General features: G+C 39.4%; 1 protein-coding gene and 2 pseudogenes across 1 annotated transcript; all 3 read right to left on the reverse strand.

Moving 5' to 3' along the window:
* Positions 1-24793: 24793 nt before the first annotated feature.
* On the reverse strand, positions 24794-25379 carry LOC100581705 (annotated as a pseudogene).
* An 11534-nt stretch (positions 25380-36913) lies between these two features.
* On the reverse strand, positions 36914-105460 carry SLC22A24 (solute carrier family 22 member 24). Its single transcript, XM_030810142.1, has 10 exons — positions 105059-105460; positions 96381-96484; positions 80059-80213; positions 79793-79961; positions 59922-60045; positions 52185-52300; positions 40186-40400; positions 38501-38609; positions 37861-38064; positions 36914-36941 (listed from the first exon to the last, which is right to left on the reverse strand). The coding sequence occupies exons 1-10, from the start codon at positions 105458-105460 to the stop codon at positions 36914-36916; spliced, it is 1626 nt and encodes a 541-aa protein (XP_030666002.1).
* LOC115834842 lies at positions 60194-79752 on the reverse strand (annotated as a pseudogene).
* Positions 105461-121868: the final 16408 nt, after the last annotated feature.

The following is a 121868-nucleotide window of genomic DNA, read 5'->3' on the forward strand; positions in this document are numbered from 1 at the left end:
TCTATTATAAAGATACATGCATGCGTATGTTCACTGCAGCACTATTCACAATAGCAAAGACATGGAATCAACTCAAATGCCCATCAATGATAGACTGGATAAAGAAAATGTGGTACATATACACCACAGAAAACTATGAGCCCATAGAAAGGAATGAGATCATATCCTTTGCAGGGACATGGATGAAGCTGGGGGCCATTATTCATTGAAAATGAACATACAGGCTTCAGGCATATGCCACCATGCCTGGCTATTTAAAAATAATTTTTTTTTTGTAGAGATGGGGCCTCACTATGTTGCCCAGGTTGGTCTCTAACTCCTGACTTCAAGCAGTCCTGCCTTGGTCTCCCAAAGTGCTGAGATTATAGGCATGAACCACTCTGCCTGGCCTAAACATTTGTTAAAACTTGTTTTTTGGTCTCACATGTGGCCTATCTTGGAGGATGTTCTATGTTCTGATAAAAAGAATGTATATTCTGTAGTTGTTTGGTAGAATGTTCTGTAAATGTCTGTTAAGTTCATTTGGTCTAAAGTCCAATTTAAGTCTAATGTTTCTTTATTAATTTTTGTCTCAATGATCTGTCTAGTGCTGTTAGTAGGATGTTGAAGTCCCCCACAATTATTGCATTGCTGTCTGTTTCTTTCTTTAGGTCTAGTAACATTTTGTTTTGTGAATTTGGGTGCCCTGATGTTGGGTGCATGTATATTTGAAAGTATTATATCCCCTTGCTGAATGGATCCCTATATCCTTACATAATAACCTTCTTTTTAAAAATAATAATAATAATTTTTTTAAGTTTTGGGGTACACATGCAGGATGTGCAAGTTTGTTATGTAGGTAAACCTGTGCCATGGTAGTTTTCTGCACCTATCACCCATCACCTAGGTATTAAGCCCGGCATGCATTATCTCTTTTTCCTGATGTTCTCACCTCCAACCCTCCCTGACAGGCCCCAGTAAGTGTTGTTCCTCTCTCTGTGTCTATGTGTTTTCATTGTTTAGCCCCCACTTATAAGTGAGAACGTGTGGTGTTTGGTTTTCTGTTCTGTTTGCTGAGAATAATGGCCCCTAGCTTCCTCCATGTCCCTGCAAAGGACATGATCTCATTCCTTTCTATGGGTTCATAGTTTTCTGTGGTGTATATGTACCACATTTTCTTTATCCAGTCTATCATTGATGGGCATTTGAGTTGATTCCATGTCTTTGCTATTGTGAATAGTGCTGCAGTGAACATACGCATGCATATATCTTTATAATACAATAATTTATATTCCTTTGGGTATATACCAGTAATGGGATTCCTGGGTCAAATGGTATTTCTGGTTCTAAATCTTTGAAGAATTGCCACACTGTCTTCCATAATGACCTTCTTTGTCTTTCTTTTCTTTTTTTTTTTCTTTTTTACTGCTTTTGATTTAAAGTCTTTTTTTTTTTTTGAGACAGTCTCATCCCTTTGCCCAGTCTGGAGTGCAGTGGCAGAATCATAGTTCACAGTAGTCTCAAACTCTTGGGCTCTAGGGGTCCTCCCACCTCAGCCTCCTGAGTGGGTAGCACTACGGGTGCATGCCAGAACATCCAGATTATCTTCAAAGTATTTCATAGAGAAGGGATTTCATTATGTTGCCAGGCTGATCTTGAACTCCTGGATGCAAGCAATCCTCCTGCCTTGGCCAACCAAAATTTGGGATTAAAGGCATGCACCACTGCACCTAGCCTAAAATCTGTGTGTTGTTCCATTTTCACACTGCTGATAAAGACATAACTGAGACTGGGGGAAAAAAGAAGTTTAATGGACTTACAGTTCCACATGGCTGGGGAGGCCTCACAATCATGGCAGAATGCAAGGAAGTGCAAGTCACATCTTACACGCATGGCAGCAGGCAAAGACAGAGAGCTTGTGCAGTGAAACTTCTCTTTATAAACCCATCAGATTTGTGAGTCTTATTCAGTATCAGCATGAGAAAGCTTCATGAGTATCATGAGCAGTATGAGAAAGACTCACCCCCATCATTCGATTACCTCCCACTGAGTCCCTCCCATGACATTTGGGAACTGTGGGAGTTACAATTCAAGATGAGGTTTGGGTAGGGACACATCTAAACCATATAATTCCCTCCCTGGCCCTCTCCAAATCTCATGCCCTCAAATTTCAAAAGCAATCATGCCTTCCCAACAGTCCCCCAAAGTCTTAACTCATTTCAACATTAACTCAAAAGTCCACAGTCCAAAGTCTTATCCAACACAAATCAAGTCCCTTCCACCTATGAGCCTGTAAAATCAAAAGCAAGTTAGTTACTTCCTAGATAATGAAGGTACAGGCACTGGGTAAATATAGCCATTCCAAATGGGAGAAACTGGCCAAAACATAGGGGCTACAGTCCTCATGCAAGTCCAAAATCCAGCGGGGCAGTCAAATCTTAAAGCTGTAAAATGATCTCCTTTGATTCCATGTCTCACATCTGGGTCACGCCAATGCAAGAGGTGGTCCCCATGGTGTTGGGCAGCGCTGCCCCTGTGGCTTTACAGGGTACAGCCTGCCTTCTGGCTGCTTTCATGGACTGGCATTGAGTGTCTGTAGCTTTTCCAGGTGCATGGTGCAACCTGTAGGTGGATCTACTATTATGGGTTCTGGAGGACAGTGGCCCTCTTCTCACAGCTCCACTAGGCAGTGCCTCAGTAGGGACTCTGTGTGGGGGCTCTGACCCCACATTTTCCTTCTGCACTGCTCTAGCAGAGGTTCTGCATGAGGGCCCTGCCCCTGCAGCAAACTTCTGCCTTGGCATCCAGGCTTTTTCATACACCCTCTGAAACCTACTGGAGGTTTCCAAAACACAATTCTTGACTTCTGTGCACTCACAGGCTCAACACCACATGGAAGCTGCCAAGGATTGGGGCTTGCGCCCACTGAAGGCATGGGCTGAGCTCTACATTGGCCCCCTTCAGCCATGGCTGGAGCAGCTGGGATGCAGGGGACCAAGTCCTTAGACTGCACACAGCACAGGGAACTTGGGCCCGGCCAATGAAACCATATTTTCCTCCTTGGCCTCCAGGCCTGTGATGAAAGGGGCTGCCATGGAGACCTCTGACATGCCCTGGAGACATTTTCCCCATTGTCTTGGGGATTAACATTCGGCTCCTTGTTACTTATGCAAATTTCTGCAGCTGGCTTGAATTTCTCCTCAGAAAATGGGATTTTCTTTTCTATTGCATTGTCATGCTGCGAATTTTCTGAACGTTTATGCTCTTCTTCCCTTATAAAACTGAATGCCTTTAACAGCACCCAAGTCACATCTTAAATGCTTTGTTGCTTAGAAATTTCTTCTGTCAGATACCCTAAATCAGCTCCCTAAAGTTCAAAGTTTCACAAATCTCTAGGGCATGGGCAAAATGCCATCAGTCTCTTTGCTAAAACATAGCAAGAGTCAGTTTTGCTTTAGTTCCCAACAGGGTCTTAATCTCCATCTGAAACCACCTCGGCCTGGAGTTTATTGTCCATATCACTATCAGCATTTTGGGCAAAGCCATTCAATAAGTCTTTCGGAAGTTCCAAACTTTCCCACATATTCCTGTCTTCTTCTGAGCTCCCCAAACTCTTTCAACCTCTGCCTATTACCTGGTTCCAAAGTTGCTTCCACATTGTTGGGTATCTTTTCAGCAGCACCCCACTGTACTGGTACCAATTTACTGTATTAGTTCATTTTCACACTGCTGATAAAGATGTACCTGAGACTGGGAAGAAAAAGAGGTTTGGTGGACCTACAGTTTCACGTGGCTGGGGAGGCCTCACAATCATGGCAGAAGGCAAGGAGGAGCAAGTCACATTTTACATGGATGGTGGCAGGCAAAGCAAGAGAGCTTGTGCAGAGGAACTCCTCTTTATAAAGTCATCAGATCTCATGAGACTTATTCACTATCACAAGAACAGCATGAGCAAGACCCACCCCCATCATTCAATTACCTCCCATTGGGTCCCTCCCATGACATGTGGGAATTGTGGGAGTTACAATTCAAGATGAGGTTTGGGTGGAGACATAACCAAACCATATCAGTCTGTTTTATCTATGTGATATGGTTTGGTTCTGTGTCCCCACCCAAATCTTGTGTTAAATTGTAATTCTCAGTGTTGGAGATGTGGCCTGGTGGGAGGTGATTGGATCATGGTGATGGTGTCTAATGGTTTAGCACCATCCCCTTAGTGCTGTCTCATAATAGAGTTTTCACAAGATCTGTTTGTTTAAAAGTAAAAGTGTGTAGTACCTCCTCCTTCACTCTCTTCATCCTTCTCTGGCTATGTAAGACATGCCTGCTTCCCCTTTGCCTTCTGCCATGACTGTGTGTTTCCTGAGGCCTCCCCAGCCATGCTTACTGTACAGCCTGCAGAACTGTGAATCAATCAAAACTCTTTTCTGTATAAATTACCCAGTCTCAGGTAATTCTTTATAGCAATGTGAGAATGGACTAAAACACTACATGTAGCTACTTCTGCTCATTTTTGGGTTCCGTTTGTGTGGAATAACTTTTTCCATTCCTTTGCTTTCTGTCTGTATATGTCTTTATGGGTAAAGTGAGTTTCTTGTAGGCAGCATGTAGTTAGATCATATTTTAAAAATCCATTCTGCCAATCTGTATCTTTTAAGTGGAGGATTGAATCTATTTGCAATCAAGAATAATATTGATATGCAGGCTTTGTTCCATCCATATTGTTAGTTGTTTTTAAGCTGTTTTATAAATTTTTTCCTTCTTTTACTCTTTTTGCCTTTGTGGTTTGATGATGTTCTATCATGTTGCCATTTGATTCCTTTCTTGTCCTCCTTTGTGTGATTGTTTTATAATAACTGTTAGTTTTACATTTCTGTGTGCTGCCACAGTGGTGAATATCGACCTTTTATTTCCATGTTTAAGACCTCTTTGGGCATTTCCTGTAGGTCTGGTCAGTATTTATTTATTCCCTCAGTATTTATTTATCTGGGAAAGACTTTATTTCTCCTTCACTTATGAATTTTATTCTGGCAGGATATAAAATTCTTGACTAACGTTTTCTTCCCCCAGCACTTTGAAAATGTCATCCCATTTTCTTCTGGCCTGTAAGGTTTTTGCTGAAAAATCTGCTGTTACTGTGATTGGGTTTCCTTTATAGGTGACTAGATGCTTTTCTCTTGCTAATTTAAAAATTCTTTCCTGGCCAGGCATGGTGGCTCATGCCAGTAATCCTAGCACTTTGGGAGGCTGAGATGGGTGGATCACTTGAGGCCAGGAGTTCAAAACCAGCTTGGCCAACATGGTGAAATCTGGTGTCTACTAAAAATACAAAAATTAGCTGGGCATGATGGTGCACACCAGTAATCCCAGCTACTTGCGAGGCTGAGGCATGAGAATTGCTTGAACCTTGGAGACAGAGGTTGCAGTGAGCCAATATCATGTCACTACACTCCAGTCTGGGTGACAGAGGGAGATTCTGTCTCAAAAAATATTTTCTTTCACTCTGAATATAATATTACATGGTGAAGTCCTTTTCAATGTATTTTTCTGGAGATTGCTGACACTCCTTTATCTGGCTGTTAAACTTTCTTGCTAAACTTGGGAAGTTTTTAAAAATAGCTTTTTTAAAGTTTTTAATCTCTATTCCCCTTTAGGAATATCAATATTTTGTAAGTCCAGATAGTTTATGTGGTCCCAGACATCTCAAAGGCTTTGTTCATTCTTTTTTTTTTTTTTTATTTTTGGAGACAAAGTCTTGCTCTGTCACCCAGGCTGGAGTGCAGTGGTGCCATCTCAGCTCACTGCAACCTCCACCTCCCAGGTTCAAGGAGTTCTCCTGCCTCAGCCTCTGGAGTAGCTGGGATTGCAGGCATGTGCCACCATGCCTGACTAATTTTTGTATTATTAGTAGAGACAGGGTTTTACCATGTTGGCCAGGCTGGTCTCAAACTCCTGAACTCAGGTGATCTGTCCACTTCGGCCTTCCAAAGGGTTGGGATTACAGGCATGAGCCACCGTGCCTGGCCTGTTCATTCTTTTAAATTCTTTTTTTCCTTATTTTTGTCTTACTGGACTATTTCAAAAGACCTGTCTCCAAGTTCTGAGATTATTTCTTCTGCTTGGTTTAGTCTTAGTGAAACTTTCAAATGTATTTTGTATATCCTTCAATGAATTTTTTACTTGCAGAATTTATGCTTTTTTAAAAAGATATTAATCTCCTTGATAAATTTCTCAATTATATCCTGAATTTATTTTATAATTCCTTTGTATTGGTTTTCAGATTTCTCTTGCATCTCATTGAGCTTCTTTAAAATTGATATTTTTAACTATTTTTAAAAATTATACTGTAAGTTCTAGGGTACATGTGCAGAATGTGGAGGTTTATTACATAGGTATTCACATGCCATGGTGGTTTGCTGCACCTATCAACCTATCATCTATGTTAGGTATTTCTCCTAATGCTATCACTCCCCCAGCCCCCACCTCCCGACAGGCTTCGGTGTGTGATGTTCCCCTCCCTGTGTCCATGTGTTCTCATTGTTCCACTCCCACTTCTGAGTGAGAACATGTGGTGTTTGGTTTTCTGTTCCTGTGTTAGTTTGCTAAGAATGATGGTTTCCAGCTTCATCCATGTCCCTGCAAAGGACATGAAGTCATCTTTTTTATGGCTTCATACTATTCCATCATATATATGTGCCACATTTTCTTTATCCAGTCTATCATTGATGGGCATTTGGGTTGGTTCCAAGTCTTGCTATTGTGAACAGTGCCACAATAAACATATGTGTGCATGTGTCTTTATAGTAGAATAAGTGATAATCCTTTGGGTATATACCCAGTAATGGGATTGCTGGGTCAGATGGTATTTCTAGTTCTAGATCCTTGAAGAATCACCAAACTGTCTTCCACAATGGTTGAACTAATTTACACTCCCACCAACAGTGTAAAAGCGTTCCTATTTATCCACATCCTCTCCAGCATTTGTTTTTGACTTTTTAATAATCGCCATTCTAACTGGCATGAGATGTTATCTCATTGTAGTTTTGATGTGCATTTCTCTAATGACCAGTGATAATGAGCATTTTTTCATGTTTGCTGGCTGCATAAATGTCTTTTTTTGAGAAGTGTCTGTTCATATCCTTCACCCACTTTTTGATGGGGTTTTTTTTTTGTAAATTTAAGTTCTTTGTAAATTATGGATATTAGCTCTTTGTCAGATGGATAGATTGCAAAAATTTTCTCCTATTCTGTAGGTTGCCTTTTCACTCTGATGATAGTTTCTTTTGCCCTGCAGAAGCTCTTTAGTCTAATTAGATCCCATTTGTCAATTTTGGCTTTTGTTGCCATTGCTTTTTGTGTTTTAGTCATGAAGTCTTTGACCATGCCTATGTCCTGAATGGTATTGTCTAGTTTTCTTCTAGGGTTTTTATGGTGTTAGGTCTTACACTTAAGTCTTTAATCCATCTTGAGTTGATTTTTGTATAAGGTGTAAGGAAGGGGTCGTTTCAGCTTTCGACATATGGCTAGCCAGTTTTCTCAACACCATTTATTAAATAGGGAATTCCCTCCCCATTGCTTGTTTCTGTCAGGTTTGTCAAAGATCAGATGGTTGTAGATGTGTAGTGTTATTTCTGAGGCTTCTGTTCTGTTCCATTGGTCTATATCTCTGTTTTGGTACCAGTACCATGCCGTTTTGGTTACTGTAGCCTTGTAGTATAGTTTGAAGTCAGGTAGCATGATGCCTCCAGCTTTGTTCTTTTTGCTTAGGATTGTCTTGGCTATGTTGGCTCTTTTTTGGTTCCATATGAAATTTAAAGTAGCTTTTTTCTAATTCTGTGAAGAAAGTCAGTGGTAGCTTGATGGGGATAGCACTGAATGCGTAAATTACTTTGGGCAGTATGGCCATTTTCACAATGTTGATTCTTCCTATCCATGAGCATGGAATGTTTTTCCATTTGTTTGTGTGCTCTCTTATTTCCTTGAGCAGTGGTTTGTAGTTCTCCTTGAAGAGGTCTCTCATGTCCCTTGTAAGTTGTATTCCTAGGTATTTTATTCTCTTTGTAGCAATTGTGAATGGGAGTTCACTCATGATTTGGCCCTCTGTTTGTCTGTTATTGGTGTATAGGAATTCTTGTGATTTTTACACATTGATTTTGTATCCTGAGGCTTTGCTAAAGTTGCTTATCAGCTTAAGGAAATTTTGGCTGAGACAATGGGGTTTTCTAAATATACAATCATGTCATCTGCAAACAGAGACAATTTGACCTCCTCTTTTCCTAATTGAATACCCTTTATTTCTTTCTCTTCCTTACTGGCCTAGCCAGAACTTCCAATACTATTATGAATAGGAGTGGTGAGAGAGGGCATCGTTGTCTTTTGCTGGTTTTCAAAGGGTATGCTTCCAGTTTTTGCCCATTCAGTAAGATATTGGCTGTGCATTTGTCATAAATAGCTCTTATTATTTTGAGATACATTCTATCAGTACCTAGTTTATTGACAGTTTTTAGCATGAAGGGCTGTTGAATTTTGTCAAAGGACTTTTCTGCATCTAGTGAGATAATCATGTGGTTTTTGTCATTGGTTCTGTTTATGTGATGGATTACCTTTATTTATTTGCATATCTTGAACCAGCCTTGCATCCCAGGGATGAGGCCAACTTGATCCTGGTGGATAAGCTTTTTGATGTGCTGCTGGATTAGATTTGCCAGTATTTTATTGAGGATTTTCACATCAATGTTCATTAGGGATATTGGCCTATACTTTTTTTTTTGTCATTGTGTCTCTGCCGGGTTTTGGTATCAGGATAATGCTGGCCTCATAAAATGAGTTAGGGAGGAGTCCTTCTTTTTCTATTGTTTAGGATAGTTTCAGAAGGAATGGTACCAGCCCCCGTTGGTACCTCTAGTAGAATTCAGCTAGAATCTATCTGGTCCTGGACTTTTTTTCGTTGATAGGCTATTAATTACTGTCTTAATTTCAGAACTTGTTATTGATCTACTCAGGGATTAGACTTCTTCCTGGTTCAGTATTGGGAGGGTGTATGTGTCCAGGCATTTATCCATTTCTTCTAGATTTTCTAGTTTATTCGTGTAGAGGTGTTTATAGTATTCTCTAACGGTAATTTGTATTTCTGTAGGATCGTTGGTGATATCCCCTTTATCATTTTTTATTGCATGTATTTGATTCTTCTCTCTTTTCTTCCTTATTAGTCTGGCTAACAGTCTATCTATTTTATTGATATTTTCAAAAAACCAACTCCTGGATTCATTGATTTATTTTTTATGGGTTTTTCTTGTCTCTATCTCCTTCAGTTCTGCTCTGATCTTAGTTATTTCTTGTTTTCTGCTAGCTTTTGAATTTGTTTGCTCTTCCTTCTCTAGTTCTTTTAATTGTGATGTTAGGGTGTTGATTTTAGATCTTTCCTGCTTTCTCTTGTGGGCTATAAATGCTATGGCGTGATCTCAGCTCACTGCAACCTCCACCTCCTGGGTTCAAGCAATTCTCCTGCCTCAGCTTCCCGAGTAGCTGAGACTGCAGGCATGCACCACCATGACTGGCTAATTTTTTGTATTTTAGTAGAGACGGGGTTTCACCATGTTGGCCAAGATGGTCTCAATCTCCTGACCTTGTGATCTGCCTGCCTCAGCCTCCGAAAGTGCCAGGATTATGGGCATGAGACACTGCACCTGGCCTCAAAGAACATCTTTATTTCTACCTTCATTTCGTTGTTTACCCAGTAGTCATTCAGGAGCAGGTTGTTCAGTTTCCATGTAATTGTGTGGTTTTGAGGGAGTTTTTAAATCCTGAGTTCTAATTTGATTACACTGTGGTCTGAGAGACTATTCGTTATGATTTCCATTGTTTGCATTTGCTGAGGAGTTTTTTACTTCCAATTATGTGGTCAATTTTGGAATAAGTGCAATGTGGTACTGAGAAGAATGTATATTCTATTGATTTGGGGTGGAGAGTTCTGCAGATGTCTGTTAGGTCCACTTGGTCCAGAGCTGAGTTCAAGTCCTGAATATCCTTGTTAAATTTCTGTCTCGTTGATCTGTGTAATATTGACAGTAGGGTATTAAAATCTTCCACTATTATTATGTGGGAGTCTAAGTCTCTTTGTAGGTCTCTAAGAACTTGCTTTATGAATGTGGGTGCTACTGTATTGGGTGCATATATATTTAGGATAGGTAGCTCTTCTTGTTGCATTCATCCCTTTACCATTTTGTAATGCCCTTCTTTGTCTCTTTTGGTCTTTGTTGGTTTAAAGTTTGTTTTATCAGAGAGTAAAATTGTAACCCTTCTTTTTTTTTTGCTTTCCATTTGCCTGGTAATTCTTCCTTCATCCCTTTATTTTGAGCCTATATTTGTCTTTGCACATGAGATGGGTTTCCTGAATGCAGCACACCAATGAGTCTTGACTCTTTATCCAATTTGCCAGTCTTTTTCTTCTAATTGGGATATTTAGCCCATTTACAGTTAAGGTTAATATTGTTATGTGTGAATTTGATCCTGTGATTATGATGCTAGCTGGTTATTTTGCCTGTTAGTTCATGCAATTTCTTCATAGCATTGATGTTGTTTACAATTTGGTATGTTTTTGCAGTTGGCTGGTGCCGATTGTTCCTTTCCATGTTTAGTGCTTCCTTCAGGAGCTCTTGTAAGGCAGGCCTGGTGGTGACAAAATCTCTCAGCATTTACTTGTCTGTAAAGAATTTTATTTCTCCTTCACTTATGAAGCTTAGTTTGGCTGGATATGAAATTCTGTGTTGAAAATTCTTTCCTTTTTTTTTTTTCAGAGGTGTGAAGAAGTTTTTATTAATGATGCAAGTTGCAGACAGTCCTGCCAGCTACAAACAAGGTTCAGCAAGGGCTGTTGTCATAATAACCACTGTAGGGGGCTGACAATTCAGGAAAGGAGCATACACCAGCTCAGGGGCTTATGCTCAGTCACATGAGACTACAGCATTTGCAGTAGTTACGTTGGGAGTGGGTGGTGATTTGATCCACATCAGGTAATCAGGCTCTTGTATAATGGTGGGGAGGAGCACAGGTAGCATATTTCCATTTCTATAGTAGTGAACAACCATGAAATATGCACCAGCTTATAGACCAATAAAACAAACAGTGTGAGGTCTATGTGGTGACCCTCAGAGCACTGTGGCTGCATGTCCATGATCTCCAAATACGCTGAACTGAAAAAAAGAAAAATCAAAGAAACCGGTCACTTTGTCCCAATGGGTTAAAAATTGGTCTGGTTTCTTTTTAGATACTTAGCTTATGTTGGATCACTGAATTAATGAATCTGGTCTCTGTTCTCTTTTGGTTTGACTTGGATGTAAATGTTTGGATGAGAATCCTGGGATGTATCAATTCTAGACAATTGTTTGTATTGGGGAAGCTGAGGAATATAAAGACAGAAAAATGAAAAAGAAATAGAGATGACCAGAAGTGGGCCAAGGTAAGAATCAATGAAGGACAGTGGCAGGAAGTACCAGGACAAAATCAAAATTGTATCAGAGAATTTTGAAGATTCATTACTTCTAAAAAGCAACTTATACCATAGTCGCAGGTGTCTTATAAAAGTATTTTGAATTTCTTATGACTTACACAAAATATTTAATAAATGCACACTTTAATATTACCATGCACCATTTTAATTTGAAACAGGTTTATGGGGGTTTAATAGGATACTCACTTTGAGTGGGTGGGGAATGGAAAATGATCATTAACTTTTCTTGACAGGAAGGAAATGAATTTTCCTCATTGTACATGAGAAAAGCAGGTATAAGAAACTTTCGAAGGATGTTCTACCCAAACAGAATGGGTTTAAGAACTGTCACAACAATAGCCTTATAGCATCTGGTGTCAGCAAACTGAACAAATGGTGCTTCTGAGGAAAGCACCCTACAAGCCCCCACTCTCTTCTGGCTTGTAGGGCTTCTGCTGAGAGATCTGCTATTAGTCTGATGGGCTTTCCTTTGTGGGTAACCCGACCTTTCTCTGGCTGTCTTTAACATTTTTTCCTTCATTTCAACCTTGGCAAATATGATGATTATGTGTCTTGGGGTTGCTGTTCTCAAGGAATATCTTTGTGGTGTTCTCTGTATTTCCTGAATTTGAATGTTAGCCTACCTTGCTACGTTAGGGAAGTTCTCCTGGATAATATCCTGAAGAGTGTTTTCCAATTTTGTTCCATTCTCCCCATCACTTTCAGGTACACCAATCAAATGCACATTTGGTCTTTTCACATAGTCCCATATTTCTTAGAGGCTTTGTTCATTTCTTTTCACTCTTTTTTCTCTAGTCTTGTCTTCTCACTTTATTTCATTGAGTTGATCTTCAATCTCTGATATCCTTTCTTCCACTTGATCAATTTGGCTATTGATACGTGTGTATGCTTCACAAAATTCTCATGCTGTGTTTTTCAGCTCCATCAGGTCATTTATATTCTTCTCTAAACTGGTTATTCTAGTTAGCAATTCGTCTAACCTTTTTTCAAGGTTCTTAGCTTCCTTGCATTGGGTTAGAACATATTCTTTTAGCTTGGAGGAGTTTATCACCCACCTTCTGAAGCCTACTTGTGTCAATTTGTCAAACTGAGTTCGTCAACCTCTGTCCAGTTTTGTTCCCTTGCTGGCGAGGAGTTGTGATCTTTTGGAGGAGAAGAGGTGTTCTGGTTTTTGCGATTTTCAGCATTTTTGCACTGTTTTCTCCACATCTTCATAGATTTATCTACCTTTGGTCTTTGATATTGGTGACCTTCGGATGGGGTCTGTAAGTGGGCATCCTTTTTGTTGATGTTGATACTCTTCCCTTATGTTTGTTAGTTTTCCTTCTAATAGGCCTCTCTGCTGCAGATCTGGTGGAGTTTGCTGGAGGTCCATTCCAGACCCTGTTTGCATGCACTCCAGACCCTGTTTGCATGCTCCACCCTTCTTCAGCTCACCCTCTGTGGGCTGCACCCACTGTCCAACCAGTCCCAGTGAGACGAACTGGGTACCTCAGTTGGAAATGCAGAAATCACCTGCCTTCTGCATGGATCTTGCTGGGATCTGCAGACTGGAGCTGTTCCTATTTGGCCATCTTGCCAGCTCTCCTTGATCCTGCGAGTTTTGTTTTAAATTCTCTTTGTGTAGTGTATAACATTTATTGACTTGCATATATTAAACCATCCCTGCATCCCTGGTATAAAACCCACTTAATCATAGTGGATTATCTTTTTTATATGCTGTTGGATTTAGTTTGCTAGTATTTCATTAAGGATTTTTGCATTTATATTCTTCAGGGATATTGGTCTGTAGTTTTCTTTTTTGTTTATGTCCTTTCCTGGTTCTGGTATTAGGGTGATACTGCCTCCATAGAATGATTTAGAGAGGATTTCTTCGTTTCTATTTTGTGAACTAGTGTCAATGGAATTGGTACCAATTCTTCTTTGAATGTCTGATAGAATTCAGCTGAGAATCTGTCTGGTTTCTATTTCTTCCTGGTTTAATGTAGGAGGGTTGTATATGTCTAGGAATTTATCCATCTCCTCTAGGTTTTCTAGTTTATGCATGTAAAGGTGTTCATAGTAGCCTTGAATGATCTGTTGTATTCCTCTGGTATCCATTATAATATCTCACCTTTCATTTCTAATTGAGCTCTAATGGTCTATCATTTTTATCTAATGGTCTATCATTTTAATTTGTCTATTTATTTTTAAATTTATCTATTATAGATAATATTTTTTATAATAAATATTACAAAGAATATCTATTATTTATATCTATTATGTTATTTATATTTATCTATTTTATTTATCTATTTATCTTTTTAAATTTATTTTATGTAATGGTCTATCATTTTTATTTATCTTTTCAAAGAACCAGCTTTTTGTTTCATTTGTCATTTAAAAAATTTTTCATTTAGTTCTGCTCTTACCTTGGTTTTCTTTTCTTCTGCTGGATTTGGATTGTTCTTTTTTCTCCACTTCCATGAGGTGTGACCTTAGATTGCCTACTTGTGGTCTTTCAGACTTTTTGATGTAGACTTCTTCTACCCCTGTATTTTGCTCAGGTCTCTTTCACACTTTGGGCACTCACAGTTTTTTGGCTGTCTCCCAGGGCCTGCAGGAGCAATCTGCTTCTTTCAAAGGGTCTGTGGATTCTCTCAGCTTTCCCGGTATGTTCCTGCAGTAGTTCTTGGAGCAAAACTTCATGGTGTGAGTCTCCACACACTGCTGTGTCTGTCTGAGTGGGAGCTGAAAGTTAGCTCTGCCTCCTATCTGTCATTTTACCTCAAGACTGGAATCTTTCCTCCTATTTGATGTAGGTACTTATAGCTATAAACTTCCCTCTGAGTACTGATTTTGTTGTACTACATAGGGTTAATATGCTGTGTTTCAATTATTATTTGTTTCAAGAAAACTTTTAATTTCCTTCTTCATTGATCCACTCATCATTCAAGAACATATTGTTTAATTTCCATGTATTTGTATAGTTTCCAAAATTCTTCTTGTTATTAATTTCTAGTTTTATTTCACTGTGGTCAGAGAAGATGCCTGATATTATTTCAATTTTTTGAATGTTTAGAACTTGTTCTGTGACCTAACATATAGTCTATCCCTGAGAATTAACCATGTGCTGAAGAAAAAAGTATTCTGCATCTCTTGCATGAAATGTTCTTTAAGTATCTATTATATCCATTTGGTGTATAGTGCCAATTGAGTCTAACATTCCTTCATTGATTTTCTGTCTGGAAGATCTGTTCAATGGTGAAAGTGTGGTGTTGAAGTCTCCAGCTTTCATTATATCGGAGCTTATCTCTCTCTTTAGCTCTAGTAATATTTACTTTATATATCTAAGTGTTCTAGTGTTGGGTGCATATCTGTTTAAACTTGCTATGTCCTCTTCCTGAATTGACCCCTTTATATTTTATAGTGACCTTCTTTGTCTCTTCTTATAGTTTTTGTCTTGAAATGTATTTTGTCTAAGTATAGTGATTCTTGCTCTTTTTTAATTCCCATTGGCATGGAATATCTTTTTTCATCCCTTTATTTTCAGTTTATGTTTGTCTTTACAGGTGAAGTGTGTTTCTTGTAGGCAACAGATCAATGGGTCTTGTTTTTTCATCCATTCAGCCAGTCTATGTCTTTTGATTGGACATTTAGTCCATTTACATTCAATGTTATATCGATAAATAAGGACTTACTCCTGTAATTTTGTTATTTGTTTTCTGGTTTTGTTGTGGTCTTCTCTTCCATTGTTATTTTCTTCCTGTCTTTCTCTAGTGAAGAATATTTTCTCTGGGGATATGATTTAGTTTCTTGCTTTTTATTTTTTGTGTATCCACTGTATGTTTTTTGGTTTGAGGTTACCATGAGGCTTGCCAATACTATCCTATAACCCATTATTTTAACCTGATAACAACTGAACACTAAATGCATAAACAAACAAACATGCAAAAAGAAAACTAATAAAAACTCTCTGTCTTCACTTCATTCCCCTGCTTTTTAACTTTGTGTTGTTTCTATTTATGTTTTATTATATTGACTATGTCTTGAAAAATTGTCATAGTTATTAGTTTTGATTGGTTCATCATTTAGTAGTAGTTTACACACCATAGTTACAGTGTTATAATATTCTGTGTTTTTCTGTGTACTTACTACTACTAGTAGGTTTTGTACCTTCAAGTAATTATTTATTGCTCATTATTGTCCTTTACTCTAATTGAAGTACTCCCTTTAGCATTTTTTTTGTAGGACAGGTCTGGTCTTGATGAATTCCCTCAGCTTCTGTTTGTCTGGGAAAGCCTTTATTTCTCCTTCATGTTTGAAGGGCATTTTCACCAGATATAGTATTCTAGTGTAAAAGTTTTTTCTTTTAGTGCTTTAAATATGTCATGCCACTCTCCTGGCCTGTAAGGTTTCCACCAAAAAGTTTGCTGCCAGTCATATTGGAGCTCCATTGTATGTTATCTGCTGCTTTTTTCTTGCTGCTTTTAGGATTCTTTTAAAATAATACTTGACCTTTGGGAGTGTGATTGTTAAATACCTTGAGGTCATCTTCTTTGGATCAAATCTGCTTGGTGTTCTACAACCTTCTTGTACTTGGATATTAATTTTTTTTCTAGGTTTGGGAAGTCCTGTTATTATCCCTTTGAATAAACTTTCTACACCTATCTGTCTGCCTTCTCTTCAAGGCCAAGAACTCTTAGATTTGCCCTTTGGAGGCTATTTTCTACATCCTGTAGGCATGCTTTATTGTTTTTTATACTTTTTTCTTTTGTCTTTTCTCAGTGTGTATTTTCAAATATCCTGTCTTCAAGCTCACTACTTCTTCCTTCTGCTTGACCAATTCTTCTGTTAAAGGAGTCTTATGTATTTTCATTATGCTAGTTGCATAAGAAATGTGAGAACATGAGATATGGGAGGGGCCAGTGGTGGGATAATATGGTTTGGCTATGCCCCCACCCAAATTTCATCTTGAATTGTAGTTCCCATAATCCCCACATTTTGTGGGAGAGACTCAGTGGGAAGTAATTGAATCATGGAAGTGGGTACCCCCATGCTGCTGTTCTTGTGATAGTAAGTGAGTTCTCATAAGATCTAGTTTTATAAAGGACTTTCCCCTCTTTTGCTTGGCATGTCTCCTTCCTGCCATCATATGAACGACATGTTTGCTTCCCCTTTCACCATGATTGTACATTGTCTGAGGCCTTCCTAGCCATGTGGAACTGTGAGTCAATTAAACCTCTTTCTTTTATAAATTACCCAGTGTCAGGTATGTCCTTATAGCAGTGTGAGAATGGACTAATACAGGGGTGTTGTTGCCAGAATACTGGGAAGACTCTGGTCCTAAAGTGCAGCAGGTGTTAAACATCAAGGGGAAAGAGAACAAAGCTGTGGGCCTGATTCCCAGCCCCCTGGGGTTAAAGCATGTAACCCAAGAGTGCTGAGCTGAGCCTTGGCTCTCCGAACAAATGTAGCAATGAAGCCTATTGACTAAATCCATCTTTTACCAAAGTTAAACCCTCACATGCATCAAAGAATATAAAAGCAAAAAATGGATCCACAGTAAAAGGGTCCGAGGGTTGAAAGATGACATAGCCATTTTAATAACAAATCAAATTTACCTTTTGAAAATGAAAAATTCACTACGGGAATTTCAGAATGCAATTGGAAGCATTAATAATAGAATAGACCAAGCTGAGGAGAGAGTCTCAGAGCTCAAAGATGACTCCTTCAAATTAACTCAGGCAGACAAAAATGAAGAGAAAAGAACAAAAAATGAAAGAAAAACTAAGAAATATGGTATTATACAAAGAGACCAAATCTATGACCCATTGACATTTATGAAAGACAGGGAGACAGCAAGCAACTTGGAACACATATTTGAGGATATTTCCACAAATTTTCCCCAACCCCATTAGAGAGGTTGACATGGAAATTCAGGAAATTCAGAGAGCCCCTGCAAGATAACTATACAAGACAACAATCCACAAGACATATACTCATCAGATTCTCCAAGGTGAACATAAAGGTAAAAAATCTTAAACAGCTAGAGAGAAGCAGCAGGTAAAATAAAAAGGGTACCTTATCAGGCTAACAGTGGGCCTTTCAGCAGAAACCTTACAAACCAGAAGAGATTGAGATGTTTATATTCAGCATCCTTAAGAGCATCCTTATGAATGCTTATATTCAGCATCCTTAAAAGAAAGAAATTCCAACCAGGAATTTCATATCCAGCCAAACTAAGCTTCATAAACAAAGGATAAATAAAATTCTATTCACACAAGCAAATGCTAAGGGAATTTGTTACATGCTTTACAAGAGGCCCTTAAAAGAATGCTAAACATGGAAACAAAGGACCAGTACCTGCCACCACAAAAGCCCACCTAAGTGCACAATTCACTGACACTATAAAGCAACTATACAATCAAGTCTGCATAATGGCCAGCTATCATGATGAAATAATCAAATTCTCACATATCAATATTAACCTTGGATATAAATAGGCTAAACACCCCAGTTTAGTGACATGGAGTAGAAAGTTGGGTAAAAGACAAGACCTGGCCAGGTGTGGTGGCTCACACCTGTAATCCCAGCAGTTTGGGAGGCCGAGGCAGGTGGATCATGAGGTCAGGAGTTCAAGACCAGCCTGGCCAAGATGTGAAACCCTGTCTCTACTGAAAATACAAAAATTAGTCTGGCACATGGCAGGCACCTGTAATGAGAGGCTGAGGCAGGAGAATTGCTTTAACTCGGGAGATGGAGGTTGCAGTGAGCTGAGATCACACCACTGCACTCTAGCCTGGGCAACAGAGCAAGACTCTATCTCAAAAAAAAAAAAAAAAAAAAAAGCAAGACCCAACTGAATGCTGTCTTTAAGAGACCCATCTCACATGGAATGATACCCCTAGGCTCAAAGTTAAGGGATGAAGAAAGATCTATGAAGCCAATGGAAAAAAAAAAGAGCAGGGGTTGATATTCTTATTCAGACAAAAGAGATATTGAACCAACAATGATCAAAAAAGACAAGTAAGGGCATTATGTAATGACAAAGGATTCAATTCAACAAGAAGACTTAACTGTTCTAAATATACATGCATCCAACACTGGAGCAACCAGATTCATAAAACAAGTTCTTAGAAACCTATGAAGAGACCAGCATAATCACACAATAATAGTGGAAGACTTCAATACCCCACAGACACCGTTAGACAGATCAGCAAGACAGAAAACTAACAGAGATGTTTGGGACCTAAGCTTGACCCTTGACCAAATGGACCTAACAAACATCTACAGAATGCTGTACCCAACAACAGCAAATATATATTCTTCTCATCTGCACACAGCACATCCTTTAAGATTGAGCACATGCTCAGTCATAAAGCAATTCACAACAAATTAGAAAAATCATACCAACAACAGTCTAGACCACAGTGTAATATAAGTGGAAATTAACACCAAGAGGATTGCTCAAAATACAATTACATGGAAATTAAACAATCTGCTCCTGAATGACTGTTGGGTAAAAAATGAAATTAATGCAGAAATAAAAGAAATTATTTGAAATGAATGAAACAAAGATACAACACAATGGAATCTCTGGAACACAGCTAAAAGCAGTGTTAAGAGGAAAGTTTATAGCGCTGAATGCTGACATGAAGAAGTTAGAAAGATCTCAAATTAACAATCCAACATTACACCCAGAGGAACTAGAAAAATAAGAGCAAACCAACCCAAAGCTAGCAGAAGAGAAGAAATAACCAAAATCAGCTAAACTCAATGAAATAGAGACACAAAAATCCATAAAAAAATCAATGAAATGAAAAGTTGGTTTTTTGAAAGAATAAATAAGATTTAAACACTGTGTGTTAGTCCATTCTTGCACTGCTATAAAGAAATACCCAAGACTGGGTAATTTATAAAGAAAATAAGTTTAATTGACTCACGGTTCTGCAGGCTGTATAGGAAGTATAGCAGCTTTTGCTTCTGGGGAGGTCTCTGGAAGCTTCCAATCATGGTGGAAGGCAAAGTGGGGGCAATGAGCTTCACATAGCCAGAGCAGGAGCAGGGGGTGAGAGGTACCACACACTTTTAAACAACCGGATCTCACAAGAACTCACTATTGTGAAGACAGCACCAAGGGGAGCATGGTGTTAAGCCATGAGAAATTGCCCCCATGATCCAGTCACCTCTCACCAGGCCCCACTTGCAGCATTGGGGATTAGAGTTGAACATGAGATTTGGGTGGGGACACAGATCCAAACCATATCTGAATGTTAGCTAGACTAATAAAGAAAAAAAGAGTAAAAATCCAAATTAACACAATCATAAGTGCCAAAGGAACATTACCACCAATCTTATAGAAATACAAAAAGGCTGCAGAGACTAGTATAAACACTTGTATATAAACAAACTGGAAAACCTAGAAAAAATGGATAAATTTCTGGAAGCATGTGATCTCCTAAGATCAAACCAGGAAGAAACTGAAATCCTGAATCAATTAATAACAAGTTCCATAATAGAATCAGTAGGAAAAAAACCCTACTAACCAGAAAAAGCTCTGGATCAGATAGATTCTACCAGAATGAATTCTACCAGATGTATAAAGAAGAGCTGGTACCAATCCTACCGAAATTATTCAAAAAAATTGATTCTATGAAGCCAGCATCATTCTGATACCAAAACATGGCAGAAACGAAAGAAAACTTTGAGCCAGTATCTCTGATGAACATAAATACAAAAATCCTCAAGAAAATACTAGCAAATCAAATCCAGCAGCACATCAAGAAGCAAATCCATCACGATCAAGTAGGCCTTATTCTGAGAATGCAAGGTTGGTTTAATATATGAAAATCAATAAATATAATTCACCACACAAAACTAAAACCAAAACTCACACATGATCATCTCAATAGTTGCAGAAGAGGCTTTTGATGTAAAGATCCTTTTATGTTCAAGACCCTCAACAAACTGGGCATCAAAGGAACATACTGCAGCATAATAAGAACCATCTATGACAAACCCACAGCCAATATTATACTGAATGGGTGAAAGCTGGAAACATTCCTTTTGGGAATAAGACAAGGATGCCTACTTTCACAAATTGTATTCAATATATTATTGGAAGTCCTAGCCAGAGCATTCAGGCAAGAGAAAGAAATAAAAGGTATCCACATAGGAAGAGAGAGAGTAGAACTATCTCTCTTCACAGATGATATGATTGTATACTTAGAAAACCCGAGAGTCTCTGCCCAAAGGTTCCTAGAACTGACAAATAATTTTAATAAGATTTCAGGATGCAAAACCAGTGTAAAAAATCACTAGCATTTGTATATACTAATACTGTCCAAGCTTAGAGTCAAATCAAGAACACAATCCCTTTTACAATAGCCACAGAAGAATAAAATACCAAGGAATACAGCTAATTAGGATGGTGAAAGATCTCTACAATGAGAATTACAAAACACTTCTGAAAGAAATCAGAAATGACACAAACAAATGGAAAAACATTTCATGCTCATTGATAGGAAGAACCAATATTGGTAAAATGGTCTTACTGCCCAAAGCAATTTACAGATTCAATGTGATTCCTATGAAACTACCAACAACATTTTTTCACAGATTTAGAAAAAACTATTTAAATATTCATTTTAATTAAAAAAGAGCCCAAATAGCCAAAGCAATACTAAGAAAAACAAACAAACAAACAAAAAGCTGGAAGCATCATACTGCCCAACTTCAAACTGTACTATAAGACTGCAGTAACTAAAAGAGCATGGTACTGGTACAAAAACAAACAGAAATCAATGGAACAGGTAAGAGAACCCAGAAATCAAACTGTACACCTACAACCATCTGATCTTTGACAAAGTCAACAATAGCAAGTAATGGGGAAAGTACACCCTATTCAATAAATGGTTCTGAGATAACAGGCTAGCCATATGCAAAAGACTAAAACTTGATCCCTTCTTTTCACCATGTACAAATATCATCTGCAGAGGGACTAGACTTAAATGTAAGATGTAGAACTACAAAAACCCTAGAAGAAAACCTCAGACATACAATTCTGGACATAGGCCTTGGCAAATATTTCATGATGAAGTCTTCAAAAGCAATTGCAATAAGAACAAAAATAGACAAGTGAGACCTAATTAAACTAAAGAGCTTCTACACAGCAAAGGAAACAACAGACTAAACAGATAACCTAAAAGATGGGAGAAAGTATTTACAAAGTATGCATTGGACAAAGGTCTAATATCCAGAATATATAAGAAATTTAAACAAGTCAAGAAAAAAAGCAAACAACCTTATTAAAAAGAGGGCAAAGGACAAGAACAAAGTTCTCAAAAGAAGACATACATGCGAACAACAATGTATGTGGACAGCATACATTTTTCATATGTGGACAGCATATGAAAAAATCCTCGATATCACTAATCATTAGAAAAATGCAAATCAAAACCATAATGAGGTACCATTTCACACCAGTCAGAATGGCTATTATTAAAAAGTCAGAAAGTAGTAGATGCTGATAAGGTTGTGAGAAAAGAGAATGCTTGTGCACTGCTGGTGAGTATGTAAATTGGTTTAGCCACTGTGGAAAGAGGTTTATAGATTTCTCAAAGAACTCAAAACAGAATTACCATTTGATATGGTTTGGCTGTTTTCCCACCCAAATTTCATCTTGAATTGTAGGTCTTATAATTCCTACATGTTATGGGAGGGACCCAGTGGGAGATATTTGAATCATGAGGGCGGTTTTCCACATACTGTTCCCATGTTAGTGAATAGGTCTCATGAGATCTGATGGCTTTATAAGGGGTTTCCCCTTTCACTTGGCTCTCATTCTCTCTTGCCTGCCACCATGTAAGATGTGCCCTTCACCTTCTGCCATGATTGTGAGGCCTCCCCCACCATGTGGAACTGTGAGTCCATTAAACCTCTTTCTCTTTGTAAATTACCCAGTCTCAGGTATGTCTTTATCAGCAGCATGAGAATGAACTAATACAGTAAATTGGTACTGGTAGAGTGGGGTACTGCTATAAAGGTACCCAAAAATGTGAAAGCAACTTTGGAACTGGGTAACATGCAGAGGTCGGAACAGTTTGGAGGGCTCAGAAAAAGACAGAAAAATGTGGGAAAGTTTGAAACTTCCTAGAGACTTGTTAAGTGGCTTTGACCAAAATGCTGATAATGATATGGACAATGAAATCCAGGGTCAAGTGGTCACAGATGGGATGAGGAACTTGTTGGGAACTGGAGTAAAGGTGATTCTTACTATGTTTTAGCTAAAAGACTGGTGGCATTTTGCCCCTGCTCAGAGATTTGTGGAACTTGAAATTTGAGGGGGATGATTTAGGGTAGCTGGCAGAAGAAATTTCTAAGCAGTAAAGCATTCAAGATGTGACTTGGGTGCTGTTAAAAGCATTCAGTTTTAAAAGGGAAATAGGGCATAAAAGTTCAGAAAACTTGCAGCCTGTCAATGCAATAGAAAAGAAACCCATTTTCTGAGGAGAAATTCAAGCCAGCTGCAGAAATTTGCATAAGTAATGAGGAGCCAAATGTTAATCACCAAGACAATGGGGAAAATGTCTCCAGGGCATGACAGAGACCTTTTTGGTAGCCCCTCCCATCACAGGCCTGGAGGCCTAAGAGGAAAAAATGGTTTCATAGGCTGGAGCATAGGGCCTCCCTCCTGTGTGCAGCCTAAGGACTTGGTTCCCTGCATCTCAGCTGCTCTAGCCATGGCTAAAAGGGGCCAAAGTACAGCTTGGGCCATTGCATCACAGGGTGCAAGCCCCAAGCCTTGGCACCTTCCATGGGATGTTGAGCCTGTGGGTGCACAGAAGTCAAGAATTGAGGTTTGGGAACCTCTACCTAGATTTCAAAAGATCAGGAAGAAGTTTGCTGCGGGGGCAGAGCCTTCATGGAGAGCCACTGCTAGGGCAGTGTGGAAGGGAAATGTGGGGTTGAAGTCTCCACACAGAGTCCCCACTGGGGCACTGCCTAGTAGAGCTGTGAGAAGAGGGCCACTGTCCTCCAGACCCCAGAATGGGACCTGGATGTGAGACATGGAGTCAATGGAGATCATTTTGGAGCTTTAAGGTTTGACTTCTTCACTGGATTTCAGACTTGCATGGGGCCTTTAGCCCCTTTGTTTTGGCGATTTTTTCCCATTTGAAATGGGTATATTTATACAATGCCTGTGCCCCATTGTATCTAGGAAGAAACTAACTTGCTTTTGATTTTACAGGCTCATAGGTGGAAGGGACTTGCCTTGTCTCAGATGAGACTTTGGACTGTGGACTTTTGAGTTAATGCTGAAATGAGTTGAGACTTTGGGGGACTGTTGGGAAGGCATGATTAATTTTGAAATGTGAGGACATGAGATTTGGGAGGGGCCAGGGGTGGAATGTTATGGTTTGGTTGTGTCCCACTCAAATCTCATCTTGAATTGTAGCTTCCATAATTCCCATGTGTTGTGGGAGGAACCCAGTGGGAGATAATTGAATCATGGTGTTGGTTTCCCCCATACTGTTCCTATGGTAGTGAATCTAGACCTACTTTGAGGTTGGAGGGTAAAAGGAGGGTGAGAGTTGAAAAACTATCAGGTGCTATGCTTAGTTTCTGGATGACAAAATCATTTTACACCAAACTCCAACGACACAGAATTTACCCATGTAACAAACCTGCACATGTATCTCCTGAACCTAAAATAAACATTTAAAAAGAAAAAAATCTATTTAATATATTTTTGATTCATACACTGAATTGTTTTTCTGACTTCTTTGTGTTGATTCTAACTTTCTCTTGGATCTCATTGAGCTTCCTTATAATCCAAATTTTGAATCCTTTATCTGTCATTTCAGAATATTCATTTCGGCTAGGATCCATCCTACAGAGCTACTGTGATCCTCCGAAGGTGTCAAAACAGTCTGCTTTTTCATATTGGTAGAGTGCTTATGCTGGTTCCTTCTCATCTGGAGTTGTGATTTCTTTTTTTTTTTTTTTTCTGATAAAGGAAGCAACTACAGAAAGCTCTTATTTATTTGTTTGAAGTAACCAGTGCTATGGATGCAAAACCCCCCCCAACAACTCTTCCAATGCTACTTTGAAAAGGAACATATCAAACTTGATTTTCATTGGAATGTAGTTATTTCATCACACTAGTAAATAAAAAACCAAGACCCAAATATATATATATGTATTATATATTATATAATAATTGTATATAATTATATACAATTGTTTATAATTGAATACATATTATATATATATAAAATACATATTATATATGTATAAAAATATATATACACAGTGTGAAAATTATTGAGCTTCATCTTCTGGACAAGAATGCCGAGTTAGTCTCTCTTCATAAAAAGCAATTACAATTTGAGGACACTTCATATTTGCCTCTTTTGCCAGCACCAAGTCTGCCTTATCTGAATCTTTCCATTTCTTGAGAAACATTAATTCTCCATTTGCTATCCGTGCACCAATTATTCTTTCAGGTTCAAGACCTCTGGTAAATCCTCTTGCTTTGTCAGCAGCATCTCTTTTCTTTGATTTGCTGTCATCCGATTCACTGTAAGATAAAGATTTTCTTTTTGTACCATCTTTTTCTTTGCCAGCTTTTTGAGAATTAAGAAATGTTTCAATCAACTCTGGACAATATAAATTTTCTTCAGGTTCCTAAGTATTGTCAGCATCTGTAAATCCCTTCTACTTCAGGAAATATTCCACTTTTCCATTTGCTACACGTTGATCTAGTACATTTTCCATCACACATTCTTCAGGCTCTGCCTCTTCAACTTTTTTACCCTTTCCATTCTGTTTCTTTCCCATTTTTTGCAATGTAGTTTTATTGGAGGCCATTTTTAATTGCAGACTTGAAGAGCAATTATTCACCGCCTCTGAGCTGCTCCGGGTTGCGGGTCTGCGGAGTCTCCGGCCCTGCGTGCCTCCAGCTCGAGCCACATCCAGGAGGTAGGGAGCCGGGACAGGATTTCTTATTTTTGAATTTACTTTCCTTTGGATGGGACTTAAAAAAAATTTCCTCCCACTCTCCACTCCCCCGGCCCGAGAGTTTGACTGCAATGTACGCTGTTTATGGTCGTTTGGCTTTGACAGTGGGTGCTTTCAGGGGCCAAAGCTCTGTATGAGTCTCTTGGTTATATAATAGATGGCCTTTGTGCAGTGGCTTTCTCAAATGCCGGTTATAGTAGTGATGTGCTGGGCCTATGAGCAGGCTCACTACCTTCTGCAGGACTGGAATTGCGGAGGTCTCAGGAAGCTTATCTTCAGCATAGTGCACTTCTGACAACAGGTTTAGTACTGGGATGAGCAGTTCAACTCGCAGGCCAGAAGGTGACGCTCGTGGGTAAGAACCAGCTGCAGCAGGAGCTGATGGGTGTGTGCTTGATCTTTGTTACTGGGAGGGTCTCTCTGTTGTCTCAGGCGCTGGACTGGTCTGGGGAATATCTGGTGCCCTGAGTTCTTTGCACGTCCTCGGAATGGGGAACAACGCTGGGCATAGCTGAAGCTTGCCCTCGGATACCCCAATGAGGAGTGCAAGTGTTACCACGAAGTGTGCATGAATCCTTGGTTCTTAGTCTTACTTGGAGAAAGAAATCTGCCAAGCGACTGATTTAGCCAAGAAAGAGAATTTGTGGAAGGAAAATAGCAGAGAACTTAGAGAGACAGTATGCTCTGAAAGTATAAGGCAGAGCATGCTGCTGAAGGGGGTGAGCCAGCAGCACCCCAAGAGTTCTGTGTTGGGTTTTTTATGATGTCGGATATATATATATTTTTTGAGGTTCTCACCTCTGTCTATGTTTCTACCCTTTTTTTGGTCTAGTTTTCCCACTTCTGCCTTAAGTCCCTTCCATTTCCTCACTTAGTTCCCACCCTAGGCTTGTAGGACCCTTTCTTACTTTTAGTTGGTGCGCATGTGTGGGCCTGGTGTTGGATACGAATTGCGCCTGTGTATCTCTTAGGAATTTCTTCTTTGCCCTCTTCCCCCTTATCAGCATGCATCAAGCTACATTCTGACTGGTTAACTGTGGAGTGGATAATTACTGGGCACGTTAGTGGGCATCCCTTCCTGCACAGGTATTTCCCCTCCTCTCTGCTCATATCTAGCATACAGGTTTTGGGTGGTCCCTGGGGTCTGAGATTTTCAAGACCTCCCTTTTCTCAGAGGCTCCTCTGGTCTGCTCGTGTCTAACTACCTGCCTGCTCTAACACAAGCCCAGCCCCGATGGGGGTGGTAGGAGAAGTTCATGGTGAAGGCATTGAGGTCTTTGTTGCAGGTAGGGGGTTGCACCAGCTCCACATCCTGGACAGGCAAAAATACGATCCACCTCCCTAACACACCTTTGTCCCAGGGCTTGTGACTTTCAGTTCAGATACACACTGTTGTTTATCTCCCAGCCACAATGTGGTTGAGAGCTGTGGAAAACACCTGTTCTATGGCTCTCAGCCAAAGTGGCCTTGGGAGGGAACCTCTTTCCTCAGCCCTAAATGGGCAGCTTTGTGGCTCTCTTGATCTCTGCTGTAGGAACACTGTGGCTATGTGTAGAAAGAGGAGGGACCCCACCCTTGTGCAAGCCCAGGCCTGATGGGCACATACCAGTGGGGGTGCTGTGGAGGCTAATAGCTCCAGGATGGTCATCCGCATGTGCACCTGTACCTACTCCCTGTGGGAACAGCCATGGCTGCAAACAGGGCAAGTGGGCAGGGGGTAGAGGAAAAGCCTCCCTCTCCACGTCCAGTCCCAAGCCACAGAGCCCCTTGGCTGCTGGAGCAAAATCCCTCTAAAGAGCCCAGCATTATGTCCGTGACTCTGTTGGAAAGGACATGGTCACCTTCAGTTCACAAACAGGGAGCTCTTGGGCACAGGACAATACACACTGTGGTTTCCTCTGTCTCAAAGAGTGCTTCGCTGTGCTGCACTCTTCTTTCTCCTAGGTGCAGCCTGCCCTGCAGGTTAGACCTCCAAGAATCCTGCAGTTCCCCTGGGTCCTGCCAGCCCTTTGTGGTTGCTGTAGTCTGGATGGGTTCTGGGGAATGTTTGTGGAAGATCCTGTGATGTGGAGACACAAGGGCTGAGACTCCCTGGGCAGGATAGAGGCCCACAATTGGTGCACAACCAGTATGGTGCTCACCACCTCAGCTCAGGTCTGGGGGGAGTGAGCCGGTGTGTTGAATGCCTGAAAGTGAGAATGCCTGGAGATTATGGGCTAGGAGTGGAGAAGCCGCCTGGTAGCAAGTTCTTTGCACAGGAAGGGAAAAGTGGCTCCCAAACCAGGTGAGTGGAAGTGGAATCCACCTTCCTCCTTCTCCTTGAAACTGGTGGACTCACTCCTCTGACTGACCAAGGAGACAGGCTGGGGCTCCCAGCAATGTCACGCAAAGACTGGTCCCAGGTCACAGTGCCATTCCCAGCCACAAATCTCACCACTTTGGAGAAACTGGCTTCAGCAAATCTCCTCTCACTCCAGTCTTGCTATGGGAGACAGCCTAGTTCCAGTACCTATGATTGGACTGCATGCCCCACTCACTACTCAATTCTGGCTGGGCGAAGCCCTTACCTGGCTCCAGACCAAGTACTGCTATCTGTGGCCCAAGACTAAAATGCCTGCAGTGGCCGCCATTGCTGAGTCACCAACAGGACTGACTTGGTATGAGCCAGGATTGAAATTAACATCCTCTTGTTGGTCCTGGATCTGGGAAAATGCCTGCAGCTTTTCCCAGGTCTTTTCTCTCTCAAAGTCTTCTGGCCTCTCCCCAAGTTAGCTCTGGGGCTTGGGAGAAAAAAGGTGCCCTCCTGTGTCCTGGGTTACGTGGATCCCTAGTGGAATGGTGAATCTCTGATCTTCTCACATAGTAGGGGTTCACTCATGTTTCTCAGTTAATTCCCACCACACAGGCAGCTTGCCCTTTTTATTTTATTTTATTATTATTATACTTTAAGTTTTAGGGTACATGTGCACAACGTGCAGGTTTGTTACATATGTATACATGTGCCATGTTGGTGTGCTGCACCCATTAACCCATCATTTAGCATTAGGTGTATCTCCTAATGCTATCCCTCCCCCTTTCCCCCACCCCACAACAGTTCCCAGTGTGTGATGTTCCCCTTCCTGTGTCCATGTGTTCTCATTGTTCAATTCCCACCTATGAGTGAGAACATGCGGTGTTTGGTTTTTTGTCCTTGCGATAGTTTACTGAGAATGATGGTTTCCAGCTTCATCCATATCCCTACAAAGGACATGAACTCATCATTTTTTATGGCTGTATAGTATTCCATGGTGTATATGTGCCACATTTTCTTAATCCAGTCTATCATTGTTGGACATTTGGGTTGAATCCAAGTCTTTGCTATTGTGAATAGTGCCGCAATAAATATATGTGTGCATGTGTCTTTATAGCAGCATGATTTATAATCCTTTGGGTATATACCCAGTAATGGGATGACTGGGTCAAATGGTATTTCTATTTCTAGATCCTCGAGGAATCGCCACACTGACTTCCACAATGGTTGAACTAGTTTACAGTCCCACCAACAGTGTAAAAGTGTTCCTATTTCTCCACATCCTCTCCAGCACCTGTTGTTTCCTGACTTTTTAATGATGGCCATTCTAACTTGTGTGAGATGGTATCTCATTGTGGTTTTGATTTGCATTTCTCTGATGGCCAGTGATGATAAGCATTTTTTCATGTGTCTGTTGGCTGCATAAATGTCTTCTTTTGGGAAGTGTCTGTTCATGTCATTCACCCATTTTTTGATGAGGTTGTTTTTTTCTTGTAAATTTGTTTGAGTTCATTGTAGATTCTGGATATTAGCCCTTTGTCAGATGAGAAGATTGCAAAAATTTTCTCCCATTCTGTAGGTTGCATGTTTACTCTGATGGTAGTTCTTTTGCTGTGCAGAAGCTCTAGCTTAATTAGATTCCATTTGTCAATTTTGGCTTTTGTTGCCATTGCTTTTGGTGTTTTAGACATGAAGTCCTTGCCCATGCCTATGGCCTGAATGGTATTGCCTAGGTTTTCTTCTAGGGTTTTTATGGTTTTAGGTCTAACATTTAAGTCTTTAATCCATCTTGAAGTAATTTTTGTATAAGGTGTAAGGAAGGGATGCAGTTTCAGCTTTCTAAATATGGCTAGCCAGTTTTCCCAGCACCATTTATTAAATAGGGAATCCTTTCCCCATTTCTTGTTTTTGTCAGGTTTGTCAAAGATCAGATAGTTGTGGATATGTGGCATTATTTCTGAGGGCTCTGTTCTGTTCCATTGATCTATGTCTCTGTTGTGGTACCAGTACCATGCTGTTTTGGTTACTGTAGCTTTGTAGTATAGTTTGAAGTCAGGTAGCATGATGCCTCCAGCTTTGTTCTTTTGGCTTAGGATTGACTTGGCAATGCAGCCTCTTTTTTTTGGTTCCATATGAAGTTTAAAGTAGTTTTTTCCAATTGTGTGAAGGAAGTCATTGGTAGCTTGATGGGGATGGCACTGAATCTATAAATTACCTTGGGCTGTATGGCCGTTTTCATGATATTGATTCTTCCTACCCATGAGCATGGAATGTTCTTCCATTTGTTTGTATTTTCTTTTATTTCATTGAGCAGTGGTTTGTAGTTCTCCTTGAAGAGGTCTTTCACATCCTTTGTGAGTTGGATTCCTAGGTATTTTATTCTTTTTGAAGCAATTTTGAATGGGAGTTCACTCATGATTTGGCTCTCTGTTTGTCTGTTATTGGTGTATAAGAATGCTTGTGATTTTTGCACATTGATTTTGTATCCTGAGACTTTGCCGAAGTTGCTTATCAGCTTAAGGAGATTTTGGGGCTTGCCCTTTTTCTTTCCAAGGATCTGAAGTGCTCTTGAATTCGTTTTCTTTTGAGGTAATATTTCACTTAATTGGGGTTCAAAGTTAGTGTTACCTATCATTGAAACCAATTACAAACGTTTATTAATGATAATCTGTAATGAGATTTTACATATCTAATCATTGAAACTCTCTTTTCACATAGGCAGGTGCTAAATACTGCTATTACTGCTAAATGCTGATATTAATCCATGAGAATACATGTTGCTTGGAACATATTTAAGGAGTTCTATTAGAGTGTTCTCTTGATATTAGTTTGCGTGAAAGCTCCTCAACAGCATGGCTAAATGGGTATTTAAACAGAAATTTCCTTAGCAATTTGCAATGAGATAGGAAAAATGTTGCTGAGCCTATAATTTGAACAAAAAAATACATCTGCTGTAAATTTGTGTGAAAGTATAGCTCTTGCTTCTTGCTTTAACATTTGACAGCACAGGAAGTATATAAAACAGTTGATACTTGTGATTCAACAAATATTAGTTGTCACTGGAGTGACTTTAGATTAGTGTAAATTTACTTGTAAGTGATGTTCATCTTATAATTTTAGGTTGAACTCATAAAGAAACATTACCAAGTTCACAGCATAAGCTAATTTCCAAAGCCATTCTGTGTTTTATAATAGAGGATGGTTTTCTTCATTCAGAAAAACCTAGAACTTTGCTCAAACCTGAAACATTGTGATAAAATTTACTATGGCTAATCTTTGGATTAGCAGAAATATATTACCGTTAGTGAGGAGAAAAAATGAAGACGAAATATATAACTTAAGCAGCCTTATATATCTACCAAAGAAATACAAGTTTGTAGTTAAGACATTACAAAATTGTAGTGTTAAAAAAGACAATACAGAACAACAAACAACAAACAAAAACAAAACAAAATAAAAAATTACAGGACCAGATAGATTCACTGTTGAATTCTACAAAAAGCTTAAAGAAGAAATAATTTCAATTCTACACAAATTCTTTCAGAGAAGATAGTTGTTTGAAACTAATTCTGTGAGGCCATAATTCACTCTGGTATAAAAATGAGATGAAAATATTTCAAGAAAAGGAAACTACAAACCAGTAACTCTCATGAATATGAATGTGAAATATTTCAGTATAATTTTAGAAAACTGTTATGGAATAAATGCTTGAGTGCTCCCAAAACTCACATGTTGAAACTCTAACCCCACAAAGTGATGGTATTAGGAGGCAGAGCATTTGATAGAGAATTAGTTCACGAGGATTCTGCCCTCACATATGGGATTAGAGCCCTTATAAGAAGAGACAAAAGAGCTTGCTTTGCCTGTTCCCTCTCTTGGCCATATGAGGATACAAGAAGACAACTGTCTGTGAACCTGGAAAGTGCTCTCACCAGACATCAGATCTGCTTCTGCCTTGATCTTGGACTTTTCTGCATCCAGAATTGTGATAAATAAATGTTTGTTGTTTAAACCACCTAGTCTATGGCATTCTGTTATAGCAGCCCAAAGTGACTAAGCCAAAAACCTATCCAACATTGTATAAAGATAATATATCATGTCCAAATAAATGTTTTTTACAGACTTATAAGGGTGTCTAAACATTTAAAAATTAACGACTGTAATTTTCCAGATTAGGAGATTAAAAAGATAGTAGATCTGACAAATTACAACTTTTTTTTTTTTTTTTTTGAGACGGGGTCTCACTCTGTTGCCCAGGCTGGAGGGAGTGCAGTGGCATGATCTCAGCTCAATGCAGCCTCTGCCTCCCAGGTTCAAGCAATTCTCCCACCTCAGCCTCCCAAGTAGCTGGGATTACAGGGGTGTGCCACCACGCCTGGCTAATTTTTGCATTTTTAGTAGAGACGGGGTTTCACCATGTTGGCCAGGCTGGTCTCAAACATCTGACCTCAGGTGATCTGCCAGCCTTGGCCTCCCAAAGTGCTGGGATTATAGGCATGAGCCACTGTGCCCAGCCTATGACATCTTTTCTTGATAAAAAATTAAAACAAACAAACAAACAAACAGATGCTGGTGAGGCTGTGGAGAAAAGGGAATGCTTATATACTGCTAGTGGGAATGTAAATTAGTTCAGTCACTGTGGAAGGCAGTTTGGAGATTTCTCAAAGAATTTAAAACAGAGCTACCATGTGACCCAGCAATTAAATTACTGGGTATAAACCCAAAAGAAAATAAATCATTCTACCAAAAATACATATGTACTAGCATGTTTATTGCTGTACTATTCACAATAGCAAAGACATGGAATCAACTCAGGTGCCCATCAATGGTAGATTGGATTGAGAAAATGTGGTCTATTTGTGAGATTTTGGTGCACGAATCACCTGAGCAGTATACACTACACCCTATTTGTAGTCTTTTATCCCTCACCCCCTTCCCACCCTATCCCCCTGAGTCCCCAAAGTCCATTGTGTCATTCTTACCCATGTAACCATACAACACCTGTTCCCCAATAACATATGGAAATAAAAAAATTAAAAAAAATGTTTATGGACAAAGCACATTGTATCCCAAACAGACAGACTTAGCAATAAATGAGTTAACTGATTAGTAAACCACAAATGAACATATGGCTGTAGATTTACATGGGCCATTTTGGTTTGTTCTGTTGTATGATTAACTCATCCTAATAACAGCTTTTGAATGGTTGGGTGTCGTTAAAGAAATTTAAAATATTGTGCACATTACATACAATTATATTTTTCCATCACTGTCCACTCTTCATCAAGCCTAAGCATAAAAATATGCAAGCTTACCTGTTTCTTCAGGTCATCATTTCCTTATGGGAACTCTTGTGTCACAGAAAACTTACATTAAATAAAATTGCATGCTAAAAAAAGTGGTACACATACACTATGGAATATTATGCAGCATAAAAAGAATGAAAGAATATCTTTTGCAGCAACATGGATGGAGCTGGAAGTCATAATCCTAAGCAAATTAACACAGAAACAGAAAACCAAATATATGTTCTCACAGGTGGGAGATAAGCAATGAACACACATGGATATAAACATGGGAACAACAGACGCTGTGTATTACTAGAGGGTTGGCGGAGTGGGTTAAAAAACTAACTATCATGTACTATGCTCACTACCTGAGTGACGGGATCCATACTCCAAACCTCAGCAACATGCAATATTCCCATGTAACGAATATTCATATATACCCCTTGTATCTAAAATAAAAGCTGAAATAAAAATTTCAGTATTGTAGGAATAAAAAGGAATTCTTCAAACTGATAAAGGGAATCTAAAGAAAACCTACAGATAACATCATACTTAATGCTGAAGTACTGAATTCCTTGTCCATCAAAGATCAGGAATAAAGCAAGAATTTTTACTTTCATCTTTTCTATTCTACATTGTTCTGGTGTTTCTTACCGGTGCAATAGGCAAGGTAAAAAAAAAAAAAGGGCATGGGGATTGGAAAGAAAGCTTTCTTTATAGGCAGATGACAGGAACTAGCATAGCATGTTGTACTACATCAATAAGTGTTTGCTGAAGGACTAACAATTGTATTAAAACTTTTGATGAAAATGCCATGCTGTTATGACACACTTTATGTTATACTTCCCCTAGTATTGTATGAGTACCTATTTCATTGCATTTTACCCACTTTGAGAATGAATAGTACATTAAAAAATCCTTGTTCCTTTGTGAAATGCAAATTTTTATTTCATTTTAGTGTACATTTCTTTGATCACTACTAAATTTGAACACCTTTTCATATTTTTCATGTATTTATTATTTATGTGGCCTTTTCCCCTGAAAATTACTTGTTCTTGCTCTTTGCCTGTTTTTGTACCGAAGTATATAATTTTAATCCTAATGATATGTTAAATATGTACACACAAATATATGTGTACATTTTGAAATCACTTATATCAATTATCCTTTAGTTTTTGATGTTTATATTTTTAAATGATTCCTATTAGTTGTTTAAAATATAAAGCCAGAAAGAATGCAAAGAAAAAACAATAAAATTTTTTCACCAAAGGAAACCAGTCACCAGTTTTGTGAATTCATTTCCAAAGGGCCAATTAAAACTACTCATTACATTATCTTTCATTTTATAAGAGATTTCTGGTGCCAAAAATTTTATATATTAAATGTTTATACAAGGGGACTTGAAGGAGTTTATAAAAAATGGCATTTAAAAAATAAAAATAAAAATATAAATGTTATTTTTTGACATAAATTCCGTCAAATCCAAGACACTTTTGTGAGAGATGATACCAGCCATTTGGCCCATCTATAGAGAACTGAGGTCCTGAGAATTTAAACATGACGATGCAGTATTTTTTTTTTTCACCTTATTAACTGAGGAAAATGGATGCCTCTCAAATATTTCCTAAGATTAGGCAGCAAAAAAGAAGTCAGAAGAAGCTAAATCAAGATGGTAAGGTAGATGCCTAATAATTTCCTATTGAAACTCTCACAAAATTCTTTTTTGATGACAGAAATGAGCAGGAGCATTGTCATGGTGGAGAACTCTCTGGTGAAGCTCTCCTGGGTGCTTTTCTGCTAAAGCTTTGGCTTTCTCAAAATACTGTCCTAATAAGTTGATATCATTGTTCTTTGGCTTTCTGGAAAGTCAACAAGCAAAATGCTTTGAGCATCCCAAAAAACGGTTACCATGGCCAGGCACAGTGGCTCATGCCTCTAATCCCAGCACTTTGGGAGGCTGAGGCAGGTGGATCATGAGGTCAGGAGTTCAAGACCAGCTTGACCAACATGGTGAAACCTCGTGTCTACTAAAAATACAAAAATTAGCTGGGCATGGTGGTGGATGCCTGTAATCCCAGCTACTCCGGAGGCTGTGGCAGGAGAATCATTTGAACCTGGGATGGGGAGGTTGCAGTGAGCCGAGATTGCACCATTGTACTCCAGCCTGGGTGACAGAAGGAGACTCCATCTCAAAACAAACAAACAAACCAAAACCAAAACCAAACAAACAAAAAACCTGTTACCATGACTTTCACATTTGACTGATCTGCTTTTGCTTTGACTGGACCACTTCCACCTCTTGATAGCCATTGCTTTGATTGTGCTTTGTCTTCAGGATCGTATTGGTAAAGCCATGTTTCATCTCCTGCTACAATTCTTCAAATAAATCTTCAGGATCTTGATCTCACTTGTTTAAAATTTCCATTGAAGTCTCTGCTCTTGTCTGCAGCTGATCGGGGTGGAATGGTTTTGGGACCCATTGAGTGTAAAGTTTGATTAGCTTTAATTTTTCAGTCAGAATTGTGTAACCTGAACTAATGGATATGTCTGTGGTGTCAGCTATTGCTTCTGCTGCTAATCATTGGCCCTCTTCAGTTAGAGCACTGCATTAGTCCTTTCTCATGCTGCTAATAAAGACATATGTGAGACTGGGTAATTTATAAAGGAAAGAGGTTTAATGGATTCACAGTTCCACATGGCTGGGAAGGCCTCACAATTATGGCAGAAGATGAAAGAGGAGCAAAGTCATGTCTTCTTAGCAGCAGGCAAGAAGAGAATGAGAACCAAGTGAAAAGGGAAACCTCTTGTAAAACCATCAGATCTTGTGAGACTTACTACCACAAGAACAGTATAAGGGAAACTGACCCCATGATTCAATTATCTCCCACTGGGTCCCTTCCATAACACTTGAGAATTATGGGAGCTACAATTCAAGATGAGATTTGGGTGGGGACACAGCCAAACCTTGCCAGAAACCAACAAGATAAATTTTTTTCCTTGCAAATTGATGTGGATGTTCTGCTGCTAAGGAATTCATCTTCAACATTGTCTCATCTCTTTTAAAAATGCATTATCCATTTGTAAACTACTAATTTCTCTGGAGCATTGTCCCCATAAACTTTTTGTAAAGTATCAATGATTTCACCGTTCTTCCACCTAAGTTTCACCATAAATTTGATGTTTGTTCTTGCTTCTATTTCAGCAGAATTCATGTTCCTTGGATAACAGCTTTTTTCAAACAAACATCTTATCCTTCTTAGTGCTTCAAAATATATCCTGTTCAGCCATGTTGTAAAAAATTAGTACAAATTTATTTTGGCACAAAAATTTGAACTCCATGCATAGTTTACTCATGATATGCATTTTCATGAATTTTTTGAAGACTCTTCATGTATACTTGGGCATGTTTCTGGAGTCATTACAGTGTGTTAATGCAAACAAATTATAATGCATTTGCTATTACAGTTTTGTTGATTATAGTTTTATAAAAAGTCCAGCATGTGCTTTACCATATATGAATTAGCCTGATCGTCACTCCATGATGCTCTTTTTCCTGAATCATCTTGGCTGTTAGTGATTTTGGGATGAATTTGAAACTAGTTGTGCAACTTCTTCCCAAAAGCAAATCATTATTTCATGGAATCACTTAAACTTATAAGGTATTTTGGAATTACTGATACATGTAGTACCATAATTATAAATGGCACCTGTCTGCACATTATATTTTTGGCTAGTTTTGCAGATATAAAGGCATAATCTTGATTGCCCCCGCCCATTTTGCTCTTCTTTGGATCAAGTCTTGGGAATCTCTTAAAACTGTGTTACTTTCATGCAAGTATCTTCCTACTTTATGTTTCTTGAATCTTTTCTGCTGAGAAATAGAAATGCAAACAAAAACAAGATCAAGAAACAAAAAATAAATAAGATCTAGATTAAGCATATATATACTGCGTGCCTGAGGACAAGCTGCCCTCTACCCGCCAGCATTGTAATCCAAGATTCTCTAGATATTGATACTATTGTGTTGGAAAAGGCCCTGATACCTGGGCATACCTGGGAAGACAGTGTTGAATATTGATACTCTCACCATTGTCTCTTTGGATCTCATACCAATGACATCTTTAGAAAATCAAAGGGAGAACTGAAAATTTTAAAGCTATTGTCTTATTTTTCATCATTTGAAATCCTGCTTTCTTTTCTTAATTTTGTCTCCTCAAAATTTCTGTTGCCCATGGCAACAAATTTGACTAAATCTCAGAGGCATCCCAACAAGATCCATTTCCTTCAGATACATCGTTATTTTTGCAAAGGAGATTTTGCTCTATACTGTAGTCCCATGATTCTTTGACTGAAGCAATAATTAGGTATGAGGCAATCTCATTCCCTTTCCCACCACATATCAGGCACTCATTGGGCCAATGTGTGATAAAACCAGGGGATGAGAATGAGGTATTTGAGTCTTAGCAGATTTGTGAAAAAACAACAGGAGCGTGTGTTTCCCACAAGGGCAGAAAGTATGTGCCACTCATAATAGGCTAATTTGGATCTTTTCACCACTGAAACTTCTGGTGTGAAATGGTCTGTGTGACCTAGAGAACCTCAAGATTCTGACTCCATTGTGGATAGGGTAGGCTGCTACTGAACTAAAGGACATGGTGACAAATAGAAAAGTCCTAGGTCTGAGCCTACATGAAGGACAGAGGGCCCCAAATGGTCGTTGACCTTTCTCATTAAAGAGCTACAGTACATAGCCACTCCCCACTCACGTGACAGCTAGAGGGTTTACTCACTCATTTTCCACATCCTGGATGGTGTTAGGAAGAGGTAGATCCCTGGTTTCTGGAAGGAGGAGGATAACAGGGACAGCAAGGATGGGGAAGACTCCATAGGAAATCCAGGGCAAGTGGGGAGAATATGTCATTAAGGTCATCAACAGAGGAGCCAGTGCTGCCTCAGTCCTACCGGACATTGCATTGATTCCTGCAACTGTTGACCTTAGGGTGCAAATAACAACAACAAAAAAATCTTGTATGAATCTGTACATGTAAGCTCTTTATCATCATTATTTCTTTATGGGGGCCAGTACAGCAGAGTTACTAAACACATGGGCTTTGACAGCAAGCCCTTAATTGTGACATTTACCTCTGTTGGTTTCTACCTATTTGATAGTATAATGTTGGTAACTGCTCTTAACCTTAGTTTCATAATTACTAAAATAGAGATACCTGTAGCATTCATTAACCTGTAGCAATAACCCGTAGCTTTAATAATTTGATAATAATAATACATATATGGCTCTCAGTTGCTGTGTTCATTTCTATTACAATTAATTCATCTGGCACCTAAACAGTGTCAGTCTTTCATTCACAATGAATATCAATAAGTTCAGAAATTTCTGTTTTGAAACCAGATGGTCTTTAGCTCTCGTACCTCAATATGGTGGGGACAAGCTCGTTGTGGTGGACAGAAGCACTGTTGCTAGCAGCAGAAACACTACCAATTCCCAAAGTTGCTAAAACCACATGCAGGATCTGCATTTCTAGAAAGAACAGTGAGAATCAGGAAATCTTGCCTGAAGAAACTTGTCAACCCCCAAATAATTGTAAAAAGATTCTAATGGAGGACTTTGCAAGTGTGAAATATGTGGTAGACAAACTGCAACATGCCAGAGATTGGGGAATGGTTGCGAGGCTGAGAAATATAGACTGTAAAATGGTAGGGCTTAAACATTGAATAAAGGGTCTCAATCTCAATCTTCAACTCTTTCTGCACATTTGAGTATTGCCAATAAAGGTGGGGGTAGGGACCAACAGGAAATATTTGTTTTGTTTATTCTGTGTAATATTTTCTGTGTACTTCCAGTGGGCCACAGAACTATATTTGTTCTATTAGAACAATATTTGTTTTATTTTTTCTGTGTAATATTTTCTGTGCACCTCCAGTGGGGCATAGAACTATATATAGATAATAACTGAGGAGTTTGTGAGCCATGTCTTGAGCAGTTTAGAGCTAAGAGTGTGGGAACAATTTTTGATATGAGACAGATATTCTACCATATAGTAAGAAAAGGACTGGGTTTATTTGGGAGTGGACAGTGTGGAGAGGCACAAGCTCTGAATAATTCAGGATTATAAAACCTAACATTATAAAACCGAACTCCTATTTGGAAATAAATAATGTCACGCTGGGAACCATTGACACTGAAAATTCAAAAAGGTACTTTTTCATCAATAAAAATATCAAAATAGGATTTGAAAAGAGTGGAGAAGGCTCTCCTGTAAGGCAGAAAACTTACACTAGCAGGAGGCATGGAGCTCACCAGTCTGGGAATCCTGCAAAATATGTTCCTGCTCTGGGAGATGAGTGGAATATAGTGACCACTAATGTTCCCATAATCATTACAGAAGGTCATTCTATTAATTTAACTTAGGAACGTAGATTTTAAGAGAGGCTGGGTCAGCTTCTTAATCTGTTCCTTGTTTAGGGGTAGATTATAAAACAGATAAAGATATATTAAGATGAGACATTTTTCTTGTTCCAACTGTACACTTCATTTATGGTTGAAGACAAGGAATTTTTATTTCAGCAAAGTCAAGAAGCCTTTTCTAAAAAAGTGTTGCATTTATGCTGAGATAATATAGAACTCAAAAATGAATATACAGGGAAGAGGATATGGACAAGTTAGAGAGACCTTAAAAATTAGAAAGTGTCCTAGACAGAGGCAGTGAGGGCATTGTGTGCCCACTTTGGCATACAGTTGCAAGGCCTAGCCCCTCCACAATAGCTATAAAAGGGTGATTAGCCAAAAAGCATGTGCTTAGTTACTCTTCTAAAGAAACCATTAGGTGTAATTGGAGCCCATGTCCAGATTCATCTTGGCTGTGATGAAGACAACCGTGTGTCTGAACCATCATGGCTGACGTTGGTTGAGTAAGAGCCCAAGTGCTGAAAAGAACATGTTGTCAGAATCAGTTCCAAACCCTCATATTAACTTCAGGGAATCTTTTGGCTGTCAAGGGCAATGCCATTCTTTTGGCACCAGGCATGAAAGACCAAGGTAATCCCTGGAGAATGGGGGTAACTAATTTCTTTCCTGAAACTCCTATCTCCCTCACCTTGGGGCAAAAAGGTGTTGACCAGAATGAAAAGTCCCAGTGGGAACGTGAACAACATCTGGCTTATTCGACGACCCATATGATTCAGTGTCAAAAGGGAAACACATCTGGCTGTGAGTGTGACAGTTCCACAGAGAACCTGGAACAGGGACACATTGCTCCCCAAGTGCTGCAAGTTGAGTATCAGGCCATAAAAGGGTACAGTGATTGCGAATCTGAAGTGAATAAAAGGACAAAGACATATTCAATAAGATTTAAAGCCTAGGAAACATTTTCTAAGATTTTGAAGGTAAGTCCTACAAATGATTATAATATTGACCCAACTGGCAAATGGTCAGTGTTTTTCCTTTTAAAAAAGGGATCATTCTGTTTTATAGACTATTTCTTTTTCAGACAATGATCTTAAAATAACATAAAAGAATTGTGGAACATGATGTTAAAATGGGCTCTTCATTGTCATAATTTTTACTGGGTTCTGAAGAAAAGAGATAGCAAACATACATATTATCAATGAAAGTTGAAGACCTACCCATGTAGAAAAAGTAATGTGAAATCTGAATTCATCAGTCAACTGGATGATATAAATGACTGGACATGGGTAGGGTTAGATGGTGGAAATTAGGGTAATAGTTTCTTTACAGCAGTTCAGCATTGTGTGAGTCTAACTTCTCTGCTCCCATTCAGAGACCTTCTCTACCTTAGTCTTAGTAATCCCTGGAGAATGGGGGTAATACTTACTTGTATAATCTGGCCCACAGATTATACAACTGGAGAGGAAGCATAACACATTTACATAGAGAAAAAGTCAACAATATCTTCTTACCCTTCTTACCATATCAACCACCAAGGTCAGCTTGAACTACAGAAGCAGAGAATCTCTAACTCTGAATGAATATCTAACCTTCTTTACCTTACCTTAGTGAGGCTGCAAGGGCACTGTAGGCAAGAGCTTTCCATGTGTTTCCTGGATTTGAGTGCAGTGGCCTGACATTTCTAAGCAGTCTAAGAGCTACAAGCAATGGGTTATTAAATCATCAGAATTGAGATAAAGGGGCTGGCAGCTAAATATACTTCCAGTAAAATAAGGTAGGGATGCCTGTATTTGCTCGCAGGTTGTATAGGCTCTGAAAGAGAGAGCTTGTATGGAATTATTTTAATCCCTGTGTGGAAAGAGGAAAGGAGAAAAAAGTGTTGGGGTGGGGAAGGTGACCAGCAATAAGGCATTGCAAAGCCAAATTGATTAGCAGGGCCTAGAGAGAAAATGTATGCAGGAGCCAGAGGGAAATGCATTTCTTGCATCACAAGAAATGGAGTGAATGCCAAGTGGTTACAGTGGAGGCCTCCAAGGAATTTACATAAAGACACCCAGGGAAAGGAGTCTGATTTGATCATCCACCATGTGTGAATGTGATTTGATCATCCACCATGCCCAGCATCCAACAGTTACCAATGCCCGACCTTTGCTTTCTTTCCCCCTCTCTAGGTATGTAGAATGTAGAAAACTGGCTCAGATGATACAAGTGGAGAGGAAGCATAACACATTTACATAGAGAAAAAGTCAACAATATCTTCTTACCCTTCTTACCATATCAACCACCAAAGTCAGCTTGAACTACAGAAACAGAGAATCTCTAACTCTGAATGAATATCTGTTTAATTTTCATATGTGGCTGAAATATATGTATTACTAAGATGAGGCTATTCTTGTGAGTTGAGAGGATGGGATTTTTTTTTTATTACTGAGGAGGAGAGTATGTGTTATGTGGCTTGTCAGAGATTTCATCAGGGATAGGGAAAGAACCACAGAACAGGTTTAAGAGAAAGCTAAGAAGGGATTAGGTGAAGATGATGATTTTCTGTTTTCATGATTAGGCCCTGTGCATTCTCATTATTCGACATGAATTATTTTGATAAAACTTGCAGATGAAATTTGAGGAAAAAATGAACATTTTAGAAAAATTCATAGGTATAATAAAATTTCTATAAATTTTATAATTATGAAAGAATACCGCATATTACTTAGAGATAAATACCAATGTAGCAAGGTATAATGAAAGGCTTGGGGATGATAAAATAAAAAACCTGGAAAAAATGGATGGGAATATGCACACGGAGGTTTATACAGAAGGCCTCAATTATCTTGGTCTGATTGTCTTTCTTAATGTGGGTAATGAGGTGTTTTTAAATTGTAGTTACAAGTTTACTATCATGTATGCCTTAAATAATAGTATATTTAAAAATATAAACAGAATTAGGCTAAGTAAAGGGTGTTCTTGATTTTGTAATTTGCTTTGACAGCAGGTTTTCATCTGAGGCATGAAATCAATTTGCATAATTCCATTTTTTGACAGAAATGATAATTTTTGGAGAGGAAAAGAAAATACAAACAGATGAACAAATAAAGAAACAAAAAGCAATAATTCTATTTAAGTTCCTTGAATGCAGAGTTTAGATCTTAATGCCTCTGTATCCTTAACACATAGCCCAGTGCCTTCACACATTTTATATTTTCCACAGACATCAGGAGGTCATGGTGATGAATGGTGAAAACGATGATGATGATGGTAATGATAATAACAAAATAATTATCATAATCCTGCCAAAACCAATGATTATTCTCCTTGCAAACGTATATGAGCAGAATGCACGTATTTTCTTTTGCTGGCTATCATATTAGCACTATCAGGGACTCTAGTCTTTAGTACCTGAAAGTAGTCTGGTTGTCACTCTCCTAATCCATGATATAGAAACTTCTTTACAAGGAGATCCAATCTCACACCAGTCAGAATGGCTATTACTAAATGGTCAAAAAATAACAGATACTGGCGAGGATGCAGAGATAAGAGAATGCTTATACACTGCTGGTGGGAACGTAAATTAGTTCAGCCATTCGTGGAAAGCAGTATGGTGATTCTTCAAGGAACTTAAAACAGAATTACCATTTGACCCAGTAATCCTATTATTGGATATACACCCAAAGGAATATAAATCATTCTACTATAAAGATGCATGTATGTCTGTGTTCATCACAGCATATTCATAATAGTAAAGACCTAGAATCAACCTAAATGCCCATTAATGGTAGACTGGATAAAGGAAATGTGGTACACATACACCATGGAATACTATGCAGCCATGAAGAGGAACAAGATCCTGTCCTTTGCAGCAACATAGATATAGCTAGAGGCCATTATCCTGAGTGAACTAACACAGAAACAGAAAATCAAATACCACATGTTCTCACTTATGAGTGGGAGCTAAATATTGAGTACATATGGACACAAAGAAGAGAACAACAAAAATAATCTGTACAACAAACCTCTGTGAAACGAGTTTACCTATATAACAAACCTGCTCATGTACCCTTGAGCCTAAAATAAAAGTTAAAAAATTTTATATTGAATTTTTACCAAAATAGACAAAAACTTGAAGGTCCACAGGTATTTGGAAACTAAGCACAACATTTATCCAAAACCATTGGGTCAAAGAGGATCCAAATCATGAATTAGAAATTATTTTAGACTAATTTAGAATAAAAATACAACATCTCAAAATATATGGAAATGAGTAACTATGTGAGATTATGAATATGCTAATTTGTCTCACTATAATAATTTTACTATACACATCTCTCATAACATCATAGTCTATACCTTAAACATACACAATACAATTTGTTAAAAAAATATGGGATGCAGGTTTGGCAATGCTAACAGGGAACTTTATAGTTCCTTTGTAGTTCTGTGCATTTATTAGGAAAAATGAAAGTTTGCAAAAAAAAAATGAATTAAGCTTTTCTGCCTGGAGGGCACACACACACACACACACACACACAGAGAGAGAGAGAGAGAGAGAGAGAGAGAGAGAGAGAGAGAAACCCAAGTAAGTAGAAGCAAAGAAATAATAAAAATAAGAGTAGAAATCAGGGAGGGGCCAAGATGGCCAAATGGGAACAGCTCTGGTCTGCAGCTCCCAGCAAGACCCATGCAGAGGGCGGGTGATTTCCGCATTTTCAACTGAGGTACCCAGTTCATCTCATTGGGACTGGTTAGGCAGTGGCTGCAACCCACAGAGGGCAGGCAGAAGCAGGGTGGGGCGTCACCTCACCCGGGAAGTGCAAGGAGCCAGGGACCTCCCTCCCTGCACCAAGGGAAGCCATGAGGGACTGTGCTACATGGCCGGGTTACTACACTTTTCCAACAGATTTTGCAATCTGCAGATCAGGAGATTCCCTCGTGTGCCTATACCACCAGGGCCATGGGCTTCAAGCACAAAACTAGGTGGCTGTTTGGGCAAACACTGGTCTAGCTGCAGGAGTGTTTTTTCATATTCCAGTGGTGCCTGGAACCCTAGCAAGACAGAACCATTTACTCCCCTCCCCTGGAAAAGGGGCTGAGGCCATGGAGCCAAGTGGTCTCGCTCAGTGAGTCCCACTCCCATGGAGCCCAGCAAGCTAAGAACCACTGGCTTGAAATTCTTGCTGCCAGCGCAGTAGTCTGAAGCCTGCCTGGGACGATGGAGCTTGGTAGGGGGAGGGGTGTGCGCCATTCCTGAGGCTTTAGTAGGCAGTTTTCCCCTGACAGTGCTAAGGAGGATGGGAGGTCTGGGTTGGGCATGGTAAAGTGGCTGTGGCAAGACTGCTTCTCTAGATTTCTCCTCACCAGGCAGAGCATCTCTGAAGGAAAGGTAACAGCCCCAGTAAGAGGTTTACAGACAAAACCCTCATTTCCCTAGGAGAGAGCACCTAGGGGAAGGGGTGGCTGTGGGCACAGCTTCAGCACATTTAATCATTCCTGCCTGCCAGCTCTGAAGAGCGCAGCTGATCCCGACAAGAGGGATTCTCCCAACAGAGCGCACCAGCTCTGCTAAGGGACAGATTGCCTCCTCAAGTGGGTCCCTGACCCCCAAGCCTCCTGAAGGGGAGAAACCTCCCAACAGGGGTCAACAGACACATCATACAGGAGAGCTCCAGCTGGCATCAGGCTGGTGCCCCTCTGGGATGAAGCTTCCAGAGGAAGAAGCAGGCAGCAATCTTTGCTGTTCTGCAGCCTCCACTGGTGATACCCAGGTGAAAAGGGTCTGGAGTGGACCTCCAGCAAACTGCAGCAGACCTGCCAAAGAGGGACCTGACTGTTAGAAGGAAAAGTAACAAACAGAAAGCTACAACATCAACATCAACATAAAGGACTCCACACAAAAACCCCATCTAAAGGTCATCAGCCTCAACAATCAAAGGTAGATAAATCCAAGAAGATGAGGAAAAATCAGTGCAAAAATGCTGAAAATTGCAAAAACCAGAATGCTGCTTCTCTCCAATGATCGCAACTCCTCTCCAGCAAGGGCACAAAACTGGGCAGAGAATGAGACTGATGAATTGACAGAAGTAGACTTCAGAAGGTGGGTAATAACTTCTGAGCTAAAGGAGCATATTCTAACCCAAGGCAAGGAAGATAAGAACCTTGATAAAAGGTTGCAGGAACTGCTAACTAGAATGGCCAGTTTAGAGAAAAACATAAATTACCTGATGGAGCTGAACAACACAGCATGAGAACTTCATGAAACACATACAAATATTATAGCCAGATCGATCAAGCAGAATAAAGGATATCAGAGAATGAAGATCAACTTACTGAAATAAGGTGTGAAGAAAAGATTAGAGAAAAAAAGAATGAAAAGGCATGAACAAAGCCTCCAAGAAACATGAGACTATGTGAAAAGACACAACCTACGATAAATTGGTGTCCCTGAAAGTGATGGGCAGAATGGAACCAAGTTGGAAAACACACTTCAGGAGAACTTCCCAAACCTAGCAAGACAGGCCAACATTCAAATTCAGGAAATACAGAGAACAACACTAAGATACTCCTTGAGAAGAGCAAACCCCAAGACACATAATTGTCAGATTCTCCAAGATTGAAACAAAGGAAAAATGTTAAGGGCAGCCAGAAAGGTCAGGTTACCTACAAAGGGAACCCCATCAGACTAAACGTGGATCACTCTGCAGAAACCCTACAAGCCAGAAGAGAGTGGGGCCAATATTCAACATTCTTAAAGAAAAGAATTTTCAACCCAGAATTTGATATCCAACCAAATTAAGTTTCATAAGTGAAGGAAAAACAAAATCCTTTCCAGACAAGCAAATACTGAGGGATTTTGTCACCACCAGGCCTGCCTTACGAGAGCACCTGAAGGAAGCACCAAATATGGAAAGGAAATACTGGTACCAGCCACTGCTAAAACATAGCAAAATATACAGAGCAATAACACTATGAAGAAACTGCACCAAATAATGGACAAAATAACCAGCTAGCATCATGATGATAGGATCAAATTCACACATAACAATATTAACCTTAAATGTAAATGGGCTAAATGCCTCAATTAAAAGACACAGAATGACAAATTGGATAAAGAGTCAAGATCCATCTAATGTGCAAAGACACACATAGGCTCAAAATAAAGGGATGGAGGAAGATTTATCAAGAAAATGGCAAGCAAAAAAAGCAGGAGTTGCAATCTTAGTCTCTGATAAAACAGACTTTAAGCCAATGAAGATAAAAAAAGACAAAGAATGAGGCTGGGCGCGGTAGCTCACGCCTGTAATCCCAGCACTTTGGGAGGCCGAGGCGGGCAGATCACAAGGTCAGGAGATTGAGACCATCCTGGCTAACACGGTGAAACCCTGTCTCTACTAAAAATACAAAAAGTTAGCCAGGTGTGGTGGCGGGCGCCTGTAGTCCCAGCTACTTGGAAGGCTGAGGCAGGAGAATGGCATGAACTCAGGTGGCAGAGCTTGCAGTGAGCTGAGATCGGGCCACTGCACTCCAGCCTGGGCGACAGAGTGAGACTCCATCTCACAAAAAAAAAAAAAAAAAAGACAAAGAATGGCATTACATAATGATAAAGGGATCAATGTGTCAAGAAGAGCTAACTATCCTAAATATATATGCACCCAATGAAGGAATACCCAGATTCATAAAACAAGTTCTTAGAAACCTACAAAGAGATTTAGACTGCCACACAATAATAGTGGGAGACTTTTAACACCCCACTCTCAATATTAGAGCAACAAGACAGAGAATTAACAAGGATATTCAGGACTTGAACTCAGCTCTGAACCAAGTGGACCTAATAGACACAACAGAACTCTCCACCCCAAATCAAGAGAATATACATTCTTAGTGCCACATAGCATGTATTCTAAAATTGACCACATAATTGGAAGTAAAACACTCATCAGCAAATGCAAAAGAATGGAAATCCTAACAAACAGTCTCTCAGACCACAGTGCCATCAAATTAGAACTCAGGATTAAGAAACTCACTCAAAACCACACAACTACATGGAAATTGAACAACCTGCGCCTGAATGACTACTGGGTAAATAATGAAATTAAGGCAGAAATGAAGTTCTTTGCCCCAGAACTTAAAGTACAATAAATAAATAAATAAATAAATAACAGCTATCTTAAAAAAAAAAGAAGTTATTTGAAACCAATGAGAACAAAGACCCAAAGTATCAGAATCTCTGGGACACAGGTAAAGCAGTGTTAACAAAGAAATTTTGTAGCACTGAACGCCTATCACAGAAAGCTGGAAAGATTTAAAATTGACACTCTAATATCACAATTAAAAGAACTAGACAAGCAAGAACAAACAAATTCAAAAGCTAGCAGAAGGCAAGAAATAAGAAATAAGATCATAGCAGAGTTGAAGGAGATAGAGACATGAAAAACCCTTCAAAGAAATCAGTGAATCCAGGAGCTGGTTTTTTGAAAAGATTAACAAAATAGATGGACCACTATCTAGACTAATAAAGAAGAAAAGAAAGAAAAAGAGATATCACCACTGATCCCACAGAAATACAAACTACCGTCAAAGAATACTATAAACACCTCTATGCAAATAAACTAGAAAATCTAGAAGAAATGAATAAATTTCTGGACACATACACCCTCCCAAGATGAACCCAGGAAGAAGTCGAATCCCTGAGTGGGACGATAACATGTTCTGAAATTGAGGCAGTAAGTAATAGCTACCAACCAAAAAAAGGCCAGGACCAGAGAGATTCACAGCCGAAGTCTACCAGAGCTACAAAAAGGAGCTGGTACCATTCCTTCTGAAACTATTCCAAACAATAGAGGAAGTGGGACTTCTCCCTAACTGATTTTATGAGGCCAGCATCTTCCTGATACCAAAAGCTGGCACAGACACACACACAAAAAAAGAAAATTTCAGGCCAATATCCCTGGTGAACATCGATGAGAAAATCCTCAATAAAATACTGTCAAACTGAATTCAGCAGCACATCAAAAAGCTTATCCACCATGATCAAATCAGCTTTATCCCTGGGGTGCAAACCTAGTTCAATATACACAAATCAATAAATGTAATCCATCACATAAACAGAACCAATGACAAAAACCACATGATTATCTCAATAGATGCAGAAAAGGCCTTTGATAAAATTCAACACCCTTTCACGCTAAAAACTCTCAATAAACTAGGTATTGGTGGAACATATCTCAAAATAATGAGCTATTTATGACAAACCCATAGCCAATATCATTCTAAATGGGCAAAAGCTGGAAGCATTTCCTTTGAAAACCAGCACAAGACAAAGATACCCTCTCTCACCACTCCTATTCAACATAGTATTGGAAGTTCTGGCCAAGGCAATCAGGCATGAGAAAGAAATGAAGGTATTTATTTATTTATTTCATGATTTTATTTTTTTATTTTTATTATTATACTTTAGGTTTTAGGGTACATGTGCACAATGTGCAGGTTTGTTACATATGTATCCATGTGCCATGTTGGTTTGCTGCACCCATTAACTCGTCATTTAGCATTAGGTATATCTCCTAATGCTGTCCCTCCCCCCTCCCCCCACCCCACAACCGTCCCTGGAGTGTGATGTTCCCCTTCCTGTGTCCATGTGTTCTCATTGTTCAATTCCCACCTATGAGTGAGAACATGCGGTGTTTGGTTTTTTGTGGCACATATACACCATGGAATACTACGCAGCCATAAAAAATGATGAGTTCATGTCCTTTGTAGGGACATGGATGAAACTGGAAACCATCATTCTCAGCAAACTATCACAAGGAAATGAAGGTATTTAAATAGAAAGAGAGGAAGTCAAATTGTCTCTGTTTGCAGATGACATGATTGTATATTTAGAAAACCCATCGTCTTAGCCCCAAAACTCCTTAAGCTGATAAGCAACTTCAGCAAAGTCTCAGGATACAAAATCAATGTGCAAAAATCACAAGCATTCCTATACACCAACAATAGACCAGCAGAGAGACAAATCCTGAGTGAACTCCCATTCACAATTGCTACAAACAGAATAAAATGCCTGGGAATACAACTTACAAGGGACATGAGGGACCTCTTCAAGGAGAACTGCAGACCAGTGCTCAAGGAATAAGAGAGGACACAAACAAATGGAAAAAAATTCCATGCTCATGGATGGGAATAATCAATATAGTGAAAATGGCCATACTGCCCAAAGTAATTTATAGATTCAATGCTATTCCCATGAAGCTGCTAGTGACTTTCTTTGTAGAATTAGAAAAAAATGAGTTCAAATTTCATATGGATCAAAAAGGACCCTGTATAGCCAAGAAAATCCTAAGGAAAAAGAATAAAGTTGGAGGTATCATACTACCTGACTTCAAACTATACTACAAGGCTACAGTAACCGAAACAGCATGGTACTGATATACATATATGGAACTGAACAGAGACCTCAGAAATAACACCGCACATCTACAACCATCTGGTCTTTGACAAACCTGACATAAACAAGCAATGGGGAAAAGATTCCCTATTTAATTAATGTGCTGGGAAAACTGGCCATCTTTATGCAGAAAACAGAAATTGGACCCCTTTCCTACACCTTATATAAAAATTAATTCAAGATGGATTAAAAAATGTAAAACCCAAAAACCATAAAAACTCTGTAAGAAAAGCTAGGCAGTACCATTCAGGACATAGGCATGGGCAAAGATTTCATGACTAAAACACAAAAAGCAACTGAAACAAAAGTCAAAATTGACAAATGGGATCTAATTAAACTAAAGAGCTTCTGCACAGCAAAATAAACTATCAGCAGAGTGAACAGGCAACCTACAGAATGGGAGAAAATTTTTGCAAGCTACCCATCTGACAAAAGGCTAATATCCGGAATCTACAAGAACCTTAAACAAATTTACAAGAAAAAAACAAACAACCACATCAAAAAGTGGGCAAAGGACATGAACAGACACTTCTTAAAAGAAGACATTTATGTGGCCAACAAACATGAAAAAAAGCTCATCAACACTGGTCATTAGAGAAATGCAAGTCAAAACCACAATGAGATATCATCCCATGCCAGTTAGAATGGTGCTCATTAAAAAGTCAGGAAACAACAGATGCTGGAGAGGCTGTGGAGAAATAGAAATGCTTTTACACTTTTTGTGGGAGTGTAAATGAATTCAACCATTGTGGAAGAGAGTAGTGTGGTGATTCCTCAAAGATCTAGAACCAGAAATATTATTTGACCCAGCAATCCCATTACTGGGTATATACCCAAAGGATTATAAATCATTCTACCATAAAAACACATGCACACGTATGTTTATTGCAGCACTATTTACAATAGTAAAGTCTTGGAACCAACCCAAAGGCCCATCAATAATAGACTAGGTAAAGAAAATGTGGCACATATACACCATGGAATACTATGCAGCCATAAAAGGAATGGAATGATGTCCTTTGCAGGAACATGGGTGGGGCTGGAGGTTATTATCCTTAGCAAACTAATGCAGAAACAGAAAACAAAATCCTGCATATTTTTATTTACAAGTGGGAGTTAAATGATGAGAACATATGATCACATAGAGGGGAACAATAGACACTGAGGCCTACCTAATGGTGGAGGGTGGGAGGAGGGAGAGGATCAGGAAAAATAACTAGTGGGTATTAGGCTCAATACCTGGGTGATGAAATAATCTGTACAACAAACTCCTGTGACACGAGTTTACCTATATTACAAACCTGCACATGTGCCCTTGAACTTAAAATGTAAGTTAAAAAAATAAAATGCAAATTAAATTTACAATGTGATACTAAATGCAGTCATTGGAATTATGAACTTAAAAGATTTCAGAATAAGTCATATTAGCAAAATATGGAACAACCAAAATTCTTATACTTGCTGATTGAAGTGCACATTTGCATATCCACTTTAGAATATTGATTGGTAGTTCACTATAGCCAAATATATATGTGCCTTAAACCCAGGAATTCATAATAGCCCAAAAGTGGAAAAAAAATCCAAAACCCATGAACACCAGAATAGACAGATAACTTATGAAATATTCATATAAGAGAAAATGACCTACAATTAAAAGACCAAATTACTGTTATACAAGACACAATGAATAAATTTCACATATTTAAAAGTACACAGATAGCATGATTCTATTAATATTAAATTCAAGAACCAGCAAATGTAATCTGCAGGGATAGCAGTAAGTACAGTTGGTGGTTTTGGAGAAGTATTAACTAGGGTGAAAGAGAGACATGAGAGATGATTCGGGATGCTGAAAATGAGCTTGTCTGTGTGGTGGTTACATAGTTTTATAGATTTGCAAAATTGATCTACAATCATGTCATCTGGATAGCCACTTGATGTAACTTCTTTAGTGAATAAAAAGTTAGAAAATTAAAAAATTAAACTATGTTTTGTGGTAAAACTTACTATCACCATAACATCCAGTGATAAACTTTGTGCTGGAATATGATGCTGATAAGTTTTAACTATGTAGTTAGGTCCCACTGTCCTGTCATAATATTAGGCTATCTAAAAATGTGGCACTTAGAGGCATATATGATTTTCTCTTCTCTTATGTATGAAATGTCCTCCAAATGCTGCTGCTAATCTTTTGAAAGAAGAAAGAGTTTTGTATCTCCAATATTTTAAGTTAATCATCACCAAATGGAACTTACCTCACAAAGCACAGGCCGAAGACTCTCATTCGCAATTTGGGTGCATGGAACAGGGGAAAAACTGATGTTTTAATTTGGACTGCATCCAACTCCTTCTTCATGGTGGATGTCACAAACTTCAGCAACAAAAATAACAACAAGCATTTGTGAGATGTCAGTAATGTGTCAGGCATAGTGGTAAGTACTAGAGAACAAGATAGACATATTGTTAACTATCCTCAAGGAAATTTCTGTCTAGTGGGGAATATGGGCATTAAATAATTCATCTCATATGTGAAGTGTTACAAAAGGTGTAGGAGGAAATGGGAACTCAGAGGAATTATATAGGAATAAAGCCAGTTTAAACACTGAGCCAGTGATAGGTAAAAGTATTAACAAAAATATTTGCATTATAAATTGGAGGCAATGAAAATGTATTTGTTTAAAGGTTAAAGGTTTCTTTCTTATCCACTGGGCATGAAATACTTGTCCTTCCCTTGTTATAAGAGAAGCTGCTTATTTTTGTAAATCAATAGCTTTCTTGAAAGCTGGGTCCACTTTATGATTAGCTTCTGAGCAATTATTCTCTAGATATGCCAGGCAAGTCTTTGCTATTGTGAACAGTGCCACAATAAACATATGTGTGCATGTGTCTTTATAGTAGAATGATTTATAATTCTTTGGGTATATACCCAGTAATGGGATTGCTGGGTCCCCCCGTCAGTGGAGTGCACAGAAGGCAGCGAAAAATGTTGGAGATATGTTGATGGAGTATGATTTTTGCCTAAGCCAGATATTTGAAGAAGTGAAATATAGTTGTTGGAAAGGAGATGGTTTTAGGCTTGCACAAATCTGGCTTGGAATTTCAGCCCTGCCACTTGATATATTAATTATCTCAGGTGCTTAGTTTTCTTATCATTTAGACAATGAATTTAGCACTTCTTTCATAGGGATTATCTAATAATTATCTGAAGTCATACATGCAAATATAAAATGTATTTAGCACAGGAGTGGACACATTATTTTTAAAAATAATATTAATTCATTTCTTACATTTATTATTTAGTGCAGGATATGGGAGACTTTTACATACAGCTCCAGTAAGTAAATATTTCAGGCTGTGCACAGCACAAGAAACTATCATCAGAGTGAACAGACAACCTACAGAATGGGAGAAAACTTTTGCAATCTATCCATCTGACAAAGGGCTAATATCCAGAATCTACAAGGAACTTAAATTTACAAGAAAAAAAACAACAACCCCATCAAAAAGTGGGTGAAGTATATGAACAGATATTTCTCAAAAGAAGATATTTATGCAGCCAACAAACATGAAAAAAAGCTCATCATCACTGGTCATTAAAGAAATGCAAATCAAAACCACAATAAGATACCATCTCATGCCAGTTATAATGGCGATCATTAAAAAGTCAGGAAACAACAGATGCTGGAGAGGATGTGGAGAAATAGGAATGCTTTTACACTGTTTGTGGGAGTGTAAATTAGTTCAATCATTGTGGAAGATCATGTAGCAACTCCTCAAGGATCTAGAACCAGAAATACCATTTGACCCTGCAATCCCATTACTGGGTATATACCCAAAGAATTATAAATCATTCTACTATAAAGACACATATGTTTATTGTGGCACTGTTCACAATAGCAAAGACTTGGAACCAACCCAAATGTCCATCAATGATAGACTGGATAAAGAAAACGGGGCACATATACGCCATGGAATACTATGCTGCCATAAAAAAGAATGAGTTCATATGCTTCATCCATGTCCCTACATGGACGAAGCTGGAAACCATCATTCTCAGCAAACTAACACAGTAGCAGAAATCCAAACACCACAAGTTTTCACTCATAAGTGGGAGCTGAACAATGAGACACATGGACACAGGGAGGGGAACATCACACACCAGGGCCTGCCGGGGGCTGGGGGGCAAAGGGAGGGAAAGCATTAGGACAAATGCCTAATGCATATGAAGCTTAAAACCTAGATGATGGGTTGATGGGTGCAGCAAACCATCATGGCACATGTATACCTATGTAACAAACCTGCATGTTCTACACATGTATTTCAGAACTTAAAGTATAATTTAAAAAGTTTAAAAAATGAAAATGATATCAAGTATCATCTCTTACCACAATGGAATAAAACTAGAATTCAGTAACAAGAGGAACTCTAGAAACTATACGGACACATGGAAATGAAACAATATGCTCCTGAATGACCAGTGGGTTAATGAATAAATGAAGACAGAAATTAAAACTATCTTGAACCAAATGAAAGTGGACACACAACATACAAAAACCTATGGGACAGAGAGAAAGTGGTACTAATTGCAAATTTTTAGCAATTAGTGCCTACATCCAAAATGTATAAAAACTTCAAATATTGGCAGGCACAGTGGCTCACGCCTATAATCTCAGCACTTGGGAGGCCAAAGTGGGTGGCTCACTTGAGGTCAGGAGTGTAAGAGCAGCTTGGCCAACATGGTGAAAACCTATCTTTACTAAAAATGCAAAAATTAGCCAGGCATGGTGGCACATGCCACCCAGCTACTTGGGTGGCTAAGGGAGGAGAATCACTTGAACCTGGGAGCTGAAGGTTGCAGTAAGCCGAGATTATACCACTGCACTCCAGCCTGGGTGACAGAGCGAGACTCCATCTCAAAAAAACAAGCAAGCAAGCAAACAAACAAATAAAAAAACTAAACAATCTAATGATGTGTCTTACAGAATTAGAAAAACAAGGGCAAACCGAACCCCCAAAATAGTAGAAGTAATAAAGATCAGAGGAGAAAGAAATGAAATTGAGAGGAAACAATACAAAAAATGAACAAAAGTTGGCTTTTTGAAAAGATAAACAAAATTGACAAACTTTTAGGCTGACTAAAAAAAAAAAGAGAAGACTCAAATAAAATCAGAAATGAAAAAGGTGACATTACAACCAATACTGCAGAAATTCAAAGGGTTATTAAAGGCTGGTATGAGCAACAGTATGCCAATACATTATAAAAGCTAGAAAAAATGAATAAATTCCTAGTCACATGCAACTTATCAAGATTGAATCATGAAGAAATTCAAAACCTGAAAGACCAATAAGTAATGACAATGAAGCCACAATACAAAGTCTGCTAGCAAAGTAAGCACAGGAACGGATGACTTCGCTGATGCATGTTAACAAATATTTATTGGTTTTTATTTATATTTAAAATTTTTTTGAGATGCTGTCTCACTGTTTTGTCCAGGCTGGAGTGCAGTGATGCTTTCATGGCTTATAGCAGCCTCAACCTTCCAGGCTTAAGTGATTGTCCCATCTCAGCCCCCTGAGTAGCTGGGACCACAGTCTGTACCACTACACCTGGCTAATTTTTAAGATTTTTTTTTTTTTGTAGAGATGGGGTCTATGTTGCCTAGGCTGGTCTTGAACTCCTGGACTCAAGCAATTCTTCTGCCTTGGCCTCCCAAATTGCTGGCCTGAACAAACATTTAAAGAACTAATACTAATCCTACTCAAACTATTCTGAAAAAATACAGGAGGAGAAAATACTTTCAAACCTGTTCTATGAGGCCAGTATTACTCTGATACCCAAACCAGTTAGAGACAGATAAAAAAGAAAACTACAGGTTAATGTCCTTGATGAATATTGATACAGAAATCCTCAATGAAATGCTAGCAAGCCAATTTCAATGACGCGTGCGAAGATTATTCTTCATGGCCAGGCAGAATTTATGACCAGGAATGCAAGGATGGTTCGACATATGCAATTCAACCAACGTGATACATCCTATCAACAGAATAAAGGACAAAAACTGCATAATCATTTCAGTTGATGCTGAGAAAGCATTTGATGAAATTCAACTTCCCTTCATGACAAAAACCCAAAAAAATTCTGGGTATAGAAGGAACATACCCCAATATAATAAAAGCCAAATATGATAGACACACAGCTAGTACCACAGTAAATGGATAAAAACTAAAAGTCTTATCCCTAAAATTCAGAAAAAGACAAGGATGCTCATTTTCACTACTGTTATTCAACATAGTACTGGAAATCCTAGCTAGAACAATCAGACAAGAGACAGATATAAAGGGCATCCAAATCGGAAAGGAAGAAGTTAAATTATCTTTGTTTACAAATAATATAAGCTTATATTTGGAAAAGCCAACACTCCACAAAAAACTATGCGCTGACAAACAAATTTAGTAAAGTTGCAAGATATAAAATCAACATAAAAATAAGTGGCATTTCTATATGACAACAGTGAACAATCTGAAAAATAAATTAATAAAATAATACCATTTGTAATAGGTACAAATAAAATACCTAGGAATAAGTTTTTAATCAAAGAAGTGAGAGAGCTCTACAATGAAAACTATAAAGCACTGATGCAAGAAATCAAAGAGAACACACAAAAAATGAAAATATATTCCATGTTCATGGATTGGATTAATCAATATTGTTAAAATGTCCATACTACTCACAGCATTCTACAGATACAATGCAATATGCCAATGATATTCTTCACAGAAATAGAAAAAAATGATGTTTTAATGGAACCACAAATGACTTAGAATAGCCAAAGCTACTCTGATTAAAAAGAATAAAACTGGAGGAATCATGTTACCTGGCTCTAAATTATACTACAGAGCTATAACTACCAAGACAGCATGGTACTGGCATAAAGACACAGACCAACGGAACAGAGTAGAGAAGCCAGAAATAAATCCCTACATCTACAGTGAACTTATTTTTGACAAAGGTGCTAAGAACATACTTTAGGGAAAATACAGTTTCTTCAATAAATGGTGCTGAGAAAACTGGATATCCATTTGCAAGAGAATGAAACTAAACTCTCACCATATAAAAAATCAAATCAAAATGGATTAAATGCTTAAATCTAAGATCACAAACTATAAATCTACTATAAGAAAGCACTGGGGAAACTCTCCAGGTCATTGGTCTAGGCAAAGATTTCTTGAGTAATATTCCAAGCACAAGCACAGGCAGACAAAGTAAAACTGGACAAATGGGATCACATCACATTAAAAAGCTTCTGCACAGTAAAGGATATAATCAACAAGGTAAAGAGACAGCCTGCAGAATGGGAGAAAATATTTGCAAACTGCTCATCTGACAAGGGATTAATAACCAGAATATATAAGGAGCTCAACCCTCATACACAGTTGGAGGGAATGTAAATTAGTACAATCACTATGGAGAATATTTTGGAGGTTCCTCCAAAAACTGAAGATACAACTAGTGTATGATCCAGCAATGTTACTACTTGGTTTTTATCCAAAGGAAATGAAATCAATATTTGAAGAGATGTCTGCACTTCATGTTTATTGCAGCAACATTCACAATAGCCAAGATATGGAGGCAACCTAAGTGTCCATCTACAGATAAATTGATAAAGAAAAGGTGATACATAAATGTGGAATGCTATTCAGCCATAAAAAGAATGGGATTCTGTCATTTGCAGCAACATGGATGAAACTGGAGGTCATTATGTTAAGTGAAATAAGCTGGACACAGAAAGATGAACTTTTCATGTTCTCAGGAACATTTGTGGGAGCTAAAAGTTAAAACAATTGAATTCATGGAGATAAAGAGTAGAAGGATGGTTAGCAGAGACAAGAAAGGGTAGTTGTGGAGGGGGAATAAAGTTGGTTAGTGGGTACAAAAATATAGTTAGATAAAATGAATAAGGTCAAATATTTGATAGTACAACAGTGTGACTAAAGTGAACAATAATATTTTACATTTAAAAATGACTAAAATAGAATAATTGAATTGTTTGTAACATGAAGAAAGGATAACTGCTTGAGATCATAGATACCCCATTTACTCTGATGTGATTGTTATGCATTGCATACTTGTTTAAAAATATTTCACATACCCCATAAATATTTATAACTACTATGTACCCATAATAATTAAAATAAAGAAAAAAGAAATAGCTTTGGAATACTGTTATGAAAACATGGCCTAGAGATGGTTTCTTAAGATCCCAGAAAGGTAAAAGAGTCAGTGTATTATTCAGAAAAAAGGGGCCCTCTAAAGAGATTAAACATGTGTCTCTCAATTAAAAAAAAAGCCTCTAGGATACTTAGATGCATTGATCTCTCAACCATCTCAGCAGGAGCCATAGGTAGAATAGAGCTTATCTTAAAGATGTTTGTTGCTGTGAATTTTGTCTAATAAAAATAAACCCCAATGGGTTGACAGGTGATCTGCAATGTTTTTGAGAAATCTTTAATGGAAAAAACACTGCACACGTGATAGCATGGGACAGAGACAGTACAAAATGAAAAAGTCTGTGTAGCCCCACAAATCTTGTTGGTGAAAAGCTGAATAAGAGTACCATTCAGCTGCAAAGATGTTCTTTCTCATGAAAGGAAAGAAAACTCATAAATTGTATCCAAGAGGGAAGAGATTGTAGCAGAGAGACAAATTGCTTTCATTTTCCATACCTTGAGACCTAATCAAGGAACTTCTAATATTTGCCTGGCTGCACTTCATAATTGCTCTGAACTCCCTGTACCTCACGTCTCTCCTATTTTGATCAGGAATATCTACAGTAGTTATTCCATGCTGCTATCATTATTGTATGTTGGATGTGTTGGAGACAGATGTCTTTTGTCTTTAGTTTCACAGGTCAATTAATACAAACACAGAGGTCCTGTAGTTAGGGAACTACATATAAGTAGCCTTGTCCACACTCAAACTTCATTGAAATTCTGGACTTTGAGCATATGCTATAATGAAATAATACTTTTCCAGACATTGTACATATGTCAATTTACTTAGCATATCAGAGGGATGAAATCATTTGGGGCCAGAGGCTAGAACCTTTGTGTTTTCCTTTACTAACCTGTTCTTCTATAGGGCATTTGCTCTCTTTCAGGACTGACATTCATTTATTAGTTTTGCTTATACCAACCAGTTCATTTTATCCCTGAAATGCCATTTGTCTTCCTTTTAACCAGCTAACTCCTAAACCTTTTCTGACCTATTAAGGCTAAAGTGGATACTTCCTCTGTGTTTTCTCAAAAATACTCTGCATATAACCATATCATAGCACCTATTCTATATTATAATGATTTCTTAATTTTTTTGTCCCATAGTAAAATTTAAGTTCTTTGAGGTTAGAGACTCTGACTTATTCTCTTATCAACATCTAACAACACCCTGGTACACCCTGGTAGGCAATAAGTACTTTTAAAGGAATGAGTGAAAGAGTGCTTGAATGAGCCATGTCAGGCTCTCACAAGTTCCACATTGTGTAGAACTTTAGTTGACATATTTGGTGCTCAAGGGGATATTTATTGAATTATTGAATAAATACATAAAGGGTCAAAATCACATTTAAATCTATCTTCTATATGATTAATTATAATTTATTTTATTGGCTTTCTTAGTTTCTCCAGAGGGGACCGTAAGTCAGTAAATTAGTGAGAAATAAATTGTATTTTCATTACTTTCCCCTATATGTCTACGGTAAGAGCAGGAAAACTTCCCAATCAATTTAACTAAACAATTATATCCACTTCTGCCAGTATATTTCAATATCTATATCCAAATCATTGACAAAAGGAAAGATATATGTATTTTATCAGGACAGAGATGTAAGACTCCACTCACAGAAGTCTAATTCTGTCACTCCAGGAACCTAGACTAGTGTGATTGTGAGGTCACGTTTTCATTTAATCACAGCAATCATTTCCCCTTTCCGGATCACCTCAGTGGTCAGTGTCTCTTCAGTATTCTTTTTTCCATTTATGAGTGCAACTCTTCTAAGCTCCTTTAAGCCCTCATCTAGCTGATTGTTGATAATCAGCCACTGAGCAGACTCCACTATCTTCCTGATGAAAGAAGACAACATAGGTATAGTAAACAATTATTTATTTGGCACTTAACCTTTAACATGAGATTCCTTTCCCCTTTGATTTAATACAGACATTCTAAATTATAGTAGAGTCATTTCTGACTGAATTGGCCTCTGCTGGACTCCTAGGGTGAAGTGGCCTTGTTGATCTGGCCATCAACAAGTATTTGTTAAAGTAATTATACAGAACCATGAGTATATTAGTCCATTTTCACACTGCTGATAAAGTCATACCTGAGACTGGGTAACATATCAAGAAAGAAAGGTTTAATGAACTCATAGTTCCACATGGCTGGGAGGCCTCAGAATCACGGTGGCATGTCTTACATGGTGGCAGGCAAGAGAAGCAAAAGGGGAAACCCTTATGAAATCATCAGATCTCATGAGACTTATTCACTACCATAATAACAGTATGGGGGAAACCACCCCTATGATTCAATTATTACCCACTGGGTCCCTCGCTAAACCAGATCATTCTGCCCTGGCCCCTCCCAAATCTCATGTCCTCATATTTCAAAACCAATTATGCCTTCCCAACAGTCCCCCAAAGTCTTAATTTTTTTCAGCATTAGCTCAAAAGTCCACAGTCCAAAGTCTTCTGAGACAAGGCAAGTCCCTTCTGCCTATGAGCCTGTAAAATCAAAAGCAAGTTAGTTACTTCCTAGATACAATGGGGTTATAGCAGTGGGTAAATTCACCTGTTCCAAATAGGAGAAACTGACCAAAATGAAAGGGCTACAAGCCCCATGCAAGTTCAAAATCCAGCAGGGCAGTCAAATATTAAAGCTCCAAATGATGTTTGTTGATTCCATGTCTCAAATCCAGGTCATGTTGATGCAAGAGGTGGGTTCCCATGGTCTTTGGCAGCTCTGCCACTGTGGCTTGGACAGGGTACAGGCCCTCTACTGGCTGCTTTCGCAGTCTGGCATCAAGTGTCTGTGGCTTTTCCAGGCAAATGGTGCAAGCTGTTGGTGGATCTACAGTTCGGGGATCTGGAGGACAGTGGCCCTCTTCTCACAGCTCCACTCAGCAGTTCACCAGTGGGGACTCTCTGTGGGAGCTCTGGCCCCACATTTCCCTTCTGCACTGCCCTAGCAGAGGTTCTCCATGAGGGCCCTGCCCCACAGAAAACTTCTTCCTGGACATCCAAGCATTTCCATACATTCTCTAAAATCTAGGTGGAGGTTGCCAAACCTCAATTTTTAACTTCTGTGCACCTGCAGGCTCAATACCATGTGGAAGCTGCCAAGGCTTGGGGCTTGCATCCTCTGAAGCCACAACCCAAGTTGTCCCTTGGCCATTTTTGGCCATGGCTAGAGTGGCTAGGACTCAGGACACATGCCCCTAGGATGTACACAGCAGGGGGTCTTTTGGCCTGGCCCACTAAATCATTTTTTTTCTCCTAGGTAAATAGGCCTATGATGGGAGGGGCTGCCCAAAGTTCTCTGATATGCCCTGGAGACATTTCCCCCATTTTCTTGGTGATTAGCCTTTGGCTCCTCATTACTTATGCAAGTTTCTGCAGCGGACTTGAATTTCTCCTTAGAAAATGGGTTTTTCTTTTCTATCACATCATCAGGCTGCAAATTTTTCAAACTTTTATGTACTGTTTCCCTTTTAAAACTGAATATTTTTAACAGCACCCGAGTCACCTCTTGAGTGCTTTGCTGCTTAGAAATTTCTTCTGCCAGATACGCTAAGTCATCTCCCTCAAGTTCAAAGTTTTACAAATCTCCAGTGCAGGAGCAAAATGCTGCTGCCAGTCTTTTTGCTAAAACATAGCAAGAGTCACCTTTACTCCAGTTCCCAACAAGTTCCTCATCTCCACCTGAGACCACCTCAGCCTGGATTTCATTGTCCATGTCATTATCAGCATTTTGGCCAATGCCATTTAAAAAGTCTCTAGGAAGTTCCAAACTTTCCCACATTTCCCTGTCTTCTTCTGAGCCCTCCAAACTGTTTCACCCTCTGCCTGTTAGTTCCAAAGTTGCGTCCACATTTTTGGGTATCTTTATAGCAGTGCTTCACTCTACTGGAACCAATTTACTGTATTAGTCCGTTTTCTCACTGCTGATAAAGTAACATGGACCGGGTAATTTATAAAGAAAAAGAGGTTTAATGGACTCACCTATGGCTGAGGAGGCCTCACAGTCATGGTGGAAGGTGAAAGGCATGTCTTACATAGTGGCAGGGAAGAGTGAAGAGAGAGCCAAGTGAAAGGGGAAACCCCTTATAAAATCATCAGATCTTATAAGACTTATTCACTACCATGAGAATAGTATGGGGGATACTGCCCCATGATTCAATTATTTCCCACTGGGTCCCTCTCACAACACATGAGAATTATGGGAGCTACAATTCAAGATGAGATTTGGGTGGGGACATAGCCAAACCAGATGATTCATTTGGATTACTATTTTTTGTGATTAACATATTATGCATATATTACAAAATTGACCATTTAAAAGGGTACAATTCAATGGTTTTGAGCATAATCACAAGGTTCTTCAACCATCACCACTACCTAGTTTCAGAACATTTTCATTGCTACCTAAAAATTCCTATACCCATTAGCATTTATCTTCATTCTTTTTTCCCCCAATCCATAGGAGACATTTATCTACCTCCTGTCTTTATGAATTTTCCTATTCTGGATACTTTATATGAATGAAATCATTTAATATGTGACCTTTTGTGTCCTTCTGTGAAGCCAGTATCATCCTGATAACAAATCTGGACAAGGACAAAAGAGGAAAACTATAGGGAAAGATACCTTACAAACACTGATGCAAAAATTCACAACAGAAGACTAGCAAACCAAATGTGACAAAATATTAAAAGGGTTATACACCATGACCAAATATCATTTATACTGGAATGCAAGGATGGTTCAATATACAACAATGAATCACTGTAATATACCACATTAACATAAGGAAAACTCCACATGCTCATCTCTGTTGATGCAGAAATAGCATTTGACAAAATTTAATGCCTTTTCATAATAAAAACACTCAACAAACTAGGAATGGAAGAAAACTTCCCCAAAATAATAAATTTGATATATGAAAAATTTATGGAGGATCCAAGATGGCTGAATAGGAACAGCTCCAGTCTACAGCTCCCAGCGTGAGTGACGCAGAAGACAGGTGATTTCTGCATTTCTGACTAAGGTACCGGGTTCATCTCACTGGGGCTTACTGGACAGTGGGTGCAGGACAGTGGGTGCAGCCCACACCATGAGCCAAAGCAAGGCAAGACATTGCCTCACCTGGGAAGTGCAGGGGTAGGGAATTCCCTTTCCTAGCCAAAGGAAGCCGTGACAGATGGCACCTGGAAAATTGGGTCACTCCCACCCTAATATTGCACTTTTCCAATGATCTTAGCAAACAGCACACCAGGAGATTATATCCTGTGCCTGTCTTGGAGGGTCCCACACCCACAGAGCCTTGCTCACTCCTAGCACAGCAGTATGAGATCGAATTGCAAGGTGGCAATGAGGCTGGGGGATGGGTGCACGCCATTGCTGAGGCTTAAGTAGGTAAACAAAGCGGCTGGGAAGCTCAGACTGGGTGGAGCCCACCACAGCTCAAGGAGGCCTGCCTGCCTCTGTAGACTCCACCTCTGGGGGCATGACATAGCTAAACAAAAGGCAGCAGAAACTTCTGCAGACTTAAACATCCCTGTCTGACAGCTTTGAAGAAAATAGTGGTTCTCCCAGCACGGAGTTTGAGATCTGAGAACGGACAGACTGCCTCCTCAAGTGGGTCCCTGAACCCCAAGTAGCCTAACCAGGAGGCACCTCCCAGGGGGCCAACTGACACTTCATATGGCTGGGTGCCTCTCTGAGATGAAGCTTCCAGAGGAAGGATCAAGCAGAAACATTTGCCATTCTGCAATATTTGTGATTCTGCAGCCTCCCCTGGTGATACCCAGGCAAATGGGGTCTGGAGTGGACCTCCAGCAAACTCCAGCAGACCTGCAGCTGAGGGTCCTGACTGTTAGAAGGAAAACTAACAAACAGAAAGGACATCCACACCAAAACCCCATCTGTACATCAACATCATCAAAGACCAAAGGTAGATAAAACCACAAAGATGGGGAGATATCAGAGCAGAAAAGCTGAAAATTCTAAAAATCAGAGTGCCTCTTCTCCTCCAAAGGAATACAGCTCCTGACCAGCAACAGAACAAAGCTGGATGGAGAATAACTTTGACGAGTTGAGAGAAGAAGGCTTCAGAAGATCGGTAATAACAAAATTCTCTGAGCTAAGGGAGGATGTTTGAACCCATCACAAAGAAGCTAAAAACCTTGAAAAAAGATTGGACGAATGGCTAACGAGAATAAACAGCATAGAGAAGACTTAAATGATGTGATGGAACTGAAAACCATAGCATGACAACTAAGTGATGCATGCACAAGCTTCAGTAGCCAATTCAATCAACTGGAAGAAAGAGTATCAGTGATTGAAGATCAATGAATGAAATGAAGCGAGAAGAGAAGCTTAGAGAAAAAGAGTAAAAGAAAATGAACAAAGCCTCCAAGAAATATGGGACTATGTGAGAAGACAAAATCTGCATCTGATTGGCATACCTGAAAGTGACGGGGAGAATGGAACCAAGCTGGAAAACACTCTGCAGGATATTATCCAGGAGAACTTCCCCAACCTAGCAAGGCAGGCCAACATTCAAATTCAGGAAATACAGAGAATGCCACAAAGATACTCCTCGAGAAGAGCAACTCCAAGACACGTAATTGTCAGATTCACCAAAGTTGAAATGAAGGAAAAAATGTTAAGGGCAGCCAGAGAGAAAGGTTGGGTTACACACAAAGGGAAGCCCATCAGACTAACAGCGGATCTCTCAGCAGAAACTCTACAAGCAAGAAGAGAGTGGGGGCCAATATTCAACATTCTTAAAGAAAAGAATTTTCAACCCAGAATTTCATATCCAGCCAAACTAAGCTTCGTAAATGAAGGAGAAATAAAATCCTTTCCAGACAAGCAAATGCTGAGAGATTTTGTCACCACCAGGCCTGCCCTAAAAGAGCTCCTGAAGGAAGCGCTAAACATGGAAAGGAACAACTGGTATCAGCCACTGCAAAAACATGCCAAATTGTAAAGACCATTGAGGCTAGGAAGAAACTGCATCAACTAATGAGCAAAATAACCAGCTAACATCATAATGACAGGATCAAATTCACACATAACAATTTAACCTTAAATATAAATGGGATAAATGCTCCAATTAAAAGACATAGACTTGCAAATTGGATAAGAGTCAAGACCCATCAGTGTGCTGTATTCTAGAGACACATCTCATGTGCAGAGACACACATAGGCTCAAAATAAAGGGATGGAGGAAGATCTACCAAGCAAGTGAAAAACAAAAAAAGCAAGGGTTGCAATCCTAGTCTCTGTTAAAATAAACTTTAAACCAGCAAAGATCAGAAGAGACAAATAAGGCCATTACATAATGGTAAAGGGATCAATTCAACAAGAAGAGATAACTATCCTAAATATACATGTACCCAATACAGGAGCACCCAGATTCATAAAGGAAGTCCTTAGAGACCTAGAAAGAGACTTAGACTCCCACACAATAATAATGGAAGACTTTAACATCCCACTGTCAACATTAGACAGACCAATGAGGCAGAAAGTTTAGCAAGGATATCCAGGAATTGAACTCAGCTCTGCACCAAGTGGACCTAATAGACATCTACAGAACTCTCCACCCCAAATCAACAGAATATACATTCTTCTCAGCACCACATCACACTTATTCCAAAATTGACCACGTAGTTGGAAGTAAAGCACTCCTCAGCAAATGTAAAAGAACAGAAATTATAACAAACTGTCTCTCAGACCACGGTGCAATCAAACTAGAACTATGTACCCTAAAACTTAAAGTATAATAATAATAATAATAAAAGAAGAAACTCACTCAAAACTGCTCAACTACCTAGAAATGGAACAACTTGCTCCTGAATGACTACTGGGTACATAATAAAATGAGGGCAGAAATAAAAATGTTCTTTGAAACCAATGAGAAGAAAGACACAACACACCAGAATCTCTGGGACACATTTACAGCAGTGAGTAGAGGGAAATTTATAGCACTAAATGCCCACAAGAGAAAGCAGGAAAGATCTAAAATTGACAGCCTAACATCACAATTAAAAGAGCTAGAGAAGCAAGAGCAAACACATTCAAAAGCTAGGAGAAGGCAAGAAATAACTAAGTTCAGAGCAGAACTGAAGGAGATAGAGACACAAAAAACCCTTCAAAAAATGAATGAATCCAGGAGCTGGTTTTTTGAAAAGATCAACAAAATAGATAGACTGCTAGTAAGATTAATAAAGAAGAAAAGAGAGAAGAATCAAATAGATGTAATAAAAAATGATACAGGGGATATCACCACCGATCCCACAGAGATACAAACTACCATCAGAGAACACTATAAACACCTCTATGCAAATAAAGTAGAAAATCTAGAAGAAATGGATAAATTCCTGGACACATACACCCTCCCAAGACTAAACCAGGAAGAAGTTGAATCCCTGAATAGATCAGTAACAGGCTCTGAAATTGAGGCAATAATTAAAAGCCTATCAACCAAAAAAAGTCCAGGACCAGACAGATTCACAGCTGAATTCTACCAGAGGTACAAAGATGAGCTGGTACCATTCTTTCTGAAACTATTCCAATCAACAGAAAAAGAGGGAATCTGCCTTAACTCATTTTATGAGGCCAGCATCATCCTAATACCAAAGCCTGGCAGAGACACAAAAGAAGAGAATTTCAGACCAATATCCCTGATGAACATTGATGTGAAAATCCCCAGTAAAAGACTGGCAAACCAAATCCAGTAGCACATGAAAAAGCTTATCCACCATGATCAAGTGGGCTTCATCCCTGAGATGCAAGGCTGGTTCAACATACACAAATTAATAAACGTAACCCATCATATAAAGAGAACCAAAGACAAAAACCACATGATTATCTCAATAGATGCAGAAAAGGCCTTTGACAAAATTCAACAACTGTTCATGCTAAAAATTCTCAGTAAATTAGGTATTGATGGGATGTATCTCAAAATAATAAGAGCTATTTATGACAAACCCACAGCCAATATCATACTGAATGGGCAAAAACTGGAAGCATTCCCTTTGAAAACTGGCACAAGACAAGGATGCCCTCTCTCACCACTCCTATTCAACATAGTGTCGGAAGTTCTGGCCAGGGCAATCAGGCAGGAGAAATAAATAAAGGTATTCAATTAGGAAAAGCAGAAGTTAAATTGTCCCTGTTTGCAGATGACATGACTGTATATTTAGAAAACCCCATCGTCTCAGCCCAAAAGCTCCTTAAGCTGGTAAGCAACTTGAGAAAAGTCTCAGGATACAAAATCAATGTGCAAAAATCACAAGCATTCCTATACAGCAATAACAGCCACACAGAGAGCCAAATCATGAGTGAACTACCATTCACAATTGCTTCAAAGAGAATAAAATACCTAGGAATCTAACTTACAAGGGATATGAAGGATCTCTGCAAGGAGAACTACAAACCACTGCTCAATGAAATAAAAGAAGACACAGACAAATAGAGAACATTCCATGCTCATGGATAGGAAGAATCAATATCGTGAAAATGGCCATACTGCCCAAGGTAATTTATAGATTCAATGCCATGCCCATCAAGCTACCAATGACTTTCTTCACAGAATTGGAAAAAACTACTTTAAACTTCATATGGAACCAAAAAAAGAGCCCGCATTGCCAATTCAATCCTAAGCCAAAAGAACAAAGCCGGAGGCATCACGCTACCTGACTTCAAACTCTACTACAAGGCTACAGTAACTGAAACAGCATGATACTGGTACCAAAACAGAGATATAGACCAATGGAACAGAACAGAGCCCTCAGAAATAATGGCGCATATCTACAACCATCTGATCTTTGACAAACCTGACAAAAACAAGAAATGGGGAAAGAATTCCCTATTTAATAAATGGTGCTGGGAAAACTGGCTAGCCATATGTAGAAAGCTGAAACTGGATCCCTTCCTTACACCTTGTACAAAAATTACTTCGAGATGGATTAAAGACTTAAATGTTAGACCTAAAACCATAAAAACCCTAGAAGAAAACCTAGGCAATGCCATTCAGAGCATAGGCATGGGCAAGGACTTCATGTCTAAAACACCAAAAGCAATGTCAACAAAAGCCAAAATTGACAAATGGGATCTAATTAAACTAAAGAGCTTCTGCATAGCAAAAGAAACTACCATCAGAGTGAACAGGCAACCTACAGAATGGGAGATGATTTTTGCAATCTACTTATCTGACAAAGGGCTAATATCCAGAATCTACAAAGAACTTAAACAAATTTACAAGAAAAAAACAACCCCATCAAAAAGTGGGTGAAGGATATGAACAGACACTTCTCAAAAGAAGATATTTATGCAGCCAGAAGACACATGAAGAAATGCTCATCATCACTGGCCATCAGAGAAATGTAAATCAAAACCACAATGAGATACCATTTCACACAAGTTAGAATGGCCATCATTAAAAAGTCAGGAAACAACAGGTGCTGGAGAGGATGTGGAGAAATAGGAACACTTTTACACTGTTGATGGGACTGTAAACTAGTTCAACCATTGTGGAAGTCAGTGTGGCGATTCCTCAGGGATCTACGACTAGAAATACCATTTGACGCAGCCATCCCATTACTGGGTATATACCCAAAGGAGTATAAATCATGCTGCTATAAAGACACGTGCACACGTATGTTTATTGCAGCACTATTCACAATAGCAAAGACTTGGAACCAACCCAAATGTCCAACAATGATAGACTGGATTAAGAAAATGTGGCACATATACACCATGGAGTTCTATGGAGCCATAAAAAAGATGCGTTCATGTCCTTTGTAGGGACATGGATGAAGCTGGAAACCATCATTCTCAGCAAACTATCTCAAGGACAAAAAATCAAACACTGCATGTTCTCACTCCCAGATGGGAATTTAGCAGTGAGAACACATGGACACAGGAAGGGGAACATCACACACCGGGGCCTGTTGTGGGGTGGGGGGAGGGCGGAGGGATAGCATTTGGAGATAAACCTAATGTTAAATGACGAGTTACTGGGTGCAGCACACCAACATGGCACATGTGTACATATGTAACTAACCCACACGTTGTGCACATGGACCCTAAAACTTGAAGTATATCTATAAAAAAAGAAATTAACTGATGAGGTAAAAGATTTGTAGAATGAAAATTACAAAACACTACTGAGAGAAACTAAAGAAGACACATTAGAAATACATTCAGCATTTCTGAATTGGAAGACTTAATATTGTTAAGATGTTAATACTACCTGAAACAATTGACAGATGCAATCTCTATCAAAATCTCAATGGCATTTTTGTTTTGCAGAAGAACTCATCCTAAAAGTTGGATGGCTTTTCAACAAATGGTGCTAGGAAAACAAATGGTGCATGCAAAAAAATGGAGGTGGATCTTTCCCCAACCACATATAAAAGTTTAACTACAACTGGATCAAATACCTAAATGTCAGACCTAAAACTCTAAAAGTTTTAGAAGAAAACACAGGGAAAATGTTCAGAATATATATTTAGCAATGATTTCTTGGATATGACAGCAAAGGCACAGGCAACAAAAGAAAAAATAGGCAAACTGGGCTTCATGAAAAATTTAAAAAATTGTGCATTGAGACACTATCAACAGAGTAAAAAGGTATCCCACAGAATGGCAAACAACAACAACAAAAACAACAGCAATCTATAGCAAGTGGGAAAAGGACTTAAACAGACATTTCTCCAAAGGAAATGTATGAGCACTTGAAAGGATACTTATTGAAAGATAATTTTGTCAGGTGTGGAATTCTTTTTTTCCAAGTTTTATTTTAGATTCTAGGGGTACATGTGCAGGTTTGTAACAAAGGTTTATTGCACGATGCTGAAGTTTGGAGTACAATTGAAGCCATAACCCAGGAAGTGAGCATAGTACCAACAGATAGTTTTTTCAACCGTTCCCTCCCTCCCTCTCTCCCCTTTCTAGTATTCCCCAGAGTCTATTGTTTTCATCTTTATGTCTATGTGTACCAAATGGGTAGCTCCCACTTACAGGTGAGAACAGGTAATATTTGGTTTTCTGTTTCTGTATTAGTTGGCTTAGGATAATGGTCTCTAGCTGCATTCATGTTGCTGCAAAGAAAATGATTTATTTTATTCTATTATACTTTAAGTTCTAGGGTACATGTGCACAACGTGCAGTTTGTTACATAGGTATGCATGTGCCATGTTGGCTTGCTGCACCCATCAACTAGTCATTTACATTAGGTATTTCTCCTAATGCTATCCCTCCCCCAGCCACCCACCCCCCAACAGGCCCTGGTGTGTGATGTTCCCCACCCTGTGTCCAAGTGTTCTCATTGTGAGAACATGCAGTGTTTGGTATTCTTTCCTTGTGACAGTTTGCTGAGAATGATGGTTTCCAGCTTCATCCATGTCCCTGCAAAGGACATGAACTCATCCCTTTTTATGGCTGCATAGTATCCCATGATGTATATGTGCCACATTTTCTTAATCCAGTCTATCATTGATGGACATTTGGGTTGATTCCAAGTCTTTGCTATTGTGAATAGTGCCACAATAAACATATGTGTGCATGTGTCTTTATAGTAGCATGATTTATAATCCTTTGGGTATATACCCGGTAACAGGATCACTGGGTCAGATGGTATTTCTAGTTCTAGATCCTTGAGGAATCACCACACTATCTTCCACAATGGTTGAACTAATTTACACTCCCACAAACAGTGTAAAAGTGTTCCTATTTCTCCACATCCTCTCCAGCATCTGTTTGCTGACTTTTTAATGATCGCCATTCTAACTGGTGTGAGATGGTATCTCATTGTGGTTTTGATTTGCATTTCTCTGATGACCAGTGATGATATGCATGTTTCATGTGTCTGTTGGCTGCATAAATGATTTCTTCTGAGAAGTGTCTGTTCATATCCTTTGCCCATTTTTTGATGGGATTGTTTGTTTTTTTCTTGTAAATTTGTTTAAGTTCTTTGTAGATTCTGGAGATTAGCCCTTTGTCAGATGGGTAGATTGCAAAAATTTTCTCCCATTCTGTAGGTTGCCTGTTCACTCTGATGGTAGTTTCTTTTGCTGTGCAAAAGCTCTTTAGTTTAATTAGATCCCATCTGTGAATTATGGCTTTCTGTTGCCATTGCTTTCGGTGTTTTAGTCATGAAGTCCTTGCCCATGCCTATGACCTGAATGGTATTGACTAGGTTTTCTTCTAGGGTTTTTATGGTTTTAGATCTAACATTTAAGTCTTTAATCCATCTTGAAGTAATTTTTGTATAAGGTGTAAGGAAGGGATCCAGCTTCAGCTTTCTACATATGGCTAGCCAGTTTTCCCAGCACCATTTATTAAATAGGGGATCTTTTCCCCATTTCTTGTTTTTGTCAGGTTTGTCAAAGATCAGATGGTTGTAGACGTGTGGTGTTATTTCTGAGGCCTCTATTCTGTTCCAATGGTCTATATCTCTGTTTTGGTACAAGTACCATGCTCCTTTTGGTTCCTGGAGCCTTGTAGTAGAGTTTGAAGTCAGGTAACATGATGCCTCCAGCTTTGTTCTTTTGGCTTAGCATTGTCTTGGCAATGCGGGCTCTTTTTTGGTTCCATATGAAGTTCAAAGTAGTTTTTTCCAGTTCTGTGAAGAAAGTCATTGGTAGCTTGATGGGGCTGGCATTGAACCTATGAATTACCTTGGGCAGCATGGCCATTTTCACGATATTGATTCTTCCTATCCATGAGCATGGAATGTTCTTCCATTTGTTTGTGTCCTCTTTTATTTTTTTTGAGCAGTGGTTTGTAGTTCTCCTTGAAAAGGTCTGTCACATCCCTTGTAAGTTGGATTCCTAGGTATTTTATTCCCTTTGAAGCAATTGTGCATGGGAGTTCACTCATGATATGGCTCTCTTTGTGTCTGTTATTGGTATATAGGAATGCTTGTGATTTTCGCACATTGATTTTGTATCCTGAGACTTTGCTGAAGTTGCTTATCAGCTTAAGGAGATTTTGGGCTAAGATGATGGAGTTTTCTAAATATACAATAATGTCATCTGCAAACAGAGACAATTTGACTTCCTCTTTTCCTAATTGAATACATTTATTTCTTTCTCCTGCCTGATTGCCCTGGCCAGAACTTTCAACACTATGTTGAATAGGAGTGATGAGAGAGGGCATCCTTGTCTTGTGCCAGTTTTCCAAGGGAATGCTTCCAGTTTTTGCCCATTCAGTATGATATTGGCTGTAGGTTTGTCATAAATAGCTCTTATTATTTTGAGATATGTCCCATCAATACCTAGTCTATTGAGTTTTTAGCATGAAATGCTATTGAATTTTGTCAAAGGCCTTTTCTGCATCTATTGAGATAATCGTGGTTTTTGTCTTTGGTTCTGTTTATATGCTGGATTACGTTTATTGATTTGCATATGTTGAACCAGCCTTGCATCTCAGGGATGAAGCCCACTTGATCATGGTGGATAAGCTTTTTGATGTGCTGTTGGATTCGGTTTGCCAGTATTTTATTGAGGATTTTCACATCGATGTTCATCAGGGATATTGGTCTAAAATTCTTTTTTTGTTGTGTCTCTGCCAGGCATTGGTATCATGATGTTGCTGGCCACATAAAATGAGTTAGGGTGATTCCCTCTCTTTCTGTTGTTTATAATAGTTTCAGAAGGAATGGTATCAGCTCCTCTTTGTACCTCTGGTAGAATTTGGCTGTGAATTTGTCTGGTCCTGGAGTTTTTTTGGTTGGTAGGCTATTAATTATTGCCTCAGTTTTATAGCCTGTTATTGGTCTATTCAGAGATTCAACTTTTTCCTGGTTTAGTCTTGGGAGGGTGTATGTGTCCAGGAATTTATCCATTTCTTTTAGATTTTCTAGTTTATTTGCATAGAGGTGTTTATAGTATTCTCTGATGGTAGTTTGTATTTCTGTGGGATCAGTGGTGATATCCCCTTTATCATTTCTTTGCATCTATTTGATTCTTCTTTCTTCTTTATTAGTCTTGCTAGCAGTCTATGAATTTTTTTTTTTTTTTTTTTTTTTTTTTTTTTTTGGAGACAGAGTCTCACTCTGTCGCCCAGGCTGGAGTGCAGTGGTTCAATCTCGGCTCACTGCAAGCTCCATCTCCCAGGTTCACGCCATTCTCCTGCCTCAGCCTCTCCAAGTAGCTGGGACTACAGGCACCCGCCACCACGCCCGGCTAATTTTTTGTATTTTTAGTAGAGACGGGGTTTCACCGTGGTCTCGATCTTATGACCTCGTGATCCGCCCGCCTCGGCCTCCCAAAGTGCTGGGATTATAAGCGTGAGCCACTGTGCCCAGCCAGCAGTCTATGAATTTTGTTGATTGTTTCAAAACACCAGCTCCTGGATTCTTTGATTTTTTGAAGGATTTTTTGTGTCTCTGTCTCCTTCAGTTGTGCTCAGATCTTAGTTATTTCTTGACTTCTGATAGATTTTGAATTTGTTTGCTCTTGCTTCTCTAGTTCTTTCAGTCTGCATCTTTTAATTGGGACATTTAGCCCATTTACATTTAAGGTTAATATTGTTAAGTGTGACTCCCAGCACTTTGGGAGGCTGAAGCAGGTGGATCACGAGGTCAGGAGATCTAGACCATCCTGGCTAACACGGTGAAACCCCGTGTCTACTAAAAATACAAAAAAAGTAGCCAGGTGTGGTGATGAGTGCCTGTAGTCCCAGCTACTCGGGAGGCTGAGGCAGGAGAATGGTGTGAACCCGGGAGTAGGAGCTTGCAGTGAGCCGAGGTTGTGCCACTGGACTCCAGCCTGTGTGACAGCAAGACTCTGTCTCAAAAAAAAAAAAAAAAAAAAAAAATATATATATATATATATATATATATACATACACACATATATAGTTACATGTGACTTTGATCCTGTCATTATGATGTTAGCTAGTTATTTTGCCTGTTAATTGATGCAGTTTCTTCACAGCATTGATGGTCTTTACAAGTTAGCATGTTTTTGCAGTGGCTGGTACCGGTTGTTTCTTTCCATGTTTAGTGCTTCCTTCAGGAGGTCTTGTAAGGCAGGCCTGTTGGTGGCAAAATCTCTTAGAATTTGCTTGTCTGTAAAGTATTTTATTTCTCTTTCACTTATGAAGCTTAGTTTGGCTGTATATGAAATTCTGGAGTTGAAAATTCTTTTCTTTAAGAATGTTGAGGCTGGGCATGGTGGCTCACACCTGTAATCCCAGCACTTTGGGAGGCCGAGGTGGGCAGATCACGAGGTCAGGGGATCGAGAACATCCTGGCTAATGCAGTGAAACCCCATCTCTACTAAAAATACAAAAATTAGCTCGGCATAGTGGCACATGCCTGTAGTCCCAGCTACTCGAGAGGCTGAGGCAGGAGAATCACTTGAACCCAGGAGGCAGAGGTTGCAGTGAGCCAAAATCATGCCACTACACTCCAGCCTGGGCAACAGAGTGAGACTCCATCTCAAAAAAAAAAAAAAAGAAAAAAAGGAATGTTGAATATCAGCCCCCTCTCTCTTTTGGCTTTTTGAGTTTCTGCCAAGAGATCTGCTGTTAGTCTGATGGGCTTCCTTTTGTGGGTAATCTGACCTTTCTCTCTGGCTACCCTTAACATTTTTTCCTTCACTTCAACCTTGGTGAATCTGACAATTGTGTGTCTTGGGGTTGCTCTTCTTGAGGAGTATCTTTGTTGTGTTCTCTGTATTTCCTGAATTTGAATGTTGGCCTGCCTTTCTAGGTTGGGGAAATTCTCCTGGATAATATCCTGAAGAGTGTTTTTCCAACTTGGTTCCATTCTTTCCGTCACTTTCAGGTACACCAATTAAACATAGATTTTGTCTTTTCACATAGTCCCATATTTCTCGAAGCTTTGTTCACATCCTTTTGGTCTTTTTTCTCTAAACTTGCCCTCTCACTTTATTTCATTAATTTGATCTTCAATCACTGATACCATTTCTTCCACTTGATTGAATTGGCTATTGAAGCTTGTGCATGGGTCACAAAGATCTCATGCCATGGTTTTCAGCTCCATCAGGTCACTTAAGGTCCTCTCTACACTGTTTAGCCATTCATCTAACCTTTTTTCAAGGTTTTTAGCTTCCTTGTGATATGTTAGAATATGCTCCTTTAGCTCGGAGAAGTTTGTTATTATTGACCTTCTGAAGCCTACTTCTGTTAACTCGTCAAAGTCACTCTCCATCCAGCTTTGTTCTGTTGCTTGTGAGGAGCTGCAATCCTTTGGAGGAGAAGAGGCACTCTGGTTTTTAGAATTTTCAGCTTTTCTGCTCTGTTTTCTCCCCATCTTTGTGGTTTTGTCTACCTTTGGTCTTTGATGTTGGTGACCTACAGATGGGGTTTTGGTGTGGATGTCCTTTTTGTTGATGGTGATGCTATTCCTTTCTGTTTGTTTTCCTTCTAACAGCCAGGTCCCTCAGCTGCAGGTCTGTTGGAGTTTGCTGGAGGTCCACTCCAGACCCTGTTTGCCTGGGTATCACCAGTGGAGGTTTTGCAGAACAGCAAATATTGTAGAACAGCAAATATTGCTGCCTAATCCTTCCTCTGGAAGCTTCGTCCCAGAAAGGCACCTGCCTGTATGAGGTGTCTGTCAGCCCCTACTGGGAGGTGTCTCCCAGTTAGGCTACACAGGGTTCAGGGACCCACTTGAGGAGGCAGCCTGTCCATTCTCAGAGCTCATACACTGTGCTGGGAGAACCACTGGTCTCTTCAAAGCTGTCAGACAGAGACGTTTAAGTCTGCTGAAGTTTCTGCTGCGTTTTGTTCATCTATGCCCAGCCCACAGAGGTGGAATCTAGAAAGGCAGTAGGACTTGCTGAGCTGTGGTGGGCTCCACCCAGTTCGAGCTTCCTGGCCACTTTATTTACCTACTCAAGCCTCAGCAACAGCAGACACCCTTCCCCCCACCAGGCTGCTGCCTTGCAGGTCAATCTCAGACTGCTGTGCTAGCAGTGAGCAAGGCTCCGTGGGCATGGGACCCAGCAAGCCAGGCACGGGAGAGTATCTCCTGGTCTGCTTGTTGCTAAGACTTTGGGAAAAGCACAGTATTTAGGCAGGAGTGTCCCATTTTTCCAGATACAGTCTGTCATGGCTTCCCTTGGCTAGGAAAGGGAAATCCCCCAACCCCTTGCACTTCCCAGGTGAGGCAACACTGCACCCTGCTTCAGCTCACTCTCCATGGGCTGCACCCACTGCCCAAGCAGTCCCAGTGATATGAACCAGGTACCTCAGTGGAAATGCAGAAATCACCCATCTTCTGCATCGATCACACTGAGAGCTGCAGACCAGAGCTGTTCCTATTCAACCATCTTGGAACGGAAGACCTGGTTTTGTTTTTTTTATATGGGCAGATGTAGAATTCTTTGTTGACAGATTTTTTTTCAGGTTTACTTGTACAAATAGCACCAGAGGACCCCAGCCTCATGCGTATGGCAGCCTGTTGGGGAGGTTGCACCATTCCTTCTGTCCTCACGTTGGTAGACAGAGATATGAAGTAGACATATATCCACTCTGAAGTCTTTGTAGGGGCTTGGGCACCTTTGGGAGCCTGAGCTGGAACTGAAGCTGGAGCTGCAGCCTGGGCCTTGGTTTGACCCTTGGCCTTGGCCTTTGGCTGGCACAGCCCGAGCCCCTTGACAATGTGGGCAAGAGCCTACTTCCCAAGCTTGGGGTGGGCAATGTAGGCAAGTCAATCGAGCTTGTGGCTGACACTCTTTGGGATCTTGGGCTTAACTTCCTTGGGCTTTATGAGGGCCTTGATAGCCTTGGCATGTGCACTCATGGCCTTGGCATTGTTGACCTTCATCTTCTTTAGGCCCTTCTTGATGTGCTTCTTGGCAAAGCACATATTCTTCAGGAACTTGGGGTCCATGCCCTTAAGAGATTCATATCTTTGTGATCAGGGTTTCTTGATATGATTTCTGTGCCATTTTTGGGACTGGTTGTGTTTGGTATGGTTCTTGGACTTGGTTATGTCTGCACCTTAAGCCACAGCTCCCGAAGCACCTAGAACCAGAAGGCTCTGGCAGATTTTTTTTTCAACACTTTGAATAATTAATCTCACTGCCTTGCAGACTCTGTTTTCTGTTGATAAATCAACTATTAATCTTATTGAGGATCTCTTGTCCATGATGAGTTAGCTTTTCTTTTGATGGTTTTAAAAATCTGTCTTTGGATTTTGGTAGTTTGATTATACTGTGTCTAGGTATGGATCTTTTGAGTTTATCTGAATTGCAGTTTTTGAATTTCTTGGGTGTGTAGATTAATGTTTCCAACATATTTGTTTCATTAGCCATTATTTTTTAAAATATACTTTGTCCCTTTTTCTCAGCCCTCTCCTTCTGGGACTACAAAATGCATATGTTGATACCCTTGATAGAGTCTCACATGTCCTCAAAGCTCTGCTCCTCCTTACTTTATTATTTTATTCACTGAACTGGATGATCTCAATACTCTGTCTTCAAATTTACTGCTTATTTTCTGCCTGCCCAACTCTTCTGTTTGGACCATCCAGTAAATTTTCACTTCTGAATATTTCAACTCTAGAATTTCTATTTGGCTCCTTTTTTAACATTTCCATCTTCACTGATGTTTTCTATTCGGAGACATCTTTTTTTTTTATTGTTACTTATTTAGACATGGTTTTCTTTAATTCTTGATCATATTTAACTTAGTTGATTCAAATCCTGTGTCTCATAAGCCAACATCTGGCTTGTCAGGTATAGTTTGTACTGATAGCCTTTTCTTCCTGTGTAGAAGTCATGCTTTCATGTTTTCTTCCATGGCTCCTTTGTGGAAAACTAGGTCTTTTAAACATATAATATAACAATTCTGGAAATCATATTCTTCCCTCTTTCTCAATGTTTGTTGTTGCTGCCTGTTGTACTGGTTGTTTGTTTGGTTTGTGGCTTTTTGTGAATGAATTCTGTAAAATCGGTGTTTGTCATGTGTGGCCACTGAATGTCTACTTGATTAGCTTAGTGCTCAACTACTAAGTTAACTGTCTGCAACCAATACTTCTCCCAGTCTTTATTGAGAGGCTCTGAGTATGTGACACTCAGTCAGGCAGTTTACATCTCTGCCTCAGCCTCCACCGACTGCATATGCAGAGCCCCAAGATCATCCAGAGGTGAGAGCTTAGGGACTTCCCCTTTCACCTCATCTACCTCTTCTACCTTTGCCACCCCTGAGATAGCAAGACCAACTCCTCCTCTTCTTTCCTCTCCTCAGCCTACTCAACATGAAGATGTTAAGGATTAAGACCTGTATGATAATCCACTTCCACTTAATGAATAGTAAATACATTTTCTCTTCCTTACGCTTTTCTTAATAACATTTTCTTTTTTCTAGCTTACTTTACCATAAGAATATAGCATATAATGCATATAACACACAGAATGTGTTAATAACTGTTTATGTTATTGTTAAGGCTGCCGGCCAACAGTAGGCTATAAGTAGTTCAGTTTTTAGGGAGTCAAAACTTATATGCAGATTTTCAAGTGCATGGGGTGTTGGTGCCCCCAACACTCTGCATTGTTCAAGGGTCAACTGTGTTTTTTCCTCAGCTTCTAATTTTCAACTCTTTTTTTTATTATATTATTTTCCCAAATTGTTATCCATCACTTCAGACAGCTGTGACCTCAAAACATTTGTCAGTAAATATGTTTGACAAATGCCTTATGAGGGGAGCCTTCTCACACTAGGCAACTTTGAGTCAGGTCAAATAGAGACAGCCTTCCAAATAGGGTCTTAGGGGAGCCAGCAGAAAGGTATAATAATGACAGCTTTTTGTGAATGAGGCTTTGAAATAACTCAAGCTCTGTCCTTCTCCCTCTAGTACCAAGAAAGTTAGCTGTTATTTTTTCAAGGCTACAGCATAGCTGGAGAGTAGGTACTGAAACTAAGGTATGTTAAAAACATCCCAACATTCACTTTCTTACTGGGACTCAGTTTTTCTTCAACAAAAGATTCTCTAAATTGCTGCAAGTCTTTGGTTAATTTTCAGAGTTCTGAAAGAGATGATTTTGACAACTTTTTGCTTGTTTTGTGTTGCTTTTATGGAAGAACCAATTTTTAGAGATCCTACTCTGTCGTGTTGCTTTTATGGAAGAACCAATTTTTAGAGATCCTACTCTGTCATGTTGCCTGAAGTCACCCCCATTCTAACTCTTGGTGCTAGAGACAACATGCTCTTCTAATTTTAAATAGTTACGTAGATAAATTTATTGTCTTTTCCTTATATTCAATCTCAATTACAGTGACAAAAGCCCCCAAATCATCTCCCTCACATAATATTCTGAAAGTTAAAGAAATAATACATTTGCTTCAAAAATAAGTGGGTAATTTTCTCTATTAAGAAAAATAATTCCATGATAATTCCACGTCTAAAATAATGAATGCAAAGTGCCAGCCTCCCCACGTATAGTGTCATCCTATTCCATTGTTTGCTTCTCGGGTGACACAATAGGTACTATGGACATCATGGCTCAGGACTAGACCAGAGACCAAACAGATCCTTGGTGTCAGAATTTTCCTCTCTATGTCTACCATAGCCTCCCTTACAGGCAAAGAATGTAGAGATTGTTCATACCAAGAGGACAAGAAGAGGACAATTATGGGTGTAGACACGCTCAGTTGCAATATGCGCCAGTCCTGAATGGCAAAAGCCAGCCCTTCTAGGAGCATCTGCCCAACACTGTAGGAACATAGTAGCACCATTATTGCCATAGATCGCGACTGGGGCAATGTCCACTCTAAGCCTGGAAGAAAACATATACATAATAATAATTTTAGACAAATGGTAATTTCAAGGTCAATTCAAGACATGATGATAAAATGCTCAAATTATTGACTTACTGAGAATAAAAGTGTTTCCCAAAATAGTCATGGTGGAGAACCCTGCCAAGAAGCGCAGTATGCAGTAAACAAGGAAGGTGGGAGCGAAGGCTGCACAGGTGTTAGAGATGGCCAGCTGGAGGAAACACAATTTGCATATGATCTTCCATCCAACCCTAAGAAATATTAAACCAGATAAGATTACTTAGGAACAAAAACAACATGTGGAAAACTTGACAAACAATGGCACATCTTGAAATTAGGATAAATGTTTAACAAGTGGAACATGGTGCTTGATACCGGGTGGCATAATTATATTAGTGAGCAGCAAAAATCACAGATGTAACCCTCCCTATTTATCAGTATGAGAGTGTTGTCAAAGCTCTCACCAAACTATCCCTGGGAGGACTCTTTTGCCATATGAAGCCATATAAAAGAAGATGAAATATGGGCAGTTGCCCCATATTTCTCAAATGTTTGTTCTACAAAACATGCATTTAGGATACTGGATATGTGTGTTGTGTTTAGAGCACTGAGGAGGGAAATCCAGAGATCTGTTCTTGGGTCTCTGCACTGTCCAGGTAAAAGCTAAACTTATTTGAAAGGAAGAGTGGAAAGACGATAAATCAAAGTTGCAGATAGGCTGCATAACAACCACTCAGCTATGTCTAGATTTACAGGCCTTGGGAAATGTGTTTCAGCTCTATAGAAAATAATTCAGCAACTGTTCCCCTTAGTGCAGAAACTGGTAGAAAGTTTACAGAGGAGAGGATGAGGTAAGGCAGAGAATGAGAAACAAAGAAAGGAAAGATAAACAAATAGAAGAGAGCAGTATGTGTGTCACAGAGCGGCAGGAAGGGCAGGCACCCTTTCTAGAGTTAACTTTGACCAAATTACATGAGTTGATACTAAATTCTCAGTAGTACTAGCATACAAACAAACTTTAGTTTTGGACACCTGTTCTGTAATTTTGTTACCCTAGTAGTATATTTATGTCATGATTACTCTTATAAAATGTCTTACTTTCTGAGTGTTTATACGGAATATGTTTTATTACTAAATTTGTATGAGGCAACTTCGAATAGAATTATCTTTAAAAAAAGATCTATGATATAGGTCATGATGGAGAAGGAATCATTGGAAAACTGAGAAATAAAAATGCAATAAGTACAATGAGAATGTATATATCCTCAATAAAAATCTCATGGTAGTGGTTACCCCCGGATTAGAGGGAGGGATAAATAGGTATATGTAGCACAGGACATTTTTAAGGAGATACTCTGATGGTAGATACATGACATTATACTTTTGCCAAAACCCATAACACTGTACAACACAAAGATTGAGCCCTAAGATGAACTATGAACTTTAGTCAATAATGTATCAATATTGGTCTTTTAATTGTAATAAATGTATCACACTAGTGCAAAATGTTGGTAATATGGGAAACTTTGTGGAAGGGATTATATGGGAACACTCTGTACTTTCTACTCATTATTTCTGTAAACCTAAAATTGCTATAAAAATTAAAGCCTATTAGTAAAAAATATTCTCGTAGTAAAGAAACACATATCGAGATGTTAATATTAGAAATAGGTGTGTTGTTAGGAATACTGTTGTTAGGAATTCATCACTGGAAATGAGAATAGGAAAAAATTATTGGGGGATCACTATGAAGAGCTATGAAATAGTTTGAAGCAGCAGACTAGATATGCACATGAAACTAGAGGTAGATCTCAAAAACTTAGTGGTGAATGACAAAAGGTTAGAAAGATTGGATACCTTTTATGCAAATTAAAATACCTGCATACCAAATGATATCACACTTTTTTTAGCTTGAACAAATAAAAACATTAATAATAAACACATGAGAAAGCCCTTTATGGTGAAAGATGACAATAGAAACAAATGGGGTAGACAGGAAGAGTTATACAAGCATGAAAGAGGCCTTGCCCAAATTAACGAAGATATTGCCTCATAAATAAGGAAAATTATTAACTGAAACCTTTTCGTTCATTAAAAGTACAGATGGTACAGAGTCTGGCTAGATATTTACCATCATTTTTCTTTTTAAAGGCCTACTGGAAGAAAGCATTTCTTGTAATTCAATGTAGTTACCATGGTGATTTACTTGGATGTGGCAAGTAATATACGCTAACTCCAGACCTGACCATAAAAGGTCCACTGTAGTCTTATACGCTCTTTCATAGAAATTAAAAGCCTGCAGTAAATGGACCTGGTTCTCTGAGCTACTGTCTGAAAGATGGGTGCCCTGTAGATTCCACCATATCTGACTAAAACATCAATGAGGATTATCCTTTCATTATGGTAACTGTTTAAGATTTTGGGCAGCTAACTCTCATGACTAATGTGGTAGGGCTAAGATGAAGATGGTGTTTGATGGAGATAAACAGAGAAGGTTCATGTGCATTTAAAAATTAATTAATTAATTTATTGAGACGGAGTCTTGCTCTGTCACTAGGCTGGAGTGCAGTGGTGCCATCTCGGCTCACTGCAACCTCCGCCTCCTGGGTTCAAGCCATTCTCCTTCCTCAGCCTCCCAAGTAGCTGGGACTACAGGCACCCATTACCATGCCCAGCTAGTTTTTTTTTTTTTTGTATTTTTAGTAGAGATAGGGTTTCACCATGTTGGCCAGGATGGTCTTGATCTCCTGACTTCGTGATCCTCCAGCCTCGGCCTCCCAAAGTGCTGGGATTACAGGCGTGAGCCACTGTGCCCGGCCTATTTTATTTCTTAAATTAACAAATAATAATTGTACATATTCATGGGATATATAGTGATGTTTCAATACTTATAATGTACAGTAATTAGAATGGGGTGATTAGCATACCTATCTTCTCAAAACATTTATCATTTCTTTGTGTTGGAAACATTAGATATCCTCCCTTGAGCTATTTGAAACTATATATTATTGTTAACTAAAGTAATCCTACAGTGGTATAGAACACTATGTGCACAGTTTGATTGGAAGAGGAAGGAGAAGAGGCAAAGAGAGCATCTAGAAGGAAAAAGTTGTGTCAGTCTTGATTTGGTTTAATGAACTTACATTAAGGTGAAAATGAATGCTAGTGAATAAAGAATGAAGGTACAGTTGTATACTGCAGTGCATAATGAATAAATCTGGGTAGCTTTGAAACCTGAAAAAGAAAGAAGTCAAGGTTGGAAAACTTGATTAATAAGGTAAGAGAATGCCAATGCCAGTCACAGTGATGTAAAATGGTGATCATATGGTGAGTTCCTGCTTTAGACAGAGTTTAATCTACTTGATATCACTGGTCTCTATCTACATTTCTTTTCTGAGTTACCCCTCCCACTTTCATAACTATGAAAATATTTATATGCTAATAAATTCTAAGGTATTGTCTGTAGCCTTGACCTCTTCTGTGACCCGAATATCCATTATATACAACTGTCTACCTGAAACTCCATATGCATGTCTAATAGGGAACTCCGACCCAGCAAGTCCAAAGCAGACATCTTGACTTTCTTCCCCAGATTTGCTTCCTTTCTAGTCTTTTCTCATCTTGTATAGTGGCATCAGAATTTACTTGTTTGCTCGGGCCAAAAGCCTATATCCCCTTGGATTCTTCTATTTCTCTTCCTAGCAGTTCCCCAGTAGTGGAAAATATTCTAAACTTATCAGCAACTCTTATTGTCTCCACCTCTAAAACATTTTACAAATCCAGCTCTATCTTACCATCTCCCTTGATATCTCTTTAATTTACATTCTTATGATCTTGCCTCTGTACTATTTCAACAGCCGTTTAAATGGTCCTTGCTACTACTCAGTGGAGGAGTAAGTCTTTAAAAAGGTTTTATTGTGGGTGGAGCCAAGATGGCCGAATAGGAACAGCTCCGGTCTCCAGCTCCCAGCCCCAGCGACACAGAAGACGGGTGATTTCTGCATTTCTGCTTGAGGTACTGGTTTCATCTCACTAGGGAGTGCCTAACAGTGGGTGCAGGACAGTCGGTGAAGCGCACTGTGCGCGAGCCGAAGCAGGGCGAGGCATTGACTCACTCGGGAAGCGCAAGGGATCAGGGAGTTCCCTTTCCTAGTCAAAGAAAGGGGAAGCAGACGGCACCTGGAATATCGGGTCAGTCCCACCCTAACTGCGCTTTTCCAACGGGCCTGGAAAACGGCACACTAGGAGATTGTGTCCCGCACCTGGCTCGGAGGGTCCTATGCCCACGGAGTCTCGCTAATTGCTAGCACAGCAGTCTGAGATCAAGCTGCGAGGCGGCAGCGAGGCTGGGGGAGGGGCGCCCGCCATTCCCCAGGCTTGCTTAGGTAAACAAAGCAGCCAGGAAGCTCGAACTGGGTGGAGCCCACCACAGCTCAAGGAGGCCTCCCTGCCTCTGTAGGCTCCACCTCTGGGGGCAGGGCACAGACAAACAAAAACTCTGCAAGAACTTCCACAGACTTAAATGTCCCTGTCTGACTGACAGCTTTGAAGAGAGTAGTGGTTCTCCCAGCATGCAGCTGGAGATCTGAGAACAGTCAGACTGCCTCCTAAAGTGGGTCCCTCACCCCTGAGCAGCCTAACTGGGAGGCACCCCCCCAGTAGGGACAGACTGACACCTCATTCAACCCGGTACCTCTCTGAGACAAAACTTTCAGAGGAACTATCAGACAGCTGAATTTGTGGTCTCACGAAAATCTGCTCTTCTGCAGCCACCGCTGCTGACACCCAGCCAAACAGGGTCTGGAGTGCACCTCTAGTAAACTCCAACAGACCTGCAGCTGAGGGTCCTGTCTGGTAGAAGGAAAACTAACAAACAGAAAGGACATCCACACCAAAAACCCATCTGTACATCACCATCATCAAAGACAAAAAGTAGATAAAACCACAAAGATGGGGAAAAAACAGACCAAAAAAACTGGAAACTCTAAAAAACAGAGCACCTCTCCTCCTCCAAAGGAACGCAGTTCCTCACCAGCAACGGAACAAAGCTGGATGGAGGATGACTTTGATGAGTTGAGAGAAGAAGGCTTCAGACGATCAAACTACTCTGAGCTACGAGAGGAAATTCAAAACAACAGCAAAGAAGTTAAAAACTTTGAAAAAAAATTAGAAGAATGGATAACTAGAATAACCAATGGAGAGAAGGGCTTCAAGGAGCCGATGGAGCTGAAAGCCAAGTTTTGAGAGCTACGCGAAGATTGCAGAAGCCTCAGTAGCAGATGTGATCAACTGGAAGAAAGAGTATCGCTGATGGAAGATGAAATGAATGAAATGAAAAGAGAAGGGAATTTTAGAGAAAAAAGGATAAAAAGAAATGAACAAAGCCTCCAAGAAATTTGGGACTATGTGAAAAGACCAAACCTACGTCTGATTGGTGTACCTGAAAATGATGGGGAGAATGGAACCAAGTTGGAAAACACTCTGCAAGATATTATCCAGGAGAACTTCCCCAATCTAGCAAGGCAGGCCAGCATTCAGATTCAGGAAATACAGAGAACGCCACAAAGATACTCCTCGAGAAGGGCAACTCCAAGACACATTATTGTCAGATTCACCAAAGTTGAAATGAAAGAAAAAATGTTAAGGGCAGCCAGAGAGAAAGGTCGGGTTACCCACAAAGGGAAGCCCATCAGACTAACAGCTGATCTCTCAGCAGAAACTCTACAAGCCAGAAGAGAGTGGGGGCTGATATTCAACATTCTTAAAGAAAAGAATTTTCAACCCAGAATCTCCTATCCCGCCAAACTAAGCTTCATAAGTGAAGGAGAAATAAAACACTTTACAGACAAGCAAACGCTGAGTGATTTTGTCACCACCAGGCCTGCCCTAAAAGAGCTCCTGAAGGAAGCACTAAACATGGAAAGGAACAACTGGTACCAGCCACTGCAAAAACATGCCAAATTGTAAAGACCATCGAGACTAGGAAGAAACTATAGCAACTAACGAGCAAAATAACCAACTAACATCATAATGACAGGATCAGATTCACACATAACAATATTAACGTTAAATGTAAATGGGCTAAATGCTCCATTCAAAAGACACAGACTGGCAAACTGGATAAGGAGTCAGGACCCATCAGTGTGCTGTATTCAGGAAACCCATCTCACATGCAGAGACACACATAGACTCAAAATAAAGGGATGGAGGAAGATCTATCAAGCAACTGGAAAACAAAAAAAGGCAGGGGTTGCAATCCTAGTCTCTGATAAAATAGACTTTAAACCAACAAAGATCAAAAGAGACAAAGAAGGCCATTACATAATGGTAAAGGGATCAATTCAACAAGAAGAGCTAACTATCCTAAATATATATGCACCCAACACAGGAGCACCCAGATTCATAAAGCAAGTCCTGAGTGACCTACTAAGGGACTTAAACTCCCACACAATAATAATGGGAGATTTTAACACCCCACTGTCAGCATTAGACAGATCAACGAGACAGAAAGTTAACAAGGATATCCAGGAATTGAACTCAGCTCTACATAAAGTGGACCTAATAGACATCTACAGAACTCTCCACCCCAAGTCAACAGAATATACATTTTTTTCAGCACCACACCACACCTATTCCAAAATTGACCACATAGTTGGAAGTAAAGCTCTCCTCAGCAAATGTAAAAGAACAGAAATTATAACAAACTGTCTCTCAGACCACAGTGCAATCAAACTAGAACTCGGGATTAAGAAACTCACTCAAAACCGCTCTACTACATGGAAACTGAACAACCTGCTCCTGAATGACTATTGGGTACATAATGAAATGAAGGCAGAAATAAAGATGTTCTTTGAAACCAACGAGAACAAAGACACAACATACCAGAATCTCTGGGACACATTCAAAGCAGTGTGTAGAGGGAAATTTATAGCACTAAATGCCCACAAGAGAAAGCAGGAAAGATCCAAAATTGACTCCCTAACATCACAATTAAAAGAACTAGAAAAGCAAGAGCAAACACATTCAAAAGCTAGCAGAAGGCTAGAAATAACTAAAATCAGAGCAGAACTGAAGGAAATAGAGACACAAAAAACCCTTCAAAAAATTAATGAATCCAGGAGCTGGTTTTTTGAAAAGATCAACAAAATTGATGGACCGCTAGCAAGACTAATAAAGAAGAAAAGAGAGAAGAATCAAATAGATGCAATAAAAAACGAAAAAGGGGATATCACCACCGATCCCACAGAAATACAATCTACCATCAGAGAATACTACAAACACCTCTATGCAAATAAACTAGAAAATCTAGAAGAAATGGATAAATTCCTCGACAAATACACCCTCCCAAGACTAAACCAGGAAGAAATTGAATCTCTGAATAGACCAATAACAGGTTCTGAAATTGTGGCAATAATCAATAGCTTACCAACCAAAAAGAGTCCAGGACCTGATGGATTCACAGCCGAATTCTACCAGAGGTACAAGGAGGAACTGGTACCATTCCTTCTGAAACTATTCCAATCGATAGAAAAAGAGGGAATCCTCCCTAACACATTTTATGAAGCCAGCATCGTCCTGATACCAAAACCTGGCAGAGACATAACCAAAAAAGAGAATTTCAGACCAATATCCTTGATGAACATTGATGCAAAAATCCTCAATAAAATACTGGCAAACCGAATCCAGCAGCACATCAAAAAGCTTATCCACCATGATCAAGTGGGCTTCATCCCTGGGATGCAAGGCTGGTTCAACATATGCAAATCAATAAATGTAATCCAACATATAAACAGAACCAAAGACAAAAACCACATGATTATCTCAATAGATGCAGAAAAGGCCTTTGACAAAATTCAACAACCCTTCATGCTAAAAACTCTCAATAAATTAGGTATTGATGGGACGTATCTCAAAATAATAAGAGCTATCTACGACAAACCCACAGCCAATATCATACTGAATGGGCAAAAACTGGAAGCATTCCCTCTGAAAACTGGCACAAGACAGGGATGCCCTCTCTCACCGCTCCTGTTCAACATAGTGCTGGAAGTTCTGGCCAGAGCAATCAGGCAGGAGAAGGAAATAAAAGGTATTCAATTAGGAAAAGAGGAAGTCAAATTGTCCCTGTTTGCAGATGACATGATTGTATATCTAGAAAACCCCATTGTCTCAGCCCAAAATCTCCTTAAGCTGATTAGCAACTTCAGCGAAGTCTCAGGATACAAAATTAATGTACAAAAATCACAAGCATTCTTGTACACCAATAACAGACAAACAGAGAGCCAAATCATGAGTGAACTCCCATTCACAATTGCTTCAAAGAGAATAAAATACCTAGGAATCCAACTTACAAGGGATGTGAAGGACCTCTTCAAGGAGAACTACAAACCACTGCTCAATGAAATAAAAGAGGATACAAACAAATGGAAGAACATTCCATGCTCATGGGTTGGAAGAATCAATATCGTGAAAATGGCCATACTGCCCAAGGTAATTTATAGATTCAATGCCATCCCCATCAAGCTACCAATGACTTTCTTCACAGACTTGGAAAAAACTACTTTAAAGTTCATATGGAACCAAAAAAGAGCCCGCATCGCCAAGTCAATCCTAAGCCAAAAGAACAAAGCTGGAGGCATCACCCTACCTGACTTTAAACTATACTACAAGGCTACAGTAACCAAAACAGCATGGTACTGGTACCACAACAGAGACATAGCTCAATGGAACAGAACAGAGCCCTCAGAAATGATGCCGCATAGCTACAACTATCTGATCTTTGACAAACCTGACAAAAACAAGAAATGGGGAAAGGATTCCCTATTTAATAAATGGTGCTGGGAAAACTGGCTAGCCATATGTAGAAAGCTGCAACTGGATCCCTTCCTTACACCTTATACAAAAATTAATTCAAGATGGATTAAAGACTTATATGTTAGACCTAAAACCATTAAAATCCTACAAGAAAACCTAGGCAATACCATTCAGGACATAGGCGTGGGCAAGGACTTCATGTCTAAAACACCAAAAGCAATGGCAACAAAAGCCAAAATTGACAAATGGGATCTAATTCAACTAAAGAGCTTCTGCACAGCAAAAGAAACTATCATCAGAATGAACAGGCAACCTACAGAATGGGAGAAAATTTTTGCAACCTACTCATCTGACAAAGGGCTAATATCCAGAATCTATAATGAACTCAAACAAATTTACAAGAAAAAAACAAACAACCCCATCAAAAAGTGGGCAGAGGACATGAACAGACACTTCTCAAAAGAAGACATTTATGCAGCCAGAAAACACATGAAGAAATGCTCATCATCACTGGCCATCAGAGAAATGCAAATCAAAACCACAGTGAGATACCATCTCACACCAGTTAGAATGGCCATCATTAAAAAATCAGGAAACAACAGGTGCTGGAGAGGATGTGGAGAAATAGGAACACTTTTACACTGTTGGTGGGACTGTAAACTAGTTCAACCATTGTGGAAGTCAGTGTGGCGATTCCTCAGGGATCTCGAACTAGAAATACCATTTGACCCAGCCATCCCATTACTGGGTATATACCCAAAGGATTATAAATCATGCTGCTATAAAGACACATGCACACGTATGTTTATTGCAGCACTATTCACAATAGCAAAGAGTTGGAACCAACCCAAATGTCCAACAACGATAGACTGGATTAAGAAAATGTGGCACATATACACCATGGAATACTATGCAGCCATAAAAAATGATGAGTTCGTGTCCTTTGTATGGACATGGATGAAACTGGAAAACATCATTCTCAGTAAACTATCACAAGGACAAAAAACCAAACACCGCATGTTCTCACTCATAGGTGGGAATTGAACAATGAGAACTCATGGACACAGGAAGGTGAACATCACACTCCGGGGACTGTTGTGGGGTGGGGGGAGGGGGGAGGGACAGCATTAGGAGATACACCTAATGCTAAATGACGAGTTAATGGGTGCAGGAAATCAACATGGCACATGGATACATATATAACAAACCTGCACATTGTGCACATGTACCCTAAAACCCTAAAGTATAATAAAAAAAAAAAAAAAAAAAAAGAAGTTTCACAAAAAAAAAAAAAGAATTTACTCATGTAACCAAACACCAACTGTTCCCCAATAACCTAAGGAAATAAATAAAATAAAATAATGTCTTAATTGAAAGGCAAAAAAAATAAATAAATAAATAAATAAATAAATAAAAAGGTTTTATTGTAAAATTCCCCTTAAAAATAAAGATTGAGAAATTTACTGAGAGTAACTTGGGTGAAGCCACCACCAGATAGGAGTCAAGGAAGAGATCTTTAAGGGGGTGAAATTTAAATTTGAGTAAATAGAAGGTGTGGGCTGAGCTATGTGCAGAAAAAAGAATATTATGGCCAGAAGGAACAGCAAATGTAAATGCTACATGATGGGAACCAGGTTGATGTCTTGAAGACTAGCAGAAAATGGAAGAAGGTAATAGATAAGGTGAGAAAGGGATACAGCAGCCAGATCTCAGAGCTGGCAAGATTTATGATAAGAAACTTAGATTTTATTCTAAGTGCAATGGAATACTATTGGGTGTCATCTAGGTCCTGGGGGGAAGAAAGACAGAAAAAACTTTCAAGCTTGAGAAGGCACAGATAATGAGATAAATTCAATGTATGGATTAACTGTGTGATATTAACAGGAGTCAAATACTAGCAGATGGTTCTTTTTAAAGAAGTGAGCAACATATTCTTAAAGGTTTTGTAACAGAACAAGATAGTTATTTGTTAGAAATGCAGAAATTCCTTCATTTGATAGGAGGTTGAACTTGATAAATTCTAGAGTTCCTTTACTATCTTCCAAAATATCCCTTTACTATTTTAGATCTGTTAGGGTCATCTTACAAATCTGAGCCATGGTTATTGAAATAAATTATTTTACAACTGGTCTCCTGGCTGCCACTATTAGCTCTTACTAACAGTCTTTTCAACTCAGCTGTCACAAACCCAATCATTGTTATATCCCTTATTAAACATTTCATTGAAGTTTATTTTTCATTAAAAAATTTATTTTATTTTATTTTATTTTATTATTATTATACTTTAAGTTTTAGGGTACATGTGCACAATGTGCAGGTTTGTTACATATGTATACATGTGCCATGTTGGTGTGCTGCACCCATTAACTCATCGTTTAGCATTAGGTATATCTCCTTTTTATTACACTTTAAGTTCTGGGGTACCTGTGCAGAACGTGCAGTTTTGTTACATAGATATACAAGTGCCATGGTGGTTTGCTGCACCCATCAACTTGTCATCTACATTAGGTATTTCTCCTAATGCTACTCCTCCCCTAGCCCTGCACTCCCCAACAGGCCCTGGTGTGTGATATTCCCCTCCCTGTGTCCATGTGTTCTCATTGTTCAACTCCCACTTCTGAGTGAGAACATGCAGTGTTTTGTTTTCTGTTCCTGTGTTAGTTTGCTGAGAATGATGGCTTCCAGCTTCATCCATGTCCCTGCAAAGGACATGAACTCATCCTTTTTTATGGCTGCATAGTATGCCATGGTGCTACATTTTCTTAATCAAGTCTATCATTGATGGACATTTGGGTTGGTTCCAAGTCTTTGCTATTGTGAATAGTGCTGCAATAAACATACATGTTCATGTGTCTTTATAGTAGCATGATTTATAATCCTTTGGGTATATACCCAGTAGTAGGATTGTGGGTGAAATAATATTTCTGGTTCTAGATCCTTGAGGAATCGCCACACTGTCTTCCACAATGGTTGAACTAATTTACACTCCCACCAACAGGGTAAAAGTGTTCCTATTTCTCCACATGCTCTCCAGCATCTGTTGTTTCCTGACTTTTTAAATGATTGCCATTCTAACTGGCATGAGATGGTATCTCATTGCGGTTTTGATTTGCATTTCTCTGATGACCAGTGATGATGAGCATTTTTTCATATGTTGGTTGGCTGCATAAATATCTTCTTTTGAGAAGTGTCTGTTCATATCCTTTGCCCACTTTTTGATGGGGTCGTTTGTTTTTTTTTCTTGTAAATTTGTTTAAGTTCTTTTTAGATTCTGGATATTAGCCCTTTGTCAGATGGATAGATTGCAAAAATTTTCTCCCATTCTGTATGTTTCCTGTTCACTCTGATGATAGTTTCTTTTGCTGTGCAGAACTCTTTAGTTTAATTAGATCCCATTTGTCTATTTTGGCTTTTGTTGCCATTGCTTTGGTGTTTTAGACATGAAGTCTTTACCCGTGCCTAGGACCTGAATGGTATTGCCTAGGTTTTCTTCTAGGATTTTTATGGTTTTTAGGTCTTACTTTTAAGTCTTTAATCCATCTTGAAGTAATTTTTGTATAAGGTGTAAAGAAGAGGTCCAGTTTTAATTTTCTGCATATGGCTAGCCTGTTTTCCCAATACCACTTATTAAATAGGGAATCCTTTCCCCATTTCTTGTTTTTGTCAGGTTTGTCAAAGATCAGATGATTGTAGATGTGTGGTGTTATTTCTGAGGCCCCTATTCTGTTCCATTGGTCTATATATCTGTTTTGGTACCAGTACCATGCCGTTTTGATTACTGTAGCCTTGTAGAATAATTTGAAGTCAGGTAGTGTGTTGCCTCCAGCTTTATTCTTTTTGCTTAGGATTTTCTTAGCTATATGGGGTCTTTTTTGGTTCCATATGAAGCTTGAAGCAGTTTTTTCCAATTCTGTGAAGAAAGTCAGTGGTAGCTTGATGGGGATAGCATTGAATGTATAAATTACTTTGGGAAGTATGGCAATTTTCACAGTATTGATTCTTTTTATCCATGAGCATGGAATGTTTTTCCACTTGTTTGTGTCCTCCTTATTTCTTTGAGCAGTGGTTCTCCTTGAAGAAGTCCATCAGATCCCTTGTAAGTTGTATTCCTAGGTATTTTATTCTCTTAGTAGCAATTGTGAATGGGAGTTCACTCAGGATTTGGCTCTCAGTTTGTCTGTTATTGGTGTATAGGAATCCTTGTGATTTTTAAAAATTATACTTTAAGTTCTAGGGTACATGTGCACAATGTGCAGGTTTGTTACATATGTATACATGTGCCATGTTGGTTTGCTGCACCCATCAAGTCATCATTTACATTAGGTATTTCTCGTAATGCTATCATTGCCCCAGACCCCCACTCCCCGGCAGGCTCTGGTGTGTGATATTCCCCACCCTGTGTCCATGTGTTCTCGTTCAACTCCCACCTATAAGTGAGAACATGCAGGTTTGGCTTTTGGTCCTTGTGATAGTTTGCTTAGAATGATGGTTTCCAGCTTCATTCAAGTCCCTGCAAAGGACATGAACTTATCCTTTTTTATGGCTGCATGGTATTCCATGGTGTATATATGCCACATTTTCTTAATCCAGTCTATCATTGGTGGACATTTGGGTTGGTTCCAAGTCTTTGCTATTGTGAATAGTGCCACAATAAACATACGTGTGCATGTGTCTTTATAATAGCATGATTTATAATCCTTTGGGTATATACCCAGGAATGCGATTGCTGGGTCAAATGGTACTTATAGTTCTAGAACCTTGAGGAATCACCACACTGTCTTCCACAATGGTAGAATTAATTTACACTCCCACCAACAGTGTAAAAGTGTTCCTATTTCTCCACATCCTCTCCAGCACCTGTTGTTTCCTGACTTTTTAATCATTGCCATTCTAACTGGTGTGAGATGGTATCTCTTTGTGGTTTTGATTTGCATTTCTCTGATGACTAGTGATGATGAACATTTTTTCATGTGTCTGTTGGCTGCATAAATGTCTTCTTTTGAGAAATGTCTGTTCATATCCTTTGCCTACTTTTTGATTTTTTTTCGTAAATTTGTTTAAGTTCTTTTTAGATTCTGGATATTAGCCGTTTGTCAGATGGATAGACTGCAAATATTTTCTCCCATTCTATAGGTTGCCTGTTCACTCTGATGATAGTTACTTTTGCTGTGCAGAAGCTCTTTAGTTTAATTAGTGTGGGTGGCAAGCCACCCAGGCACTGAGGCAAAAGACTGAGGGCACGAGCTGTTCCAGTATAATAAAGAAAATATATAAAATAAGAATAGTTATACTAGATATAGATCATAGATATGATTATATATGAATATTATTAATCATTTGTAGCAATTACTCTTTATTCCAATATTATAATAATCTTTGCTCTACAATTATAACTTAGGAGAAATCAGGCCATACAGAGCTAGGAACTGAAGGATCACAGTGAGAAGTGACCAGAAGACAAGAGTGTGAGCCTTCTGTTATGCCTGGACAGGGCCAACAGAGGGCTCCTTGGTCTAGTGGCAATGCCAGCGCCTGGGAAGACACCTGTTACTTAGTGGACCTTGGTCTAGTGGTAGCGTCAGTGCCTAGGAAAAGCACCTGCTACTTAGCAGATCAAGAAAGGGATTCTCCCTTTCCCTGGGGGAATTAGAGAATACTCTTCTCCACCACCTCTTGTGGAGGGCCTGACATCAGTCAGGCCCACCTGCAGTTATCCAGAGGCCTAACCATCTCCCTGTGATACTGTGTTTCAGCAGTCATGCTCCTGGTCTACTTTCATGTTCCATCCTGCACACCTGGCTCTGCCTTCTAGATAGCAGTAGCAGAATTAGTGAAAGTATTAAAAGTCTCTGAAATACAGAAATAATGGTGTAAACTCTCTCCTCTCTCTCTCTCTCTCTCTCTCTCTCTCTGTCTGCCTCAGCTGCCAAACTGGGAAGGGCCCCCTGTCCAGTGGACACATGACCCACGTGACCTTACCTATCATTGGAGATGGCTCACAGTCCTTACCCTGCCCCCCTTGTCTTGTATCCAACAAATAACAGCACAGGCTGGCATTCGGGGCCACCACCAATCTCCATGTCTTGGTGGTAGTGGTCCCCCAGGCCCAGCTGTCTTTTCTTTTACCTCTTTGTCTTGTGTCTTTATATCTACGATCTCTCATCTCTGTACATGGGGAGAAAAACCCACAGACCCTGTAGGGCTGGTCCCTACAAATTAAATCCCATTTGTCTATTTTGGCTTTTGTTGCCATTGCTTTTGGTGTTTTAGTCATGAAGTCTTTGCTCATGCCTAAGTCCTGAATGGTACTGCCTAGATTTTCTTCTAGGGTGTATTTGTCCAGGAATGTATCCATTTCTTCTAGGGTTTTATGGTGTTAGGTCTTACATTAAGTCTTTAATCCATCTTGAGTTAATTTTTGTATAAGATGTAAGGAAGGAATCCAGTTTCAGTGTCCTTGTGGATGACGTGCTTCAGTGACAGCCATGGTTGAGTGCCTCCTTCAGAAGGAGCTCTGCCAGGACACAGGAACCCCCAAACATCTCATCCTCAAGCAAAGTCATCCTAGGTTCTTTTTTTTTCTTTCTTTTTTTTTTTTCAGACAGTGTCTCGCTTTGTTGCCCAGGCCAGAGTACAGTGGCATGATCTCAGCTCACTGCAACCTCTGCCTTCTGGGTTCAGGTGATTCACACACCTCAGCCTCCTGAATAGCTGGGAGCTATATAGGTGCCAGCCACCATGCCAGGCTAATATTTGTATTTTTAGTAGAGATGGGGTTTCACAATATTGGCCAGGCTGGTCTCAAACTCCTTACCCCAAGTGATTCACCCACCTTGGCTTCCCAAAGTGTTGGGATTATGGGCATGAGCCACCGTGCCCAGTCCATTCTAGGTTCTTAATTTATTTATATGAATATACCACAATCTATTAGAGTAGATCAGTAGATAAATACAATCTATTTTGTATAACCCTTATGTGGTTATGCAAATGACCTTTTAAAACTATTTAACAAGGATCAGCATCCAGGTTAGAGGTACAATGTCTTCCCATCCTGTGAGTGCCACAGTGCTGCACAACCATCAGATTTTATAATGATGACTACCCACTGCACATGAGCACTTATGCTGCAGGTATGAAATGATGGCCAGTCTAAAAGTGCCTGCAATAATTTATCTCACAGGGTCTAGGTGGTTCAGAACATTTTCAAGGCCAATAATGCTGTTTCACAAATTTGCACTTTCAGACACGAAGCACCTCCTGCCTCAAACACCCTTCCTCTCCCTGTATTGAACTAACTCCTACAAGTAAACCTCAAATCCTGTAATCTACTCTAAAAATCCCTTCCTGAAACTTCTTTGAATCTGATTTGGATGTCTTTTTCTGTCCTCTTTTATTCAGTACAATGAATAGACTTTTAATACCCAAGTATCATTTCTAATTCAAATAAGCATTCTTAATCAGCTGTAGCTTCCTGGAGTCAGAAAGAGAGATCAGCACATAGCACAGTGCAAAGTATACAGTTAGAGCTCAGTAAATATTTCTAAAATAAAGGAATGAATATATCATCTGATAAACAGCCCCAAAGAAAGTGAGATGACACTCACCTGTCTGAAAGATGGCCATATATTAGACCTCCCAGCAGTGACCCAACCATAAATAGGGATTGAACCATTGATTTTTGTGACTGAGATTCACATACCAGGTCCCACTGGAAGAGAAAGAAAGCAGTACAGCAGAGCTTGACAAGAGTTTCAACTCTTTAGTAGAAACTGACTCCAAACTCCTACATATGGTGTACACGATCCTCTACTAGGCAGGTCCTGCCTTCCTCTCCAGATTCATCTGCAGATAGTCTTTTCTGGTAGCTCATATTCTAAAAATACTAAACTTATTTCAACTTTTCAAATGCATCTGTCTTTCTCTCACCTCCTAACCTTCCAAAATATATATCCATGTGTCTACATGTCTTTATTCCTTTTCCTCTCAGACCACTAAGTTCCTTTAATGCATTACCTTATACACATTTTTTTGGGTATTATAATTAAAAGCACATAAAAAACAATTAAAGACTTCAGGTACAAAAATTTTAAAAATATATAAAACTCCCACAATCTTTCTAAGAAGGCTTCCATCATCATGTAGGTAACATATGAGCTCTGCCTTTGACTTCACTTAGCAGTCTATAATTCAACTACTACAGTAAGTCTCATCTTTGTCCACACATTGAGTCACCTGAACAGCTTTAAAAATACTGATGCCTGGATCCTGTGCCCAGAGGTTCTGATTTACTTGCTCTGGGTATCAGTTTTTTAAGTATTGAGAATCACTCAAAACTGGGGTGACCTAGCATAACATTTGCCTAACAGCATTTCAAATACTTTAAAAATTATAGGTCTTTCTCCCTAGATTAAATGACATAATAACAGGTTTATGTTTAGTTTGTTTAATTAATTCACTTAATATTAGGTTGGTGCAAACGTAATTGTGATTTTTGCATTGTTGGAATTTGCCATTTGATATTGGAATACATTCTTAATGTGGTTATGTTATCAGTCATTGCAATGGATATTTCTCGCTTTATTTTTTTGCTAATGACTTATTACTTGCTGTTTATTTTATGTTTATTTTGACTATGGAAATGATGTTAGACAAAAAGCAAATCCGACTGATTTTCCTATTTGAGTTCAAAATGGGCTGTAAAGCAGTGGAGACAACTTGCAACATCAACAACGCATTTGACCCAGAAACTGCTAATGAACATACAGTGCAGTGGTGGTTCAAGAAGTTTTGCAAAGGAGACGAGAGCCTTGAAGATGAGGAGTGTAGTGGCCGGCCATCGGAAGTCAACAACGACCAATTGAGAGAAATCATCAAAGCTGATCCTCTTACAACTACACAAGAAGTTGCCAAAGAACTCAGCATTGACCATTCTACAGTCATTTGGCATTTGGGACAAATTGGAAAGGTGAAAAAGCTTGATAAGTGGGTGCCTCATGAGCTGACTGCAAATAGAAAACTTCATTGTTTTGAAGTGTCATCTTCTTATTCTACACAGCAACAAACCATTCCTTGATCAGATTGTAATGTGTGATGAAAAGTAGATTTTATATGACAACTGACAATGACCAGCTCAGTGACTGGATTGAGAAGCAGCTCCAAAGCACTTTCCAAAGCCAAACTTGCACCAAAAAAAAGGTCATGGTCACTGGTGGTCTGCTGCTGGTCTGATCCACTACAGCTTTCTGAATCCCAGTGAAACCATTACAGCTGAGAAGTATGCTCAGCACATCGATGAGATGCACTGAAAACTGCAACACCTGCAACTAGCACTGGCCAATAAAAAGGGCCCAGTTCTTCTCAATGACAACATCCAACTGCACATCATACAACCAATGCTTCAAAAGTTGAACAAATTCGGCTACGAAGTTGTGCCTTATCCACCATATTCACCTGACCTCTTGCCAACTGACTCCCACTTGTTCAAACATCTCAACAACTATTTTGAGGCTAATTTGAGTAATAATAAAACTCCGGTCTCCTGCACAGCTGGCTCTGCATGAATTATTCTTTCTTGATTGCAATTCCCCTGTCTTGATGAATAGGCTCTGTCTAGGCAGTGGACAAGGTGACTCACCCTTGGGTGGTTGCAAATTTGGGAGCTCATCTGGGATTGCCCTTGTGGCTACCTGCCCATGGTTCAGTGGCCCCCCTTCAGCAATGGATCCAGAAGCCAACCCAAGTGGTCGCCTAGTTCTCTTGGACTGGTGGCTGACTCTGGTACTCTCTCTACTGGTGGGGAGCTGCCAATCCAATGTACATGGGTTTAATTGCAATGGAGAAATAGTCATGGAGAGATGTCCCTTAACTGTAGCTCTATCAGAGGGTGTCTGTCTGTAGCCCCAATGTGGTGTGTCTGCATTGGTGAGTATCCTAGACACTGCCAACACCTCCTTCCTTCTCTCGATGGATTCTGTAGCTCTATGGTGGGGTGTCTGTAGCCCCATTGCAGGGTGTCTGTTTGTAGCTCCACCATGGGGTATCTGTGTCTGTAGCTCCATTGCAGGGTGTCTGTTTGGCTCCTGAGGGGGTCTCAGCTGGTTCTTTCTAACTAGTAGGAAGAGTCCTGGTTTGGGAGGCTTCTCCTCAATCAGGAAGATTTCAAGGAGGTTTCTCAGATGGAGAATAGGAGGATAGTTTGGAAGGGATAATCTTGAAGTTCTTGGCTAGGGATCTGGTTTGGAAGGCCTTCTGTCCATCTCATCTTTGTGTGTGTTTGTATATGTGAAAGGGATCTCAGAAGGGGTTGTTGGTGGAAGTCCAGTAGCCCTAACTCAGAGAACCCTCCTTATTTGTCTGGTTATATTTGATGAGCCCTAAAAAAGGCTCAACAGACCTGTCTCTCAGGGTAACTATCTGTTCTTTGCCTTGCCCAGAGACCCCATTGTGAATTACATTTGCAGGTCATCTCTCCCCACCTGGAGTGGATCAAAGACAACAGGGACCAACAGGAAAAAAGTTTGAGCTTTGCCAGGCTGATATTGGGTGCTGAATGAGGGGACTAATGTCTGTTTTGTATGTGTATTTTGCTGGAATGGAAAATGTTAATTCAGTTCCCCATGCAGCCCATTGGGCAGCATCTTGCAAATTAAGAATATTGTCTATGGTTCCATAAAACAGGAAAGGGTGATTTCCTCTTTTAAAGTGGTGTGAACCCCACAGCTATAGCACAAGTGAGCAGGATCATCAGAAGCCACTCCATTCTTCTGGAAGCTGCAGAGAAAGGGAACCTGGAAACCTGATATGCCAGCAAAAAGGGTAAGAAATTCTTACTGGTCAAGTTTCTGGTCTCTCTCAGTCTTTCTCTGTCTTGGTAAATAGTAAACTATCTGTCTCATCTGCAAGGGTTTGATTAATAAAAAAAGGATTTGTGAGACTAATCTTAGGCTGTAGCATATCTGGTATAGTTTGTGCCAAGAATTTGTCTTTCTGTGTTCTGTAATGGAGAGAGGGGTATCACAGGATAGAACGTGGGTTTAGGACCTCTATAAGCCTGCTTTTCAAGCCAGCTCAGCAGGCTGGTCAGTTACAAACTTTGCTATGGGTCCCTGAAGCCAATACTGTATGAAATTTCTGTCTTGTTTTGTGTCCTTAAGAGCTCAACCTTGTGACCATGCGGGGATACTTTCTTTTTGTTTCCACCATCCAGAGGACAGGAATTTGGGGGTTCATGCCATAGTCCTACAATTTTTTCCTGACCAGTTAAAAGCTTTGCAAGCTTGAAATTGGCTTCTGAGGCTGGGCGCAGTGGCTCATGCCTGTAATCCCAGCACTTTCGGAGGCTGAGGCAGGCAGATCATGAGGTCAGGAGATTGAGACCATCCTGGCTAACACAGTGAAACCCCATCTCTACTAAAAATACAAAAAATTAGCCAGGCATGGTGGCAGGTGCCTGTAGTTCCAGCTACTTGGGAGGCTGAGGCAGGAGAATGGCGGGAACCCAGGAGGCGGAGCTTGCAGTGAGCCGAGATCGCACCACTGCACTCCAGCCTGGGCAACAGAGCGAGACTCTGTCTCAAAAAAAAAAAAAAAGAAAAAAAAAGAAATTGGCTTCTGTAGGCTGTAGGCTCCTTCTGGGAAAAGCAATAGAAACTGCTCAATGCTGTATAGCTCAATAGCTAAGGCTTTATCTTTTGATAGTGGTGGCCTGGGTTCAATTGTTGGCTTCTGGAATGATTCCTTCCTGGTCTGTTATTTGTGTAACTTTGCCATTTAATAAGGTTTTTTTCCCCCATGGATAGCTTTTGATTTCCTCTGTTGAATTTTCTTTTCTCTGAACTACCTTGTAGAGATTCTAAATCTTGTAAAAAGAAACTGCCTATCATGTCTTTAAAGCACCTAGGAGGTTACCTTTGGCAAAGTTCAGAAATATTGGCTGCTTGGGTAATAAGAGATCTGAAAGGATTTTTTGAAAGAGCACTGTGGTTAAAAGTCAGCTTAATTAAAAGTGGATAAACAAGCTATAGACATATTTAAAAGGCCTTTATGTTTTCCTCTTCTTGGAACTTTTTTTTCTGGAAAAAGCTTTTTTCTTCTCAGTCAACTAAAATATTTTTCTCCATTTTTTTTTGTCTTGCCACTCTTAATGCACACACGAGGGTCCCTAAGATAATTTCTGGTAGCCTGGGACTTCTTGGGAAAAACAGAAGGTGCCACAGACCCCGTTTTGGAGAAAAGCTCTGTTTTCCTCATGAAACCCCAGGAATTAAAAGCAGATAGATCCCTCTCAAAAGGCTCTGTTCTGTTTCGTGTTGTGTTATCTGACAGTTTTGAGTTTTAGGGGTATTAGAAATTACTTTTCATTATGAAAGAGCTTGGTGTGTAATAACTAGGTAGGAAATATACCTTAGGGGATGGCTAATAGTAGTTATGGAGGAACACTTGACTCTGCACACCTGGATCAGAGAGGCGTGCTCTTGGCTACCTGGAATATATGGAAACATCCCCAACCCCCACTGAGAAATGAGACTCTCATGGGGGATGGTCTGATTATAAAATGGGCTGATTGGCTGGGTTGCCTTGCAATGAAATGCACAGTCGGTAAAAGCACCGCACTGTCTTCTCCCAAAGTATTTCCCTCCTTTTAGGGATCTGATCCAGGATCCAGTATAAAATGGCACCCCTAATTTTGGGGATCTGTCTTTACCTTCAGCTGTGATTAGGCCCTAGAAATGCATGCTCTCCTGGCCCTTTTCCTCCAAGGGCTCTACCCTGAAGCCAGTAATCCAATTAAGAAACTGGCAAATGAAAAATCTTACAAGTGCTGAATCTTCTGTTTGTCTGTATTTATATGTTTTTTTTGTGTGTGTGATATTTATATGTAAAAGAGCTCTGATTAATTAGCTTAGAAAAATAAGAGCTTAATATTTTGTCAGAAAAATAGAAACTTTAATGACTTTTTGTTCACATGTCTTTAGTAATCTTTTGGAAATAAAGACAGTTTTTTTTTTCTTTTGAGACGGAGTCTTGCTCTGTCACCAGACTGGAGTGCAGTGGCGCAATCTCAGCTCACTGCAACTGCTGCATTCCGGGTTCAAGCAATTCTCCTGCCTCAGCATCCTGAGTAGCTGGGACTACAGGCACACGCCACCATGCCCAGCTAATTTTTGTATTTTTAGTAGAGATGGAGTTTCACCATGTTGGCCAGGATGGTCTCAATCTCTTGACCTCATGATCTGCCCTCCTCGGCCTCCCAAAGTGCTGGGACTACAGGCATGAGCCACCATATCTGGGAATAAAGACAGTTTTAAAGATTATTGGTAAAACAAAATGTCTTGAAAATGTAGACATTTGATCTAAATTAAGGCCAGATATCAGATCTGCTAAATGCCTTAAGGTCAAAGTGTTTCCTTGACCTTTGAAAATCATTCAATTTACCTACTTTGGAGCATTAGATTATAGATGAGGCTTGGGGACACATGAAGAGCCTTGCGCTTAGCTATGCAGAAAAGAGTTAGGTCTTATCTTCACTTCTATCTGATGTCCTAGGCTCCACCCCAGTACATAATTAAAATTGCTTACTTATCAGGTTTTTCACTAAAAAACAAAAGTAGCAAAGAGTTAACATTGGAACATGAAGTTCAGATTACTGGAGAAACAGTTTGACATACAAGGTGTGTAGGGAATGTGTTTTTGGTAAAAGTTTATAAGAAGACATAAGAATATGGCTTTTGTTAAAGGGAATGTAATTTTTTCTAGTTTGGAGGGGTTTTTAAAGATTGTCTTAAACTAAAAGAGTAATAAGACAAAACTGAAAGTTTAAGCAAAGTGAAAAGGTTTTGTAAAGGGTTAATCTTATAAAAAATTCTGTGGGTATAAACAAGTTGGCTAAGACTTAAAAGAAATTATTTAGCTTTTTCCAATAGGTTAGAACATTAAAATCATACTGATGTGGGGCCAGAATCTGGGTGCATGTGTCCAAATAACAGGGTTTTCTTAGAAAATTGAGGTGCTGTTTGATGGAAAATTGTAAAGGGTTCTAAAAAGTTTATAAAAATCTTACCTTATGGTCAAACTAATTAAAACTAGATAGCAATGTAAAATTTTATTCTAAAAAACAAACTTTAACATTAAAGATGCACTAATGCAAACATGAAATTTGGTTTTCTCTTTTGAAGACAATTTTTATGTAATGTTAAAAGGTAATGAAAGAGTTTTGTTTTCTCCTTTGAGTAAATGGCAGGAAAAAAAAGGAGGAGAGGGAGGAGACAGATTCAGTTGGCCTCATGCTATCTTTTTTGGGTTTTGTTTGGAAAACTAAGCCTCCTCTATCAGAGTAAAGGATACAATTGGAGAAACTGGTCATTTTACCAAGGCTTTGACTGGAATGGCATGCTTCTTGTAAAGAATCAAAGTTGACTTATGGAGCCAATTAAAACCCTTTGGGGAATCTGGCCTCATACCTTGTCCACACAGAGTCCCTGTACAAGGTTCCTGACCTGTGTTAAGTAAAGAATGTCACTTTCTAACAGGCCCAGGAACCCTGAGTTATCTCAAGGAGAGGACTTTGCTCAACTCATAGGTATTTGAGAGTACAAACCCGTGGCTGGGCTCGGCTTTTAAAAAGCCTTATCTGAGATTCTTCATGGAACAGAGTTTCATCAAAGCCAATTAAAAAAGCCTAAGTGAAAAATAGTTATTCTTGCTGCACTTTATGCAAATAATCAGGCCAAGTACAGTGAGACTAAAGTTTGTTTTGTAAACTGTAAGTCAGTTCTATCATAATTTGTTTTTAATAAAAATAGGGACTGGAGAGAGAAAAATTATGCTTCAAAAGAAAAACTATATTACACTTTTGTTAGCTGTTCTTGATTTTTTTTTCTGCAGGTTAGACTAAATTCTAAATTATTTGTGGGTTAGAAGGTCCCAAACAAATGTTTTCAAATCTTTGCTTTTAAAATTGGGAATTGTACTCCTCATCCTAGGACTCATTATTTACCTTATAGCATGCTCTTCATTTAAATACTATACTAAAACTATAGATGAGAGTACTAATATTTTTGCCACGCAAGCCTTGGAAGCCCATCCAGGCCTGCATGAATACACTCAGCTGCAAAGCAGTTCCACTCTTCTCACCTTGGGGTTCACTCCCATTCTCATTATGTCCCCTGTCAGCAGGAAGAAGCTGGAGTGATAGATGGCCTTTTCCCATCTTCATAGCCTACACCTTAAGATTAAGGTGTTATAAAACCCAAAGGGAGGGATTGAAACTGCCTTTGCAAATTTATGACTGAGACAGTGAAAGAGATCTAACTTAACGGACTCCATCTTGCTTCTAACCTCCAAGCTGTCCTTGTGCATTCCTGGGCATAGGTTGAACTAACTTTGGGAGAAACTTAGCTTGTAGTTTATAGTTTAAACAAAGACAGGCTTTCCCAAAGCAGACCTCCTTCTTGCCTGGGGACTAGATTAACATTAGCCACAGGATTAGAAATTATGGTTTAATAGTCATGCTGCTGGAGGCCACAAGATTCTGACCCTCCCTAAACTGCTCCTAAGATCAGTGCTTGAGATATTTTGCAGACCCGGCACTTGATGGATCAGCTGTCACCACCCAGATTGATAAACTGGCTCATCTGATCTTGTGGTCCCCATTCAGGAAGTGATTCAGCACAAGAAGGCAGCTTTGACTCCCTGTGAATTCAGCCCTGACCAGTCAGCACTCTTGGCTCACTGGCTCCCCTCAACCCACCAAGTTATCCTTAAAAACTCTGCTCCCCGAATGCTCAGGGAGACTAATTTGAGTAGTAATAAAACTCTGGCCTCCCTCAAAAAACAAAAAACAAAAAACAACCAAAACTAAGTATCTCGACAACATTTTGTAGGAAAAACACTTTCACAACCAGCAGAATGCAGAAAAATTTGTCAAATCCCAAAGCATAGATGTTTATATTACAGAATTAACAAACTTATTTCTCATTGGTGAAAATGTGTTGATTGTAATGGTTCCTGTTTTGATTAATAAAGATGTGTTTGAGCCTAGTTATAATGATTTAAAATTCATGGTCTAATACCACAATTACTTTTACACCAATGGAATACTAATACACTTGGCTGTATTGTAGAGTATTAATAGATAATCAGTTGCTGCCACCTGCTAAAGGAATGAAGAACGAGCTGACTACAGGTCCCATCTAAGGACTAAAGGTATAAAGCAAGTCAATTTTTTGTGTTAACCTCAAACACTTTAATCATATAAACAGAAGATTTACATGGGGCCTTTTACCTCAGTCACTATGGTGGAGAGGAAAGAGCTTCTGTTGTACACCCAGCCATCCACACAGGGCTCCGTGTCTGGCTCATTTGTGTTGGGGAAGGTCCCATTCAGGTGAAGGAGCTGCCACTGGGGATGGATAAAGCGCTGACACTTCTGTGGCCTCAGGTTTGAGTCCAGTGGGATGGAGATTCTCAGGAGGTCATCCTTGCTGAGGGTCCCAGTATCATTGTCAGACACAGTGTCATTGTCCAGGAGGGAGACCCAGCAGCGATGACCAGGGGTGAATGCAGTGAAGTTCTCCAACACAATATTAGGGAACAGCAGGATGTTGGTGATGCAAAAGAAAGCCATCAGACAAATCTGGAATCTCCCCACACCACCCACTTGATCCAGGAGCACATCAAAGCCCATTGAGACTGAACAGGTGATCCCCAAGAGGAAGCACAATGACTTTATGAAGATACGTTCAGAGGGAGAAAATGTCCCCTTTCACAAAGTTACCATAGTGCCATGTGGATCGTGACACTGCATTCTTCTCGGTAGGCCCTGCACTGAGTGGTGTGACACCACTGCAGAAGAGCAGTGGAAGGACTTTCCCTGAGTCCTTTAAGTTTAGGCAGCCAGATAGTTTCAGAAGTCACAGATATAATTATTTGGCAAAGAGACTGCTAGCTGTTGACAACTGAATCTTCTTAAAAGACAACTCTGTGAAAGATCTTGGTCTCTGAGTTTCCTGATAAGTCAACGGTGGATTTTTGGTGGATGCAGTCACCACGTGACCTAAAATACACCTGTTCAATAGTCTGCCATTCTTCTCAGAAAAGGGATATTAGAAAATCCAAAGTGAATTGCTTTATGATGTTCTTGTACAAAGATCAGAGAGCAGGGCTTTTTCTTGACTAGGACTGAATTTTACTAAAAGTTAATAAAAACTATCCTTAGTTAAAGGAAAGTGGAATGTGGAGTTTAAACATTGACTTTTGCTAACTGTAGTTGTGCTTCAGTTCAAGTCATACTAATGACAGGGCTTTAAAGATTTTTAAAATAGGGAAACTAGGATAAGAAATAAAGAGAAAGGAAATAGTGCTTTTATGTATTATAGTAGTGTATTACACCAGATTTATTGATTCATTCAAATATCATTTTGGGCTTTCTGGTACTATTGCTGTAAATAAAGCAATGTTAACTTACATATATTTATTTATAAGTTTAAAATAAAATTTGAGCTCAATGTCTCATATAAGTGATAGGTTTGTAAATAATTGTACTGTAATGTCATCATATAACTATAAGGAAGATACACAGTGTGCTATGGAAGATTAAAGAGAAACTGTTTAATGATACCTGGATAGCTGCCATGGAGCAGGGGAGTCATCCCTCTACAAATTAACTTTACCTACTCTTTTTCTTTTTTGAGACAAAGTCTCACTCTGTCACCAGGCTGGAGTGCAGCGGTGGGATCTTGGCTTACTGCAGCCTTGACCTCCTGGGTTCAATTGATTCTCATGTCTCAGCCTCCCAAGTAGCTGGGATTACAGGCATTCACCCACATGACCAGCTAATTTTTGTATTTTTTGTGGAGAAGGGGTTTCGTCATATTGGCCAGGCTGGTCTCAAACTCCTGGCCTCATGTGATCTGCCCACCTCAGCCTCCCAAAGTGCTGGGATTACAGGCATGAGCCACCAACTTGACCTACTCTTGTGGGAAGATTCTTGAGATAATGAAGCAGGGGATGAGGGACTGCAAGTCAATTTTTAAATGAGGGAATAATAAGTACACAATTACAGTTAAAGGTGTGGCATAATTGTGTACCTACAAGGATATTCAAAAGCCAGCAGCTATATAGCAGGCAGGGATATAATGGGAAAAGGGAGATTGATTAAAAAGAAACCCAAAGAAACAAACAAAATCTCCAGAATTTATTCTGCCTACAAGAAGTTCTTGTTTTTGAATTTCAAACTGATCACCTGTGAAACATCTTAAGATGCAGATTCCTGGACGGGTGCAGTGGCTCACACCTATAATCCCAGCTACTCCTGAGGCTGAGGCAGGAGAGCCACTTGAACCCGGGAGCGAAGGTTGCAGTGAGCTGAGATTGTGCCACTGCACTCCAGCCTGGGTGACACAGCAAGACTCTGTCTCAAAAAAAAAAAAAAAAAAAAAGCAGATTCCTGTCCAGCCTTCAGAGATTCTCTGCTCAGGAAATGACTTTCATGGATCTATTCCAAAGAGGAAATCTAATACATCACAGGGTTTTGTTGTAAATTGTTAGAAATGTTTTAGTTCACTAGGGCTGCGTAACAAAATACCACAGACTTAACAGAAGGTGACTTAACAGAAGTTTATTTTCTCACAGTTCTGAAGGCTGAAAATCTTAGATTAAGGTATCAACAGATTTGATTTCCTCTGAGCCTCTCTCTTTGGTTTGTCGATAGCTGCCTTTTCGCCGTGTCCTCACATGTTCTTTCATTTATGCATGTGCATACCTGGTGTTTCTTCCTCCTCTTGTAAGGACACTAGTCATATTGGATCAGGGCCCCACCCTATGGGCCTCATTTTAACCTACCCCCAAATATGGTTATATTTTGAGGTATTAGGGGTTGGGACTTTGACATAGGAATTTTGGGAGTGGGAGACACAATTCACCCCATAATGGGGTTAGACAATCACAATTATATTTTACTAAAGTTACTGACACAGTGTAAAAATAGTAAGAAGTGAACGTTCCAGCAAGGCAAACCATTCAGAACCACAAGAATAAAATGATGTAAGTAATGACTACAGCTGCGAATTCACTGAGTATTCATTATGAGTTGATTCTGTTGTAAGCAGTTTTAATGTTTTCCTTATTTTAGTTCTTACACTTGTTATCTACATCTTACCCCTGAGAAAACAAAGTCCTAGAAACATTAAATAACTTGCCAAAGGATATACAGAGTGTAAGTAGTAGAGCCAAAATATGGACCATGGTAGTCTAACTCTAAAGAAAAACCTCTTACTCACTTTAATAAATGACTTATTTTCATCTCGTAAATTAAATGATTGTTTTTATGCTGAGAAACAATGATGGCATATCTAGAGTCAAGACAGCTGGAAGAGAAGAAGCTGAAACCATTGTGCCTCATCCCCCAAATCTCCCATGAAACACAGAAAATTTAAAGGATAGGAAATTAGTAAGTACATTGTGACCAAGTATAGACACAAAAAGGAATGAGAATGAATGTTCCATAGGTCAAAATAGTGATGTATCTCTAGAGTAATGAGGAAGTAAAGAAGCATGCAGAGAAAAAAGCATTAGTAAGGATAACAATGATCACTGGCAATATATTGGCATTTCCTATGTGCCAGACACTGGGCTGGGTGATTCCTGTGCATGTTATTTATTCCTCACAACAACCCTGTGAGATGGGTATTACCCTCCTTGGTTTACAGGGAAAATGTAACATGGGCAAGTGTTGTAATATGCCCCTTTAAGTTGACTGGGATAGTAAGATGTGAACACTGTATAAAGCCTAACAAAATCTGGCAGGAAGTCCAGTGTTGGGTACACAATGGAGGATCAGGCTGGTGGCAATTAGGAAACTATGGGTAATGATACAAACACCCACCTGTAAAATTCTCATTCCACCCTCATGGCACCCAGGCTTCTTCTGTTTCACAGATTCTATAATCATTTGGACAAAAGAAGCCCAGGTACTGTAATGTCAGCATGAGAAGTTTACGTCTTATTCAAATGGAAGAGAGGTGAAGCCTACTCACTCTTGCTGAGGCCAAATTCCCGTTATGCACCACCACTGTTATCTCTCTGTTTTATGTGCCTATAGGCTCTTATGTTCATCTATTTATCTCTCATTTCCTTCCAGCATTATTGATTGTTTTGCTGGCTTTATATAGTTTCTTTAGGACACTTACATTGACTTGCTACTGTGCTTAGTTCTTTCCTTTGATCTCACTGATACCTTTCAATATTACATGACAGCAAGGCTAGTTTTAACATCCATGTTTTCTTAGTGGAAACAAACTGTATACTGAAGGACATGGGAAGATTTGGTAAGGCAATACTACTGTAAAAACTGAGGCCTCCCCAACAAGCTTGCATAGAAAGATGCACTAGGAAGAGCTGCCCTCATCTCTGAATACACCTGCCAGTAAATCAATGGAATCAGAACCTTACCTATCTTTTGGGGAAGCAAGGAAAGCCAGGACACAGGCAAAATAATTCTGTAGTATGAGGTAAGCTCCATTAAGAAATCACCAATCTCCTGACATACAAACAGACAGTGATGTCCCTCAATTTGAAAAGCAGAAACCAAAATAAACTTTGATGAACCCATTTTCTCCTTAAGCTACTGCTCTATTACCTGATATTATTGACAGCAAATCTTTTCTCATTTTCTTCCCTTCCATTTATATTTTAACTCAATCCTATCAGGCATTTATCACCCAATTTCTTCTTAGTAAGGAAGGTCTTAATGTTTTCCATATTATTAGATCCAAATGTTTATGTGTTGCAGTTGATAAATTCTTCTTCCTGGAAACATTTTTCTCCTTTGGCCTCCCAGATTTCTACTCTATTTTTATTTTACTAATTCATTCCAGGCTCTAGTTTCTCAGTCTTCTGTGCTGAGTCTTCAAACATTGGAGTTTTGGAGGGCTAAGTTCTTTAACAATTTCTCTTGTTTACATGTACTCACTTCCTTAATTTATTTTCTAATGCTTCTATCTTAGTCAGTTGCGTGTTGCTATAAAGGAATACCTGAGGCTGTGCAATTTGTAAAGAAAAGGGGCTTATTTGGCTCATGGTTCTGCAGATGGTATAAGGATTGTGGCATCAGCATCTACATCAAGTGTGGGCTTCAGGCTGTTTCCACTGCAGAAGGTGAAGGGAAGCCAGGGTACTGCGGAGATCACATGGCAGGAGAGGTAGCAAGAGGGCAGTTGGAGAGGAGCCAGACATTTTTGAATAGCCAGTTCTTAAGGGAACTAATAGATTGGTAACTCACCCACCTTCAAGAGACAGCATTAACCTGTTCATGAGAGATCTGCCTCCATTACCCAAATACCTCCCAGTGGGCTCACCTCTGATAATTGGGGTCAAATTTCAACATGAGATTTGGAGGGACAAACATCCAAACTATAACAAACTCTTAGATTTTTATCTGCAGCAAACTACTCCCCTAAACTCCAAGTTTTAAAAATTGCTTTACCTTCAAATGACATCCAGAATCTGACTTCTCCTAACTACCAGCCTACTACCTCCCAAGTCTAAGTCAATCTCATTTCTCACCTGGACGATTCCCCTGCCCCCCTACCTTTCTTCCACATAAATTGTAGAGTATACTGTTTCAAATTTGTCATGTCATGTCAAATCTCAAATATCTCCTGTGGCTTCCATGTCCTGCAGAATAATGTCAACCACCCTACTACCTTCAAGGTCTTATTAGATTTAGTCCCTTTACCCAAATGACTTTACCTTATTTTTCTCTACCCATACTGGCCTTCTTTATGTTTCAAATGATGCTAGGCAATTTCCACTCCAGGATTTCTGCACTGACTTTTCCACAAAATGCCTCAAATATTCCATCAGTTCTTTCAGTTCTCCAGTCAAATGTTACCACATTTGAGAGGGCTTCCCTATGTAGTCTCCTTACATATTGATTTAGATACCATATCTCTCTCTACCCATATCCTTATTCTGTTTCATTTTCTTCATGCCATTTAGCACTACCAGCCATATATTTGCTTATTACCTATTTCCCCACTACTTGAATGTACTTCCAGTGAAATAAAACAGTCTGCTTTGATCTTTCTTGTATCCTCATCATCTTGAAGAGTTTTTGGAACATGTTAAGTACCAAATAAATAATTGTGGAACACTGAACAAAGGAACATGAGACATTCCAAGGTATTGGCAACCCATCGTAAAAACCACATTATATCATTTATTCAATAGAGAGAATTTGATATGGGGAACTAACTTGCAAAGTTCAGACAAGGAATGGTAAGCCAACTCAGACATCATCTATGGTGGAAGGTGCTACCACAAAAACTGGAGAACAAGTAGAAGAGTTAATGCCTCCTGTATTCTGGTATTAGGATCACCCAGAGGAACCTAGAGGAAATGGGCTAGTGGGTGGGAGCTGGAACAACAGAGGAGATATTGTCACTGATTTAGGTCCTGTCTAAATCAAGGGGGCTTCTGCCTTCCTTTTGCTCTCCAATATTCCACCATCTTTTATTGCCTGGCCCTAACCACAATCAAATTGCCAACAGAATCTGGAAATGTAGTGTGATGGTTAGTTTTAGGTGTCCACTTGACTCAATTAAAGAGTACCTAGAGTGAGGTCTTCCAGAAGAAATTAGCATGTGAGTCTGAGTGGACTAGGTGAGAAAGATTCTCCCTCAATGTGGGTGGGCACCATCCAATCTGCTGGGGGCCCAAACAGAACAAAAGTAGAGAAAAGGTAAATTATTCTCTCTCTCCAGAGCTGGGATACACTTTTCTTATCTTGCTTTGGACATCAGAACTCCAGCCTATCTGGCCTTTGAACCCCAAAACTTATACCAGCAGCTTCCCAGGTTCTCAGGCTTTTGGTGTTAGATGGAGAGTTACACCATTGGCTTCTCTGGTTCTGAAGTCTTCAGACTTGGACTGAGCCACATTACCAGCATACCAGGGCCTTCAGCTTGCAGGCAACTTGTCGCAGGATTTTTCAGCCTCCAAAATTACATGTGCCAATTATCCTAAGAAACCCGTCTCTCATATATATATATATACATATAATATATATGTCATATATGTATGAATGTCATATATATGTCATATATGTATGAATATATATATATACACACACATATATATATATCTCATATATATATTCTACTGGTCTGTCTCTCTGTAGAACCCCGATTGATACATGCAGTTTGCAAGGACATCTCCCTGGTTATTGCCTTTACTTATATTGGGATTCCACTTTAACAAATGCTGTGGTATTCACCTATATTTGTTTTCAGAGTGTGCTATATTTCCATTATGATCTCCTAAAAATGGCTTTCTACCTCCTCTATATGTTCTTCTTGAATCATTTAACAGATATTATACTTTGTGCACAGACACACCTATTTTTTTATTTTTTATTTTTATTTTATTTTATTTTTTGAGACGGAGTCTTTCTCTGTCCCCCAGGCTGGAGTGCAGTGGCGCGATCTCGGCTCACCACAACCTCCACCTCCTGGGTTCACACCATTCTCCTGCCTCAGCCTCCCGAGTAGCTGGGAATACAGGCGCCCGCCAACACGCCCGGCTAATTTTTTGTGTTTTTAGTAGAGACGGGGTTTCACCGTGTTAGCCAGGATGGTCTCGATCTCCTGACCTTGTGATCCGCCCGCCTCGGCCTCCCAAAGTGCTGTGATTACAGGCTTGAGCCACCGCACCCGGCTTATTTTTTTTTTATTGATCAGTCTGTTTGCTCCTGTTCTCATACCTCATTGTTTTTATACACTTGTTTTGTATATGTTTAAAATCTGGCAGGGAAAGTCATTTAGCTTTGTTCTTCTTTTCAAAACTAGAATAGTTACCAGCAAATCTATATTAGTCTATATAAATTTTTAACTTTGTATGAGTATTGAAATTTACATATAGAAGTGTACCTAAAATATGTGTGTGCATATGTGTGTGTGTACACATATATATAAAATTTTTTTGAGACAGAGTTTTGCTCTTGTTGCCCAGGCTGGAGTGCAATGGCACTATCTCGGCTCACCGCAACCTCCACTTCCTGGGTTCAAGTGACTCTCCTGCCTCAGCCTCCTGAGTAGCTGGGATTACAGGGATGCACCACCACACCCAGCTAATTTTGTATTGTTAGTAGAGATGGGGTTTCTCCATGTTGGTCAGGTTGGTCTTGAACTCCCTACCTCAGGTGATCCACCCGCCTCGGCCTCCCAAAGTCCTGGGATTACAGGCGTGAGCCAGCGCACCCGGCCACGTGTGTATATTTAAAAGAATTACTATAAACAGAACATGTATTTAATTACCATTCAAATGACAAAATCTAACTTAAGCATAATTAAGAAAACACCTGTGTGCCACTTCAGAATAAATGTCTTCCTGCTTTTCTGTGAGTAACCACTTTTTAGGTAATTGTAAAAATAATTTACAGGCATATCATTTTTTGTTTATGGCTCCTTTATCTTAGGTAAAATGTACACATTGTGAAATATACAAATCTTAAGTGCAATTTCAAGGTATTTAAATAACTTCACTTAGCAGTGTAAACTGCAATCCTCTCAACATGCAGAACAATTTCCTACTCCCAGAAAATTCTTTTTTATTATTATTATACTTTAAGTTCTGGGGTACATGTGTAGAATGTACAGGGTTGTTACATAGGTATGCATGTGCCATGGTGGTTTGCCGCACCGATCAACCCATCATCTACATTAGGTATTTCTCCTAATGCTATCTCTCCCCTGGCCCACTACCCACCAACAGGCCCCAGTATGTGATGTTCCCCTCTCTGTGTCCATGTGTTCTCATTGTTCCACTCCCACTCATGAGTGAGAACATGTGGTGTTTGGTTTTCTGTTCCAAAGAATGATGGTTTCCAGCTTCATCCATGTCCCTGCAAAGGACATGAACTCATCCTTTTTTATGGCTGCATAGTATTCCACTGTGTATGTGTGCCACATTTTCATTATCCAGTTTATCATTGATGGACAGTTGGGTTGGTTCCAAGTCTTTGCTATTGTGAACAGTGCTGCAGTAAACATATGTGTACATGTGCCTTTATAGTAGAATGATTTATAAACCTTTGGGTATATACCTAGAAATGGGATTGCTGGGTCAGATGGTATTTTTAGTTTTAGATCCTTGAGGAATCACCACATTGACTTCCACAATGGTTGAACTAATTACACTCCCACCAACAGTGTAAAAGTGTTCCTATTTCTCCACATACTCTCCAGCATCTGTTGTGTCCTGACTTTCTAATGATTGCCATTCTAACTGGCACGAGATGGTATCTCATTATAGTTTTGATTTGGATTTCTCTAATGACCAATGATAATGAACTTTTTTTCATGTTTGTTGGCTGCATAAATGTCTTCTTTTGAGAGGTGTCTGTTCATATCCATTGCCCACTTTTTGATGGGGTTGTTTGTTTTTTTCTTGTAAATTTGTTTAAGTTACTTGTAGATTAGCCCTTTGTCAGATGGTTAGATTGCAAAAATTTTCTCCCATTCTGTAGGTTGCCTGTTCATTCTGGTGATAGTTTCTTTTGCTGTGCAGAAACTTTTTAGTTTAATTAGATCCCTTTTATCAATTGTGGCTTTTGTTGCCATTGCTTTTGATGTTTTAGTCATGAAGTCTTTGCCCATGCCTATGTTCTGAATGGTATTGCCTAGGTTTTCTTCTAGGGTTTTTATGGTTTTATGTCTTATGTTTAAGTCTTTAATCCCTCTTGAGTTAAGTTTTGTATAAGGTGTAAAGAAGGGGTCCAGTTTCAGTTTTCTGCACATGGCTAGCCCGTTTACCCAATACCACTTATTAAACAGGGAATCCTTTCCCCATTGCTTGTTTTTGTCAGGTTTGTAAAAGATCAGATGGTTGTAGATGTGTAGTGTTATTTCTGAGGCTTCTGTTTTGTTTCATGGGTCTATATATCTGTTTTGGTACCAGCACCACGCTGTTTTGATTACTGTAGCCTTGTAGTATAGTTTGAAGTTAGGTAGCTTTGTTCTTTTTGCTTAGAATTGTCTTGGGTATGTGGGCTCTTTTTTGGTTCTACTTGAAATTTAAAGTAGTTTTTTCTATTTCTGTGAAGAAAGTGAATGGTAGCTTGATGGGTGGGCTTCTTCCTAGATCAGTTTTGGCTCCTAGCCCTTACCTCTTGACTACAGATTTTTTCATTTTCCTTTTATTTTTTAATTTTAATTTTTAACTTTTTACTTGGTATATAATTTTTATACATATTATGGGATACATTTGATATTTAGTTACATACATAGAGTATATAGTAATAAATCCAGAGTATTTGGAGTGTTCATTACCTCAAGTATTTACCATTCCTAGCTATTTTGAAATATAGAATACATTGTTGTTAACTATAGTCACCCTCCTCTGCTATAGAACCTTATAATTTATTTATTCTATTTAACTGTATATTTGTACTAATTAACTAATACCTTTTTCTCTCCCCGCTCCCCACACTCCCATACCCTTCTAAGCCTCTGGTATCCATTATTCTACTCACTACCTTCATGAGGTCAACATTTTAGCTCCCACATGTGACACAGAACATCTGATATTTGTCTTTTGGTGTTTTATTCCCTTAACATAAAACTCTCCAGTTCCAACCATGTTGCTGAAAGTGATATTATTTAATTCTTTTTAAATACTAAATAGTATTCCATCGTATATATATACCAAAATTTTTTATCTATTCATCTGTTGTTGGACACAGGTTGAATCTGTATCTTTGGCACTAAACAGTGCAGTGTTGCTGCAATGAACATGGGAATGTACATATCCCTTTGATACCCTGATTTTCTTTCCTTTGGCTATATACTCAGCATTGGGATTGCTGGATCATATGATAGTGCCATTTTTAGTTTTTTTGAGCACTCTCCATACTGTTTTCTATAGTGGCTGTACTAATTTACATTCCCATCAATGGCGTATTAGCTCCCTTTTTTTCACAATCCTTGCCAGCATCTGTTATTTTTGTGTTTTTTTTTTTTTTTTTTTTGAGATGGAGTCTGCTCTGTTGCCCAGGCTGGAGTGCAGTGGCGTGATCTTGGCTCACTGCAACCTCCATCTCCCGGGTTCAAGGGATTCTTTTGCCTCAGCCTCCTGAGTAGCTGGGATTACAGGTGTGTGCCACCACACCCACCTAATTTTTGTATTTTTAGTAGAGATGGGGTTTCACCATCTTGTCCAGGCTGGTCTCAAACTCCTGACCTCAGATTATCCACCTGCCTTGGCTTCCCAAAGTGCTGGAATTACAGGCATGAGCCACCATGCCCCGCCTATTTTTGTCTTTTTAATAATAACCATTGTAACTTGGGTAAGATGACACCTTATTGTGGGTTTGATTTGCATTTCTCTGATGGTTAGTGATGTTCAGCATTTTTTCATGTATCTGTTGGCCATTTGTATATATTTTTTGAAAAATGCCTATTCATGTTTTTTTTGGCCAATTTTTAAGTTGCATGTAGATATATTTTTTGCTATTGAGTTGTTTGAACTCCTTGTGTATTCTTGTAATTCCCTGTCAGATGAATAGTTTGCAAATATTTTCTTTCTTTCAACAGGTTGTCTCTTCATTCTGTTAATGTGCAGAAGATTTTTAGCTTGAGGTAATTCTATTTGTCTATTTTTACTTTGGTTGTCTGTGCTGATTTCTTACACAAAATACCTTTGCTGATTCCAAAGTCCTGGGGCATTCCCCAGTGTTTTATTTCAGCAGTTTCATTGTTTTAGTCTTTAGTTTTAGTTTCATAGCTTTAGTCTTCCAGTAGTTTCATAATTTTAGTTCTTTAACTGATTTTGATTTGATTTTTGTATATGGTGAGAGATAGGGATCTAGTTTCATTTTTCTGCATTTGAATATCCAGTTTTCCCTGCATAATTTATGGAAGAGAATGTCCTTGCCTTAATTAATATTCTTCATGCCTTTGTAAAAAATGCATTGGCTATAAATGCATTCATTTACTTCTGGGCTTTCTGTTTTGTTCCATTGATCTCTGTGTGTGTTATTTATTCATTATTTAAAAAAATTTTTGTAGGTACATTTTAGGTGTATATATTTACGGGGTACATGGATGTTTTGATACAGGCATGCAATGTGAAATAAACACATCATGGAGAATGGGATATCCATGCCCTGAAGCATTTATCCTTTGAGTTATAAATAATCCAACTACATTCTTTAAGTTGTTTTAAAATATACAATTATTATTGACTGCAGTCACCCTATTGTGCTATCAAATAGTAGGTCTTATTTATTCTTTCTATTATTTTTGTACCCATTAACCATCCCCACCTCCACTACAATGCCACACTACCATTCCTAGCCTATGGTAACTATTCTTCTACTCTCTATCCCCCTGAGTTCAATTTATTTGATTTTTAGACCCCACAAATAAGTTAGAACATGCAATGCTTGTCTTTCTGTGCCTTGTTTATTTCACTTAGCATAATTATCTCCAGTTCTATCTATCCTGTTGCAAATAACTTATAGAATTCTGAGTTCCTTCTCTGTGTCATCTTGAATTTCTTTGAGTTTCCCCAACACAGCTATTTTGAATTCTCTGACTGAAAGGTCACATAACTTTGTTTCTCCAGTACTGGTCCCTGGTACCTTATTTAGTTCATTTGGTAAGGTCATGTTTTCCTGGATGGCATTGATGGTAGTAGATGTTCTTGGGTTTCTGGGCATTGAAGAGTTAGGTATATATTACAGTCTTCACAGGCTGGGTTATTCATAGCTGTCCTTCTTGGGAAGGCTTTTCATATATTTGAAAGGGCTTGGGTGTTGTGATCTAAGCTGTATCTGCTTTAGGGGGTACCCCAAGCCTTGTAACACTGTGTTTCTTACAGTGTCATAGAGATACTGCCTTGATGGTCCTGGACAAGATCTGGAAAAATATTCTAGATGATGAGGCAGAGACTCTTGTTCCCTTTTCTTACTTGGTGCAAATTATATAGTCTCTCTCTCTGTTCTAAGGCACCTAAACCTTGAGGTGGAGTGACACAAGCACCCCTGTGGCCACCACCAATAGGACTGCACTAGGTCAGACCTGAAGCCAGCATAGCACTGGCTGTCATGCAGGGCCTGCTGTAACCACTCTCTGACTACTGCCTATATTCATTTAATGCCCTGGGGTCTATAATCAGCAGATGGCAAAGCCAACTATTCCTGTATCCTCCTCAGGGTGGTGAGGTCCCCCAGGCTGTGAGTGGGTCCAGAAGTGCTCTCCAGGAATCAGGGGCTAGAATCAAATAACTTAAAAGTCTACTTGGCATTCTATTGTATTGTGGCTGATCTGGCACTCAAACCAAAGGATACAATTCTTCCTGTTCTTTCTTCCTCTTTTCAAAGGCAGAGGAGCCTAGCCTTGTAGCCACTGCCACCCCTGACCATGAGGCCAGCCTACTGCCAATGTTCCCTTAAGGCCCAAGATCTCTTAAGTCAGCTTGTCATGAATGCTGCCTGGCCTGCAACTCCCCCAATGGGGCAGTGGGCTCCTCTCTGGCCCAGGATAGGTCGAGAAATAACATTTAAGAATCTAGTCCTAGAACTGGGGACCCCAAGAGCTGGCTTAGTGCTCTGCCAACCTGTGGTGGTGCCAGTACCAAAGGTGCAAGACAAAGATCCTTTACTTTTCCCTCTGCTTTTCTCAAGTAAAAGGAATTTTTCCCCATAGCCATCACAGTTGGTAATGTGCTGGGTCTCACCAGAAGCCAGCAAGTCCCAGAGGCTCATCAAAGCCCTTGATGTAGTACCTGGGTATCACTGCTAGTTATTCAGGGCCCAAGGGCTCTTCATTTAGCAGGTGATAAATGCTGGGGGGACTGGGTCCTTTCTTTCAAGGCAATGGGTTCCCTTCAGGCCCACAGTGTATCTAGAAATGTCATCTGGGATCTAGGGCCTGGTCAAGGGCCTGTTGACTCTGACTGCTGCCCTATCCTGTTATAGCTGAGCTGGTATCCAAGATGCAGGACAAAGTCCTCCTGCTTCTTCCTTCTCCTCTTCTCAAGCAGAAGGAAGGGACCTTTTTTGAAATGGTGAGCTGTGCAGCCTTGGGTTAGGGACGGTTGATGCCAGCATTCCCTTGGCTGCCCCAGATGGTGCCTCAGTATGTCACCTGTCCCCCCAGTCCACTGTCTCCGGGCCTAGTTCAGCCCTGGGACCCACCTATGAGTTGCATTCCTTATGGTCTAGACTGCCTCTCAAGTTTACTTAGAGATCAAAAGCACTCTGGCCCTGGATGGCAAGGTTTTTGGGCACTTAATTTTAGACTGCTGGTATAGGAGATTCCCCTTTAGCTAAGGCTGGTTCAAATGCTTTCTCTGTGGGCAGGCCTCAGCTGAGTTTGGTTCAATTTTTCTTTCTGCTCTAACAGGACAGCATTGAGTTCAATTCCTCACAATTACTGTGTTCTCCCTCCCCCAGTGCCCAGAGATGCTCCCTGCACAAGGCTGGCATTGCCTGGGGTGGGGTATGGGTGGCATCTCTCTCTTTTATCTTTCTTCAGTGCCTCTTTCAGCTATGTAAAGTTAAAACCTGGTACTGTGAATGCTTGAAACCGCCATTACAAAATTGTAACAGACAGTGAAAGAGATTTGATCTAACCAACTCCATGTTGCTTCTAGTCTCCAAGTTGTCCTTGTTAATTCCTCGATGTAGGCTGAACTAACTTTGGGAGGAACATAATTTATAGTTTATAGTTTAAAACAAAGATGATAACAACCATTTACAGAAATAAACCTCCTTCTTGCCTGGGAACTAGAAGGACTAAGAAATAAGTCCTTTGTAGGACTAAGAAATTAGCCACAAGATTAGAAATTATGGTTTAGGAGTCATGCAGCTGGAGGCTACAAGATTCTGACCCTCCCTAAACTGCTCCTAAGATCAGTGCTTGAGATATTTTGCAGACCCTGCACTTGATGGATCAGCTGTCACCACCCTGATTAATAAACTGGCTCATCTGGTCTTGTGGCCCTCACTCAGGAACCGATTCAGCAGAAGAAGATAGCCTTGATGCCCTATGATTTCATCTTTGACCCGACCCATCAGCACCCCTGGCTCACTGGCTTCTTCCCACCCACTAAGTTGTCCTTAAAAACTGTGCTGCCAGAATGCTCAGAGAGACTGATTTGAGTAATAATAAAACTCTAGTCTCCCACATAGCTGGCTGTGTGTGAGTTATTCTCTCTATTTCAATTCCCCTGTCTTGATAAATCGGCTCTGTCTAGGCAACATGCAAGGTGATCCCATTGGGTGGTTACATGCTCTCCTGATTTTTAGTCTTATGAAACTTTTTTTTCTATGTAGATAGCTTTTCACTTGGTGTCCTGGCAGGAGGGATAACTGGTGGAACTTTCTATGCTGCATCTTGGTCTACCTCTCCCCTAGAATACTTATTTTGACATATGGAGAATATATATCTTTTAAAGCATATATGATGCAGTTTCTTAAAGTGAACCACATTACATCAAATAGAAAATTTTTAACAAATATATATTTTAAAATGTTTTATTTTTAATTTTTGTGGCTACATAGTAGATGGATATATTTATGGGGTATATGAGATGTTTTGATATAGGTATGCATTGTGTAATTATCTTGTCATGGAGAATGGGGTATCCATCTTCTCAGTCATTTATCCTTTGTGTTACAATCCAGTTATACTCTTTTAGTTATTTTAAAATGTACAATTAAATTATTTTGACTATAGCACTCTGTTGTGCTATCAAATACTGGATATTAATAATCACATCATGCAGCATGGGGTATCTGTCCCCTCAAGCATTTATTCTTTGTGATCACAAACAATCTAATTATACTTTTTTAGTTATTTAAAAATGAATTAATTTATTATTGACTATAGTCATCTTGTTGTGCTATCAAATAGTAGATCTTATTCATTCTTTCTAACTTCCTTTTTGTCCCCCCCATTAACCATTCCCACTTCCCCTGAAGTGCCCAATACCCTTCTCAGCCTCTGGTAACCATCCTTCTGCTCTCTATGTCTATGAGTTCAATTGTTTTTATTTTTATCTCACACAAATAAGCAAGAACATGTGAGGTTTGTCTTTCTGTGCCTGGCTTATTTCACTTAACATAATGATCTCCAGTTCCATCCATGTGGCTGCAAATGACAGGATCTCATTCTTCTTTATTTTATGGCTGAATAGTACTCATTGTGTGTATGTACCACATTTTCTTTATCAGTTCATCTGTTGATGGACACTTAGGTTGCTTCCAAACCTTGGCCATTGTGAACAGTTCTGCAATGAATGTGGGAGTGCAGATATGTCTTTGATATACTTATTTCCTTTCTTTTGGGTATATGTCTTTGATATGATTTGGCTGCACCCCCACCCAAATCTCATCTTGAATTGTAGCTCCCATAGTTCCCACCTGTCATGGGAGGGAGCCTGTGGGAGGTAACTGAATCATAGGTCCGGGTCTTTCCCGTGCTGTTCTTTTGATAGTGTATAAGTTTCATGAGATCTGAGGGTTTTATAAGGGGGAGTTTCCCTGCAGAAATTCTCTTTTCCCTGCTGCCATATAAGATGTGCCTTTCACCTTCTGCCATGATTGTGAGGCTTCCTCAGCCAGGTGGAACTGTGAGTACATTAAACCTCTTTCCTTTATAACTTACCCAGTCTCAGGTATGTCTTTATCAGCAGCATGAAAAATGGACTAATATTGTAAATTGGTACTGATAGAGTGAGGTGCTGCTGTAAAGATACCCACAAATATGGAAGCAACTTTGGAACTGGGCAATATTTGGAGGGCTCAGAAGAAGACAGGAAAATGTTGGAAAGTTTGGAACTTCCCAGAGACTTGTTGAATGGCTTTGACCAAAATGCTGATAATGATATGGAAAATGAAATCCAGGCTGAGGTGGTCTCAGATGAAGATGAAGAACTTGTTGGTAACTGGAGTAAAGGTGACTTTTGCTATATTTTAGTAAAGAGACTGGCAGCATTTTGCTCCTGTCCTAGAGATTTGTGGAACTTTGAACTTGAGTAAGATGATTTAGAGTATGTGTCAGAAGAAATTTTTAAGTAGCAAAGCATTCAAG

This window comes from Nomascus leucogenys, chromosome 4 (assembly GCF_006542625.1).
Source record: "Nomascus leucogenys isolate Asia chromosome 4, Asia_NLE_v1, whole genome shotgun sequence".
NCBI lineage: Eukaryota > Metazoa > Chordata > Mammalia > Primates > Hylobatidae > Nomascus > Nomascus leucogenys.

Coding starts and splice junctions, on each gene's coding strand:
- SLC22A24 (XM_030810142.1), bottom strand. CDS start 105,460: ATGGGCTTTGATGTGCTCCTGGATCAAGTGGGTGGTGTGGGGAGATTC. Junction 96,485..105,058: donor TCTCCACCATAGTGACTGAG/GTAAAAGGCCCC, acceptor TTTCTCTTCCAG/TGGGACCTGGTATGTGAATC. Junction 38,610..40,185: donor CAACACCTTTTTGCCCCAAG/GTGAGGGAGATA, acceptor TGTTCTTTCTAG/AAATGCAGATCCTGCATGTG.